The 122,853-nt window shown below is 47.1% G+C and overlaps 3 protein-coding genes and 1 pseudogene across 7 annotated transcripts; 2 read left to right on the forward strand and 2 right to left on the reverse strand.

The window, feature by feature from the left end:
* Positions 1-28,645: 28,645 nt before the first annotated feature.
* Positions 28,646-100,777, forward strand: WASF2 (WASP family member 2). 3 transcript variants are annotated; one of them, XM_059036369.2, is made up of 9 exons: positions 28,646-28,856; positions 78,878-79,050; positions 86,371-86,505; positions 87,045-87,198; positions 89,303-89,420; positions 90,443-90,573; positions 93,395-93,550; positions 95,326-95,840; positions 96,797-100,777. In XM_059036369.2, exons 2-9 carry the CDS (start codon positions 78,921-78,923, stop codon positions 96,952-96,954), a joined length of 1,497 nt encoding a protein of 498 aa, XP_058892352.1. In that variant the 5' UTR covers positions 28,646-28,856; positions 78,878-78,920; the 3' UTR covers positions 96,955-100,777. The 3 variants fall into 3 exon arrangements, with proteins under 3 accessions (XP_058892352.1, XP_058892363.1, XP_066870174.1); XM_059036380.2 differs by lacking the exon at positions 28,646-28,856 and adding an exon at positions 77,529-77,731; XM_067014073.1 differs by lacking the exon at positions 28,646-28,856 and adding an exon at positions 78,171-78,222.
* On the reverse strand, positions 60,191-60,803 carry LOC131768025 (large ribosomal subunit protein uL23-like; annotated as a pseudogene).
* Positions 100,778-108,019: 7,242 nt separating the features above from the next.
* Positions 108,020-111,205, reverse strand: GPR3 (G protein-coupled receptor 3). The gene is made up of 2 exons (XM_059036611.2): positions 111,076-111,205; positions 108,020-110,030 (listed from the first exon to the last, which is right to left on the reverse strand). Exon 2 carries the CDS (start codon positions 110,023-110,025, stop codon positions 109,033-109,035), a length of 993 nt encoding a protein of 330 aa, XP_058892594.1. The 5' UTR covers positions 110,026-110,030; positions 111,076-111,205; the 3' UTR covers positions 108,020-109,032.
* Positions 111,206-118,093: 6,888 nt separating this feature from the next.
* CD164L2 (CD164 molecule like 2) lies at positions 118,094-122,163 on the forward strand. Of its 3 annotated transcripts, none has more exons than XM_059036867.2 (6): positions 118,094-118,274; positions 118,693-118,860; positions 118,961-119,032; positions 119,524-119,568; positions 121,132-121,276; positions 121,838-122,163. In XM_059036867.2, the coding sequence occupies exons 1-6, from the start codon at positions 118,187-118,189 to the stop codon at positions 121,842-121,844; spliced, it is 525 nt and encodes a 174-aa protein (XP_058892850.1). In that variant the 5' UTR covers positions 118,094-118,186; the 3' UTR covers positions 121,845-122,163. The 3 variants fall into 3 exon arrangements, with proteins under 3 accessions (XP_058892850.1, XP_058892841.1, XP_058892856.1); XM_059036858.2 differs by having other exon boundaries at positions 121,554-122,162; XM_059036873.2 differs by lacking the exon at positions 121,838-122,163 and having other exon boundaries at positions 121,132-121,308.
* Positions 122,164-122,853: the final 690 nt, after the last annotated feature.

A 122,853-nucleotide genomic window follows, 5' to 3' on the forward strand; every position in this document is an offset into this window, starting at 1 on the left:
AAGCTTCTCTTGGGCCTTGGGCCCTGGGGCTTCTGGGGGAAGGGCCTTCACAGCCACAATCCCACACCTGATCCCGGAATACATCAAGGCAATGTGGCTCCTAGATATTTGGGTTTTGCCGCCATTTATTAAACGCTTCCCTGAGGTTTTTATTCCTCAAGACAATCCTTGAGGTAGAGAAAAATATTCACCTCATTTACAGATGGGAAGACAGGTTCAGAGACATGGAGTAAGTGACCTGTCCAAGATCCCACAGGAGGTGGCAGAAGTAGGTTGGCCCAGAGTCTGGCTCTGAGCCCTTGCTTTTTCATAACAATGTAAAGGGAAAAAAAATCTTGCTTATAAAATTCATCCCCAAATTCATCTATTCTATAATAAAATTTTTAAATGATAGAAATAAGAGTAAGAAGTAATTATATAACACTCTGTACTAGTTACTATTCTAAACCATATATATAAACTCATTCCATCCCCACAACAACCCCATGAGGCTTTACTATAATGATTATCATTCCCATTTTACAGACAGGAAACTCAAGTGCAGAAAGGTAATTTACAAAGACCACACAGGGAGTAAATAATGACACCAGGGTTGAAACCCAAGCAATCTCTTGCAGGAGTCTGCTTCACTATACTGTTCGAGGTGAAAACCCACTCTGCCCCCATTCCTGGTAACGATCCTTGTGTCAACATTTTCGAGTTCATTCATCTAGATCAGTGGTTCTCAATCCAGAGATTTTATTGGTCTGGGTGGGGCCTGGGCATGGGGATTTTTAAAAGCTCCCCAGGTGGTTCTAATGTGCAGCCAAAGTTGAGAACCTCTAATCCAGCTATTGTGCTGGGTGCGCACAAGCAGCCACCTGTGCGCACACACCTATATTTAATGAGTTGTCCTAGGTGTGCATAAGATGCTTTCTTGTGTGTACACTGTGGTATCCATCAGTGTTTATCACTGAGTGGCTGGTTGTAAATTACCATGGGGTCTTCTCAGTGACTGTTAGAGACACTGTGTGAACACATTAATTCAACCGATATTTCTTAAGCATCTATAAGATTCCAAGCACTGTCCCAGGCACCTGGGGATACAGCAGTGAACAAGACAAATGGGGTCCCTGCCTTTGTGTGTATGGTCTGATGGTATTGACAAATTTGGTCTTATGTCTTTCCCTGTGGGTGGCAGGGGTTGGGAACCCCTCAGGGGTTGCTAAGGGGTGAATGGCTGGCTGGGAGGGCTTAGGAAGGTGAGACTTGCTGGTTGGCTGTGTGCAGGGTGGATCTTCTGGCCCTGTGTGCAGATGTGTTTGAGAGGGGGAGACCCAGGGCATGCTTCCGGGTTTGAATGAGTGTGGTTGACTATGTGGCATGTGTATAAAGGTATGCATGATCTGACCCAGTGAAAGTGTGGACAACAGTGTGTGTGTGTGTGTGTGTGTGTGTGTGTAGGAGGGGGTGATGGGGGAGGGCTGTGTGCAAAGTAGGCACCAGCCTAGAACAGCACACAGATGGTGGCACATGCACACTCAAGCACACACACACAGCCAGCTGCTGCAAAGAGGAGGCTGGGTTCCAGTCCCAGGGCACAAACTCCCAGGGCCAAGAGAATTCTGCTTCGGGTGTGTGGAGGAGGCGCAGCTGGGGCTGGAAACTCTAGAGTGGGAGGAAGGGAGGGAGAGACGGGGGGGAGGCTGGGGAGCCACATCCTTGATCTCTGGTCTGTTTCAGCAGTTCCGGACTTAGTGCTCTGGGTCTCTCTGTGACTCTGGGTCTCCCTCTCTCTCATGTCTGGATCTTGGATCTGTTTCTCTCTTCTGGGTCTTGGGATCTGAGGCTGATCACATGACTCTGGGTCACCACCTCTCCAGCCTACTTGGCTCTCTGTGTCCCCTTCCAAGTCTGTCTGTCTCTGCATCTATGTCCGCCTCTGTCTCCGTGTCCTTCCTTGTCCTTGCCAGGTGGGAGGAGGGGGCCCAGTGCTCAGGGAGCAGGTGTCAGCTCACTCAGGCAGCAGGGAGTGAAGTTGAGAAGGGCACAGAGCCAGGAGCCCCCGGACACACAGCCACACTCCAGGACACATACTCAGGGAGCTCACAGGAACGCACAGTGTCATACATGGAGAGATGGGTCCTCGGGGACATACACACAGGTACACAATTCAACACACAGCTGCACCCCCACAACACACGGATGCCAAACACCGAGGTTCACATGCAAAGAAATCACACACACACACTGACAGATACTCATCTAGGCACACCGGGATACACAGTCACAGGCACCCGGGGCATTCTTCCAGAGGAAAACCCAGGGCTACGGGCACGCACATGGACACAACCGTACACACACCCTAAGAAACATACAGACACACAGGCACAAAGATAGGAGACACAATCACACACTGAAACACAAATATACAGAGGCACAGGCACACTCAGTTCCACCACCACGGCAGTCACACTCAGAGCCACATACAGTCAGGAGTAAGGAGGCAAATGAGCACAGACAGGCAAATAGCCTCAAGGACAACCAGAGACAGAGGCACAACAGGCACACTGAGGGACACACCCAGCCACAGGAAGAACATCCTCAGGTACACCCCCCCTCGGGGCTCACTCTGGAGCACCTGGGGACACGCCCACAGGCGGCGGGAGCGGGGCCCAGGCGGCCCAGCGCACCTGGCGCCCTCGGCTCGCCCCCAGGCGGCCCCAGGCGCCCCGACTGTGCGTGCCCGCGCGTGCGTACCCGTGCGAGCGTGCCCGCCCCGCGCGCGCCGCCACCTGTGGGAGGAGAGGTGCGCGCTGCGCCCGGGGCTGCCTGGCCGGCGCGGCGCTGGGGGAGCGGTTGCCATGGTGCGCAGAGCGCGGCCGCATACTAATGGGGCGGCCACTGGTGCTGCCCCCTGTCCGCCCCGCTCCCTCCTCCCACTCCTTCCTCCAACTCAGCCCGAGTCGCCCCGGCCCGCGGCTTGGCCCGCGCACCCGACTCAGGGGGCCAGAGCCTCCCCCCGCCCCCCCATGCCGGCCTGGGGCCTGGGGCGGTCGGGAAGCCCGGGGCTGCGGGACCCCGGAGGAGGCCAGGTGAAAGGCTGCGCGGGGCGAGGGCCTGGGGCGCTGCCCAGCCTGGGCACGGGCACCAAACGGGCACGGCAGCTGGGAGCGCAGGTGCTGTCTTGGAAACCGGGGTGACAATCCTCGGAGGGGGGAAAATAAAGGGAATTTAACCCTTTTGTTGCCAGAGGTCCCTCCAGCCAGTCTTCCCCAGGCTTGGCTGGGGAGAGGGAGGGGACTTGACCAATCACTAATACAATCTACACCCCTCACTTTCCATCTGCTTCCAGCATCTCTCCAGTTCTGGCTTGGCCTATGGGGCGGTGGGGGGTGGGGAGAGGTGACGGGAATCAGTTACCATCACTCCAGTTCTGCTCATCTGACTGGTGAGGTGGGGGTGTGGAGGAGTGTGCTGAGGACTGAGGGCAGGGGGGCATTGGCACCAGAAGGGTTACAACTCCCCGTACCTTAATCCCAGTCCCTGAGCCCCCCTTTCACACAGCCCTGACCCCCTACCCGCTCAGGCCCGCTGTTTTAATTGGCATGGAGGGGCGTGGCGGTATTCTGGGGTGGGGGGAGCCAGCAGAGGGTTTGCAGGTAGAGGCAGTGGGTGGGGGGGCTTAATGGGGGGGGAGCCAGGCGGTTGCTTAGCAACCCCACAGCTGTCTGTTGACCTAGAAGAAGCTGCGCTGTCTTGACACAGCTGGTGTTTACATGTAACGGAGGCTCTGGCTTACCCGCTTGCTTGGAGGAAAGCTGAGGCAGTGCCCTGGTGGCAGCCTGGCCCCAGCCCCTGGCTGTGGTGGGCTTCGTGCCTGGTGCCTGCCTGGCCTCTTTGCTTCAGCTCCTACCTCAAGTCCAACTGGAGAGAGAGTGGGAGGGCAGAGCGCGGAGCTGGAGGCTTTAGGGCTGGGGATAGTTGATACACACACACACACACACACACACACACACACACACACACACATACACACACAAAACCCAAGGCCTTCAACGTAGAAATGGTGGGAGACTAAGAAAGGGTTGGTGGAGGAGTTCCCTGGTTGTCTAGTGGTTAGGGTTCTGGGCTTTCACTGCCGTGGCCCAGGTTCAATCCCTGGTGGGGTAACTGAGATCCTGCAAGCTGTGTGGCATGGCCGAAAAAAAATTCCTTGAGAAAGGGCTGGGGGATGAGGGTGCCCAGTTTGTGCACAGATTTCAACCCACACAGACAACTCCAGCATTTGCAGGGACACATGGACACAGAGACCCACGAAATCAAACTGACATAGGCACACACACAGGCACGGAGATGCCCATTGACATAATGACATCCAGGTAGACACACACGCACAGAAGTGCAGTAATAAAGTGATTGAAACCCCAACGCACAGACATACGCACCGACCTCTTGATACAGAGGACAAACAGGCACTGACCACCTGATAAGAGACACACACTCCAAAACACTGACACACCAAAATCCCCATGTGGTAACACCAGCAGCTATCATACTAAAGCAGTTCATTCCAGCTAGAGTTTGCAGGTCTGCATTATGAAAGAAACCCAGCCTCACATATGGAGTCACCCACACGCACACTGAGAAACACACAACTCCCCAAACTTTTATTGATTGCCCACAATGCTTAAGGCAGGCAGTTGCTGACAGCACGGATGTAAGCAAAGACACACCCAGGAGCCCAGCATGTGAAGAGACACAAGTCCCTGAAGGACCATGGGCCCTGACATGTCCCACCCGCACCCACACAAATACCCGTAGCACAAACATGCCGGCCTAGGGTGTGAGCGGAGCGGAGACTCACTCCTCCCTGCCCACAAGCTGAGGAGCAGCAGATGTGCCTTGAGGTCAGAGGGCCCTAGTGGCTTCAGTACCAGCCCCAGATGAACCCGTACAGCCTGGGCTGTACCCTCAGCACGAGGGAGGAAACAGCAGCAGCCCTTTCCCTGGGAGCCCTCAGACTGAGGGGAAAGATACAGCCCATCCCCAGGAGGCCCTGTCGGAAGCTCTGTCCTCCCCAGTCCCTGCCTGGACTGACAGAAGAGGCACTGTCCTGCCCAGATGAGCTCCGGTCTGACGGAGGCCGTACCTCCCTCCCAGGCAGCTCTGGACACTACAGACGGACATATATACACACACACCAGCATGTGGCAGCTCCTGGGGGGTCCTGGAGGGCTTCCTGACAGAGGTGAGCCTGGGGCCTGATTCTGGAGCCCAGGAGGAAAGGGGGAGGGAGTGTGCTGAGGAGGGCCTCCTTATCTTACCCCACACCCGCCCCTCACCCAGCAGCTCCTCCTCCCGCCAGGGCCCAAGGGGCCTGCTGGGGCCCCACAGCCCTGTCAGCCCAAGCACTGAGCTGGAGGAGGAGAGCGGGGTATTTTTAGCTTCTCTGCCACTGACATTTCGCAGCAGGCGACCTGGGGTGAAGCTGAGTGAGTGCTGAAGGCTGGGAGAAGCCGCCAGCGCCTTCCCGCCCCCGTTGCACATGCACACACAACCGTGCACGCACACAGCCACGTCCCCCAACACTCGCAATGCTCACCTAAGGGGCACAGCTTCAGGTACACAGTTATGTGCGGATCTAGACACATACACATGCACCGGGTGCACACTCTTGGTCCACGTGCCACTTACTCCTAAAATCTCCCACACCTGGACAACGCGAAATGTACCTGTTCACACACCCAGATACATGCACACGCAATTCAGACATATAACACACTTCCCACACCTAGCCAAGCATGCACACACTCGCTCATCATTCAGTGCCTACTGTGTGTTGGGCACTATTCTAGACACAAAGGGTACCGTGAACATACAGACCAAAATTCCAGCCCTCATAGAGTTTACATCCTGGTGGGGGAATGTTTGACCATAAACAAAAAAATAAAGTATTGCTTCAAGAACCACCCATTTAACCCAATCCCCCCAAATACACAACCACATGTGTGAACAGCTCCCTGACGGTCACTGTCCCACAAATATACAAAACTGCACACACCACCCATAGTCAGGACTCATACAGACAACTCCACCTTGTCCCTCAAAACAATCACAGACGTGTACACAGCTGTGCACATATGCAGTTATACACTTCACGTGTAAATACTCATGCAATCAAACAGGATACACACGCACAAATCCAACCACACACATACTGTGCATAGCTATATAATTTACTTACCTTCGTACACAGAATATAGCCTCTACAAAAGCATGTAAGTGCAGGTTCACACACGCCCCTCTACATGCCCATGTGCACACACACACACACACACACGCTCACAACTATTCCTTCAGGGTAAAATTCCTCTCCCTGCCTATAGCAGACACACACATGCACACATTCCCACAATCCTCCCCCCACCCAGTGAAGTCCAAGCCTGTTTGCCTATGTTCACAGACGTACACGCAGAGCCCTATCACACAACTTTACATACACACCTAACTCCCAAGCTCCAAAGAGGCCACACGTCCAGGTTCACGCCCATCCTCCCACCCCCAGCCCCTTCCCTCTTTTCTCAAGGTGAGCGTGGTCACTGCACACCATACGTGCACCCCAAATTCTGCCCCCAAGATTCCAACCCTGCTGACCCCAGGGACTGGGGGTTGAGGCCAGGCCCTAGAGAAACCCAGCAAGGGGCAGGACTCCCTCTGAGCTCAGAGTTTGCCCCTGGTGCCCAGACTGGAGGTGGAGCCAGGAGAGTCTATGTTTCTCAGAGGCGCCACCAGGCCCCCTCCTCGCTTGCCCTCCTCCCCTCCTCCCTCTCTTCTTGAGTGCCTTTCCTTCTCTTTCTCTATCTCCCCATCCCATCGCCACCTCCCCAGTAGCCCTTGGCCCAGAACCAAACTCTCCTTTTCTCTTCCAGGTTCTGCTGCCCTAGAGGGTGTTGGAGCCCTTGTGATAAACGGGTGGAGTATCAAGCACACGAACACATCACTTGAGACAAAAAAAAAAAGAAAAGAAAAGCAAAAGCCAGAGGTCATTGTCGTATCATGAAGAACTGGGAGGGAGAAACAGCTCAATGGGCCATGGGAAGGCTCGGCAGGATAGGACAGACTAGGCCACGGTCCAGCGGGCACAGCAGACACAGCTAGGGGAAGAAGCAGCCTTGGCTTCCAGTTCCGACTCTGCTGTGTTACCCTGGATCAGCTGCTGCCCCTCTCTGGATCTCTCTTCTGCTTCTAACAAAGAGAGAGCTGCAGTTGGTGATTTCTGAGGCAATGAGATTCTCAAAGTCACTGTAGCAGTTGTATAAACAGGGCGGGGGCCTGGGAGCCTTGGGAGTCCGATCAGAGTAACAAGAGCCCCCTCCTCAGAGGCTCCCCGACAGCCTCCTCCCCGCTCTAGGCCTGGGCTCTATCTAGGCTGGGCTGAAGCACCGGAGGTCAACAGCACCCCTGCCCCCCAGGACATATAAACACACTTGCCCACGTCTTCTGCCCTCTCTGGACCTTAGGCATCCAGGCTCGTGTATTTAGGGGCTCACATTCGGGCTCTGTGCCGGTGAGCCAGTCTATGTGTGCACTGTCTGTCTGTCTGTCCGGCTGCCAGCAGCCTTCAGGCGCCAGGAGGGGAGGCAGCAGTCGGGGAGGTGGGGGCGGGGAAGGAGGTAGCGTTGACAAGTTCCAATGTCTGGCTTTCCCTCCTGGAAACCCCGAGCTGGGGCTGGCCCCCCCTTCCCTTCCTGTCTCTCTCGCTCAAGCACGTCCCTTCTAAGAGCCCCTCTCTGCAGACACCCCCAGTGGAACCAAGCCCAGATCTGCTGCCAAGAAGGCCGACATTTCTTCGACTTGCCACGTTAAAGGGGCCTGCACAGGCACGCACTCAAATCCCCCCCTCCATGTCCTCCTCCTGTGCACATTCAGACGACCCGAAACACACAAAGACACGGTTGGACACAGCGGCCACCTGTGCACACAGGAGGCAGCACATGGTGCGCATCCGACCCGGGGCTCACAGACAAGTACCAACACGGCCGTGTACTCCCCCTTCCTACACTCAGCTCATCACAGACTCAGAAGCACGCAGTTTCCAGCACGCAGTGCTCACAGACACGCACAAACACAGTCACACACAGGGCCTTGCCGAGCAGAGAAACAAGTGCAAACCCGTAGCATACTGTCTCTCCCTGCATAGCGCAACTGCCACCTCCGCCACGGCTGCTTTGGCCCCGTGTGGATGCAACCCCAGGAACACAACAGCCGTGCATCGACAATCACACACGGTCATCCCCTGCATCACCAGGGATAAACACGCTTACAAAGCCCGCCGGGCACAGAGACACCCCGTGCCCACGCCCTGGACATTTGGACCAGCCCCCTCTGTTACACAGTGTCTTCCTGGGCACGGAGACCTGCCTAAAATCCCAGCTGCACGCATGACTCTGCTGTGCACATACAATTGCCGTCCCCTGGGCACACACAGAGGAGCTCAAACTCACAATTACGTCATTATCCTCTTGCACACAATAACAGATTCACAGGGGCCCCAACACACCCAGACATGAGGTGAGTACACAGACTCAGACACACGTGCCGAGCCTTTCACGCACACAGATTCCTTATCACTAACAGTCGTCGTCTTGTCATTCTCCCTTGTGCTTATACAAACATGCAGTGGCCCCTGTGTATCACAAACCAGCCCAAACTCACACACAGGGTCACCTGCGCGCATTGAGGCAAACACAGACTCACGAATCACCCCCAACATGCTCCGCCCTGCACACCCAAGTGTGCACGCTCCCGCAGACAGACCCGGCTATCTGAACCTCACGCACAGACACCCCAGCCCCAGGCCCCCAACCCAAGCCTCCTGCCTCCCTTTCTTGGCTGGTGAGGGTGGGGAAGGACTGGGAAGGTTGGGGGCTGGCTCAACGCTTGTTCCCTCCCTACGCCGGCTGGCTCGCTCCTTCCTGTCTGGCAGAGTCAGCCAGCCCAGCCCCGGCTCCGGCAGCCCTGGCTGTTCTGGGCAAACTCTCGGCGGGTTGGTCTCGGCTGATGCGCAGCAGCAGCAGGGGCGAGAAGGCTGCGTGCGGCTGCCAACGTGGCAGACGGCGGGCAGGGCGGCAGGAAGGAAGCTGGGCCCGTTCTGCGCCCACTCACTGGGGGAGACAAACCCAAGGGGGCTGGATGAGCAAGCGAGGCAGCTGGGCAAGGGGACTTCGTGCCCAGCCCGGGCTCTGGGCCCACACTGGCCCCAGGCTCACCGGGTGACCTTGGGGAACTTGCTCCCCTTCTCTGATCCTGTTTCCTTCTCCTTCAGCAAGCGAACAGCCTGGTCTGGATGCTTCCTCCAGCTCCTGAACCTTGTAGCCAATTCAGCGCGAAGACCTCATGGGAGGGAGATGTGGGTTCACTCTGTGGCCTCGAGCTAGTCCCTTCCCCTTTCAGAGACTGAGCTTTTCAGTCCAGCAGTTAAAAACTCCTCACCTCTGAACTGCTGTCGCCATTGACAATAAAAGGTGGCACCATTTTACAGATAAGAAGAGTAAGGTTCAGAGAGGTCAAATGATGCACCCAAGGTTGCCCAGCAAGTGAGTGTGGCAGAGCTGGGACAGACGCTCAGGGGGCTTCTGATTTAGTCTTTAAGATCAATGTCGCCTCCTTTATCTTTCAGACATCCCATGCCCCTGCTAGTATCCGGGCTGCCCCTCTGAGATCCTCCCTCTTCCCCCCCGCCACCCCCCCAGGCCCTGAGCCCCCTCAGAGCCACCTGGTTCTGCCCTGGGGAGTCAGGGTGCAAAGGCCAGACAGGCCTCCCACCAGCATTCCAGCTGCCACTGGGAACATGGCTGTCGGCAGGGCCAAGAGAGCCAAAAGCCACCTCCCAAGCAGGCCCACATAATTGGTACATTGTCAACCCAAAAACAGAGCTGGTGTGGGATCTTGGGCAAGCCCCAGTCCTCTCTGGGCCTTGGTTTCTTCATCTGGCTGCAGTGGATTAGAGTAGCTGATTTCCAAGGGCCCTCTCAGCTTGGAATGTTGCCTACGGAGTGACTGAGGAGAAACAGGGTTGGGGGCGGCCGTGGGTGGGCCTCAGGTGCCTGATCCAAGGAATCTGGTCTCTGCCCCACCTGCTTGCAAGGGTCACGTCTGTGGGCCCTCTCACACGTCTCTGCAGGACGGCTGGGTGGACAGACAGATGGACAAACAAAGGTATGAAGGAGAGAGGGAAAGGAGGCCCTCAAGCAGTGCTCTAGGGGTTGAGCACCCCCTGCGGAGGAAGGAGGACAAAAAGCAGAGGGAGGCTCCCCTTACCCGCCTCCTTTTTTTACTAGACAGACCTCTCCTGCTGCTCACTTTGCCCTGCCCTACAGGGCAGTCTGTGGGGAGGATAAAGGTGGGACAGACAGTTACAGGAGGAGGGTGAATGCTGTCCTGGGGACCATGGAGGAGACACCCAGCTCAGCTGTGGGTGTGAAGAAAGGCCTGTGGGAGGAGGAGTCACAGGTATTGAGCTCAGCCTCCTAGGGTAGCTCAGAGTAAGCCCAGAGAAGTGTGCATGTTCGAATGTGTGTCTGTGTGGGTGCAATTACTATCCCATTTTACAGATGGGGAGATCAATGCTCAGAGGTGGTGAGACAGAGCCAGGCCTTACATCCAGGCCTGCCTGACTGCAAAGCCAGTGTTTTTGTGCTATGCCACGCTGCCTCCCGAAGGAGTGAATTGCTAATGGTGGCATTTCAGATTTCAGATGTAGTGACAGCAAACTAGGGAAGAGGTTCTGGACATATGGTTCCCAATCGGGTCCCTGCCGCGGGCTAGCAGAGCAGAGGTTTGTCGTGGCAGGCGAAGCTCCCTCTCCTCTGTTCCTCTTGTGTGTGGGATGCAGGCAGGCCCCCCCAACACTCTCCTCACCATCCCCCTCCAGCCCTTTGGCCCTGCCTCGGTGACCTGCATGAGCTCAGCTTCCCAGCAGCCCCGCGGAGGAGTCAGCCAGGGCAGAGGCTGCCTCTGCCCTCTCACTGCTTGGCAGTGCCAAGAGAGGTGGGGCTCCGGAGGGGTGGGGGGAGCCTCCCAGCCACCAGACCTCCAGTCCTGTCCCCCAGCTCAGGCGCCCCTGGGGTTTGCTGCAGAGGCCCAGGCTGGGACAGGTGGTGCCGGGCTGGGGCATGCTGGTCAGGCCCGTCCCCATTGCTGCAGCCTTGTTGAGCTGCCATTAACAAGTGGCCGGAGGTTGCCGTGTCTCCATGGAGACCAGACAGTCAGTGCGGCTCCGGGGTGAGGGCCGTGATTAGTGAGTGTCAGCTTTGCCAGCCCTGCTCTTCCCACCGCCTGCTCGCCGCTGGGGTCTGAGACAACAGGCCTGGCCGGGGGTGGGAAGCACAGGGAGGGGCCTCCAGGCCCCCACAGGCAGGGCGTTTCCAAGCCTGGCCCCAGGTACTGTCTTTGTCTCAATTCGCCCTGCCTCCCTCCCCAATTCATCTTCCACACAGCCCCCAGGGTGAGCTTTCTAAAACACAAGCTGAACCCTGACACTGCCTCCCTTAAGAACTTTCCATGGCTCCCCGTTCCTCTGAGGCTAAGAGTCAAATTCCTTATCATGGCATTCATGGCCTTCCTTCCTTCCTTCATTCACTCATTCATGCCAATAAATCTTGTTTTGAGCACCTACCACCTACTGTGTTTCACAAAACCTGCCAGGTATACATGGTCAATGAAACAAGCAAGATCCCTGCCTTCGTGGAACTTCCCTTCTATTGAGAAACGCACACTACAAACAAAATACAAATCAATAGATACACGATAACGATCATGAAGAGGGCTGGAAGGAAATGGAGAGGGTACGTTGGTAAAGAGTGACCCACAGGGGGCCGGCCTACCTAGGGTGGTCATAGTGGCCTCTCTGAGGAAGCAACCTTTTGACAGAGTCACAGACATTTGATGGGGACCCACCAGTGGGGAGATAGGGAGGAAGGGCATTCTGGGGAACAGCCTGCACCAGGGCCCCATCTCCCGCCTAGGCCTTCTCCTCCTCCCCACCTCCACCCCCACCCACGTTTCCTATCTTGGTTCAAGGCATCGGGCTATCAGAGGGAGAGACCTCTGAGTTATCGCCAACTCTTTCTTTTCCCCCTGTGCTCACTTCTCATCAATCGTGTGTCCTGTCAATTCACCCGCTGGATCTCTCTCCTCAAGGCACCGCAGGCCTCATCATTTTCACCTGACGATCACACCTGCCCCCTAACGGGCTTGTCCCTTCACTCAGCCATTCAATCATTCCTCCAATCGTGGGATAAGAGCCCCCTATGTGCTGGGCATGCTCTGCTGGGCCTTGGGGACTCAGGCCTGAGCAGGACCACACAGTCCCTGCCCTCGGCCAGAGTCCAGTCTGGGCACGTTTACACGTCCCGAGGAGGAGGGGGAAGACCTAATCTAGACCTGGGGTGCCCAGAACAGCTTCCAGGAAGAAGCATGGCTAGATGGAGACCAGAGGGAGGACCGGGAATTAGTGCGCGAACCGAGGGGGAAGATGTCAATGTCGCATGCAGAGGAGAGAGCCTGTGGGCAGGTGGGAAGTAAGAGGTCAGAGCCTGATCTGCAGGCTGCTGGGGAGCCCCTGGGGGACTTTAACCCACGGGGGGCACACGCTCAGATCCACTCCCTGACATCCAGTCTCTCCCCTTCCGGTTCACTCTCCACACTACAGTGAGAGTCATCTTCCTAAAATAGGCACAATCATGTCCCTTCCCAGCTCTTAAAGGCCTGCTCCGTCCCCAGCCCTTTAAAGTCCAGACTCGGCAGCAGCGAGGCACCCGAGGTCCTTGAAACCGCCTTTCCAGCCTCATTTCCAGTCACTCCTCCCAGCTGACTCTGCTCAGCCACACCCAAACAGGTCATATCCTCCCGGTCTCTGGGCCCTTGTCCCTGTGGTACATCCTCCTGGAGTGCCCTCCCCCACTTCTCTAGGTGAAGTCTTCATCCTTCAGGGCCCAATCCAGATGTCCCTTCCTCCAAGAAGCCTCTCCTGACCCCTGTTCCCCAACAAAAAATAGGTTTCTCCTCTATGCCCCCATTACACTTAATTACAGACAGCTAATACTCATTGGATACTTCTTTCTTTCTTTCTTTCTTTTTAAAAAATATTTATCTATTTTGGCTGCGCTGGGTCTTAGTTGCGGCATGCAGGATCTTTTAGTTGCGGCATGTGGACTCTTAGTTGCGGCATGTGGACTCTTAGTTGCGGCATGCGTGCGGGATCTAGTTCCCCAACCAGGGATCAAACCCGGGCCCCTTGCATCGGGAGAGTGGAGTCTTACCCACTGGACCACCAGGCAAGTCCCCTGGATGCTTCTTTCTGTGTGCTAGACTTTATATAAGCATTCCATGTTCATGATATTATTTAATCCTCATGGCTATCTTAAAAGAAAATACCTTGGAATTCCCTGGTGGTCCAGTGGTTAGGGCTCCGTGCTTCCACTGCAGGGGGGCACGGGTTCGATCCCTGGTCCCGGAACTAAGATGCTGCATGCCGTGTGGTACGGCCAAAAAAAAGAAAAGAAAATGTCTTATCATTATCCCCATTTTACACACATGAAACTGAGGCTCAGAAAGGTTTAGTAACTGGCCCCATTTCTAAAAGTAATAAGTGATAGAGCTGGGGCCCAGGGAGTTGCTTGCCACAGCTCATGTGCTTACTCTCTAGTCCACCTCACCCTATAGTACAGTTTCTAGCCATGCCTCTGTCTCCCCTAGCAGACTAGCAGCACTCAGAGGGCAATGTCCAAGTCTGACTTATCCAAGGTCCCCAGGGCCCAGCATATGGCTACACTTAGGGAAGGGGTGTGCAAATGTGCATAGAGTGAATAAATAACTTTAGTAAGAACGCTACTAGAGGGTTGGGAGCTGGGTTCACAGGCAGGTTTCTGAGGGTACACTAAACCCCTCTGTCCTGAGTGGATCTGCTCATCATCCTGGGACCACACCATGCCCAGTCCAGCACCTGGCTTCTGGTCCAGCCCTAACAAGAGTCTGCTGGTGACCTTGGGATTCCTAGCCTTTGGCTGGCAGCCCCTTTGGGATCCGACAGATCCAGCTTTGAATCTCAGCTGCGCCCTTAGATATAGCTGTGTGACCCCCAAGCAAATGACTTTACCTCTCTAAGCCTCAGTTTCTTCATCTTCAAAATGGGCTCAATAGTGCCTGCTTTTCCGGAATGTTGTGAAGATAATGGATGGCAGCCATTCTTACTATTTCCCAAGGGTCTACTATGTGCTTTGTCATTTATTCTTTTTTTTTTTTAGAGTTTTTGTTGTTGTCGTTTTTTTGTGGGATCTTAGTTCCCCAACCAGGGATCAAACCTGTGCCCACTGCAGTGGAAGTATGCAATCCTGACCACTGGACCGCCAGGGAATTCCCTATCATTTATTCTTAATTAGTTTGGCCCTTAGGCCCAGGCCACCAGGGAGGTAGGAAACCCCCCTTTCAGAGGGCCCACTCGAGGCTTCCTCTACTGGGCCCTTCCCCATGGAATAAAGAGTCAGAGAGAGGCCAAGAGGCCATGCCCACCTGGAGCTCACCTCCACCCCCTCTAGACCACCTCTGGGTACCCAGATCCTAGAATTCCTTGAGCTAGCTCCCAGAGCCTGAATGACCCTTGTCTAACTCAAACCCCACTGCCAGTGTAGATTCCTAGGCCTGCAAGGTGGCCGAGGGGCAGCTGTTTGCTGGGGACAGGTGAATAGAGCTTAAACATGCTAACGATGAGGCAGGGAAGGGATGCGAGAGAGAGGCCTCCAATGGACTCCTATTAGGGGCCAGCTTGTCCTTACTAATCACATATGCCCCGAGAGGCAGGAATTATTAGCACCATTTTAGAGATAAAGAATCTAAGGCTTGGACTAGAGGAGTGACTCCAAATCCTGTCCGTTTTGCTGCCTCTGAGGTGGCAGTGCTTTATATCTTAAGGCTTTACATCTATTGCCTCATTTAATCCTCACAGCCACCCTAGGATATAAGTAATATTATCATCCTACTTTACAGATGAGGAAGCTGAGGCACGGAAAGGTTAAGGGATTTGCCTGAGGTCACACAGCTCATAAGTGGCAGAGCTGGCAGTTGAACCCCGGCAGTCAAGCTCTTAACTCTAGGCTCTGCTGTCTATTACCATCTGCATAGTTGTAACTCAGCTCCTTAACTTGGCCACTGACCACTCTGCCTCAGTCATCAGTCTGAAGAATGGGATTCACTAAAGATGCTCTGAGTGCCCCCTGGTTGTAAAGCCAGGAAGAGTCAGAAATGTGATCCAAGCTGAAGGGAGGGCCCTGTGGAAGGAACTGGGGGCTGAGGCTTGACTCTGCTTCTCACCCTCTGTCCTGCAGCCCCAGCATAGCTGGGCCGGGCCCTAGGGGGCTGCTCCAAGAGAGGCCCCTCTAGCCTGAGCTCACAACAATGCCCTCCTTCCTAGCCTGTGGCCTGAGAAGATGGCGCTTTCCCAAGGCCAAGGCAGAGGCAGCAGCCCCCCCTTCCCCTTCAAGGCTCAGCTGTGGGGCGGCTGCCCAAGCTCCCGCCTCTCCTACTCCCTGGCCAAGTTGCTGCTCTGTGGTCACCTGGACCCAATTTCCTCCTTCCTGCCTCCTCCCATCTCTGGGAAGCGCCCCTGGGCTGCCCTGCCAATTTCCAAAGGCTTCTCCCCCAGGAAGCCATCTCTGTCTTCTCCCAACCCCCACTGCCAGGTCTCCTACCCCTACTTGGAACACTCCAGCTCCTCTCCCTTCAGCCCCACACGTAGAGAATCACTTGGACCATCAGCCCATTTTCCATTCGGTTCCTGGCTGAACATTGGGTCCCCCTGGCCAGACTGCGAGTTCCCTTTGCAGGGTGGCTATCACATCGAGTGCTTTCCTCTCCATGCACAGCGCCTGGCAGGGAGGAGCCCAGAGCTCACAGTTTCCCGTGCTCCAGGGACAGAAACTTGGTGCTCAGAGGCCTGGGGCCAGCATCACTGTGTGTCAAGCTTTTGAGGTCAACCTACCCCGCATTTCAAGGGAAGAAACCAAGGAGACCCAGGGAAGGGAAGGGACTTGCCCAAGGTCACCCACAGGCCAGGCCAAGACTCAAACTTACGTCCTCTGACTCTTAGGCCCGGGCTCCTGATGTTCTACGTGGATGTAGTTTCTAATCCTGCCAGGTCCTCATTTCCAGGCAGGAAACCAAAATAGTTCCTGACAATGTATTGTCAGAACCTAAGGGGGCTAATTCTGCCCCAAATGCCATATCTGGAAAAGGTCCAAAGGGATTATTATCCAAACTCCCTCCATCACCCCCACCCACCCATTTTGTAAACAAGCAACCTGAGACCCAGAAAGCAGAGGGACCTCCTCAAGGTCACACTGAGCTAGACCTAGAGCCAAAATAGGATTCCATGTCTAGTTCTTTGAAGAAGAATTAAGCATCATCAACTAATTCATTCATTCAACCAAGAGTTGGGATTTTTTTGGTTTTTTTGAGAGCTTAATAATGCCTAGCTCTGTGCTGGGTGCTAAGAATATAAGGGTAAAAAAAGACAGCCATAGCTGGAAGGGACATGAGGGGACTCCTGGGTACAGAAAATGTTTAGCATCATAACGGTCTGCAATCTTGATCTGGGTACCAGTTATATAGTGTGTTCAGTTTGTGAAAATTCATCAAGCTATATATTTTGATATGCGCAGTTTTCTGAATGTATATTTCAGTACAAAGTTTTTAAAGAAGACCGTCACAAGCACTGAGTTCAGAGAGCTACAGTATACAAGAGGGGATGAGATGTTAAATAACTAATTACACAAATAATTGTTTAATTACAATTGTGACAAGTGCTACAATAAAGTACAGGGTGCTATGGGCCGTGGAGTGGGAGGAACTGATCTAGTCTGGGAGCAGTTAAGGAAGGCTTCTCAAAGGAGGTGAGGGATAAGCTGAACTGTCAAGAATGAGCAAGAATTAAAGCGGGAATGAGTCTCAGCCTCTATCTGACAACGCACAAAAATTAATCCACGATGAATCATGGACCTAAATGTGAAAGCTAACACTATAAACTTCTAGAAGAACACGTATGGCAATATCTTCATGATCTTGGGATAGGCAAAGATTTCTTAGGCATCAAAAGCACTCAACATAAAACATAATTATCAGGTGATGGGGAAAAGCATTCGAGACAGAGAAAACAGTATGTGTGAAGACCCAGAGGAAGGGGCAAGGTATGCTTGAGAGAACCGAGAAAGGGCCAGAAGATGTGGAGGCAGGGGGAGAGGGAAGCGAGAGAAAGTCCACGAGGAGTCAGGGGCCTGACTACCCAGGACTTTCTGGGTTGTATTAGGAGTTGGGACTTTATCCTGAGGGTACTAAGCAGTGAGAGAAGCATTTTAAATAGGGGGAGTGACAGGAGCAGCAACTGAAGCAACAGTTGGGGATAATGTGACCTTAACCTGGGTTTACAAAGAGTACTACCTTCTTTGATGTGCCTAGGATTGCAAGGGGTTGCCAACACAAAAAGGAGAATAAAAGGGAACACTCCCCTTCCTCCCTGCTCAGCAACCAGACAAGGCCAGGCTTGGATTCTGCTTCCTTGCAAATCAAGATGTAGTTTTACAACCTGAAAAGTCACTTAATCCAGGTGCCAGGATGAGGCGGGGCATGGCAGGCGGCAACTTGGGCTATGAGGCCCTGTCCTGGCGGGCCCGGCCCTGGTCTTAGAGCAGCTGGAGTCTCCCAGCTCCCACCCACACCCCAGCTCCTGTTATAGCCCTACCTCACCCCTGCTCAGCACCTGGACCTCCTCACCTCCTCTCCCTCCCTCAGAGGACTGAAGAGTCCTGGCCAGAAGAAAGAGCCCAGAGGTCAGGGGTTTCTTCTACCCACTTCCACTACCACACACGTACCAACATACCCCACACCAGAGCTGGAGTGGGACTCAGGCAACCAGGTCCCAGCATCCCTCAGGCCTCCTCCCTGCAAGGTGCTCAAGAAAAGCACCGAAAGTGGTGACTCCATTCAATTCTACCAACACTGTCTGAGCACCTGCTGCATGCCAGACATGGGCTAGAGTTAAGAATGTATTGTTCCTGCTCTCCTGGAACTCTTGGGGTAATGGGGGAAAGAGTGCAACAACAATATTACAAGTGCTTTACAGAGGTGCAAAGTGCAAGTGAGTCTGGAAAGTGAGACTGATTTCACTTAGGGAACAGAGTGTGAATACCAAGAAAAATTTCCTCCAAGAGGTGACATTTGAGCTGGGTCATAAAGAATAGTAAGACTGACAGTAAGAAATGCTCTTGGGCTTTCCTGGTGGCACAGTGGATAAGAATCCGCCTGCTAATGAAGGGGACACGGGTTTGAGCCCTGGTCCGGGAAGATCCCACATGCCGCGGAGCAACTAAGCCTGTGCATCACAACTACTGAGCCTGCGCTCTAGAGCCCGCGAGCCACAACTACTGAGCCCACGTGCCACAACTACTGAAGCCTGCGTGCCTAGAGCCCATGCTCCGCGATGAGAAGCCACCGCAGTGAGAAACCCGTGCACTGCAACGAAGAGTAGCCCCTGGTCGCCGCAACCAGAGAAAGCCTGCGTGCAGCAACGAAGACCCAACGCAGCCAAAAATTAAGAATAAAAATAAATAAATAAATAAATAAATAATAAAAATTAAAGAAATGCTCTTTGTAGCAGAGGAAAGGGTAAGAATTACAGGAACTATTGGGCCTGTCGGTTGCTGTGCTCAGCACTGTATGTATTCATTTAATCCTTACACTGACTCTTTGAAGAGGTGTTATAATAATGCCCATTTTCCCAGATGTGGGAACTGAGGCTTATAGAAGGGAACTGATTTGTTTACAAACGTCCATGTCTAGTAAGCGGCAAAATTCAGACTCAAACCCAGATCTGTCTTCTTCCATGCTCTTAACTTCTACTGCATAGAGTGGCTTGGGCAAAGGACATGTGGAGAAGAGGGGCAGGAAGTGAGACTGGACAGGTGGAGGCAGGTGTTGGGTGGGAGAAGCCTTGGTGAGGGTGGGCTTTATCCAGAGAGCAAAGGGGAGACATGGAAGGTTCATTAGTGAGGGAGGGGGTAAAGAGGGGTAGCAGCCACAATTAGCTTTCTGTTTTTAGAGGCCCACTTTGAAGGAGGAGAAATTAGAGACAGAGAAACCTGTGTAAGAGTTGCTATAAAAATCCAAGGAAAAGATGGGGGTTGAAGGATGGAGAAGAAGGGGTACTCTGGGAGACATCAAGCAGAACCGGGGGGCTGAATGGCTGTGGCAGATGAAGTGGAAGGAGGAATCAGAGATGATGTCTCAGGTTTTGGGCCTGTATGTTCGAGAAAGAAGCCCAATTATTGGTCTATAACAATATATTGGATACCCCCTCCCATCACCATGGCTCTACACATGGCACCTGCAAAACTCACTCCTGGAAGGTGCTTTAGTCTTCTCCAAATACTCACGTGTATATTCATAACCTGTCTGTGTCCTCATTCACCCAATGTATATGGAGCGCTTACTGTATGCCAGATGTTCTGGGAGCTGGGCTGGACAAGGAACAAGCTGAATCTGCCTGACTAGTGGGGCAGCCCGGGGTCTGGATTTGAATCCTGGTTCTGCAACTTCTTTGTATTGAGTCCTGGCTCAGCCTCCAGCTTGCTGTGATGTCAGGTTATTTACTAAATCTCTCATGCTCTTTGTTTCCTCATCTGTAAAATGGGAAAACTAATCGTACCTGGCGCAGGGATTAAATGGGTTAATACATGGAAAGTCTCCGGCACTGGCTAAGCCTTTTGTGTCAGCTATTATTATTACAGAATTCACATTTTAGTGGGGGGACAGATACAATTACACAATTAATTATTTAATTACAATAGTGATAAATACCTTGAAGGAGCATCACGGTCTGGAGGTGAGGGAGGGCTCCCCAGAGCGAGGGGTGGTCCGGCTGAGCTGAGCTGAGCAAGCTGGAGCTGGCCAGGTGATGCGTGAGGAAGGGAGGGGCGTTTGAGGCAGAGGGGTCTCTGAGTAGGCTGACCCTCAGGCAGAAGAAGGTGCTGAGAGGTCTGTATTTCTGTAACTTTACCTCTTTGAAACCTCAAAATGGTGCTGAGAAGTAGGTCAGGCAGATATTCTGCCCCCATTTTCCAGAAAGGGCACTGAGGCCCAGAGAGGAACAGCGACTTAGCTGGTCAGTGACAGAGCCTCCTGATTGTGGCTCTGCCCCCACTGATCCAGGGGTCTGGAGGGGACAGGCTGAGAAGAGGCCTTTGTCCCTTTGCCTGCTGGGGTGGGAGCGGCAGGAGCTGAGGCCGCAGCTGGCCACCAGCATCTGTGGCGGCCAGAGCTGCATTCCTTCCCCTGCCAGCAGAGCAAGTCCAGGCTCATGGCAAGGGCTGGGAACGTTCTTTTTGTTTTAAAAAAAAAAAAATAAAAAGGCACTTTAATCAACATTAAGTCGTGACTTCAAACGGACACAGTTCCCAGCTATCCTCCCTAACCCTGGGTCTCTCCAACTCCCCAGGGTAAGCCCCCAGGCAGCCAAGTTTCGGGGAAAGGGAATGAGGCCTGGACTTGGAGTCCAAAGACTTTGTGGTGAGTCCTGGCTCAGCCTCCAATTTGCTGTGTGACCTCGGGCAGGCCACCAGCCCTCTCTGGGCCTGAGTGTCCTCTGCAAAACAGGGAAGGGAGGGTTGGATGACATCAGGTGCGGGGGGGGCGGTTGCGGGGGAGAGCCCAGCAACTGGCTTCAGCCAGCTGCAGCAGCTTTGCTGCCCTTCAAGTTGGAGGCACTGGGGCCTCGGGGGTCCGGAAGCTGGGGACAGGCAGCCTTTCATCTCTGCTGGCCCAGGGTCGCTGCAGGTTGGCAGGCCCCACATCCCGAGATCGCGTTTCAGGCTGGAAGAGGCCTTCCTGTGACCTCAGCCAGCCAGCCCTGCCCCTGCCCCCTCCTCCCCATTCTCACCAGAGGGAAGCAGGCAGCATCCCGCCCAAGGTCACTGGCCAGCAAGTGGCTGTCCTTCGGCCTGCCCTTCCCTCCCACCCGAGCCAGCCCCCACCGGCCTCCCACTGTAAAGCCTCAGGTCTCCTGGGCCATTAGGAATCTGCCAAGCGAGGCGTGGTCTTTTTCCTCTCTCTTGTTTCTTGGCTTGTTTTCCTGGTTCTCCAATAGCCGCCTCCTGCAAAAGCCTCTGGGTGCGTGTACAGGAACATTTTTCTTTCTTAAAAAAAAAAAAAAAGAGAGAGAGAGAGAGAGAAAGAAAGAGAAATGCAGCCACAATTTGGGTAAAAAAGCAACCAACTCCTTAATCCTCCCCTGTAACCTCTGGCTCCTCAGCAGGGTTGGCTCCAGCCACTGGGAAGGAAGGCCCTGCTGGGGTGAGAGGCCTGGGCTTGTTTCCCGCCCGCCCCCTCCTCACCCGCCTCTGTTCTCCTTCAGGGTTTGGTCTGACTTCTGGAGCCAGGAGGAGACAAGCTGCAAGGCTCAGCAGGGCTAAGAAAGCATGGGGGTGCTGACGGGGTTGGCCAGGGCCTCTGCCCCTCTGCCCACTTGGCCACCTTCTAGGGAGGTTACAGGATCAGGATTTTCCACCCCTAACCCATTGCCTCTACTCCTGCTTTCCTTCCTTCCTTCTTCTCTCCTAGGAGTCGTCGGTCTCTCCACTTCAAGTACCCTGCAGGTTCCCTGAGTGCCATCTCCCATCTCACTGCTTTGTTGTCCAGCACAGGGCTCGGCTTTCTTTTTGTGAAAGCCATACCCTTTCACACTCCAAGCCTCTATACACTCAGATCGCTCTGTAGAAGGGGGACTCAATGTCCCTGCCACATCTTGCTCTGTCTGCAGAACCCTTAATTAATTACCTCTTGCAGCCCCAGCATCTGGGTCAGTGCTTGAAACATAGTGGGTACTTGGTGTCTCTTGCATGAATGAATTCAAACCACAAAAAGGTCTCTAGCAATATTCAGAATGATCTTGCAAAAGGGACATTTGATCATGGCACATCCAGCTAAAACCCTTCCGTGCCTCCCCAGCACCCTTAGAATCCAGTCCGATTCTCCGTCCCTACCTCGTCCCAGTCCCATTTGCCAGCTCTCATCAAAGGATTTCCTTTTTTCCCCAACATGCCATCTTTTCTCTTGCCTCTGGGCCTTTGTACTTATGCGAAATTCCCCCTGCCCGACACACCCTCCCCAACTCTCCCCTGGCTGACTCCCTCTGGCCTGTCACCCTGTCAGATTACCCAATGAGCAGAGCAACATGTATTTAGAACACCAGCAAAGGAGGGGCACTAGAAACATTATTTAAAAAACAATAATTTGATGTTTGATAATTTAAAAAACATTTAAATGGTATTCATGGGAAAAATATGAAGTTTATTGGAGTTCCTTACTCTCATTTTACAGTTGGTTTTGTCTTTATGTTGAATTTACATATGGGCTGGGGCAGTGGTAGGTGACATAATCTGGCTCTGATCTTTAAATCTCAGCCTAGACATCAACTACTCCTCCAGGAAGCCTTCACTGACCCACTGACAAGTTTAGGTCTCTTTTTTGGTACTCCCAAAGCCCCTCTGGATTTTTCTTTAATATTGCTATTTTTGCTTTACTTGTTGCTTTCCATCCCCTGATGCCAACCAAGTCTGTAAGCTCCCTTGGGGCCCAGTTAATTTCTTTCCACCTCTGTATCTGCAGCGCCCCATACAAGACCTGGCATAGAACTGACCCCAGCATGTTATTCTCTAGCCTTTATTGACTCAGTCTCCCTTGCAGGGTCTGTACTATACATCATATTCTATGTCTCTACTTCATAACTGTCTGAGGAACTCCTACTCACCCTTCAAGACCCCACTCAAATGACTCCTCTTCTGGTAAGCCTGCCCCAATCCTCCAGTTAAGTTCTATGCTTCTGTGAGCTCACAGCTCCTGCTGCAATTGGTGTCTTCCTCTTTTACTGTAATTTTTTTTTTTTTTTTTTTTTTTGCGGTATGCGGGCCTCTCACTGTTGTGGCCTCTCCCGTTGCAGAGCACAGGCTCCGGACGCACAGGCCTAGCGGCCATGGCTCACAGGCTTAGTTGCTCCGCGGCATGTGGGATCTTCCCGGACCAGGGCACGAACCCGTGTCTCCTGCATCGGCAGGCGGATTCTCAACCACTGTGCCACCAGGGAAGCCCTACTGTAATTTTTATGTATGTGTTTTCTCCCTCACCAGACTGGGAGCCAATTGAGGCAGAGACTGAGTGGATTGATCCCTGGGTCCCCAGTGCCCTGCCCAGGCCTGGCCAGGGCCATAAGCAATAGATGCTCATTAAATGAATAGACTGGAAGGTGTAACAAAGGAGGGAAAATTCAGGCAGGATTTTGAAGGTGGGAGGTAAAAAAGAATAACATGTACTTACAGAGGGCATAGAGTCAGTACAGATAAAAGCAAATAAAACTACCACTGAGAGCATCATAGTATGATGGGTAAGAACAGAGATAAGCTCTGCCTCTCATTGCCTGTGTGGCCTTGTGTAAGTTACAGAACCTCTCTGTGCCTCAGTGTCCTCATCTGCAAAATGGGGATAGTAATGGTATCCACCTCACCAGAAATTAAATAGGCTAATATATACAAGGTACTGAGAGCTGTGCCAGGCACACATGGGCACTGGGTGTGTTCGCCATCATTGTTATTATCTCCATTGCTGAGCGCTTTGGTTGTGCCCCGGCACTTTCATCTGGCATCTTACTTAGTCCTCACAGCAGCCTCAGAAGAAGGGACTGTTGTGTCCTTTTACAAAGAAATCAGGTGTAAGCAGGCCAAACAGCTTGCTAAGGCCACTCACTGGGTAAGCAGCAGGAATGGGATTTGAACTCAAGTCTTTCTGGCCTGCCACCCACACATGTTCCTTGATTGTGTGGCACCTGCCTGCAGGAGGAGGGGGAGGGAGAGAAGATGGCACAGTGGGAAGGCAGGGAGGCTTCACCGAGCTGGGGCCTCGGGAGCAGAGCGGCAGGCGTTTTTCTAGAGCTTTCATTTCTGTCTGCTTCTTCTAAGCAGGTGAAAAACCCCATAGAGGGCCCTTCACTGAGCCCTCCCCCTTCCCCTACCCCTCCCGGCGCTGCCTGGTCCCCCACGCTGGGAGTGGGGAGGTCAGGCTTGCAGTGTGGGAGATGCAGGAAAGGGGAGTGAGGTGGTGGGGGAGTGAGGTGGTGGGGGAGCATCATTCCAGATCCTTTCCCTCCAGCACCGCCCCCCACCTTCCCCATCAAAGTCGCTCCAGGAGGAGAGAGCATTCCAGGTGGAAGGAATGGCAAATGCAAAGGCTGTGGATTCAGGATGTGGAGGCGGGGAAAGCCTGCAAGCTTGGCTGGAACTGAGGTTCGGGGGCCCCCTGGGATTGCTCAGTGGAGAAGAACTTGTTTGACGAGAAGTGGAAAGAGAGGGAGAGAGAGAGAGAGAGAGAGAGAGAGCGAGAGAGCGAGAGAGCGAGCGAGCGAGCGAGCGCGAGAGCGCAAGATGCAGTGGACCCAGCCAGAGCTGAGGATGCCAGAGGCAGGGCAGTGGCTGGAGTCCATTCTGGCTCTGATCACAGTACTCTCCACCCTCTTGCCTGAGGGCAGGGGTGGTGCGGAGCGGTCAGGGTGATTCTCCTTGCTCCCTCTGCTCTGAACCCCTAGAATCCCTTAGCCGACTGTGCTCTGCCAGCTCTGTACCAGGCATTGGCTCATGGCTTTTTATGCATTCTTTCACTATGTTTTGTCTCCAGCCCCGCAAGATCAGTATTATTCACTCTATTTTTTTTTTCACTCTATTTTATAGATGAGAAAACTGAGGCTAAGACTTCCCCAAGGTCACTCAGGCATAAAAGGGAGTTCTGGAACTCGAATCCAGGACTGTTTCCAGAGATGGCAATTTTCCTGCTATACGCTATACTGGATACTGGCTTCAGCTGCTTTCCTGGAGTACTTGCCATCCCCATAGCAACAGGAGAGGAAGGCTTGTGCTGAGAGCACTTTATAGTTTATGCAGGACTTGTTTTTTCTGCTCCTCACAACAGCCCTGTAGGCAGAGCTATTATCATCCCTATTTTATAGATAAGGAAACTGAGGCTCAGAGAGAGGGTGTGACTTGGCTAAGACAGAACCATTAAGTGGCACAGTTGGGACTCAAACCCAGTTCTGGTGACTGACTCTACATGTCTTTTTGCTTCCCCTTGCAGAGGGAGAAGTTCTGTTCCCTGACCTTATCAGCTTCAGGGGACAGGAAACAGGCAGGGGTTATTTTTTAGAATTGGGGGGAAAGGAATGGGGCTTGGTCTTCAGAAACTGGGATTTATGGGCAATGAATTATTCCATTGTTCCAGGTGATAACTCCTTGGGTAGTAGAGGGAGGGCTTGCCCCTCAAGACCAGCAAGCCCTCTCAAGTTGCAAGGTTGGGTTTAAACTCCAGCCATGCTGCTTCTTGACTGGCTGGCCTTGGGCAAGTCACTTAACCTCTCTGTGCTTCCTTTATCTCATTTGTAAAATGATGATAATAACAGGACCTAATTTATAGGACTGCTGTAAGAATTTATGAGTTAATACCTATAAAACACTTACTTAGCACATGGCTGGTACATAGCAAATGCTCAACGTTAGTGCTTATTGGCAGTGCCCTGTGGCTTGTGGGATCTTAGTTCCCTGACCAGGGATTGAACCCACGCCCTTAGCAGTGAAAGCACGGAGTCCTAACCATTGGACCATCAGGGAATTCCTAGTATTAGTATTAAGATGCACAACACCACTCCCTCTGAAAGCAACCTATCTCCATTGCCTAAAAGGAGAAACAAAGGCTCCTGTTGCCAGACAACCTTCAAGCAAAGCCCCAGAATCTTATCTAGTACAGGTAGTAAATGCTGACATCAATAATAATAACTATTATTAAGGTGAACATTCAACAACTGCTACTTATGTGCCAACTACTTCACATTTATTATCTCATTTAATCTTCACAGCTCTGGGAAATAGAAGCAATTATGATCCCCAGTTTACAGATAAGGAAACTGAGGCTCAGAGAGGTGAAGTCACCTGCCCAAGGTCACACTGCTAGGAACTGGTATAGATGTGATTTGAACCCAGGCTTTCGTGACTCCAAAGTCTTCTATGACAATTAAGGTCAGATGACAACTTGCCCAGTGCACAGGTGCTTATATCAGCTCTCTCCCAAATGCATCTCCAAGTGCATCTGCTGCCTCAGGCTCACCTCCTTCCATGCTGCGAAGACCAAGCATCATTTATGGAGTGACTTTTATGCGCCAGAATGTTTTATACACATTTCCACACTGAATCCTCACTCTCCACCGTATGCCTTTCTATCACTATTCCCATTTCTCAGAAGATTAGCTGAGGCACAGACGTGTGGTGACTGCTTAAGGCCACACAGTCCAAGGTGAGATGGCAGAGCCAAGATTCAAACCCAGGTGGGTTGGCCTCAAACCAGGGACTATCAGAAAAGAACACAGACCCTTGGAGAACTGCCTCACTTTCAAGGCCAGGTTCCCTCCCCTGTAACACCTTATTTGTTTAGGCCCTAAGCAACAGCTCCGCCCTCCCTCCCCAATGCCACTATCCCCCTTGGCCTAGATACCTTCCACACCCTTTCTCTTGGCCTGCAACACTTCTCCCAACCACCAGCTGCTTAGTCAACCCCCACTCACCAACTCACCTCTTCAGGAAGCTTCCTGTGTCCCCACCCCATTCCCTGACATTTACTCTCATAAACACATTGTACTTTGCCTCCTGTTCCTTATCACGGTTTCTAACTGTATTCTGATTTGTCTGATCATTTGTTTAACAACTTGTTTCCTCATCAAACTGTAAGCTCCATGAGGGTCTGAGTCTGTTTTGCTCCCCAATGTAGCTGCACCACTGGCAGGCTCCGCTACACATGGTCGGTGTGTAATAATTTTTTACTGAATGGATGAATCCATGAATGAATAAATAGCTATCAGGCACTTTACACACATGACTCATTAATTCCACAATTAACTCACTGAATCCTCACAACTGCTCTGTTCCCATTTTAGAGAAGACTTAGGTGAGGCTGAGAGCTTGAAAGTAGTGGAGCTTAGATTCAATCTTGGGTCAGTCTGCCCCTAAAGTCACTGACCTCTGCACAGCACCTGCTGCCTCCCAACACCCAGTGGCCACAGTCAGGATTTAAATAGTCATTGGTTGTCAGACCACACTGCCCAACTGGAGCCTGGAGGTCACTGACTCAGCAGGCACTGGGGCCTTGTCAGCACCACCCACTTGGTAGTTTCTGCCCTTCTAAAGTCTTAGGCTGCTCTCCCTCCCACTCCCTTTTTGGCTTCCTTCCTTTCCAGAGAGGGAAAAGGACTAGGAATTATAGCCAAGGCAGCCCTTCTGAGGAAAACAATTCTGTGGTGAAAAAAGCCCAGTTCTGAGAGCAGAGAGACAATGGATTTAAGTCCTGGAATGGAGACTGCCCCTCTTGGAGCTTCTGCGTCCTTGTTCTGGATTCTACCTGGGTTTCTGAACCACCTGTCATCCCTTACCCACTTCCTGATTCCTAGGCCCCCAGAAACAGCTCGGGTGCACCCCTAGGATCACTTTTCCCAGGAACCTTGGTGATTAACAATAGCTGGGGGGTGGCTTGTGCCTAAGTTTATGGTGACCAGAGAGATGGGGGACTGGCCTGGTACCCTCAAGTCCCTCCCTGGAATGCTAAGGAGTTGGTGGAGGGAAGTCTCTCTCAGGGGACACCAGACCTGGAAGGGAGAGATACAGGAATGGAAGCCAAAAGATACAGGTTTGAGTCCCAGGGTCGTTTCAAACTCCCTGGGTGACTCAGGGTAAGTCATGGAGTTTTCAGTTTTCTCTTCTGCAAAACGAGGACAGTATCTGCCTTACAAAGTTGCTCTAGAGAACTAACTGAGGTACAGGTGAATTTGTCACACTGATACCCAGCCTGCAACCTTTTATAATCGACAAGGCGCACATATACACACTCATGCACGAATCCTTAACAAATACTCCAGGACACGAGGCAGATATGACTGCTCTTACTTTGCAAGACACACTGAGACTCGGGTAAGTTCAGAGAGCTGTCTGAGGTCGCAGAGTGCGGTGAAGGCTGAACCAGGGTCCAACTCACCTGACCCTAGCCTTTCAGAACCAGCTCCCAATCCCAGGACCCCGGGCCTCGCCACGGACAAATCCTTTAGCAGCGGGCTGGAGCCTATGACTCACTCTCCCCACCCTACTTTTTGCCCGGCCTGAGACGGGGAGGGAAGGGGTAAAACTACCACCAATTTAGGGGTGTCCACAGAAAGTTCATAGGCTTGGCCCCTTCCTTCCACAAAAGGTACTGTCTATTTGAACTCTAACAAGACGAATTAGCCTCTCAATACACTTTGTACGCGTTTTTACACTTTCTTAGGTGGGATTTTCCTACTTTGAATTTAGGAGTTGGTTTAGTTTAAAATCCACCCCCACTTCACTTGGTTTGCCCCTTGATGTTTACTCCTATTACGGAAGTAGCTCGGGTGGAGCTCCCGGGACAGTACCCTGGAGTACGTCGTTTGCGTAACTATTTAACTGACATTCTACTCAGGCCAATGGAATGCCCGGAAGCCCCAGGCAAGTGGGGCAGAAAGCCAATCAGGGCGTTTGGCGGGGTGTGGCTGCGTCCCGGGGCGGGGAATCGCGTAATGGCGGACGCGGGCCGGGTTAGCGCGGCTGGGGGCGTAGCGCGCTGAGGGGGGTCTGGTTGTGTGGCAGCCCGCGACGCGGCCGGCGAGAACAGACCCAGTGCGGAGAAGGGCGGCCGGCTGGCCAGCCCTTCTGTTGCTGAGGGCGACCGCGCGAGACCAGGTGAGCATCAAGTCCCCGCGGGCTGGGCCAGCCGTGAGGCGCCGGGCCTGGTCGGGCCGCCCCTCCCAAGCAGCGCAGGGTCCTGGGGGAGTGCGTGCCGCGCCTCCTGCCGCAGACCGGCAGAGACCCGGTGAGCGGTCAGCGCGGGGTGGCGTCTTACAATACACTCACCTCCCCAGGGAGAGGTGTGCCGGAGATCTCCTCCGCGAGTCTGTGAAGCTGCGAAAGTGTCCCAAGCTGACCTAGCTCTGCCACCAGCTCGTTGTATGACCTTGGGCAAGTCACTTCCCTCTCTGGGCCTCGTTTTACCCATTTGTAAGACGAAGGCTTTGCAGGCAGATGTACATGAGTTGGATCCCAGACGTAGTCTGAGATCTTGGGCAAGTTCTTCTCCAGGCGGAGCCTCAGTTTCCATATCTGGACCATGAAGGCGTTGAAATGCTCTTTGAGACCCCTGGCCTAAGTTGCAGAGTGGAGGAGAGGAGTGTGTGTGTGTGTGTGTGTGTGTGTGTGTACACGTACGTGTGTACGTACGTGTGTGTACAGGATGGTCTGCAGAGTAAGGAGGAGAGTTAGCTAAAGGGGCCCATTGAGGAAGGCTCTGGATGGACCCTAGGTTATGATGAGGTGGAGTCCGGTTGTCTTGGTCCTCCAGGATCCTAGAGCCTCTGAGATGGGGGACGTTCTATACAGTTAGTTCTCCATACAATCAGAGAAGAGGAAGGAATCCTTGGAGCCTTTTGGGGCTATGATTGAAATTTAGGCCCCAAAGAATTCAGGAGGGTTAGGAGGAGGAGGAGGGGGAACATTTATGGTGCTCCTACTATGCGTCAAACATATGTTCTTGTTTAATTTTTACAGCCTTACTTGAGAATTTACACATAAGGAAACTAAGTTTTAGAGGAGTTAAGTAACTTGCCCAAGGTCACACAGTAAGGTACACAGCTTACCAACATTAAGGTGTTTCCTTTGAGAGTCACTGGGCAAGGGGGAATTGTCCACTTAAAGGAAGTTTGCTTTGTCACAGATGTGGGGCAGGTTCCGGTCCCAGACACTTGAATTGACTTATGGCATGGAGACAGGATGGGTCTTGATCTCTGGATGGTTAATTATAAGTACATCCCCTTTGTTCATTCTGTGAGTTGGAAAGGACCGTTACTAAATTGTAAAAGTCACTTTGAAGTGGTTCAGAACCTCAGAGAACTCAGTTTGAATCTTGACAGCATGGCCTGTGGAAGAAAGTTCACCAGCTATTGGTGCGTGGACTTGACTCTTGGTTCAGAGTGGTGCTAGCCCAGTAGCTTTTTCTCTTCCCTAAGAAGGCCAAGTTTTCCTGGGATGGAAGAAATTTCCCATTTGTTAGTGCAATCCAAAGTCTTTGGATTCCTGGGGTGACAGGTTTAATAGCCGGCCTCTTGATTAAGTGAAATACTCCTTTCTTTGTGCTCCCTGTTATTTGACTTCTAAATGAGTGAAGATTGTGGTCTTGGAGTGGGTACTATAGATAAATTGCAGCCCTTAATTTTTCCAAGCCTCAGAGCTTTTTGTTAATCAAAATGGTAGGACGGGAGTGTGTATTGTTCTCATATGTCAACGGTAGGGAAGAAAATTGGAAGAGGAAGTTGTTGAGAAAGAGGGCGTTTCTTAGCATTGGAGCCAATATGTATTTCTTTGTTTGAAATTCTAAAACCAGAAAAGCAGCAACTGAAGGAGGAAGGAAGGAAAGAACTGTGAAACTCTTCTTCACTTTGAAATATCTTTAAGGACTGTTCTGTTGCTGTCCCCTGTCCAAGGCTCTGCTTTCACAGAAAAAGTCAATTGTAATTTGTTCAACGTTCAGAAGTTGTATTCTAGAATGAAAGAATTTTAAATCTTAAACTTTCTGAGATAATTAAAAAAAAATCAGAGCCGAATATGTTATTAGTGGATGATTCTTTCAACATAATTACCAATCGTAGTCTTTGGGTTTTTTTTTTTTTTTTTAACTGATTTAAATTAGTGGATTTCCATCTAAGAGGAATTGATCTAGATATTGCATGATGCAAATGTCCCCATCACCTGAAAAACACGTAATGGTGTGTTCATATTTTGACGTTTGTTAGGTCTTTATAATGCTTTATTTTACCGGATTGTGTATGTGTGAATAGTTAAGACACTTAGTTTATTGCATGTAAAATCTACATTCACTCTCAGTATTAGTTATATTTTCTATGTAAGATTTAGTCTTAATTAGTGTACCAGTCTACAGTATCTTGGGGCCAGTTGTGCTTCTGAAATTAGAATTTTTTGAATTTTGGAAAAGGAATTTGGCACGTATACTGTATGTTATGTAACATCCCAGAAAGGTGTGGGGCAGCATCTTGTAATCAAACGCATTACTATTTCTTCAGTAAAACATCAGAATGTTCACACCAACTGGGATAAATAAATACTATATATAGCCTCATGTCATTTCAGGTCAGGATTTGCCGCCAAATGAATAATGAAAAACTTGTTTTTTATAGCCTTTTGGTTTTTGGAATTGAAGTTAAGGGATTGTGGACTTTTATGGATAAAACTTATATGATGACAATAACAATTACAAGGACAAATATTGTAAACCAAGCTAATTTTAAAGTCACAGATCCTAAAAACAGTATTACATAGAAGACACATATTTTTCTTTCTTTCATGTGGCAGTCTTATTCTAATTAATATATGCCAATGTTCATTTTTCCTTAGGTACCAAATTTTACCTTTTAATACCATCATTGGGCCCTGTTTTAGATGTTTGAATGACACCCTGCCCTCTTTTTTTAAAAAGTAATTTATAGGGTCTTGTGCTCATCAATTTTTGTACAGCAGTTAAGAGAACTGTACCTTTTCCCGTATAATTCAGAGACAGATGAATCAGGTAAGGATGTGTAGATTCATGTTTGCACAATTTTAAAGCTGATGTTCCCTTCCAGGTGGTCTTTAGTATGAGGTCATTGCTGTTGGATGAGATTTAGATCAAAATTTTTTAATTTTTAATTTTTTAAGCCTCCACAATTTGTTCATCTTAGTAAGGAGTTTACTAAAATATATTTAGAGTATTTTTTATTTCAAGTGTATGCTGTTTGAAAAACTAGAGTTTACCAGTCTTATGAATTTGGGTGATTTCTTTAAATTGGCCAAGGACCTCTAGGAGCAAATTTACAAAAATTCAGTCTACTCTTTTCTTTTCTTGGGCACTTCAACTATAGAGTGAGGTGGACTGGCATTGTTGGAGGTTAAAGAATTATTTCTTCTCTTTATTTATTTATTAAAGAATATTTATTCATTTGGCTGCGTTAGGTCTTAGTTGAGGCATGTGGGATCTTTCATCGCAACATGCGGTCTTCTCTAGTTGTGGCGCGCGGGCTCAGTAGCTGCGGTGCTCAGGCTTTCTAGTTGTGGCACACGGCTCTAGAGTGCGTGGGCTTAGTTGCCCCACGGCATGTGGGATCTTAGTTCTCCAACCAGGGGCTGAACCCGCATCCCCTGAATTGGAAGGTGGATTCTTAACCATTGGACCACCGGGGAAGTCCTTGTTTCTTCCCTCCCTCCCTCCCTTCTCTTTCTTTCCTATAAATTTATTTATTTACTTATTTTTGGCTGTGTTGGGTCTTTGTTGCAGTGTGGTGCACAGGCTTCTCATTGCGGTGGCTTCTCTTGTTGCGGAACATGGGCTCTAGGTATGCAGGCTTCAGTAGTTGTGGCACGTGGGCTCAGTAGTTGGGGCTCGCGGGCTCTAGAGCACAGGGTCAGTAGTTGTGGCGCACGGGCTTAGTTGCTCTGTGGTGTATGGGATCTTCCTGGACCAGGGCTCGAACCCATGTCCTCTGCATTGGCAGGCGGATTCTTAACCACTGCACCCACCACCAGGGAAGTCCCTCTATTTCTTCTCTTTAAAATAAGGCCCTTGACAGCATGAATTTGACAGATTCTGGTCTTCAGGACAAACAACCACCTCTTTTGAGGGCCTCAGTTCATCTTCCTACCTGGGTTATCTCCATAGTTCCTGAGAATGGTACTTTCACTGTCTGGGAGATAGAAGGGGTATGGAATAGTATATCAGGAGTTGCAGGTGCAGTTGGTGTGTCACTGGACTGGGGAATAAGAGCAGTTGTTATCCAGACTACCTCAGTTTCTTTTGTTTCATAAGGATTGATAATATTGCAAAAGGGTTACAAATTAGTGAACAAACATACTATTACAAGTTACTCTGTTGTGACTGTGGATGAGCTCTTCAACACAAGAACTGTATTTTACACTTCTTTTGTATTCTTTAACGCCTAAAGGCCAGGGCATCAGACTTGTTGCATCAGAATTTACCATTATCTGGGAACTCCTTTGTCAGTAAACAACCAGGGTTGAGAACCATTGAGGTAAGCACATGGTAGGTGTTCAATAAATATATATTGTTTAATTTGCTATTGGTTCTGGCATGAATTGGGTAGGGTGGAAGAGGACCCAGACTTTTTATAAAGTAAAATGGCTTTCCAGGATACCAACACACATCCAACAGTTGGCAGATCTGGATCCATAGTCAGTTCATTGCTAGTTACTCTGCCAGCATAACCACCCTGACTTTGTGATCTAGGCAAGATTGAATACAGTCTTGTCAACAGGCAACTGAAAGTTTTATTGGTTGGGGTGATAGTTGCTAAATTGAAAGAATTCTTGGGGATTTAGGTTGGAGAGGTAGGCTGCTGGGCACCAGAAATGTCAAGGGAAGAAATGGAAAGTTATAATTTGACTGTGTCTCCAACACATAACACAATATATGGAACATAATTGGTGTTCCATAGTTTTTGTTGGCTGAAGAAATGAATGGCTCTTTGTTTGAAAAGAGGCATATAAGTTGTAAAATAAGATGCTTCCTACTCATCCTTCAGAACTGAACTAAGATGTCATCTGTTCCATGAATCATTCCTAGGAAAAGTTGAGTGACTCCCTTGTATGTCTTCTCCTTCATTAAAGCATTTATCAGATTTTTTTTTTTTTTTTTTTTTTTTTTTTTTTTTTTTTTTTTTTTTTTTTTGTGGTACGTGGGCCTCTCACCACTGTGGCCTCTCCCGCTGCGGAGCACAGGCTCCGGACGCACCGGCCCAGCGACCATGGCTCACGGGCCCAGCTGCTCCATGGCATGTGGGATCCTCCCGGACAGGGACACAAACCCGTGTCCCCTGCATCGGCAGGCGGACTCTCAACCACTGCACCACCAGGGAAGCCCATATCAGATACTGTCAAATCAGATATCAGACAAATTATAAAACTCTTTCCCCTACCTAATAATGAGCTCCATAAGGACTGGGCTGTATTGTTCATTTTTGTATGACTGGTGTGCAACACACAATAAAGGCTTTTTTTTGGCCATGTGGCATGTGGGATCTTAGTTCCCCGACCAGGGGTTGAACCCGTGCCTCCTGCTTTGGAAGTGAAGAGTCTTAACCACCCAACTGCCAAGGGAAGTCCCAATAAAGGCAAAATAGATTCTAGTAATGTTTAATTTAGGCCTCTGTCTTCTGCTTCATTCTTGTAGGCTTCTCTTTCTTCCAGTTCATGGTCTTTACTTTTCAGTTCAGATCAACAAACATTTATTGAGATGTAGGTCTTTGTTGGGCCTTGGGGTAGGGTTTCTCATCCTCGGTACTGTTGACATTTGGGCTGGATAGTATCCTGTATTGTGATTGGCTGTGCTGTGCATTGTAGGATATTTAGCAGTATCCCTGACCTTTACCCACTACCTAGTATCACCGCCCCAACCCCCACCCCAGCTGTGACAACCAAAAATGTCTCCAGATATTGTCAAATGTCCTTCGGGGAGCAGAATTGCCCCCTGTTGAAAACTATGTCAAGGGTAGGGGTAGTGGGTTTATAGAGGGAAATAAGTGTAGATGTCCTCACGTGTGTACTATCCGTTCATTCGTTCTTTCTGGTTATACAGTCTCTTGTCTCTGACTTTTGGATAAGAAAGAAAAATGAGGGAAATCAGCAGGTGACAGCCTTAAAAAAGCACCATTTGGCTTTCCTGGTGGCGCAGTGGTTGAGAGTCCGCCTGCCGGTGCAGGGGGCACGGGTTCGTGCCCGGGTCCGGGAGGGTCCCGCGTGCCGCGGAGGGGCTGGGCCCGTGGGCCATGGCCTCTGGGCCTGCGCGTCGGGAGCCTGTGCTCCGCAATGGGAGGGGCCGCAGCAGTGAGAGGCCCGCGTACCGCAAAAAAAAAAAAAAAAATCAAAAAAGCACCATTATTTTTTTTTCTGTCTAAATTTTGTTTTATTTGGTTTAAATATATTAGAGCAGTACAGACAGCTGAATTATTTACACAGATTTTTGTAAATTCAGTTTCCACCACTGATTAGGTGGAGTAAAGAACTACTAGAATATTACTACCTTGAATAAAAGACTCAGCTTTTCTCAGAAAAGCTGTTTAACACCTAAAGAATAACCAGCATTGGTTTTATAGAGAACTTGCCAGGACTTGTCAGGATTCTTCTCAGCTAACTTTTGAGCTTCATGGCTAAGATATAATATATCTTTTAGTGTTCCTACATAGATACTTTATAACTCTAAAAAACATGTTTAGCAAATGATCATGTTTTTCTAAGCTCAGTATTTTTTGTGATAGGTAGATTGGTCAAGGCAGTGGTCCTTGGTCCCAGTGGGCATTCATAAAATGATGACAGATTAGTAGTAACACTGGGGAACTTCACTCCTTTGGCCAGCCTTCTACAATATAACATAATCATTCATGTCTTAGTCACCATTAAAGTGAAGTTGAATGAGTGTTTTTTTTCCCGTTCCATTTGAAGTTATGAATAGTACTCTAGAGAATTCAAATGTATAGTTATGAATGGTATCTCAGAATAGTTACCATTTATGCAAGTGAGACACACTTCTTAACTTAGGAACCAAACAGAATTGAATTAGAAAAGAGAAGAATAGAAACAAGAATTGTTGAATGCTTGCAGAGGAAATAATGTTCAGATATAGAAGTACCTCAGAAAACTTTGGTCTCCATCATGATTTCTATACACTAATAAAAGAAAAGCAGTTTGAGGTTGATGGGAGAGGCTATTAAACTTTGCCTGTGTTTTTCTTTTCTGGTAAAATATGGAAAAGCTCGAGACATAGTCTCTTAGTTATAAGATTAATTCTAGTTGAACCAGATTAAGTTTCTTTCTTTCTTTTTTTTTTTTTTTTTTTCGGTACGCGGGCCTCTCACTGTTGTGGCCTCTCCCGTTGCGGAGCACAGGCTCCGGACACGCAGGCTCAGCGGCCATGGCTCACGGGCCTAGCCGCTCAGCGGCATGTGGGACCTTCCCGAACCCAGGCACAAACCCATGTCCCCTGCATTGGCAGGCGGACTCTCAACCACTGCGCTACCAGGGAAGCCCAAGTTTCTTACTTTTAAATTTATTTATTTTTGGCTGCGTCGGGTCTTTGTTGCTGCACGTGGGATTTCTCTAGTTGCGGCGAGTGGGGGGCTGCTCTTCTTTGAGGTGTGCAGGCTTCTCACTGCAGTGGCCTCTCTTGTTGTGGAGCATGGGCTCTAGGCGCTCAGGCCTCAGTAGTTGCGGCACGCGGAATCAGTAGCTGCGGCTCATGGGCTCTAGAGCATAGGCTCAGTAGTTTTTGGTGCATGGGCTTAGTTGCTCTGCAGCATGTGGGATCTTCCCGGACCAGGGCTTGAACCTGTGTCCCCTGCATTGGCAGGCAGATTCCTAACCACTGCGCCACCCAGGAAGTCCACGTCTTTTACTTTTAGAATATAGAGGCCCTTTTGGGAAGCAGCAGTGGTTCAACTCAGTTCCAGTTTGAGTGAATATGTGTGTATATGCACACATACATACTTACACACTTATTTATGATGTGGCTTACAGGGACATTTAAATTTTGTAATTGACATAGTAAAGTAATGAGCAATTCTTTTACTCTCACGTATTTAGAATTGACCTTTTTCTCCTGTGATTATGCCATTGTTCTAGCAAGTCCTCAGTCTAGAAAGCTTCCTTCAAATCGTATCTTGAGTAATTGTTTTTAACTGTGTAGAAGGAGGTCTTAGGTCATGTCCATGATGTTCCCTTCCATTCACAATTGAGAACTGTAAGTAAATTTCCCTTTTTAGAATACTGCTAGTCTTTAAAGAATAGTTTTCCTCATACAAAGCCATTTGTGGAATTATGAGAAGTATAAGACCAACTTTGCCCCCTTTTTACCTTTAAAGTTCCTTCAACATTCATTGGGTGATAATTTGCAAAGCACAGTGATATGTATTGTTACAGTCAGTCCCCAGCATTGAGATAAATTATGTTATGCTGCATTTAAAAATATTTATTTATTTATTTGGCTGTGCTGTGTCTTAGTTGTGGCACATGGGTTCTTCCTTGCGACATGCGGGAATCTTTCAGTTGCGGCATGCGGGATCTTTAGTTGTGGCATTTGGGATCTAGTTCCCTGACCAGGGATCGAATCCGGGCCCCCTGCTTCAAGAGCTCGGAGTCTTAACCACTGGACCACCAGGGAACTCCCAGTAAGCTACATTTTATACAGATAAACAGGCTCAGAGAGGTTAAGTAACTTCCTTAAAGTCACTCAACTAATAAATAACAGATTTGAGATTGAACCCTGTCTTTTTTTTTTTTTTTTTTTTTTTTTTTGCTGTACGCAGGCCTCTCACTGTTGTGGCCTCTCCCGTTGCGGAGCACAGGCTCCGGACGCGCAGGCTCAGCGGCCATGGCTCACGGGCCCAGCCGCTCCGCGGCACGTGGGATCTTCCCGGACCGGGGCACGAACCCGTGTCTCCTGCATCGGCAGGCAGATTCTCAACCACTGCGCCACCAGGGAAGCCCAACCCTGTCTTTTTTTTTTATGAGATTTTTTTAAAGGTAAGATTTACATACGGTAGAATGCATAAAAATGCAAGTATATAATTAGATGCATTTTGACAAATGTAAAGACATGTGTGGCCAATACCCAATCAAGAGATAGATTGTTTCCATAACCTTCCAAAGTTCCCTCATACCCCCTTCCAGTCAGTTCCTGCTATCTTATAGGCAACCACTGTTGTGATTTCTATCCTCACATATTAATTTTTCCTGTTCTTCACTCATAACAATATGCACACTTGTGTCTGAATTCTTCTGTTCAACGTAAAGTTTTTGAGATTAATCTAATCCATGTTGATGTGTATATCAGTATCAACCCGAGCCTTTTGGTGCATATCTAGAGTTCTTTCCAACAAACTACAACTGCTCATTTGCTAATTCTTACATCACATCCTTTTTTTTTTTTTTGCTTTGGTATTTGCATGTAATTTACTTTTTCTAATATAGTAGATGTATTTGTTTTTAAAATCGCTTTGAAATTACAAAAGTAATACATGATCATTGCAACAAATTACACAATTAGAAGTGAATAAAGCATGAAAGTTCCTCAGATTTATTTTTATTTCTGCCTTTTTCCAATTATGAAAATAACGAGTGCTCTTTGTTTTAAAAAAAAAGCCAAATTCAAAAAATATGAAGCAGAGGATAAGAATCACTCATAATCTCACTAGTTAGCATTTTGATATCTTTTCCTCTTTCTCTGCACTTTGTTTACCATGGCCGAGACCACAGTTTAGGGATTTTTAGGCTTCCCTACTTTTTTTTTTTTTTTAATTTATTTTTGGCTGTGTTGGGTCTTTGTTGCTGGGTGCAGGTTTTCTCTAGTTGCAGCAAGCGGGAGCTACTTTTTGTTGCGGTGCAGTGCACGGGCTTCTCATTGCCGTGGCTTCTCTTGTTGCGGAGCAGGGCTTTAGGCACACAGGCTTCAGTAGTTGTGGCACGCAGGCTCAGTAGTTGTGGCGCACGGACTTAGTTGCTCTGTGGCATGTGGGATCTTCCCAGACCAGTGCTCGAACCCATATCCCCTTCAATGGCAGGCAGATTCTTAACCACTGCGCCACCAGGGAAGTCCGAGGCTTCCCTTCTTATATTAGGTTTCTCACATCCTCATTAATCAGTTCTTATTATTTCAGTGTTCATGCTTGTGGCCACCCTAAATCTGAGTATCTACCTGGCAGTGTGACCTTGGCTGGGCTGGACTCATCAGGCAAACTGTACACCCCTTCATCACTCACCTCATTCTTGCATACCCAACACCCAACATTTCTTGCAAAGTAGGAGGCAGTTAGTTTCTGTGGTTATGAGTATAGATTCTGGGGTCAGTCCATCTGTTTTCAAATGTATGCTCCTCCACTTACTAGCTCTGTATGTACCCTTAGGCAATGAATCTCTTAGCTTCAGTTTTCTCATCTGTAAAGATGGGGACCTGGCTAATTTTACTGTAAAATATGGAGCATATCTCAAAGGATTTTAGAAGGATTAAATGACATCATTACTTAGTCCATTGCTCAAATAATATTAACAGTTGTTATAAATTAAGACAATCAATGGCATGTTTGGTTGGATATGTCATCTGTCTAGCCCATAATTCTGCTGCTGTGGGAAAGGGATGAAAATGTCAACTTCAGAATTTAGGGCTATGTTGCCCAAAGTTTATAATTTCTCTTAGGAAGGAGGTTCTTATGGAAATGTTGCCTATGAATTTATCTAGACTATCTTGGAATTATTTTTTCTTACATTCTGTACTCCCCATCTGAGTAATGAGTTTTATTACTTTATACACTGGATTGGGCAGTAAACTATTACTTTTTATTAGTTCTAGTAAAAGTAGTAAGTGTATACTATGTGTCAGGCATTGTGCATATTTCTATCCTCACAGCCATCCTTCAAATTAGTTATTTACAGATGAGAAAAGCGAGGCTCGAAGAAATTAAGCAACATGCGCACTGTCACATAGCTAAACCTACTGGGATTAGAACTCAATTCTTTCCTCCCTCCACTTCCTTTCCCTTCCTCTTACCCCTTCCCTTCCCTTTTTCTACATAAAACTGTCTTTCTGATTCTAAAACCTGTGTTAAAAAATTTTTTTAAAATATATTTTATTGTTTCTTTAGACTTCTAACTACATTGTAACTTCTAAGATTTGATGCAGTCTCTACCATTTCACACCCTTTTTGTTTCATACTAATGTGTCCTTTATATATCTATATCTATATTAAAAAATATGTATGCATACATAAGCTCCTCTGTCCTTTGGTCTTTTGGAATACCTTTCTAGGCCTTGTATATCTATTTTACGTTTTTTGTGCTATGATGGCCACAACTGCACATTTTATTCTAGGTACAGATACGCTTTGGTTTGTACAAGGGCAGGATAATGTGTTCTGTGTTTTCAAAGCCTTCATAATAACAGCCAGCATTTTGTTGCCTTTTTGTAGCTGTATTCAGCATAAGTCCAGGGACTCTGAAACCCTTTTCTTGTATTGTAACAGGTAGCTTTAGAGCTCATCATCTAATAATTATAATTTGGACTATTTTTCCATTACTGCATTACCTTATTTTTGTCTACATGGAAGCTATTTTCCACATTTCTCAACACACAACTTTGTACCATCATATTTCTAGCTACTGCTTTAGAGTCATCTGCAAACTGGGAAGATGTCACTAGACAGTTTTTTCTAGATAATTTATAAAAATGTTACTTGTGATAGGTTTCAGCATTAATCCTTGGGGGACCCCTTTGTTTATACATCTTTATCTAGAGAAGGTACTACTATATCAGAACACTCTTATTTCTGTTTCTAAATGAAGTCTCTGGGGAAAAAACTTAGTCTTCTTAAATAATATTTATTTACTGTTTTCAGTAGCCTTTGGAAGAGTTTTTTCTTTTTTAATTTTAATTCTATTTAATTTACATTGTATCACGTATCCTCTCACTTCAGATATGCATATGTTTTACCTGAAGCCTTGCAAACAGTAGGTTCTCTGTAAGGCTTTGATATATTAAATGTTCAACAATAAGATAATGCCCAGTATTGGGTTATTAGTTTAACATTCAACAAATAACTATTGAGTATATGTTATGTGCCAAGTACGAAGAATACAACTCAGTGACTGTGAGAGGCAAGGTCCCTGCTCTCATGCAGTTTAAGGAGCCTTGGGTAGAAAATAAACAAATAAACACATAAATAGAATATTGAAAGATTGTGATATGTTAGGAAGAGAATAAAATAGGGTGCTACAATAGAGGTAATAGAGGAACTTAGAGATGGTCAGGAAAGGCTTCTCTGAGGAGGTGACAAACCAAAACTGAAGAATGAAAATGAACGAGCCAAATGAAAGAGGTGAGGAAAGAGTTCCAAGATAGAAGGAACTAAGAGCAAAGGTATTTCAAAACTTTGTAGGACTGATAAAGGAGTTTTATTTTTAAGTAAAATGGGAAGTCTTGGTGAGTTTTTTTTTTTTTAATTGGGGTACTTGAAAAGGTTTTATTTAACTTTTTTTTTTTTTTTTTTTTTTTTTGGTGACCACACTGCGAGGCTTGTGGAATCTTAGTTCCCTGACCAGGGATTGAACCCAGGCCTCAGCAGTGAAAGCATGGAGTCCTAACCATTGGACCGCCAGGGAATTCCCTAAAAAAACTTTTTAATGCAAAATTTCAAGCATTTATAAAAGTAAATGGTATAATGAACCCCAGTGGTTTCCTAACTTCAACAATTATTAATGCATGACTAATCTTTTTTCTGATAGTCTATCTCTCCTCCCCTAATGTTATTTTTTTCAACAGTTAATGTAGCTTTTATTTATTTTTATTTTTTAAGCTTTGAGATATAATTGACAAATAAAAATCTTATATATTAAGGTATACAACATGATAATTTGATAATTTGATGTATATGTTGTGAAATGATTAACCACCATCAAGCCAATTAACACATATTGATACATCACCTCTTGTAGTAACCATATTGATGCATCACTGCACATAGTAACCATTAATAATGTAACTTTTATTTTAAATTACTATCTAGCCTGTAGGCTGTAGCAGTTTAAATACTTGAATTAACAGTGCTTTCATTTCATTTTTACAACAGTTTTATTGAGATATTATTGGCATACAATAAACCCCATACATTTAAAATATAAAATTTGATAAGTTTTGACATATGTATATACCATTAAAGCCACCACCATAATCAAGATAACATATTCATCACCCCTAAATCTTTCCTCCTTTGTAATCACTCCCTCCTGCTCCATGCTTCCCCCCACACCCCCAGGCCATAGGCAACCACTGATCTGCTATCTATCACTATAAATTATTTTGAATCTTCTAGAATTTTATATAATCATACAGTATGTGCTCATTGACAGGGGGCGGAGGTCTGGTGTCTTTCATTTGGGATAATTATTTTGAGATTCATCCATGTTGTTGCAAGTTTCACTAGTTGCCAAGTAATAATGCATTACATGAATATAGTTGTTCATCCATTCACCTGTTGCTGGACATTTGGGTGGTTTCCCGTTTGGGGCTGTAACAAATTAAGCTGCTGTGAACAGTTGTGTACAAGTCTTTTTGTGGACATTTCTTAAAAAAATTAATTATTTGTTTATTTATTTCTGGCTGTGTTGGGTCTTTGTTGCTGTGCGCAGGCTTTCTCTAGTTGCGGTGAGTGAGGACTACTCTTTGTCGCGGTGCCCGGGCTTCTCATTGCGGTGGCTTCTCTTGTTGCGGGACACGGGCTCTAGGCACGTGGGCTTCAGTAGTTGCAGCACGCGGGCTCAGTAGTTGTGGCACGCAGGACCTAGAGTGTGCAGGCTTTAGTAGTTGTGGTGCGCAGGCTCAGTAGTTGTGGCGAATGGGCTTAGTTGCTCCACGGCATGTGGGATCTTCCTGGACCAGGGATCAAACCCAAGACATTTCTTTTTAATTTTTAAAATTGAAATACAATTTACATGCCAAACAATTTAGCCATTTAAAGTATGGAATTCAGTGTTTTTTAGTATATTCACAAGGTTATGCTGTCATCACCACTGTTTAATTCCAGAACATTTTTATCACCCCAGAAAAAAACCCCATACCTATTAGCAGTCACTCCCCATTCCCCACTTCCCATGCCCTACACAACCATTAATCTACTTCCTATGTCTGTGGATTTGCCCATTCTGGACATTTCATATAAATTCAGTCATACAATCTGTGGTCTTTTGTAATTGGCTTCTCTCACTTAGCATAATGTTTTCAAGCTTTCATCATGTTGTAGGCTTGTATCAGTACTCCATTGTATGGATGCAACACTTTTATTTATCTGTTCATCAGTTGATGGACATTTCAGTTGTTACTACTTTTTGGCTGTTATGAATAACGGTGCTATAGCATTCTTGTACAGATTTTTTGTGTGGACATATGTTTTCATTTCTCTTGAGTATGTACCTGTGAGTGGATTTGCTGGGTCATATGATAACTCTTTTTGAGGAACTGCCAGACTGTTTTCCAGTGTAGCTGCCTATTTTACATTTCCACCAGCAGTGTATGATTCTAGTTTTTCCACATCCTCACCAGTATTTCTTATCTGTTTTTTTTGATGATAGCCATCCTAGTGGGTGTGAAATGATATCTCGTGGGTTTTTTTTGTTTTTTTTTGAAGTATAGTTAATTTAACAATGTTGTGTTAGTTTCTGGTGTACAGCAAAGTGAATCAGTTATCTATACATATATATGTATATTCCTTTTCCGATTCTTTTCCATTATAGTTTATTACAGGATATTGAATATAGTTCCCTGTGCTATACAGTAGGATCTCGTTGTTTATCTGTTTTATTTTAATATTCATTTATTTTATTTATTTACTTATTTTTTGGCTCCGTCGGGTCTTAGTTGCAGCACGCGGGATCTTCGTTAAGGCATGCGGGATCTTTTGTTGTGGAGCGCAGGCTTCTCTGTAGTTGTGGAGTGCGGGTTTTCTCTTCTGTAGTTGTGGCACGCAGGCTTTCTCTTCTCTAGTTGTGGCACGCAGGCTCCAGGGTGCGTGGGCTCTGTAGTTGCGGTGCACAGGTTCCAGAGCTCTTGGGCTCTGTAGTTTACAGCACGTGGGCTCTCTAGTTGAGGCGCGTGAGCTCAGTAGTTGTGGCACACTGGCTTAGCTGCCCCGTGGCACGTGGGAACCTAGTTGCCTGATCAGGGATCGAACCCACGTCCCCTGCATTGGAAGGTGGATTCTTTACCACTGGACCACCAGGGAAGTCCCTGTTCATCTATTTTACATATAGTAGTTTGTATCTGCTAATCCCAAGCTTCTAGTTTATCCTCCCCCCCAGTATCTCATGTTTTGATTTCCATTTTCCTAATGACTAGTGATGTTGAGCACTTTTCATGTGTTTGTTGGCTATTTGTTTATCTTCTTTGGAGAATGTCTATTTAATGTTTTACCCATTCATAAGTTGGTTCATTCATCCTTTTATTATTGAGTTGTAATAGTTTTATATATATTCTGGATACAAGTCCCTTATCAGATATGATATGTAAATATTTTCTTTTCGTTTCTGTGGGTTGTCTTTTTACCCTCTTGACCATGACCTTTAAAACACAGAAGTTTTTCAGTTTTGATGAAGTACAGTTTATCTAGTTTTTCTTTGGTTGTTTGTGCTTTTAGGTGTCGTATCTAAGAAACTATTGCCTAATCCAGGATTGCGAAGATTTACACCTGTGTTTTCTTCTAAGAGTTTTATACTTTTAGATCTTATATTTAAGCCTTTGATCCATTTTGAGTTAATTTTTGGTATGGTGTTATGTAGGGGCTCAACTTTATTATTTTTTTAAAAGAATTTTTAAAAATAATTTATTTATTTTTAATTTTGGCTGTGTTGGGTGTCTTCGTTGCTGTGTGTGGGCTTTCTCCAGTTGTGCCAAGTGGGGGCTACTCTTCGTTGTGGTGTGTGGGGTTCTCACTGCAGTGACTTCTCTTGTTTTGGAGCACAGACTCTAGGCGCACAGGCTTCAGTAGTTGTGGCATGCAGGCTCAGTGGTTGTGGCCCGCGGGCTCTAGAGTGCAGGCTCAGTAGTTGTGGCACATGGGCTTAGTTGCTCTGCAGCATGTAGGATCTTCCCGGACCAGGGATCGAACTCATGTCCCCTGCATTGGCAGGTAGATTCTTAACCACTGCACCACCAGGGAAGTCCCGGTGTTCAACTTTATTCTTTTGCATATGAATATCCAGTTGTCCCAGCATCATTTATTGGAAAGATAAGTTGTTCCCCATTGAATTTTCTTGCATCATTTTCAAAGATAAATTGACCATAAATGTGTGGGTTTATTTTGGGGTTCTCAGTTCTATTCCACTGATCTGGATGTCTGTTCTTAATGCCAGTATCACACAGTCTTGATTACTGCAGCTCTTTTTTATGTTTTGAAATAAAAACAGTATGAGTCCTTCAATATTATTCCTTTTTCAATATTGTTTTGACTTTGCTGAGTCCCTTGCACTTCCATATGAATTTAGGCTCAGCTTGTCAATTTCAGCAAAAAAAAACCAGCTGGGATTTTGATAGGGATTTTATTGAATCTGTAGATTAATTAGGTAGTATTGCATCTGAACAATATTAAGTCTTTCAGTCCATTAATATGGGATGTCTTTTCATTTATTTAGGTCTTTAAATTTTTTCTAGGTTTTGAAGTCTTAATGTACAAGTCTTATACTTCTTTTATTAAATTTATTCCTAAATCTTCCTAAACTTATTTATTTTGTACATTTGTAAGTGAAATTATTTCCTTAATTTCATTTTTGGATTGTTTATTGCTAGTGTGTAAAAATGGAATAAATAAAATGGAATTTTGTATATTGATCTTGTATCCTCCTACCTTGCTTCTAACAGTTTTTTTGATGGATTCCTTAGCATTTTCTATTGATATAAGATCATATCATCTGCAAATAGAGTTTTACTTCTTCATTTCCAATCTCATGCCTTCTATTTCTTTTTCTTACCTGATTGCCCTGGCTGGAACCTCCAGTACAGTACTGAACAGAAGTGATAAGAATGGATATTGTAGTCTTGTTCCTGACCTTAGGGGGAAGTCTTTGTCTCGTTTTGATAGTACAGTAACACTGGTCTCGTAGAATAAGTTCAGACTTGTTTGCCCTTATTTTTGAAGCAGATCCCAGACTTCATTTCATTTGTAAATATTTCAGCATACATCTCTAAAATACAAGTATTTCCCCTATTGAAACATGATTATATTAACATTGTCACACCGCAGTATCTTTAAATATCCAGTCAGTTAAAACGTTTTAAGCAGGGGGTGGGTATATGATATGATTTCCATTTTTAAAAGATTAATCCAGTTGCTGCAAAGAAAATGGATTATTTGGGGGCAGGAATTGACTAAGGTGAATAACAGAAGTCCAGGTAATGATGGAGACTTCAACTAGGTTGGTGGAAAAAAAAATGAAGTAGATGTATTTAGTATGTATTTTTGAGGTAGAGCTGATAGGCTTGATGATGAATTGGATGTGTGGGTCAAGGAAGGAAATGAGGGTTGAGCACGCCTTCCTCCTGGAAACTTCTTCTCTTAGCTTTTATGACAAGGCATTGTTCTGATTCTCCTACATTTCTTGGTGCTTCTTTCTTTGTCAGTCTCCAAGTTGTCCTTTGTCCTTGCCTCTCTGTTTATGCTTTTGTGTTAGGAGGTCATCTCCTCTCTCATGTCTCTGACTACAGCCTTCATGTAACTCCCAATAGTAGTAACTCCCAAATAGTAACTCCCAAATCTGTATTTCTACTTCTGAACCTCCGTCCTAGAGTTCCTATTGAATCCCTCCACTTGGATATCCCTTCTGCACCTTCAGCTTTTCATGGATTGTTTGCTTTTGGGAACCAGTGGTCAGATTGGTGCAGCTTGTTTCCTTCTTGCTTGGGAGACATGTTTATAGGTTTTAAGGATGGATTTTATACAGATTTTAACGATGGAACCTTTGCTTTTCTGAGAAAGATGCTTAGCACACCTGGACAGCATTTTCCTTCAGCACCTTGACTTCCTCATAAGTTAAAACAGGAAGGCTGAGCTTTTTTTCTGCCTGCTCCCCCCACCGACCCAAGTCCCCTGACTTGCTGCTGCCTTTTATCCTGACTCATATATTTCTATTTACTTATTCACTCAGTCATTTATTCAGCACATTTCAGGGCTAGTATAGGTCTGCCGACATACCAAACATTGGCTCCGCTGTTTTCCCAGTTCATTCAGATGTAAGGCCTTAGTTGCTGTTGACTTCCCTGAACTCCTGATCTCTTTTCATGCCAACACACTCTCAGGTCCCTTCCTGTCTTTTTCTCCCGCCAGGTCATTTTCGGTCCTTTGTTACTGGTTGCCTTGATGGCTGCTGCTTCTTCCAGTCTCCCCCCACCCAGCTCCATTCTTTTCTCTGCTTAAGTGAGATGTATAGCATCTTCCTAAATATTCTGTAATCTATAACTCCACTTGTGTGACTCCTAGCACTTATCGACTAAAGTATAAACTCAACCTGATATTTAAGATTCTGTGATCTGGCCCTACTTGTCTTTCCAGCCTTGCTTCCTACTACTTTTGCAATAACGTACTCATCTTCATTCCCCAGAAAGGTCTCATTATTTTCTGCTTGTGTACCTCTGCGCACACTGTCTGTCTCCCTTAGACATAATACTCCTTGTCTTTACATGTCCAAATCCTGCCTTTATTTATTTATTTATTTATTGGCTGCACTGGGTCTTTGTTACTGTACGCAGGCTTTCTCTCTAGTGCGGTGAGCAGGGGCTACTCTTCATTGTGGTGCACGGGCTTCTCATTGTGGTGGCTTCTCTTGTTGTGGAGCATGGGCTCTAGGTGCGCAGGCTTCAGTAGCTGTGGCTCGCAGGCTCTAGAGTGCAGACTCAGTAGCTGTGGTGCATGGGCTTAGTTGCTCTGCGGCATGTGGGATCTTCCCGGACCAGGGATCGAACCCGTGTCCCCTGCATTGGCAGGTGGATTCTTAACCACTGTGCTGCCAGAGAAGTCCCTCCTGCCTATTTTTAACACCCAGTTATGTGACACTCCTCTACGATGCCTTTCGTGATTTACTTAACAAGGAGTAAACCATAACTTCATCACTTTTACTTTGTTTTATATTTATGTGCTTTTCTTGTCTCTCCTACATTAGGAAACTCTTTAAACAGAAACTGTTTGTTGTATCTGTATACATCTTCTACAGTGCTATGGCCTTTGCACTTGGTGGTTACTCAGTAAATGTTTGCTGCGTGAGGTAATATTGCAAGTAATGTTCCTGGAGGCAGAAAACTAGATTGAATGACTTCTTGAGGTACTTGCCAACCCCATCATTTATTTTCATAGATTTTTGTAGATTCAAGAGCTAGAAGTGTCCTTATAGATATCATTAAAAAAAGTATGGGGGCTTCCCTGGTGGCACAGTGGTTAAGAATCTGCCTGCCAATGCATGGGACACGGGTTTGAGCCCTGGTCCAGGAAGATCCCACATGCCGTGGAGCAACTAAGCTTGTGAGCCACAGCTATTGAGCCCATGTACCACAACTGTTGAAGCCTGCATGCCTAGAGCCCACGCTCCGCAACAAGAGAAGCCACCACAATGAGAAGCCCGCGCACCACAATGAAGAGTAGCCCCCGCTTGCCGCAACTAGAGAAAGCCCGTGCACAGCAGTGAAGACCCAACGCATACAAAAATAAATAAATAAATTTTTTTAAAAAAGTATGTATAGAAAATTTCAAACATATACAAATGTAGAGAAGATGATATAATGAACCTCTACATGCCCATCACTCAACTTCAACAATTATCACCTCATGGTCAATTTTGTTCATCTGTACTATTACCTACTGTCTCATCCTCACAAGATTCTTTTGAAAGAAATCCCAAACACCATATTATTTAAATTGTAAATAATTTCATTATGTAACTATAAAAGATGCTCTTTTTTTAAAAAAAAGTAACACATACACAGTAACATCATTGGATAGCCAGTTAATGTTCGTATTTCCACAGTTGCTTTCTCTTTTCCCTCTTCCCTTCATCTGTGCCCTCCTTTCTCTCTAAACATTTGCTTTATTCGAATCAGGTTCCAAAAAATATCCATACATTTATTTGATTTATATGGCTCTTAAATCTCTCTTAATCTTTGGGTTCTGTGGCTCTTAAGTTTCTTTTAATCTTTTGGTTCTCTTGCCTTTTTTCCTTTATATTTTTGTTGTTGTTGAAGAAAGCAAGTTTTCCCATTCTAGATTTTGCTAATTGAATTTCTATGCTCTGTCCCTTGTGTTCCCTGTAAACTGGTTGTTAGATCTAGAGCAGCATTGTCTAATAGAAATATTCAAGCCTCAAATGAAATTTAAATTTTCTAGTAGGCACTTTAAAAAGGTAAGAAGAAACAGGTGGAATTTTTTTTAATAATATTTTAAATTAACCTGATAGTTGCAAGTTACTATCATTTCACCACATAATGAATATAAAAACTATTGAGATGTTTTATATACTAAATCTTTGTGATTCAGTGTGTGTTTTACACTTACAGCACATATCAATTCATATGAGCCAGACACATTTCAAGTGCTTGATAGCTACATGTGTGTAGGTAGTGGCCGCCTGTTGGTCAGCACAACTCTAGAGGCTTGACCTAAATCAGGTTCCTGCTTTGGCAATATAATGCTTCATAAGTGTTGTTGTATTCTTCTATCAGGAGGCCTGTAATGTCCAGATGTCTCTTTTTGTGTTGTAAGTGGTCCTGGATAATGATTACCTAGGTGTTTGCAAAATGGTGATATTCTAGTGCTATCATTCTTTCTTCATTTATGAACTGGAATACTTCAAAAAAGAAACACTTTCCCTAATCAACTCTTTGGTTACTCTGAAGTTTTTGATTTGTACAGAAAAGGCAGGATAAATACTTGATTCTTTACCTTTAGTCCTTTATTTGCAAGTTTTCAAAATGGTAAGTTGGTTCCCTGATATACTCCAAAGGGAATCAGTGAGTTGTTAGTTTTTTTTTTTAAGTATCATTATGAATTTATGGGTATTAACATATTTGACATGTTTTAATCTATTGTAGTTATTCTTTTTTAAAAAATAGATTTATTTATTTTATTTATTTTTGGCTGTGTTGGGTCTTCATTGCTGTGCGCAGGCTTTCTCTAGTGCGGCGAGCGGGGGCTACTCTTTGTCGCGGTGTGCGGGCTTCTCATTGTGGTGGCTTCTCTTTTTGCAGAGCACGGGCTCTAGGTGCATGGGCTTCAGTAGTTGTGGCACGCAGGCCCTAGAGCAGACGGGCTTCGGCAGTTGTGGCACATAGGCTCAGTAGTTGTGGCACACGGGCTCAGTAGTTGTGGCACACAGGCTTAGTTCCTCCGTGGCATGTGGGATCTTCCCAGACCAGGTCTTGAACCCATGTCCCCTGCATTCCAGGCGGATTCTTAATCACTGTGCCACCAGGGAAGCCCTATTGTAGTTATTCTTACTGATGTTTAATTTGTTCCATCTTGGACCAACGGGAGCCTCTTCAAGTTGGCTCCTGATTTCTTTCTTTTTTTTTTTTTTTTTTTTTTTTTTGCGGTATGCAGGCCTCTCACTGTTGTGGCCTCCAGACGCGCAGGCCCAGCCCAGTGGCCATGGCTCACAGTGGCCCAGCCGCTCCGCGGCATGTGGGATCCTCCCGGACAAGGGTCCGAACCCGTGTCCCCTGGATTGGCAGGCAGACTCCCAACCACTGCGCCACCAGGGAAGCCCTCCTGATTTCTTTTGACATAACTGCAGTAGTCTTTGATAGTGTTCCTTGCTTTCTAGTTATGATAAGATGTTCCAGACTCATCTTGTACATTTCCTGCCCTTCAGTCAAGGAGCTCTGGATGCTTTTAGTGAGATATGGCATTTAAAGACCACATTTATTGCCTAGGAAACTGAAGGCTGGAGAAGTAGAGCGATTTAACCAAGGTCATACAGATTTAGCAGCATCATCCGACCTAGAACCTGAGGCTTGTGGCTCTTAACTCTATGCCATTGCCATTTTGTTTTGCTGCCTCTACCAATTTCTGTGACAGGAGTTTTAACTGCATTTGAGCTTCTACTCTAGGCCATCAGGGGAAGATAGGTTTTGTGGGTCACCATTGGAGGTACAATCAGACCTCATTAATTTGGGCTAATTGAGGTAAATCCTAGTGAGAGTGTTGTGTTTTGTTTTTCTCTAGGTGCAACTGTTACTTTGAGTCATAACTGAAACTAGGCTCTATTAGTGTTACCAGGTTTTTTTGTTAGGTTGAGGTCCCTGTACCTGGTTTAATGAATAGCTGAGAATGATGTGCAATTTAACTTTAATTGTATGTAAATTAGACTCCTGAAATGCTTAAAAACAGCTCATTAAACATTTCTCCCTGCAATCTTATTTACACTGTTTTCTTAGCCAGGCTTTTCTTTATTAGAGTACAGAGGTAGTAAACTTTAGCTCAGGTCTGAATTTGTCTCAAGTTTTCAAATGGGTGTGGAGTCTATATTAATAAAGTGTTGCCATAAAGTTCAGAGAATTTTGGAAAGAATATTTGAGAAAGTGCAGAGGAAGAGCATCTGAAAGTCAGACATCTGGCATTTTCAGCCAACAAGAATGCAACTTCTTGTGTTTGAAAGTAAGCTGAAAGTACTTTTAAAAGTCAGAAAAAGCTTTCAGAAAGCTCGTTCACTATCTAAAAAGTTGTATCATCCTAGGACTTCACTCAGAGACAACTGTGTATATTGAGGGACAGAGGATCTAGGTGTGCTAGGGCTATCAGTGTTGCCTGTTGGCTCTGTGGCCCAGAGCAAGTCACTTGACCTATCTGAGCCTTAATTTATTCATCTATAATGAGGTAATTAAAATTGGGAGTAGTAATACATTTTCTTTTTACCTCACAGACTTCTTGTGAAATTCAAATCAGCTAATTAATCAAATGACATAGTGGATATTTATTGAATTAATGAGAGATGACATGAAAGTGCTTTTTAAACTAAAAGCCTTGTTTGACCATAAACATTATTAGAATAATATAGATTAGATGCACTAATACATACTAATGATCAAAAAGCATGACAGCAGAAGGAAGAGATTCAAGATGCCTGTCTAGACTTTATAGCTGTTTTATTACAGAGGCATATAGCACCTCATACCTTAGGAGCTTTTGACAGCATCATGGTTTTATAGCATAGTACCACTGCTGATGTGAAGACCCTGAGTTACTAAGAAAAGGTTAAATTATATTTAACATATTCTGTTTAAGAAATAATGGATAAGCACAACATATTTTACAGAGGTTTTCATTAAAATGGCTTTAAGGAGTATAGTGTCTAAAGAGTTATTTCCATTTTCTGACAATTCTACCTTGTATGGAGTCTATCACTCCCTAAAAGCAGCTAACACCTGCACTAAATGCCAAAAACTGTTCTAAATTCTTTACATTTACTCTTTATTTCTCCCAATAATCCCCTGAGGGAGAGATTAAGAAACGTGCCCACAATTCTGGATTAGGATCCTGGGTTGAGGAAAAAAATTCCTATAAAGAGCATTATTGGGACAATTGGTAGAATTTAGATATGGACTTTATGTTACATAATAATATTGTATTGTTGTTAAATTTCCTAATGTGATAATTGGACTGTAGTATGTTCTTAGGAGTTGTTCTCCGTAGTATTTAGGCAGAGGCACCATGTCTACAACATATTATCAAAGTGGTTAAAAAGTTAGTAATGAAATTGTGTGTGGGAGAGATAAAAGTAAATATGGCAAAATGTTCATAATTGGTGAAACTAGGTGAAGGACATAAAGGAGTCCTTTGTACTATTCTTGCAACTTTTCTCCAAGTTTGAAATTATTTCAAAGTAAAAAGTAAAACAGCAAAAAATGTTCTTGGTCACACAGCTAGAGTTTATATAGCAGGGTTGAAATATGAACTCTGGCCATTTGGTTCCAGAATCCATGTTCTTAGTCACTATGCTATTCTGCTGTTATAGTCACTGTGCTAGATAAATGAGGTAAATCTGTACTGAATTTTAAATAATTGGGACTATGATTGGATCCTGAACATTGAGCTGTTTTAGCAGCTCTACCTCCTGGTTCTTCAAGGAAAGGGTGATCATATAATTTATTGTGTAAACCAATTCACTTAAAAAAATCTTTTTTTTTTTTTTTTTTTTTTTTGCGGTACGTGGGCCTCTCACTGTTGTGGCCTCTCCTGTTGCGAAGCACAGGCTCCAGACGCGCAGGCTCAGCAGCCATGGCTCATGGGCCGCTCCGCGGCATGTGGGATCCTCCCGGACCGGGGCACGAACCTGTGTCCCCTGCATCAGCAGGCGGACTCAACCACTGCGCCACCAGGGAAGCCCCCCCAAAATCTTTTAAAATTGAAGTATAGTTGATTTACAGTGTTGTATTAGTTTCAGGTGTACAACATAGTGTTTTGCTGTTTTTTAAAACAGTTCATTTTTAAGAGTAAGGGGGAGTACTGTTAATAATTTCTCTGGGACAATTGATGGAAATCAAGACGATGGACATCCTAAAAGGATACCAGTTGGCAGTTTAGTTTTAACAAATGTGACAAAACATGATAATTGCTTCATTTTAATTAAATTTGTTTACCATGGATTCTTGTTTACACAGCGTCCACACTTTTTTCTCCTGCCAGCAAACCTCAGGCCTTCACCTAATGCATTTTCATTTTTTCTTCTCTAGATTTTGCTAATTCTTTTGCTTCCTTCTAGACCACTTGGGAAATACTCTTTGTCAAATTACGTTTCCTCCAAGTCTGAAAAATGCCAACAAAAATTTCTGTTAACACTTGTCCAGTTTTTTAAAATAACTGGCATTTAAAACCAGAAATGCCCAAATATCTTTTTTTTTTTTTTTTTTTTTTTTTCCTGGCTGCACGCTGTGCAGCTTGTGGGATCTTAGTTCCCCCATCAGGGATTGAACCTGGGCCTTCTGCAGTGAGAGTGCAGAGTCCTAACCACTGGACCGCCAAGGAATTCCTCCAAACATCTTTATTAACGTGATTTCTAAAAGGAAAAGTAGTAGTAAAATGCATCTGTATTATGAGATAGGTAGAGAAGTATTACTACTGTCAACTTTCCATAGATATTTGGGAAATCCTTATTGTATGGTACTGGAGGCTGTGATAATGCCTGTTAAAAAGGATTATACCAATCTAGAATCAAAGGTGTTATGTATTGCCTCACTGATCTTTTGCCCAGGTAGTGTCCATTGCCGTTCTTCTGATTGTACTTATTTGCAATAACACTCTCCTGGACTGTGTCCAGTTAAAGATGTTGACCTTCACTAATAGAGGACTAGTATTTTTTGGTCAATCTCTAAAGAAGCTTTCAAAATTATTCCAATACAGTCTCTGGATTTTTAAAGCTCAAACTACCTCTTTGCTTCTCCTTTCTCATACAGAATGCATTTAACCAAGTGCACATCCACTAGGGCAGGAGAGGGTGGGACAGGGCAGGGACTCTGAAATGTAAATCAGATAGTTTTCCTTCCAGTTACCTACTATGTTATAAGGTTTGAGGAAGGAGTGGATAAAACTGATGACTAACATAACTTTTTTTTAAACCACTAAAATGACTTTTTTTCCCTTAAATCATGAAATGTGCTTTTATAGTAGCAATAATCTTAATAATAATTACATTTTTGTTTTTTAAAGTAATGTGTATTTTGTAGTTCAAAGCTGTTAAATTTCTTATTCCTGCTGTTTTTTTTCCTTTAAATTCAAGGAATTGCTATATTTAAATGGATAGTTTGTTTTTTTTAAAAAAAATAAATTTATTTATTTTTGGCTGCGTTGGGTCTTCATTGCTGTGCGTGGGCTTTCTCTGGTTGCAGTGAGCAGGGACTACTCTTCGTTGCGGTGTGTGGGCTTCTCACTGCAGTGGCTTCTCTTGTTGCAGAGCATAGGCTCTAAGCTCGCGGGCTTCAGTAGTTGCAGCATGCAGGCTCAGTAGTTGTGGCTCGCAGGCTCTAGAGTGCAGGCTCAGTAGTTGTGGCCCACAGGCTTAGTTGCTTCGTGACATGTGGGATCTTCCTGGACCAGGGATCAAACCCGTGTCCCCTTCATTGGCAGGCAGATTCTTAACCACTGCGCCACCAGGGAAGTCCCTGGATAGTTTTTTTTTAACATCTAGTTTAATGAATGAGAGTAACCTCTGAAACCAATTTTTACTTGATTGAAAAAAAGCGTTTTTAAAATTTTAAAGACAGCTATAGATATTACTCAGGTCAACCATGTATTAATCAAAATCAACTATTAAAATAATAAAACACCTATTGACTTGAACTATCAATATTGTATCTTTTTTTTTTCAATATTGTATCTTGTAAAAATAAATAAATTTATTTATTTATTTATGGCTGCGTTGGGTCTTCGTTGTTGGGCGTGGGCTTTCTCTAGTTGCGGTGCGCGGGTTTCTCATTGTGGTGGCTTCTCTTGTTGTGGGGCACAGCTCTAGGGTGCGCCGGCTTCAGTAGTTGTGGCACACGGGCTTAGTTGGTCCACGGCATGTAGGATCTTTCCAGACCAGGGATCGAACCCGTATCCCCTGCATTGGCAGACAGATTCTTAACCACTGGGCCACCAGGGAAGTCCTTGTATTTTTTTATTTGATATAGGAAATTAAGAAATACTTTTAGAACACATTATGTACAAAAGACTATGATAGACGTGATCCCTGTCCAAAAGAAGCCTATATTCTAGGAACACAGAGACACATGAACCTGTCACAATATTGTGAAATCTCAGATCTTTGTTTTGGATCCTTATCTCTGCCCTTATTCTATCTAGCCTTCTAGCCATTTTTTCCTAATAACAATTTTTGCTAATCAATTTATAGAATACTATGCCAGTTTATTTTAAAATTAGATAAAATGGACAGACTTCCAGCAAAAGAAAACGAGATGACTCAAGAAAAAATTGAAAACCTTTAACTATTAAATAAATTGAATTTATAGTTAAACAACTTCTCCCACGGAGAACACCAGGCACAAATAATTTCCAGATGAATTTCAAGATACAGCCTAAGGTTTTAGATTCAGTTATAAATCCCACTTTTTCATGCTATTGTCCCCCATTAATAAAGTGACTGTATGGTTCACATTTTCACTTCCTGGCCTTCCTGACATGGATCTCTATTAAGGGGAGTGGATTGTTACAGTTTATTCTTCATTAGCTCTCACTCCTTTTCTCCTTTCTTGCCTTTTCTCTGATTTTTTTCTTCATAGTCAGCAAGAGTCAGAAAGGACTTTTCATTGTTTAGAGATTTTTTCTTTTCTTTAAAGAATTACTTTATTTACTTATTTGGCCGCGCTGTGCAGCTTGCGGGATCTTAGTTCCCAGACCAGGGATTGAACCTGGGCCCTTGGCAGTGAAAGCTTGGAGTCCTAACCACTGGACCACCAAGGAATTCCCTAGACATTTTTTCTTAGCAGATTCTGTTCATCCTTCTGTCCACTTATGCAGTATTTTATGAAGAATTGATGGGTGACCGAGTGCTGCTCAGCACCTCAGGATTTAAGAGATAGTACCTTCCTTCAAAGAGTTCACAGTCTACCCCTATTACAACTGTAATATGGGATGGGTGTCATAATAGAGGAATAATAGAGTGCTATTGAAGCAGCGGAGAGCTTGATTAATTCTTTCTGGGGAACAGGGTCAGGATGGTTTCATAGAAGCAATTACATTTGAACTGGGCTGGGAAGGATTAATAAATTTCCAGAAGCAGGGGGAAAAAAAACTGAAAAAAAGGTATTCCAAGAAGCAGGAAATATCTTGACTGAAATCACAGGCATGAGAGTACAATAGGGGATGCAGTGTAGAGCATTGTAAAGTTGTGACCAGAAAGGAGGCTGAAGAAGTATGTTGATGTCAGATAGTCAAAGGCCTTAACTGTCACAATATTTGCCCCTCTCTGATTTTTCTGTCTCAGTCTAGGCCTGCTAAAGTCTCTAACTCATCTTCAATTCTCAGATGAAAAATCTCAGGTTTGCCTGTGTGTCAGGTGTCAGTGTGGCTGAGATTCGGTCATACTGTTTTAGCTTAATGCTAAGAGAGACCAATGTTCATCTCGTTCATTGTTGGGAGGCAGCATTCTGAATGACCTCCAGCCATTCTAGGCTTTCACAGGTTTCTGAAAAATAAAAAGTAGCTCCTTTCTACAAAAAGCTTTAGGGATGCTCAGCCTCATTAGCAGGGAAATGCACATTAAAACTACAGTTATGTACTGTTTTGTGTCTATCAGATGGGCAAAAATTAAACTCTGACAAAAAATGTCAGCTAGGATATGAAGCAACCAGAACCCAGCAAAACAGTAGTGTAAATGGGTACAACTGTTTTGCAAAATGATTTGGCGTTATCTCATGACTGAAGACGTGCATACCCTCTGACCCAGCAATTCCACTCCCGGATATCTACCCTAAAGAACTCTTGAACATGTGCAGTGGGAGACAAGTACAAAAAAGTCCATAGCAACACTGTTGGCATTAGCAAAAACAAACAAATAATCCAAACTGGGAAAAAATCCCAGCATCCATCAACTCTAGATTAGATAAATAAATCACAGTGTGGCCATACAGTAGAGCACTATGTAACCGTGGAAATGAGTAAATTGCAACTATAGCAACATGAATGAATCTCAAAAAATTGTAGAGTGAAAAGTTGCAGAACATACCTTATGATTAGATCCCTATAAAGAAACATGTGAGACTAAAAATATAATGTTTAGAGATAAGATGTGATAAAGTTATCACTATTTGGGGCAGTGTTATCTCATGGTGATGGAGGGAGATGGGTTTGGGGAGAGCCATGTAGGGGACTTTAAAGCTAATAGTAATATTTTGTATCTATAAATTTTAAAGCATTACGAAAAGTTTGGTGATACCTGCTCTAGTCTAGTATTCCCCCAGTTCTGCTTTCACACACAGACACATTTTTCAGAATGTAAAAACTGAGATTAAGTAATTTAATTGTTCAAAAGAGAAAGCTTATCAGTGACAACCTGGTCTCAAACTCAGTATAGAGCAATTTCTATCATCTTATGTTGCAACTTTCCCATTGTAGATTCTATCGATCAATTAGAAGTGCTTCCACTTGGATTACTGCCTCAGTCTTTCTCCCCTTCATGTAATACATTCTCCACATTGCTGCCAGAGAGAGCTTTCTAAATGCAAATCCGATCATGTCACTCTCTGGCCTCAATCTTAAATAGTTCCCAGTAGCCTTCAGCACACTCTAAGTGCTATAGTGCACAAGGCTCTCTGTGCCTGGGCTTCTATCTGCCTTATTAGCCTCACCACTCGTGACTTCCTGCACTTCAGCCACACCAAGCTATTTGCTGTTCCTGGAACGCTGTTTGCCTCTGTACACATTGCTCCCTCCACCTGAAACTTCTTTCAACTAACCCTTTTTGTCTTTTAAAACACTCTTTTTTTTTTTTAAATTAATTTGGCCACGGCGAGTCTTAGTTGCGGCACATGGGGTCTTAGTTGCCACGTGTGGGATCTTCGTTGTGGCATGCAGGATCTTTTTGTTGCAGCATACAAACTCTTAGTTGTGGCATGTGGGATCTAGTTCCCTGACCAGGGATCAACCCTGGGCCCCCTGTGTTGGGAGCGTGGAGTCTTAGCCACTGGACCACCGGGGAAGTCCCTAAGACACTCTTTCTTAATGACTCCCTCCACCCCTGATCTGAGCTGGATGCCTCCATAACACCTTGAATGTAACATTTGTGGTCACATTTATCACTGAGTAGTATTGTTCCCCTTTTTAATTTGTCTCCTTCAGTAGCTTTCAAGCTTCGTGGAGATAGGGGCAGTGTTGAATTCTATCCCCAGTGTGTGGCACAGTGTCTGGTATGTCAGGTTCGTTGAATGAATGAATGAGTGAATGAACGAACAAACGAATAATTGGATATCACTTTATACGAATGCCACATTTAGTTTGAAGTTGTCATTTGTTTGACAAATCCTCACCAGTTCTATCTGTATTTATAAATGCAAGAAGGAAAGGAAAGAAGGGAAAGAAAGAAAGGCAGGCAGGCTGGTGAGTGAGTAGCTGAGATGGGGAAGAAGTATTGAGGGGAGGGAAGAAGCTAGGAAAGGTTCAGAGGCTTATTAACATTTTAGGCCAAGTGCCTGGAGATTTTAATAACAGCCTGGATTTCTTTCAAGCTGTGGACATGTGCTGATTTTCATGACTTACCCTATTCTAACCTTCCTTAGCCTTTTTGAAAATTTATCTTCTTTGGCTGGTAACTCTATCATTCATCTCTCTTTACATTAGGAATTAAGAGCTTTGAGGTGCATGAATAGAAGGGAAGTGGCAGATTGCTCATGTTGGTCAGGGTGGCCTTGCTTGCTTTTTTTTTTTTGCGGTACGCGGGCCTCTCACTGTTGTGGCCTCTCCCGTTTGCGGAGCACAGGCTCCAGACGCACAGGCTCAGCGACCATGGCTCACAGGATCTTGCCGTGTCCCCTGCATCGGCAGGCGGACTCTCAACCACTGCGCCACCAGGGAAGCCCTGCCTTGCTTTTTTTTTGTACCACATTAGACCCCTGATATTTTCTAGGGCTTGGAGAGTGTATGTAGATCCTGTCTTGTGATTTGGTGAGCTACCAGGAATCTTAGTCTAAAACAGAGTTTAAACTTGGACTGTTCAGATTGGGTTCTCTTCCTTCAGGGAGCAGTGCTGTAAGACTGGAGGTCCAGACATTCTCCCCATCCTCACCTTCGTGAGGGCCAAAGCACAGGAACCACTACCTGTAGCTTTATTCACTTGATAAATACTTATTGAGCATTCTCTCTGTGCCTAGTATGGTGGTAGGCACTAGGATTATAGATCACCAGCCTCAGAGAATCCAGTCGCATGGGAGAGCAGTAAGAAAATCAGTCATTTTAAAGCAGTGTGATTGGATGGGCTTGCACAGGACGTTATGAAAGTTTAAAGAGTGTGTGGGGGAGGGGCACCAAGCTCTTTTGGGGCAAGGCATGTCAGCAGATGTTTCACGTGAGCTCAGTTTTGGAAGACCCTAGAAGTTGGGGCTTGTGGTAGGTGGTTAGACTTGAGCAAAAGTATGGAGGCAAGAGAGAATGTGATGCAATGGGGAGCCATGGGAAGGTCCCTGGGACTTCAAGGAAGGGTATGTATATATGAAGATGTGACAGGAGATGAGACTGGAGCCAAAGAAAGGGACCATACTGTGAATGACCTTTTCTACTTTCCTAAATAAAAAGGGTTATCAGTAGAAATGTTTTCATTCATCTAATGTTAGATGTTTACTGTTTCTCTTATTGTTGTCTCTTGAGCAACTGAGTTTTATCTAATGTTTTATTTCTTTGGTTTGTTCTTTTTATGGTCCCTGAATTTGGAGCCCTCTTTCCTTTTATTCTTTTTCTTTTTAATAGTGAAAACTTTTATATTTAGAATTAGTCAGCTGGACTCAGTTTAGATGATCCCAATTTCGTTGGCAACATCCAAAGCGTCATAGTCAGGAGCCAGTCGAACATATGCCTTCTTCTCTCCATCAGGCCTGATCAGGGTGTTGACCTTAGCCATGTCAATGTCACAGAGCTTCTTTACAGCCTGTTTAATTTGGTGCTTGTTGGCCTTGACGTCCACAATGAACACCAGTGTGTTGTTGTCTTCTGTTTTCTTCATGGCTGACTCGGTGGTGAGGGGGAACTTGATGATGGCATAGTGGTCAAGCTTGTTTCTCCAGGGGCGCTTTTCCGAGGATATTTGGGCTGCCTCCTGAGCCACAGTGTTTTGGGCCGTCGGAAGGTGGGTGACGTCCGGATCTTCTTTTTTTGTGTGGCTGTGTACGCCTTTCAACACTGCTTTCTTGGCCGTCAAAGACTTTGCTTTGGCTTCGGCTTTGGGAGGGGCAGGGACCCGTCTTCACCTTTGGCGCCATCTTCGTGAAAAGGGTTTCCGAGACTTGTTCCCACGGGCTTCTCCTTTTATTCTTTAGGTTAACTCCACTTTAGTACCATCTAGTCAAACCCCATACTCAGGCATTGTGGAGAGGATGATGCATTGCTTTTAAGTCAGCTTGGAAGGAGGAGGATTTAAATGACCTTCAAAGACTAATGTCAGACCCCCATGTCAGTGTCACTGCAATTCATGCATGCATGGAGAGTGGGAAAGGGAACTTAATTATGGAGGAGGGGAATCGTAACCCAGCTTGAATGGGTAGTTTAAAGTCCTGCATCCGCCCCTTAGCCTCAGAAAAGGACTTTCTTACATTTGCTGCCAAAGAGGTCATAGGCAGAGCCCACATAAATACCATCCTCCCCCTGGGGTATGTGAGCCAGTCTTAGTCTTTTACTTTCACAGGTGCAGAATAGGTTCAACAAATAGTATTCTGATCTCCATTGAACAGAATTTGGCATCTTATTGTTCTTTCCCAGAAAATCAATCCCTTTAAAGCATGGAACATGGCAATTTTAGGTCAGCAGGCATTTAAAGACACCTTTTAACTTTCAAGGGCTGGCCTAATAAGATATATTTTGTACAAAAATAACAGTGTTAACCAAGATGAGACTTGAATCATTTAAATCTTGAAAGGGGCTTAGTTTTAGCTGCTAGTACACCTTTTACCTGTGAAATTACTTCTTCTTGTCTTTTAATGGCACTGTCCTTCTGGAGTTCTGTGAGCATCATCAGATATCAGGCTCCATTCCTTCTTCTAACCCTTGGTAACTGTTCAAAATTCATTACAGTGTTTGGAATGAGGGAACCCACAGTGACCCATGTCACTATCCTTTTGGACAATAAAGTAGCCTTCCATAGTTAGCCTGGATGACAGCAGAAGCCAACCAATATAGTCAGGAACTGCTTCAACGTGGCTACAGTATGAATGACCAAAGGAGTTAGTCATAGTTACGCTTATCCATTTCATTAATTTGTTCTGAGAAGTCGCATCAAGTGAGGCAGAGCTGCACCTTTGGCGCATTAATACAGGGGTCTGAACAGAAAAATTTATTTCAGTGAAATCCTTGAGAGTTGCTGAAAACACATGATGCTTCTTTGTACTTTTTTTTTTTCAGCCGCACCTCGCGGCTTGCAGGATCTTAGCTCCCCGACCAGGGATCGAGCCCATGTCCCCTGCATTGGAAGCTTGGATTCTTAACCACTGGACCGCCAGGGAAGTCCCTCTTCATACTTTAACTATTTATTTATTTGTTTGTTTGTTTATGGCTGCTCTGGGTCTTTGTTGCTGCACACGGGCTTTCTCTAGTTGTGGCGAGTGGGAGCTACTCTTCGTTGAGGTTCACGGGCTTCTCATTGCGGTGGCTTTTCTTGTTGCAGAGCACGGGTTCTAGGTGCGCGTGCTCAGTAGTTGTGGCACTCAGACTTAGTTGCTCCACGGCATGTGGGATCTTCCCGGACCAGAGCTCCAACTCATGTCCCCTGCATTGGCAGGTGGATTCGTACCCACTGCGCCACCGGGGAAGTCCCCCTCTTTGTACTTTAAATAGAACTTTTCTACTTTGGAGGGAAAGTGTTATACAAACATGGCCCCAGTTGTTACTGGTACAACATATATATTCATACAGTCTTGCTATTTCTAAAGTTTGAAAAAAGTTCTGTGTTAATCTAAATACAATTTTAATTTTTTAAAACACATATTCATATCTTAAAACAACACTCATTGATAGATTTTGGTAGGAGGTAGAAAAACAAAGCTCAGTCTTCTTAATTCCTCATCTGTGTAAGCCTTTTGCCTCTGTTTTAATAGAAGTTCTTCAATGCAAAGACCATGGCAGATCCCCTTTTCAAAGTAGTTCATAGAGATTTAGGTATGCAATTTACTTACTCTTGGTCACCAAGAAAGAGTAAAAATGAAAGAACCAGGTGACTGCTAAGGGAAACTGTTGTAACGTCAAACTTGAGGGGCTAGACCAGAGAGCAAGAGAAGAATGCTTGGGGTAGTCTCAGGGAACTATAATTGCTAGTAACAGAATAGAAATTAGGTAGTGGAAAATGTAGGCTACTATACCAGAGAGATGCTCCTAACAAATTTTGGCTTGGAATTGTCTTTCTAAGTAAAGCTTTTGTGATTATTGGAATGCCACAGAATTCATCTCTTGGCTTTTTGTCCCACAAAGGTATTAGAATTTAAAACAGACTCTTTGACATGATTTATGGCAGACAAGAAATACCAGTTCAGTTAGGGCAGGTGTTATTTAATTACCCTTCTCTCTGGGAGTGGGGCTTTTCCCACTAAAATTGTTTGTGGGTGAAATCACAACAAAGATCTATAAAGTGCAGTTTTATATATATATTTAAAATAGACATCAGTGTCTTGAATTTTTCTAATGTCAAAGGTTAATTTAAAATATTAATGCTGAAAAGATTAATTTAAGATATTAAATCTACTAGGCAAGAATACATGTACATATTGTAATTACTTCCTTTTTACAATTAAAGTAATTGGATTATATTTAATGAGCTATTTACATTTAATAATTTAAAAAAGACATCTTTTCAGTATTCCCCATATGCAGAAAGAGATTGAGGGGGGGAGACTCATTTCTGATATAATTAACTTTACTTGGGGTAAAAAGGAAAAACAATTGTGCTTTTTAGAAAAATGCTCAGAAGAATATTGTTTTATTTTGGGGGGGGATTTTTTTAAAATTTGATTCAAACAGAAAGTCACAAAAATTGTAGTCATCCTCATCAGTTCACTCAGTCCCATGTAATTAATTTTTTTTCATCTTAAGAATATTATTTTAAAATATACATACAGTCATCACCTGTTATCTGCAGTTTCACTTTCCATGGTTTCAGTTACCCGAAGTCAACAGCAGTCCAAAATTATTAAATGGAAAATTACAGAAATAAACAATTCATAAATTTTAAATTGCACACCATTCTGAGTAGCATAATGAAGTCTCATACCATCCTGCTCCATCTTGCCCTGGACATGAATCATCCCTTTGTCCAGCATATCCATGCTGTGTATGCTACCTGCCTGTTAGTCACTTAGCAGCCATCTCGGTTATCAGATCAGTTGTTGAGGTGTCCAAGTGCTTGTGTTCAGGTAATCCTTATTTTACCTAATAATGGCTCCAAAGTGTAAGAGCAGTGATACTGGCAATTCAGATATGCCAAAGAGAGGCCGTAAAGTTCTTCCTTTAAGTGAAAAGGTGAAAGTTCTAGACTTAACAAGGGAAGAAAAAATATATCGTGTATATATAGGGTTCAGTATTTTCAGGCATCCGTGGGGGGGGGGGTCTTGGAACGTATCACCCTTGGAGAAGGGGACTACTGTATACAGTTTAGGAAGTAACCATAGGAATGTGTTTTGTGGTTCATTGTAAAAGAAGATGAAAGATTAGGCACTTAAAAAAAGGGGGGGGGCCTTCCCTGGTGACGCAGTGGTTGAGAGTCCGCCTGCCGATGCGGGGGACACGGGTTCGTGCCCCGGTCCAGGAGGGATCCCACGTGCCGCGGAGCGGCTGGGCCCGTGAGCCATGGCCGCTGAGCCTGTGTCTGGAGCCTGTGCTCCGCAACGGGAGAGGCCACAACAGTGAGAGGCCCGCGTACCACAAAAAAAAAAAAAAAAAACGGTCCATGATGACAAGATTTCATGAGCTCAACAGTGCACAGAGAATGAAGCTTAGTGACTTTCAAGGACCCCGTAGGTAAAAGTAACCCATCAGAAGTGACAGAATCCCAGATGCCTAGCTGTTTGAAAACAGGAGTTTGTTTGAAAGGCAGTAGCATCTGAACATGTTATCTGAGGCTGGCACTTTAAATGAGCCAGTGTTTATGTTGTTTAAAGTGAAAGATGTGAAGCCCCTGAGCAGCTGGCTAAAACTGGGTGTAGAGAGGGAGAAAGCAGTGTGTTATTCTCATTAACACCATTTCAGTTCTAGGGTAAATATGTCAGGAAGACTTTCTTAGGTTAGCACGTAGTCTTTTTTTCGAGGGGAAAGAAACTGGTCTGTGGTTTGGTGGCACTTGTGTATGAAAATGAGAAATATGGGCATAGTCTTGGTTTGGGTGTTTTGTGAAGAGTCGTTGTGGTGTCATGGACACAGATGGACCTGGGTTTAAAAGCTGACTGTGTGACTTTGATAAAGTTACAGAACTGCTCTTAGTTTTTTAGTTCTCTCATCTGTAAAATCAGAATGTTGCTACTTACCTTTCAGAAGTGTTTTAAAGATTAGATTTGTTCAAGAAAATGTGAATGAATACCTGGCACATTTTCGGCAGACACTACAGGATACAAAGAAGTTTTAAGAATCCCACCCTTGGCTCCCAATAGCTGCTGCTGTTACTACTGTTTCTGTTAGGTTTAAGGATATTTTGTTTTTCAGTTCCTATATTTAAAGAATTATACACTCCCAAAATCTGTGCTACAATATAGAATGTAGTGACTGCCATAAAAGGTTCAGCATACTTTTTGGCACTTTCGGAGAGGGAGAAATGACTTCAGACACGAAGAGTCAAGGAAGACTTCTTAGAAGTGGTGACATTTGCCTTGGGCCTTTAAGATGAAAGGATTTAAAAAAAATTTTTTTTAATTTTTAAGAAATGCCACAATCCAAATAATAGTACCTTTGAGACTATTTGCTTTCAAAGTACACAAAGTGAAAATACTGAATTGACTCTTGACTATGATTTGGAAGACTGATACCCTTTGTCTTAATCCTTAAAATTGGTAAAGCAGAGACCATCCATTTCTTTCTCAGCACTTGTCTTCACACTTCCGGAGAACCTGTTTCAGAAGGTAAGAGGCCCACCTATTGCTTGGTTTCCACTGAGACCAAAGAAAAGAGAACCAATTAGGAGAGCCCTTTGTGTAATGCACAGTGCTGTTTAATTTGACCTGTTCTCCTTAAATTATTTTATTACCACTAGGAGGTAAGTCCAAACAAACTCAGCTTTCCTTTGAATTAGCAATAATGAGAGCTCTCAGTTATTGAGTACCTACTGGGTGCTAGATACCTCTCTAGAAGGCTTACGTATGTTATCTCATTTTATCCTTAGAACCATCCTTTGAGGTAGGTTTTATTTTCCCCATTTTACAGATGAGGCTTAGAGAGATTAACCAGCCCCAAATCATATATAACTAGTGGCTCAGGGGATCCTTGAGTCTCTTGACTGAACTTGCCTCTGGGTTCACCAAGCTGTATTGATTTTTGAATGTGGTAATAAGCACCTATATGAGTATTAACTTTAAAAAAGAAAAGAGAAATTGTCTGCCATTATTAATTATGATTATTCAGAAAATTAATTAAATATGTTGTTCAAGGGACTTCCCTTGGTGGTCCAGTGGTTAAGATTCTGCACTCCCAATGCAGGGGGTCTGGGTTCAGTCCCTGGTCAGGGAACTAGATCCCACATGCCGCAACTAAGACCCGGTGCAGCCAAATTAAAAAAAAAAATGTTATTCAAATATGTTATATGCGTATGATGATGATATCCTACCTACTTGCAGTGCTTTCTTATTTGTTTGATTTCAGGATACCTGTTATTCCTTTTAAAAGTACTCCATGGTATACACTTATTGAAGATAAATTGAAATTAATCTGACTTTAAGAATTTTACAGTACATCTTTATGATTTGGGACCTTGCAAAACTAGAGTGGAAATCAATTCTGACTTAAACAGGAAGCTTGTGGCTTTAATCGCTGGGAGAAGGGAAATAAGGAGGGGAGGCCTGTGATTACCCTTTCTGTCTAGATGTATATTCTAACCATGGAGCAAGGTGGGGGATCCCAAGCAGAGCACATTAGTCTTACTGAACTGAAGAGACAGAAATTGTAGTTCAAGGGAGGCTGAGGCAACTAGAAGCTGTGAGGTAGAGCTCTGGAAAAGAGGGAGCTATGCAGAAAACTGTTCTAGAAGTCTTCTCAGGGTCCTCTTGAGGCTTGGCGGATCACCCACATGCCTGGTGGGGTCAAGCTACAGGAGGTTGGGGAAGGAGGGACCAGGAAGTTATGAGCTAACTGGTTCCCAGTGCAGGGACATGTTTGAATACCTACCAGCCAGAGGAGAGAGCCCATGTGGCTCACTCTCCAGCAGAGATCCAGTAGACAGCATCCAGTAGAGATCACAGAAGGGCCACATCTGTACTGGGGCTAAAAGATCCAATAGAGTAAAGGCTGCTCAAGACCCACCCTAACAAAGCTTAAAAACAAGCCTCAGATGTACCAAATTGAACCAAAAGTCACTTCACTGCCTACAGGAACAAAGCTGAGCACTCTTGAAACCAAGACAGCAATGCTAGTTACTCAACATTGTAAAATCACAATGTCCAACATCCAATCAATCAAAAGTTACCAGGAAAATGTGGCCCATAATTAGGCGAAAAATCAGTCAGTAGAAACACTAAGAAATGACAAAGGTGGGACTTCCCTGGTGGTCCAGTGGCTAAGACTCCATGCTCCCAATGTCGGGAGCCCAGGTTCAATCCCTGGTTGAGAAACTAGATCCCACATGCATGCTGCAACTAAGAGTCCACATGCTGCAACTACACATCCCGCATGCCTCAACTAAACATGCCACAATGAAGATCCCACATGCTGCAACTAAGACCTGGTGCAACCAAAATAAATAAATAAAAAAAATATTTTTTTAAAAAAGAAAAGAAATGACAGAGGTGATGGTATTACCAAGACACGGGTATTAAAACAGCTGTTATATCTATGTTCAAACATATAAAGGAAAATATGAACATACTAGTTAGGAGGTAAACATTTTAGCTTTGCAAATAAACAGTGGAATTTGGTTCCAGTCTCTTTTATTTTTATTATAGTTCTTCTTCCTATGCTGTTAATGATTTGGTAAAATTTGAATATTCTCTTGTAAGTCTGAGTCATAGAATCATATCATTTCAGTGTTGGAAAGAACTTTTAAAGATCATCTTGTTCACCCTCTCATAGAAAAAGAAATGTTATATTTCATTGATTGTGAGATGTACATTTTCCCTACATTTTAACGTTTCTTGAATCATGATGCATTTTAGATTTGATGAAATACCATAAAAGCCCATTAGAATTGTGACTTTTCCATAAATTCTTAGTGGTCGAATTCAAGACTTCCTAGAAAACTTCCCTTCTTTATTCTTTATATCCAGATCCTGCCCAGTTCAGATCTTTATTCCAGGAAGTCTGTTCAGTTCAAAGTGATCTTTTCATCCTTTCTGTCGTCATCATTGCATCATTCATTTGATAACTGAACTTCTGTTTGCTATGTTGTTACTTAACTGTGTTTTATCTGTCTCCTCAATTAAATTATAAGCTCTTAGAGTCAGGGGAGGGATTTTATATTTCTTTGTGTTTTCTAGTGTCTACTTGATAAATATTCATTGATTGATAAGGGTGCTATAATTAGTAATTAGCCATTTATACAACCTGAAGCTTATTAATGGTGTTGTTTAATGGTTAACTATGTGCCAGAACTAAGTGCTAGATAGATGTAGAATTAGTACTTCTATTACTGCTGCTGCTGCTAGTACTACTATTACAGTCACTACTACTATTATTGTAATTATTCTGAGCCTAGGTACTATGTTACGCATTTTATACATGCATCATTTCATTTTTCTTCACAACAACCTTAAAAACTAAGGATCATTATACTAATTTTAACAGATTAGGAAAAAGACTAAGAGATTGACTGCTTGCCAAGGTCCCAAAGCTGAAATTTGGCAGTAGTGGGTTGAAAGCCACACCTCTTTCTCTAATGTCCATACTCTTGCTGCTCTACATCACTGCTTATTAGGTTTTGAGGGCTTTGGTAACCTAGTAGACTGAGGGTAGAAAGAAAAGAAATGGGCAGTTACTTTTCACTCTGTTTAAGGACTTTTCCTTATAAATCCCATGTTTTGAATGGTGAATAGACCTTGTGAGAGGAAGTAGATGTACAGCTGCCCTTTGCTGCTTTTAGTTGCTGGCAGCTTGGCTGTTAGTGACAGATGAGTGTGTGACCCTTTTTCAGCAATGAATTCTTGTTACAGCTGGCAGAATAGAATAGTTGATGTGGAATTTCATGGCAGTTTGCTTCATAATTCCACTCCCTGGTGTTCAGATGTAGTTGTGATTGCTAGGTCTCTCTCCTCACTTAAGTTGGTATATTGGTAGTCACATCCAGGACTACTGCTTCTGTCTGCTCCATGACCACACGGTGTGTTTGTGTATTGCCCTGAGCTGTCAGCAAAACATTTTGCTGAATTTCCTTTTTTGTTGTTTCCTATACCTTTTTTCCCCCGGCCTTTCTCATTTGTTGTAAAACTGGTTTCTTTTTTGGCCTTTTTATCCCAAAGAGGGAGTAGTTACTGCAAAGAGAAGCTTGAAATATAAAGAGAAATATCATAGAGATTAACACGCATAGTTAGAGAGCTAGCAGGTTGAAATGAGACTGACTTCAGTGCCTGACGTGCTGTTTGGCCCTGATTATCTCCTTCCTCCCTCATTTTCAAACTTGCCTCTTTATCTAATCCACCAGTGGGTGCTCCAGTGCCTTGTCTGTAGGGAGCTTAACCCAGTGCAGTAGACTACTTGCAAGAACCAGGAAAGAAAGGTTACAACCTAACCCCATTTTCTCCATGCCTGGGTAAGGTAGTAAACTGGGATTAGACACTTCCATAAAAACCCACTGTGTGTTCCCGTATGGTAGCACGTGTCCAGGTTAGGCTTCCTTCCAGCTACTCAAGTGCATGTACTTGGAGAGGAATGCATTTTGTATCTATCCTCATCTCAAATTTTTGGCAACCACCAACTGGTAATCACTCTTTTCTGTTATTGGCTATAAATAAAGGAAGCTCTTAAAAATAAAGAAGACTTTATTAAGGCTTGTGTGAGTTATTGACACATTTCTAATAATCTTGTGAGCTCATTTGTTGAGGTTTGATACTTTGTTTTGTTTAGTGAGTTAGTATTTTTTTAAAAAATATTTATTTATTTGGCGGTGCTGCGTCTTAGTTGCGGCATGCGGGATATTTAGTTGCAGCATGAGAACTCTTAGTTGAGGCATGTGGGATCTAGTTCCCTGACCAGGGATCGAACCTGGGCCCCCTGCATTGGGAGCATGGAGTCTTAGCCGCTGGACCACCAGGGAAGTCCCTCCTTCACCTATTTCTGCCCCCCCCCCGCCGGCAACCACCTGTTTGTTCTCTGTATCTATAATTGTTTCTGTTACTTTTTTTTTTCTTTGGCCATGCCATGCAGCTTGTGGGAACTTGGTTTCCCGTCCAGGGATTGAACCTGGGTCACAGCAGTGAAAGCACCGAATGCTAACCACAGACCACCGGGGAGCTCACTGTTTCTGTTACGTTTGTTCATTTGTTTTTTAGATTCCATATATAAGTAAAATCATACAGTATTTGTCTGACTTATTGCACTTAGCATAATACCCTCTAGGTCCATCCATGTTGTTGCAAAGGCAAGATTTCATTTTTTAAAAAAATATTTATTTATTTTATTTTTGGCTGCATCAGGTCTTAGTTGCAGTACACGGGATCTTCATTGCAGCATGCAGAATCTTTTCATTGGGGCATGCAGGCTCTTCACTGGGGCGTGCAGGCTTCTCTCTAGTTGTGGCGCAGGCTCTCAGTAGTTGTGGCACATGGGCTCTGTAGTTTCAACATGCAGGACCTCTAGTTGTGGCTCGATTGCTCAGTAGTTGCAGCGTGGTCTTAGTTATCCTACAGCATGTGGAATCTTAGTTCCCTGACCAGGGATCTAACCTGCTTCCCCTGTATTGGAAGGCAGATTCTTAACCACTGGACCACTGGGGAAGTCCCATACCACATCTTCTTTATATATTCATCTATTGATGGGCACTTGGGTTGCCTCCATATCTTGGCTATTGTAAATAATGCTACAATGAACTTAGAGGTGCAGATAGATTTCTTTTTCTTTTTAAAAATAAATTTATTTATTTATTTGTTTTTATTTTTGGCTGTGTTGGGTCTTCGTTGCTGTGCATGGGCTTTCTCTAGTTGTGGCGAGAGGGGGCTACTCTTCGTTGCAGTGCATGGACTTCTCATTGTCGTGGCTTCTCTTGTTGCAGAGCATGGGCTCTAGGTGCGCGGGTTTCAGTAATTGTGGGACGCAGGCGCAGTAGTCGTGGCACGCGGGCTCTAGAGCGCGGGCTCAGTAGTTGTGGCACATAGGCTTAGTTGCTCCGTGTCATGTGGGATCTTCCCAGATCAGAGCTCGAACTCATGTCCCCTGCATCGGCAGGTGGATTCTTAACCACTGTGCCACCAGGGAAGTCCCCTAGACCATTCCATTTTGATGAATTAGGTATTGCTAGAAATTGGCATTAGGTTGGGAAAGTAAAGTGAACTTTGTGTCTGTTACTGAAAGTTATCAGTGATAACATTGTAGACTCTGTGTAATTGGGGTCTTAGAACAGGGAACTTGGGAAAAGGTGGAGATCCAGGAAATATTTTACATTAATAAATCGTTTCTTTGGAGCTCAGAATACTTTGCAAACAAAATCTCAGTTTCATATAGCACCTCTCAAGCATTTTTTTTAGTGCAGCTCACAGCCGAACTAGAAAGATGAATTGAAAGTTTTTCCCCAATTGCTACTCATCGTTAGACTAAGAACTAGAATCCAGGTTTCCAACTCACAGTTTAAGTGTATTTTCTTTTGGACAACCAGACGGATCCTACTAAAAACAGAGCCTCATTTTGGCCATATAAAAGGCAGTTTTCGGGCTTCACTGGGGGCACAGTGATTAAGAATCCGCCTGCAGAGGCCACAACAGTGAGAGGCCCGCGTACCTTAAAAAAAAAAAAAGAATCCGCCTGCCAATGCTGGGAAGACGGGTTCAAGCCCTGGTCTGGGAAGATCCCACATGCTGTGGAGCAACTAAGCCCGTGCGCCGCGACTACTGGGGCTGCCTGCCACAACTACTGAAGCCGGCGCACCTAGAGCCTGTGCTCTGCAACAAGAGAAGCCACGGCAATGAGAAGCCTGCGCACCGCAATGGAGAGTAGCTCCACTCGCTGCCACTAGAGAAATCCCGCGCGTAGCAGCGAAGACCCAACGCAGCCAAAAAGAGATAAATAAATTTAAAAATAAAAGGCAGTTTTCTATGGAATAGTTGATACTAGAAGAAACTAATTTTGAAGTAAAAGTTATCCCCCAATTTTAGCTTTAAGAGCAAAGCTATGGTTAGAGCCTGAAGAGTAATAAAAGTAAGAACAAAAGGTGGTATTGCTCCCAAAAGATAATAGAAAGTTATGGAATTACCAGATGTGAATGGTCCTTGATATACAGTGTGTTCAAGGAGTAAGATACGGTAGTTTGGAAGTCCTGTTTCCCTGGGCTGCTTTCCCAAAACCAAATTAGGACAAGAAGGAGCTTTACGTTTATTGAATGTAGGTCCATAGCTGGTGTCATTCCTTTGTGAAATTGGAAATTTCTCCTGGTTTTAGATCACAAGTAAGCTTTTTTTCTTGATTCTCCCAGTCAGATAGTTTCTTTGTCCACCCTAGGAGTTCCATTTGTCTTGCTAGCTCTTTTGAACATTACTCTAGTGACCTAAACTGATTTATCAGTAACTTCTTATGTTTGGAGAGAGTCTGGTTATATTTGTAGGTTTAGCCCCACCCTGTATTTCAATAGGAAGTGGGTGGGTGCTTAAGTCTGTAATGTGGCATTCCTCCTTGTGATTGTTGCATGATAGTGAGGACTGCTATGTGCAACAGTAAATTCATACTTCTTTATAAACATTTTAACAGACAGACTTAGATTACTGTAAACCTGTGTGTTGTGTATTATTTTGAAGTCAAATGATTATTTGACTTTTCAGTTGAGATTCTTGAACTGCTGTGAAATATACATTCTTTAACATAAAGAAATTTATCTCTTGAAAGAGGAAACTGGCCTACAAAGCAAAGCTCTTATATGCCCCCATCCAAAGTGCTGTTAACTATAGAACAGTGGGAAATGCTGAAGTGAAAGCAGAAGTCCTAATTGCCACACATACAATATCCCCACATGTTCTCATCCCCTGCTACTGCTGATCAGCATTTTGGGGGTATGTTTCAAAGAGGAACTGCCTTGAGAAGCATTTCTGTTGTTACGGTTTTTGCTGTAGCTCAGATATACTTGCTTTTGGATGTGGCCATAGAAATCTGCAGGTGTTATCAGTGACCGTGGCTCTAAATGAAGCATTGTTTATTTATTTATAATAAATAGCTAGTAGTACATATCATTGCTAGAATGAGCAGTCATCTGTTTTCTGTCCTGGTACTAATAGGAATTCAGAGTGTAGGGTACAGATGAGTGCATCCTCCCTCTCACATGCAGCCTTCCTTTATTACCTTCTTCTACCCTCCCAATCCCTACACCTCTCACCTACTTCACCCCACTCCTGCTACAGGCTGTCGGGAACAGTTGAGAGTTCCGAGTGTAGGGTACATGTCAAAGTCTCCTTTTGCCTTTACGCTGACCAAATGTGATATATAAATATTTCACGATAACTTCAAATATAAAGACTTGTAGAATCTTACTGTTGTGAAAGGACCTCAAAGAACACCTCATCCAGTTTCCAATTCAAAGCCTGAATCCCATAATGGTACTGGCAGTCTAGACTGGTCAGTGTACTCCAGGCCATAGCTAGGAGGGGATGCCTGAAGTCTTTTATTTATTCTCAGACTCATTCTCAAGTTTCTTAGGCTGAAAATAGCCAGGAGTAAAGATGGGGGTTGCTGCTGAGTCTGGCTGGATGTCTGGAACTGGTCCAAAGCCAGTTTTTCTTTTGGGCTTCTTTGGGTAGCCAACTCCCAGATTGGCTTGGGAGGCTCCCAGAGTGTAAATAACCCCAGGGCTTTGTCTGGATTGTCCTTTTTACCATTCTGGATCCTCGCCATCCTGGTAACTAGATGAATCTAGATCTGGTGAAGGGTTTGATTCATGGTCATGATCCGCCATTCTCTACAGTCCCTAGACCTCCCTCTGGCCTTGGTTCAGAATGCAAGTGGCTGTTGGCCAAGTGAAGAGGTTATGGCAGCTTAGGTAGAAGCAAATCCAGGAATTTTAGAACTTCTTAAAGATCATCTAGCTTAGTCTCTTTATTTTGCAGATGAGGAAACTGAAGCCCAGAGTGAGAATTATATCATCTTTGATTTAAATGGCATTGTAGAAGTCATCCAGTCTGACCTCTCAACATCATCTTCTTACAGTCTAGGAGTCTCTCCCCCAACATGCCCAATAGCTGGTATCCAGAGGATGATACTGGGGAACTTAATAACTTCTGAAGAGACCCATTCTAATATAGGACAGCTCTAATTAAAAGGAACTAACTTAATTGAAATCTACTTCCCTGTAACTTTTATCTTCTCAGTGGTTCTAATTTAATTCCTCTCCTATGTAACATCCCCCAAGGTAAGACCTTCTCAGACTCCCAAGTTAGCAAATATCTCTGTAGCATATAATTTCCCTAATCAAAATAAAGTATAACTGAAAAAGAACTTTACTGATTCTATAAATACAGGGCATTCCACCTTCATGTGTCCAAACTTCTTTTTCCAGACAAGGACTACTACTTTCTTGGTTTTCTTCACTTTCTTTTCATTACTGGAACTAGCATTTAGCTCTTTTCATAATACTTTTATTTTTATTTTTTTAATTTTTTATTAGTCAGGACCTCAGTTCCCCTGCCAGAGATCGAAACCAGGCCACAGCAATGACAGTGCCAAATCCTAACCGCTAGGCCACCAGGGAACTCCCTCATAATACTTTTAATAAAGAAACATACATTTTATCACTTTGTGAGTATAACTGTACAAAACTATCAGGAGAGAGCAACAGATAGGGCTGAAGGGTTGGACTCACCCCTGCAGCCTGTCTGTGGTTTCTCAGTTCATATTTGCTAGCTGTGGTGGGCCTCTCTATTTCTATTGTCTCCGTCTCAGCCTGGGAAGAGTTTCCCAACTGGTCTTCTTACCTCCAGTCTTCTCCTGCCCAAATACAGCTTCCTCCTTCGGTTAGAATGATTTATCTAAAAATGCAGATTTTCCGATGTCACTACCTTAATTTAGTGGTTCGTCAACACCCAGTGCTCCACAAATTTTCCACTAAATGACTACTGATGATAGATGAGCTTTTCTCAACTGCATTCCCATAAGAAAATTAAACCCTAATGCTATTAGGCATCCATTGTATATAATGTATTAAATTTTTTCCAGTGCATCTGAAATGGTCCTAGTTGTTTACACTCTTGAAGAGAATTGAGGAAATAGTCACTCAAATTCTTTTCTTTGTTTTGTGGTTCAAATGAGGAACCCAGTATAAAAGAGTAGAGAAAGAGAATGTATGTTCTTCAAGAGGTCCAGAAGCATGGCTGGGAACAATCTCCAGAAAAAAACCCCACAAATTTCATTGAAGTCTCGGGTTTCAACTTTATTATTATTTTAAAAAATATATACACATGGCCTTTCTCACCTTCTGAGATGGCCCACACTCTGTGGAGTGTGTTTCTCTCTAAATAAATCCACTTCTTACCTATCACTTTGTTTCTCACTGAATATTTTCTTCAATGAGCCATCAAGAACCTGAGCTTAATTAAGTCCCGAAACCAGAAGTGAGCTTTCTCGGGCTTCCCTGATGGCGCAGTGGTTAAGAACCCTCCTGCCAATGCAAGGGACACAGGTTCGAGCCCTGATCCGGGAAGATCCCACATGCTGTGGAGCAACTAAGCCTGTGCACCACAAGTACTGAGCCTGTGCTCTAGAGCCTGCTAGCCACAACTACTGAAGCCCGTGAGCCACAACTGCTGAGCCTGTGAACCACAACTACTGAAGCCCACATGCCTAGAGCCCGTGCTCTGCAACAAGAGGAGCCACCACAATGAAAAGCCTGCGTACCACAACGAAAAGTAGTCCCTGCTCACCACAACTAGAGAAAGCCTGTGCGCAGTGACAAAGACCCAACATAGCGAAAGATAAATAAATTTTAAAAATAAAATAAAAAAAAATATATAGACACACATTTATTTCTTTATTATAAATTTATTTTATTTATTTATTTATTTTTGGCTGCTTTGGGTCTTTGGTGTTGCATGCGGGCTTTCTCTAGTTGTGGCAAGCGGAGACTACCCTTCCTTGCTTCTCATTGTGGTGGCTTCTTTTGTTGCAGAGTACGGGCTCTAGGTGCTCAGGCTTCAGTAGTTGTGGCGTATGGGCTTAGTTGCTCCACGGCATGTGGGATCTTCCTGGACAAGGGCTTGAACCTGTGTCCCCTGCATTGGCAGGCGGATTCTTAACCACTGCGCCACCAGGGAAGCCCCTAGGATTTCATCTTTAAATTTATGTGAATATTGTATTGTACTACATAATATGTCTGTTGTTAAAAGTGTTTTAAAATATATGTCAGTGAATAAAATTGATTTTACAGGAGGATTTACCTGAGGTCCATGGAACTAAAAATAACTACCTTTTTTCTTAGCCCTGTAGTGGACATTTTATACATGTTACATTATTTAATGTCTCTAGGAAAATTGCCCAAGATAACACAGCTAGTAAGGTGTCAAGACTTAGGGCACAAGGGAAGTATGTCTAACTCCACAACTTGAAGCTGAGTTGAGTCAAGAGCCTTGGAAGTCTTTACCCCATTTCTAAGTTTATCTTCACTGGAATAGAGGGTTTTCTTTTTCCTTGGTCAAATTAGTATTATGGTTCAGATCATGTGTAATTCCATACTTCTTTGGCATAATACAACTAACCCTGATTATCCAAAAGAAAAATGAGCAGTGATGCAGGTAATTCCATGTAATAGGGAATCTTGTCTTTCTCTGGTGGCTGTGAAACATATAAAATGACTTTTTTTTAGTAGCAGATTCACTTTCTAATTGTTTTGTCTTGATAGATATTGACATATTGTAATTTCTTGAGTACTCTAGCTGGTTGTGGGAGCTGGCTTTTTTTGGCAAGAGGTAGCTATCTTGCTATTGAAAACTTGGTTCCCCCACCCCAGAAGACATAGAGTTGACTCCATTTGTGTCCACTTACCCAAGGTACTTGGGAAAGCATAAATGCTAAAGTAGCAAGGTGTCAGAGGGGTTCCCCAGCTCCACCCCCAATCTGACATTTACCTAGCCATCTGGAATCCAGTTTCCATTAGGTGTCCAAAGAGAATGTCTGGAATGCCCTGTCAGTGGCCATTCAGCACAGAATTTCAAGGGGATCTGGCTCCTGTAGCTCCTCTAAGAAGCTAGAACAAGTTCTGAAATGATTGCTAATGGGGGGAGCCATAGTGGCTATTTTCACTCATCTCTGGCTGTATCCCTGAATTTCTGGTTCTTCCTAAAAGCTTGAAGTTTGGGAGTCTAAGGGCATCCAGAGGATGCAGAGTCCTGTGAGGTTCTTTTATTTGTAACACCTTGCCTCCTTTGCTGTTCTAAACTCTCTTTTCAGTATGAGTTAATAAAGCTTGCATGTTAGTACCCAGTACCCTTTAGATTATGTAAAAGAGGAGAAGAGGTAGACTGGGAGGGAAAGTCCAGAGTTTGGATTAGAAAACCTGTTTAGTCAAAGGGGAACTTAGCTGAGGAACAGAATGAAAATTATTTCCTTAGACAGTAGACAAACATTCAGGAAACACCTCTGCACCCCAAAGATAGGAACAGCTGCCACACAGTGACTATTAAAGGGAGGTTCTAAGTTATGAGCAAACAGCTGATTCTCTTGGTTCTTAGGCTGTTGCTGTTGGTGACAGGAAATCTTGTTTCCCAAGCTGCTGGCTTCCTGTTTTATTTTTACTCTTAGCAGATCAGAATGTCCATAACAAGGAGCAGTCTGTTCCAAAGGGTTCTACTCCCTCTTTGAGCCTGAAGGGCTATTTTTTTTTCTCTTTTGGTCAGACAATATATTGGTTCACTTTTAAGATCTATGATGTTTAGCTTGGTTTAAGCATTTCGTATTCACAATCAACTTTTTTGGTGATGAGCTGGTGTTTTGAGATTTGATGTAAGTAAACCTCTGGGTTGTTTTTTTTGTTGTTGTTTTGTTTTTTAAAGAGGAGTTTGCAATCTTGGGGACTTGGGTATGTTACCTTTATGCTTTACCATTTAATTTGCCATTTTCCCTAGCAGAAAAACCATTAGGCTGTTTTAAATTTCTTTAGTTTCACAAGATAGGGAAACAGTTCCAGCCCGATGTGCCTTGGCTGTAGTCATATCCATTTTGTTGGATAAAAAACCTCCTCCTGTCCTTGTAAAGCTAGGAATTTGGTAATCTAACTCTAAAACAATAGCTCAGCATGAACCTAAAGTGCTGGGGGATTTCCTAGGGAAAGGGGCTCAGCCGACAGGATAAGAAACAGTAACTGGAAGGTTTCCGGATCTGCTCCACTTCCTGCTGTCTCAAGAGCCTTTTGGCCCAGGTGTGTTGAACCGGATGGGAGAGAGAAAGGGAGCTGTGGGTAGAAGAGAAAGGACTAGGGAATCTTACAGCACAGGGTACTTGGCATCATGTTTGATATATTGAATGTGTAAAATTTTCCTTGATATTCTTTCATTCTGTCAATTTAAAGACTAAACTTTGGCAGTGTTAATAGATACTGGCAGTATTTAGCTGTACATTAACAGTCCTCCATCAGGGAAGGACTGGAGAAGTTATGTCCTGTTGCAGATCAGTAGAATCACTATTGGCAACTTAATTTCATTGTGGAGACTGTCAGATGACAAAAGCTCTTTTCTGATTCTTATAATTGATTATCTGGAATCTGATCTGTTCTGGTTGTGGACCCCCCAAGGTTAGGATCTATACCATCCAGGATCTGCTGAATGGGCTGTTTTCTTACCATGCGTCCCTGCCTCTGGAGACTCTTGTTAGTTGGAGCATAGTTGTTATGTTAAGGTTTTTTAGGTTTTTATGCTGCCTGTGTACCCTCAGTCAGCAGTCACCAGTTCAGAATTTCTAAACGTATCCAGCAAGCCTCTAATGGCAAACCTTTAAAAGGGGTGGTAGGGGTAAGGGAGGGCTTAAAACAGAAAAAAGAAGATTTTTAAAGCTGTTCAGATCAGAGCAAAACAAAAGGAAAAAAGACTCACACAGCCCTGGTGTGCCTGGAATTTGTGGTTGAGTAATACTTTCCTGTTATTTCTTTTTTAGGTTGTTTTTCATCATTCAGAACGTTGCCTGAAGCAGGTCCACCATGCCGTTAGTAACGAGGAACATCGAGCCAAGGCACCTGTGCCGTCAGACGTTGCCTAGCGTTAGAAGCGAGCTGGAATGCATGACCAACATCACCCTGGCAAATGTCATCCGACAGCTGGGCAGCCTGAGTGAGTGCCGCAGAGAGCCTGTGCTTTGCCCTCAGGGGTCGTTGGTGCTCTTTATTTTGTTTCCTTCTCCTTCCTGTTCCTATTTCTCCCCCATCTGCCTTCCCTAGGTAGTGCGAAAATATATCCCACTCCCACCCCCTCCCCAAAGAGAGGCTCCTTTTTGGTACAGATTCTTCCCCTCAACCCTTTCTTCATCTCCCACCACCCTCTAGGTTCCCTCCCCCTCCCCCTCCACCTGCTTCAAAAGAAATCTGTGGGAAGGGTGGCAGGAAGGGCTGCAGCAGAAACTGCAGATGGAATGACAGAGCAGAATTCTCTGTGTGTAAAGTGGGAGGTTCACAGAGCAGTATCTTGGGTTGGGGAATGTGCCTGTAATTGCACAAAGCTATTCGATGTGAAGCCTCAAATGTGCCAATAGTCTTTATCTACACAACAACCCCCCACCTTTTCTTCCCAAAGAGAAGTAAGCAAACATGCATTCAGAGAGATTCTGGCTGACTCGTCTGCCTTGGTACACATTAAGTTGTGCTTCAAGCCCCCAGGTCCAAGTTCAGGGTACAAATTACTTCTGTAGTCTCTGGGGTATTGGGAGTTTTGCAAGCTGTGTGAACACAGTGACACAAATTGTACCTGGAGCCATTCTTCTCTAGGAGGAAGATGGGGGTTAACCCAGTCTGTTTTGGAGCTGAGGGAAAGCCAGCTCAATTGTAATTTTTTTTTTAATTGATAAGAATGAATAAGACTGCCTTGGGTGGGGTACATGCATGGGTTTGGATTTCATTCTGAATTAAGTTGACTTTGTTTGCTTGGAGCCGAGATATGGGAAGGGCAGATGCTTGGATAGGCTCTGCATTTGTCTAGTGCCATTCTAGCTCCCATAAGAACCTCTGTCAAAATGCCGTTTTAGTGATCTTCCTTAGCAAAAGCATCTTGGTGTGAATTATTTCAGACATTCACCTCTCCTATCGTTATCACTGCCCTTAGTGAAAACAGTGGAATATCAAGAAAGCCTGCATCCCCCCAGATAGTAATAGGCCCTACCTTGAAAATAGGTGCCTGAGGAGACAGAGGTCTGTGACCATATGATGTATGGAGTCTGAGATTCCTAAGCCATCACCTAGCTCAGAGGCCATCTCAGTTGATCCAGGGCTTAGGGAAACCTGGATGGGGCATCAAGAAAGAAATGAAACCCCTCCAGTGTCTGTCTTACACAAAGGAACATTGACAGCAGTGCAACAGCAGCACGGCTGACAAGGAAGCACATGAAGGCTGCAGAGAGCCTCACTGCTTCTTAAAAGCATCATTTCTGCTTCTGTCACCCTGAGAAGGCCAAATGGGTGGAAGTCAGTCACACACTGGTTCCTTCTCTATAGGACAAAGGACATCTAGCTAATGATACTTCTTATTCTCACTCAGCAGGAGTTATGCTCTCTCTCAGGTGTTTTTCCAGGGTAGTGTTGCTGGATGCCACTGCTTACTCTCCCACTTGTGATCAGAGCATTCCTATCTTGAGGAAGCTGATCTGAGGGCCGGGGTTGGCTTGTGCCTGTGGAAACAAGGTTTCCTCAGGTTGTAGAGCTAGCTGACCCTTTATTCATCCAGTAAACATGTATTGAACATATTTTATGTGCCAGATGCTGAGAGGATACAGCAATAATAAGAAATGGTCTCTGCCTTCCAGGAGCTCATACTCTACCAGAGGAGAAAGAAATAAATAATTCTAAAGGGGAGAACAGAACGGGGAGAGGATGAGAAGGGAACTCACTTTTGTTGATTGCCTACTTTAAGCCGGGTTTTAATAGGATCTTCACATAGATTATCTCGTTTAATCCTCTTAATAATCCTATGATGTTAGATGTTGGCATTGCCATTTTTCAGATGAAGAAATGAAGGCTCAGAAAAGTAAGATAACTTGTGGGCAGACACAGCAGTCAGAGGCAAAGTCAGACTTCCTAAGAATTTCTCAGTCTGTCTCCTGTCTCTCTGTCTCTACCAACACTGCCCTGGTTTAGACCGACTTTAACTCTCACCTAAACTGTTGTCCTAGCCTCCCTCTGGCCTCCCTTTCTCTGATCAACCCCCTTAAATCTATAAACCTAAAAATTGTATAAAATCTTACAAATCTTAAACCTGTACTCTTGCCAAACTGGTCTGCCCAAAACTAAAATCTTACTTTTTACTTTTATAATTCTGAATTGTTTGAATTTTTAAAAGTTAAGTCTGTGTTAACTTTTGCAGTTTAAAAAGTGTTTTTAAAATAAGAGTATAAATGTTAGCTATGTATTTATCACTGCTCTTCCTCACTATGGAATTATTTAAGTTCCTTGGTCTGGCATTCAAGACTTTAAGACCTGCCTTTCTTTTCAGCCTCATTTTCTGTAATCTATCTTCTCCCATTTTACAGTCTTTTAAAGGGATTCTTTTAAAATTAAAAAGGGAAAAAAAGAAGGAAGAAAAACTGAATTACCAACTACTTGTAGCTTCTGAGACACACCGTATTCTCTGGTACTTCGACGTGGTGGCTTTGTTGTTCCCACTGCCTGGAAAGCCCTTGCCATCCTTGTAGCTGATCTTCAAGGCCCACCCAGCTCAGGGATCTCCTCCATGTGGACTGAGTACCCCTCTGAGATCCTATTACATGCCTGTATTATTACCCGCCACATTATATTGAAATATATCTCCTATATTAAATTGAAAGTTCTTTGGAGGCAGAAGTCATGTGTTGTTTGTCCTTGAACCCCAGTGTCTATCTTGTATAATACCTGGCACCCAGTAGGAGCTCAGTAACTACTTGTTGAATGATTCATGCATGTACTCTTTCCATGCTGTTGGTGCACAGAGAATACAGGGAAGGAAGGAGTATTTCCTATGGGGAATGGGAACATAGCGGGAATAGGGAGAGTCAAGGAAAGCTTCACAGAAGAGGTTACATTTGAACCGAGCCTTGAAAGATGACTAGGATTTCATCTAGCAGAGAGGGGTGCAGGAATGGGCTCATGTGTGCTTCAGGCTCATGACCTTGACCTCATGTATTATATTCTAGTCAGAAGTGCTTGGTCTAGTAGGGAAAGTCTGATTATGGAATGAATAAAGCACAAAACTAAGATTTCACAGCCGTGAATTGCTCCTTGATAGCATATCCAGGATTCTCATTTTCCTTCAGTGCACTGAGATTGGCATTTCACATATTAGGTTGCCGTATCTTAGGAAATGTGGGCACAGCCAGCCAGCGAGCACTTCTGAATCAGTATCCTGACCACCTAGGAAAAGGGAACCCCCTCTTGGGTCATTAAGATTTGTTATGGGACTTCCCTGGTGGTCCAGTGGCTAAGACTCCACACTTCCAGGGCAGGGGGCCTGGGTTCTATCCTTGGTCAGGGAACTAGATCCCACATGTTGCAACTAAAGATTCCACATGCCACAACTAAAAAAAGATCCCGCATGCCACAACAAGACCCAGCACAGCCAAATAAAATAAATAAATAAAAATTTTAAAAGATATGTTATGATATTGGGTTTTCTGAGTACAGTGGGTCCATGCCATTGGGGGTGCTCCAAGACTCCCACTCAAATTCAAACAAGAGCAGCTTCATATTTTTAAAAATCAGTTTTACTTGTTCCATTTCCACATAAGATTTCATTTGAAAAACTGTACTGCTAAGAGAAAAAAAAAAGTTGAAGACTGCTTCTGGAATCTTTTGCAGAATGGGGTAGATGTCTGTTATGAATGTCCTGATGTGATAGTGGATCTATCTTGGTAATCTGAATAAGTGAAATTTAACTCTGAACAAGGCATTTTGATTTTCTCCTTTATAAGTATCACACTTCTGTTTTCAGAGGTTGGAGTACTTTTTAGTACTGAAAGAACAGGGCTATCACATTACTGACTGGAATTATATTTTAAATTTTCTCTGAGCATCAAACTTAGGATACTTAGATAGTCATACTCTTTTTTTTTTTTTTTTTTTTTTTTTTTTTTTTTTTTTTTTTTTTGTGATACGCGGGCCTCTCACTGCTGTGGCCTCTCCCGTTGCGGAGCACAGGCTCCGGATGCGCAGGCTCAGCGGCCATGGCTCACGGGCCCAGCCGCCCCGCGGCACGTGGGATCCTCCCGGACCGGGGCACGAACCCGCGTCCCCTGCATCGGCAGGCGGACTCTCAACCACTGCGCCACCAGGGAAGCCCAGTCATACTCTTAAAAGTCATCTGGGACTTCGCTGGTGGTGCAGTGGTTAAGAATCCGCCTGCCAATGCAGGGAATGTGGGTTCGATCCCTTGTCTGGGAAGATCCCACATGCCATGGAGCAACTAAGCCCATGTGCCACAACTACTGAGCCTGCACTCTAGAGCCCGCGAGCCACAACTACTGAAGCCCGCATGCCTAGAGCCCGTGCTCTGCAACAAGAGAAGCCACCGCAGTGAGAAGCCCGTGCACCGCAACGAAGAGTAGCCCGCCCTCTCACTGCAACTAGAGAAAGCCTGCGTGCAGCAAATGAAGACCCAACGTGGCCAAAAAAAAAAAGTCATCTGATATGGTTGAGCAATATAAGGAGGAGTCTCATTATAACAATTTACAGGGATTTCCCTGGTGGCGCAGTGGTTAAGAATCCGCCTGCCAATGCAGGGGACACGGGTTCAAGCCCCGGTTCAGGAAGATCCCACATGCCACGGAGCAACTAAGCCCGTGCACCACAACTACTGAGCCTGCACTATAGAACCAAAGGGCCACAACTACTAAAGCCTGTGTGCCTGGAGCCTGTGCTCTGCAACAAGAGAAGCCACCACAATGAGAGGCCCGTGCACTGCACCTCAACAAAGAATAGCCCCCACTTGCCGCAACTAGAGAAAACCTGCACACAGCAATGAAGACCCTACACAGCCAAAAATAAATAAATAAATTTTTAAGAAGAGTTTACATTTTTGGCTCGTTTAATCCTGTGACAACTTGATGAGATAGATATAGTTGTCCCCATTTCACAGATGAGGAAACTGAGGCTGGGAGAATTTGACTTGCTGAAAAGTACACAGGTGTAGATAGAAAGAACTGAAACTTAAATTCAGACTTTCTGGTTTGAAGTCTACTGCTTCTTCCATGTATCATCTTGCAGTTCTAAGTATACCTAGGGCCTGATGTGACGTAACGTGACAGCGGGGAAGCACTCCACCTCACTCCCCCTCCAAATAGCATTCTCAGTGTTACCATTTTTATATGGTGGCGTTCTTTGTGTTATATCATCTTAAACCATTGTGCCACACTAATCTCTACTCCCACTATCACTGCTCCATTCACTGAGGAGCAGGAAATCCTGCATACTCTCGCGGTGACCTAAGGGTAAATTGATTTGGGGTTTTCTTTTCCTCCAGAACAGCTGGATGATTAACAGATTTTTATTTTATTTTCGTTTGATTTTTATTTTATTTTATTTTATTTTTTTTGTGGTACGCAGGCCTCTCACTGCTGTGGCCACTCCCGTTGCGGAGCACAGGCTCCGGACGCGCAGGCTCAGCGGCCATGGCTCATAGACCCAGCCGCTCCGCGGCATGTGGCATCTTCCCGGACTGGGGCATGAACCCGTGTCCCCTGCATCGGCAGGCGGACTGTCAACCACTGCGTCACCAGGGAAGCCTGGTTAACAGATATTTTTGAGCTTGGTTTATTTTCCATGCTTAATGTGTGTGTCTTGTAGTCTTCCAATCACAGTTATTCGTTACCTAGGCAAGCATGATACAGTATGGTTTTTGGTTTTGGGGGGTTTTTTTTGAGATATGGTTGATTTACAATATTATATAAGTGTCAGGTGTACAACATAGTGGTTCAAAATTTTTAAAGGTTATACTCCATTTAGTTATAAAATATTGGCTCTATTCTCTATACTGTGCAATATATCCTTGTAGCCTGTTTATTTTATACACAGTAGTTTGTACCTCTTAATCCCCTACCCTCTCCCCACTGGTAACCCCTAGTTCTCTATATCTGTGAGTCAGTACAGTATGGTTCTTATAGGACTTAGCCATATAATCAGGGATCAGATTGGATTCTCAACCTGCCCAGTAGAAGTGCAGCTTGTTAACGAGTTTCAGTCCTTTGAGCTCAGGAGCTTCCCATGGTTGTTTAGATCACAAAACCATTCAGTATGCAAAGACTTGCTTCTTCCTTGATTAGAAACTCTTTATTGACTAAATTTACCAGCAATTCAAAATATGCTGTTGATTGGTTTTATCCTTACCTTCCAGGTTACATTGAGTGAGCTGCATTTCACCCTGAAGGTGCAGTTTTGGCCTTTTGATCTAATTTTTTTTCCCCTCAAGTATGGACTAAGAATAAATGTAGTTTAGAAACTAAAGTAAGAGCCTACTTTAAATAGTTCTCAAGGAAATGATCTTTTGGTTGGGCACAGTAACTTACGCCTGCCTTCACCTTGCAAGTAACAAACTCAGATGGTGTATTTATTCGTATGCACCGCTTTTCATTCTAGCAAGAATGTGCTTTGTGGCTTGGAATGACAATATGGAGGTAGTGTCAGATTGCTTTTATGTTTCTTTGGCTGCAAATTCTCCTTGCATTCCAGGGTTGAAAGTACGGAACTCTTTTCTTTTTCTAAAAAACAAGACATTGTGGAATGAGACCACTGGTATGTTGTTTTTCAGGGAGAGCTTGAATGTTTCAGCTTTCCACTTGTTCCCTGAGATGTAGATTTGAAGGATTATAACCTAAAGCAAAGACTTTCAAAGTTGTAGGTCATAAAACATAAAATAACCTTTTCACCTCTTAGAAGAAGTTATGTCTCTATTATGAGTTGTTAGTAAGTTCAGGGCCCCTCAAAGAAACCACATCTCATCATGGTTGTTCAGCGTACTTTTGGGGCTCCACTGAGGATGTAATTTCTTATTTTTCATGTTAATTGTAAACACATAGAAGGTCCTTCTAACTCCCAATCTGTTTTCCAGAAGCACTTTTACAAGGTTCTTTTACAGAGCAGCAAAGGGCTAAGGGCTATAGGCAAATGTATAGACATACTCTCCACTCTTCTAGGATTAGTTATTTTTGTATCACACCTTTTGATTTTATTCATCCTGTTTTGAGTTTCACGTCAGTTCATTTTGCCAAGAAGACTATTAGTTATAGAGCACATGCAGGCTGCCCAGGTTCTGGAGGGTATGTCTCTGTCTCCAGGAGCAAGCTCTGCATGTAGCCTGAACCATCTTAGAGGGGTGGGTGTGTGTGTTTGGGAGGTGGGAAATACAGTCTTTAGTAGCCAGTTTTCCTGACCATGTATGTCACTTTTAGGCACTAGTGACTTGGTTTCTTTGCTCTCTCAGGTAAATATGCCGAGGACATTTTTGGAGAGCTCTTCACTCAGGCAAATACTTTTGCCTCTCGAGTAAGCTCCCTTGCTGAGAGGGTCGACCGCCTACAAGTTAAAGTCACTCAACTGGATCCCAAGGAAGAAGAAGGTAAGGAAGCTGAGCTCAGCATTTGCAGGCTCTGCTGAGCAGTTGCTTAGGATTTTTTTTTTTCCTGATTTATAAAAAAGCGAGGGGAGAAATCACAGAGACCTATGGAGTTCTGCTTTGAAACGACACAAGCCTGGGTGATGTAAAGAAACCTTTTAATCTCTACCACACCTCCACACACTCCCTTTCTCCCGTTCCCAATCCCCTCTTTCTCAAATTCCCCTTCCCCCCAATCGTATTTTGCTACCATAAAAGTACTTGGAAGATTCATTCCTCCTGAGGAGGGGCCTGCTAGATCTGGCCACATAGTAAACCTTTGTGTTGCCTCATTTTGTTCAGTCATGAAATGGCTGGGCTGCTGACAGCCTTGTGGGGCTTCCCCAGAGGGGGAGGGAAAAAAAAAAAAAAAAAAAAAAAAACCTGGCTGCAGACAGCCGCAGCCAAGAAATGCAGCAGCTGAGGCCTCTCCGACTGGTGTGACTCAGTGTTTGCTCAAATAGCCTGTCATCCATTTTCTAATGCCTTCCATCTTCTTTCAGTGTCACTACAAGGAATCAACACCCGAAAGGCCTTCAGAAGCTCTACTGTTCAAGACCAGAAGCTTTTTGACAGAAACTCTCTCCCCATACCTGTCTTGGAAACATACAACACCTGTGATACTCCTCCACCTCTCAACAATCTGACCCCTTACAGGTAACCTAGCTAGCTTCTACCTTTTTCAGCCTGTGGTTAACAACACTAGATTGTCTTTTTATTTAAAGATGTTGTTTACATTAGAGGATTGTATCAAAAAACGTACTACGTACCCCAGAGTTGCTTGTGGCAGCAGAAGCTAACTAACATTTACCATATAAACAGTTGCCACTTATTATTGCTTGGTTTCTTAAACTCATAGTGAATATAATATATATTGAAAGTTTGCTATAGCATTGCATGCTGCAGAGTTTACTTTGGTACAAGCCAGGTCCATCTTGGATTCCATCCAAGGAATTTAGTTATTATAGAACCAAAAGAACTTTGTTACAAGGCAGTCCTATAGCATGCATCCCAGGGGCAACATTCTAGCAAGGCTTCCACTTACTCTGAAACCACTAGATTACCAGATGTTTGGGCGTGTTAGTGGGGCCAGCCTTGTGGACTGGCTGCTCTGGGCCCTGAGGGTCCTTCCAGAGCTTAAGGAGTAATTGGCGTTCTTCCAAATGAGTGTCGTTCACTTAGTTTTGAACATCCTTTCATCATTCCCCTCTGAAAGGGCCTACAGTGCTGTGGCTGGACTTGAAAAAGGTAGTCTTATAGACAACTTAAAGCCCCTCCCCTCTAGTGGTCTCTAGTGTATTGTGCAAAAAATTTCCAAGCAGGGGCAGAAAACGAATATTTATCTTGCTCGCATCCATAAATATCTTTGGAACAGGTAAAAGTAATTACAGATAGCTGGAGGCAGATGTCTTCTGTGAGACATGGGTGTACTGCAAAGTAGAATATGTGTGTGAAATTCAAGGACACCCACCTGATCCACAGAGCCAGAATAGGAGCATGGTTGCTCCTCACACAGATAACAGAGGAAGTACATGGCATCTATCGTATTATTATTACTGTGTGAAATTATGTTTGCCTCTTGGCTCTCAAAGGGGCCAGCTAACATAGCAGGGCATAGATTTGACTCTGTAGCCTGCATCATTTAGCCTAGTTGGATCTGGGCAGAGGGGTTGTAGGGCAAGAAAAGACTACACACCTGATGATATTGGAGGGACTATGATAAGACAAGTTTATTTTTCAGTTAATGTAGGGTATTTTCCTTTTTAACATTCTCCTCTCAGTTTTCTGGATTTAGCCTAACAGAAAAGAGTGGTGGTGTGGCTAACTCAGAGCAAGATTTAATATAAAAATCATTAGTGCTTGATTAGGAAATGGTTTCTGTGTGTTGTGATAGGATTGGAGGTTAGGAAAAAATTACCTTTCCAATTCTTTTTCATTCAGAGTAGTGTTAAAATAAATATCCACCCCTAAGTGCATGCTTTCTGGAGGGTGAGAGAGACTTAGCCATGCCAAAGTGCAGGATTCCAACCAGGGTCATTGAGTCTGGCAGATGACTTCCATCGACACTCAGTAGCTCACTCTGTACCTCTTTCACAGCCACTAAGAGATGGTAATGAAATCTTGTGGTCATAAAACAGCTGGCCATCTTTCTCACTGGGGCCCCCTTGTGGCTGGGGGGTGGGGGTGGATGCTGAGCTATTCTGGAAGGGAGCAAGTAGGTGGAGTGCTGTGGTTGTATTTACAGAAGAATAACAGCTGCACACATATACACATTCATGTGTGTATATGCATACATATGTACACATGTGAACCTGCACATGTGTGCACAGGTTTTGGGTGGGTAGAAAGCCACTAATGCTTCCTAGAGAGTCCTGGGCAATTGATGGTGGTAGGGGAACCAATGACAGAAATCCCATCTGATGTGCCAAGAATGTCCTCAGGGAGATGTCTGCGGCCGTGGAGATCATTAGCCATAATCAGGATCCCTGCTGCTATAGCCCATTCTTGCCCTGACCATGCAAATTCCTCTACTAGGAATTGAAAGTAAGGCTAAGGTTCTTAAAAAGCCAGATAAGTAAAGAGGTGCCCTGCCATTCAGGGGCTTTGGAACGCTGGTATGGGAGAGGAAATATGCAGTCGATTTGAATGACTTCTTGATTCCTCAGTGTAAAAACTGCTAACTGGTAGGTGTTTGGAATATTGGATTTGGTTGGGAGCTCATCTGTCTACTGACAGCTACTTGTCTTCATTTCTGTCCAAGGGATGATGGGAAAGAGGCACTCAAATTCTACACAGACCCTTCGTACTTCTTTGATCTTTGGAAGGAGAAGATGCTGCAGGACACCAAGGATATCATGAAAGAGAAGAGAAAGCATAGGGTGAGGGGAAAGGGGCCTCTGTTCTACACATCAGTAGGCACGATTGTGGAGGGGGGATAAAAAGGAAGCCAGTCTTATGTTAAGTAATCATTCCGAGTGGCTGCTTGCGTGGATGCCAGGTGAGACTCTTAAAAAAAAATGTGTCCACCCCAAGCACAACCAAGATGAAAGTATAAATCACACCAAAAATGTGTTTGTTCCTCCCGGTGCTATTAACAATTGAGTATATTCAGGCTGAGTTTTAGAAATTGACTTTTCTATTCACCATTTATTTCTCTTGCAATTTGCACCTGACTCTGCTGGACACGCAAGCTAGGCTAGTTCCCTTCCCTGCCAGTTTTGCAGCTCATTTCTCAGAGATCAGCACAAGGCTCTACAGTGTTTGATTTGCAACAGGAGCGGTTTAACACCTTGACTACTGGTTGGGTGAGGCAGTGGTGGGGGCATAGGCCTAGTTTTGGTAGATGCTCCCCTTCCCTTAGGCTGCCAGTGATGTGTGTAAGCATATGACCTACCAGTTGCAACCTCACAATTCCATTAGCATGGCTGCCGGGAGGCCCAAGAGAGCGCCAGGGGCTAGTGCAGCTGCATGGGCTGAAGAATTCTTCATTGGTTGTTTTGGTTTGTTTTTTAACTATTTCTTTATATCTGTCCCAGATATCTACAGCTATCATTATTTCTCTTCTCTCTTGACTGACCTTTGCGGCATAACAAATAATAAATAGCTATTTACTAACTTCCTAACAATTAGAGCTGCTCAAAAACATGAATGAATTACCCAAGGAGGTAGTGGGTAGAGGTGTTTGAGTATGGGATTGAGGAAATGTGTTTGAGCCCGGGAGGTGGTTTGGATTAGATGACCTCTAGGTCACTCTAAACCCAGCAATTCTATAAATTCTATAGTTACTGTATGTTGTCTAGGCAAATCTTCTCTTGGGTATATATCCATGAAGCTGGGTGGAATTTTAATGAAGAACTTTGGGAAATGTTTATTAAGGCTTTTCTGTTTCTTTTCATTGTAGAAAGAGAAGAAGGATAATCCAAATCGAGGAAATGTAAACCCACGTAAAATCAAGACACGTAAGGAAGAGTGGGAGAAAATGAAGATGGGTCAAGAATTTGTAGAATCCAAAGAAAAGCTGGGGCCTTCTGGGTAGGTGATACTTCTCTCTTCTTGGTAGCATTCTTTGAAAGGGCTGGGCACCTGGGGGCAACAGTCTGACAGCTCTGGTGTGACACCTTTCATACCCCCTGAAGTCTTGCTGTGTGGCTTAAATCAATACCATTGTTAATCAGCTACTTTAAAGTGCCTCCATCTGGTGATTAAAATTTGCTAAAAAAAATCAAGAGACTTGGCAGTTTAAATGAGGTGACGAGAGTGGTCTGGAAAATAAAGCCCATGGCTTCTAGTGCCCTTGCTCTGCCAGACACTGGTATGTCTGAGGGACTCAAAGGAAAGACTAGAAAGGGAAGAAAAGTGGCTTTGGGAGGCCTTTGCCTCCGGAGCATTGATTTGAAGGTTGTGGCTAAAGAGCTGGGCATTTCATGGGAGTGGGGAGGGCCAGGCAGAGAATTTGTGCACATCACCAAAGCAACTTTTCAGTCAGCCTTTGTGAGTCTCGGGAGAGAGGCTGGCCAAGGGACTGAAAGCAGACCTCAGAGACAGTGTGGGAAAGGTCGCGCGGCCAATATTGAGGCTATATATTTCCATGAAGAAATGGTAGATGCCAGTCTGACCCCATTTCCCAATACCAAATCACACTAGAGGTTTAAAAGGAAAAAAATGGTTTTAAAGCTTGGTTTGATGCTTATCCTGGTGTCTGACCTGTGTGACATTCAAAGCCAAGTCACCACAATTGCTTGGCATAAATGTCGCCCTGGTTTTTCCCCTAAATACCTTGCATCCTGGCTGTCAGAGAACCATGCCAGCCCATGCTGGGTATCTAGGAATGATAAAAGGAAAGAGTTGAGTTGTTCTTGCTTTTAGGAATAATTCTACCATGAAAATCTTGACTTTTAGAAATCTTGACACTTCTGACACTTGTTCTTCCTAGATTAAGAGATTTGTTTTAAAGAGTGATGAGGATGGTGAGAGGAAAAATGAGCCTTTCTTTCTACAGGGGAATCAGCCCTGAGGGTACCTCCATTGTCTTCACCTCCCAATAAAAAGGGGCCATTTTGTTCCGTGGTCCCTCGTGTTCAGACAGGCCCTTGTTGTATGAAGGTTCAGTGACTCTAAGGGCAGAAGCATGTTCAGGACGCCGACCAACTCTGTGTGTGTGTGTGTGTGTGTGTGTGTGTGTGTGTGTGTGTGTGTGTGTGTGTGTGTGTGTGTGTGTGTGTGTGTGTGTGTGTGTGTGTGTGTGTGTGTGTGTGTGTGTGTTGGGGTGGTGAAAATAAGGACTTTGCCTCCCATTTTCCTGTTGTCTAAGAGATTTGGGATCAGGCTGCATGGCTGCTCTACCTGGACATGCTTGTTGGTGAGCCTGTAAAGAGATATGCCAGGTCTGTAGGGCTTCAGGCCTTGGGGATTTTCCACATCAGAGCATCATTTGATTCAGTTAGTTCCCTCTAACTCTGTTCTCCCTGGGGTCTGCTTTAGATGAGTTCCTTATAACCCAACAATGGTGGAAAGAAGCAGGAGGTGGAGCAGAACAGGCCACATTTTGTTAGCTGCTGCTTGGTATGCTCGTGCTTGTTTAGAAGTTTGTTGCTGTTCACCCAGAGCAAATTCACCCAAGGCCCAGTGCTATTGAGGGACAGGTTTTCGTGAGGCAAGCCCTAGCATCCCACTTTAATCAGCAGCTCGTTTTGTTAGATAAGAGACCAAGTCTAACTACCACACAGCAACTTGCATTTGTCCTCAGCTTGGTTTTGCAATCAGATGCCTCCTTGGCCTTTGAGCACTCCAGAGGCTTGCCGACCTCAAAACCAGGCTGTGTGCCAGTCACGTGCTTGCAACTCACTAGCCTTGGGGCTTGGCTTTGCCCTTTGCCGCAAGACAGACTTTGGGATTTGGGTCTGGGCTGCTCCTAACATTTGGGAGAGAATTTCAAAGAACTGCTGGGTTTGACAAGGCCAACACTGGGAAAGGAACAGCGTGTTTTTGATAATCTGGGTTCAGTCCCATTTCTACAGACAATCCAACAGAAATATCTGGGAGAGGGGAGGGATAAATTGGGAGATTGGGATGGACATACACACACTACTATGTTATAACTAATAAGGACCTACTGTGTAGCACAGGGAACTCTACTCAGTACTCTGTAATGACCTATATGGGAAAAGAATCTAAAAAAGAGTGGATATATATATATGTATAGCTGATTCACTTTGCTGTACACCTGAAAGTAACACAACATTGTAAATCAACTATACGCCAATAAAAATTTTTTTTTAATAAATAAAACAATTACAACTACAGCAAGTGGGGGAAGAAACAAAAGAAATATCTGGGAGTTTTTTTATTTGTTTGTTTAAATTTATTTTATTTATTTTTGGCTGCATTGGGTCTGTTGCTACGTGCGGGCTTTCTCTAGTTGGGGCGAGCGGGGGCTACTCTTCATTGCAGTGTGCATGCTTCTCATTGTGGTGGCTTCTCTTGCTGTGGAGCATGGGCTCTAGACGCACGGGCTTCAGTAGTTGTGGCATGCAGGCTCAGTAGTTGTGGCTTGTGGGCTTAGTTGCTCCACGGCATGTGGGATCTTCCCAGACCAGGGCTCGAACCCGTGGCCCCTGCATTGGCAGGCGGATTCTTAACCCCTGCACCACCAGGGAAGTCCTAGGAGATATTTAACAATAAAATATTTAGTCCTAAAATAAAATTTCAGTACAACAGAAACTATATGAAAAATATACTAATTTTGTTTCTCCCTAATAGCTTTTGTATCAAATGCACTTTTATGGGGTCTTTTAAGAAAACAGAGTACCACTCAGACTTTAAATGACAGTTTTGGCATTGGGTTCATTGTCAGGTATCCACCCGCCTTGGTGTACCAGAATGGCAGCATTGGGTCTGTTGAAAACGTGGATGCAAGCAACTACCCACCACCACCACAGTCAGACTCCACATCTCCACCTTCTCCTTGCTTCTCTGAGGACAGCTTGCCTCCCCCACCAGCAGAATTCAGGTAAACGGTGATACCTCTTCCATCTACTCTGGGTGGTTAAATGCTCAAGAGCAAAGTAAGAGTTCTAAATCCAGGCCAGGACCACTAAAGTGACTCCAGACAAGTGTGTCTAGATAATAGAAATAATTAGTATTTATTAAGTGTTTGTAAAGTGCCAGGCATTATGCCAAACACTATATATGTTACTTAATCTCCACAAGAGTCCTCTTGAGATAGGTACCCATTTTACAGATGAGTAAACAGTGAAGCACAGAGAGGTCAATGAACTTACCTAAGATCACACAGCCAGTAAGAGGCAGAGTCATGATTGGAAAGCAGGTCAGTCATGATTGGAAAGCAGGTCAGGCTTTCTTTCCAGAGCCTGTGTTCTTAACTGCTAGCTGCACCTAAGCAGATAGAAGTCACCAACTTATCTCTTGTTTTTTTACTTGGCTCTGACTCAGCATGACATAAAGTGGTATAATCTCCTGCTGTACATAAAATATTGAACAGCCTCCTTCCCCAGTTATCTAGGAACCTAGAAGATAGTCACCCTTTTCTCCTGTCACCTCTGGTCCATTTCACCGTGGATAAAATCTCCAGAAAGAAGGAAACAAAAGAAAAAGAGATGAAACTTAGAATCTGACCATTTTGGTGTCTGGCAGTGTCCCTGGCAGAGGTGTATAGAGGAAGAGTTAGCAAGTAATGGCTGAAAGGGGAAGGGATCTGAGGAGTGTTAGATTTCAGTGTTTCCTCATAGTTACTTTTCTTTCTGATGCCTGACAAGTGAGAGCTTTGAAAAGTATGCTTGTCTCCTTGGACACTGTTTAATCAGAGATTGGGTATGTTGAGGACCCCTCAGATGGAGACCTAAAGCAGTGCTGTCACCCCCACCGCCCGCCCCATTCTTGGCGCTTGAAACCACTAATCCCAAGTCTCCTTCTGCCTCCCAAATCACTTCCTGCTGGTTGCCATGTCGGATGCAGCTAAGGCTCGAAGGTCTGTGGAAAATTCCAAGATGGATGCTTTTCTAAGGAGTAGCTATTAGTATAGGGCAGATAAACAGGTGGAAAAAGAATCCCTTCAGTCTCACTCATGGCCTGAGACCTTGCAGCCTCAGTCAAGTATGCCTGACCCAGGAGAGGTGCACCTTAATTCTCTCTCAACCCGGGTCAAGTCTGACAGCACCACATTCATTTCCCGTCTCTGCTGACCCTCGGGCCCTCGTTCTCTCTCAAATTTTTCCACATGAACACTGAAGGTACATTCACCTAAATCTGTACCCCGCTCAGGTTCGTTCAGCTTGGCTTGGATTTCCTGCCCTCGTAAGATCTGGCGAATGTTAATAGCCTGTGGAGCAGAGCCTGTGGGTAGTTGTGTTTGAATTTTTTTCCAGTTCTTTCTTGCGTGCCTTCTTAGTCCTGGCTCCAGGATTGAACTGACCCTTCTTCTTAGAAGGGTACCTTCCCTTGGAGAAATGAAAAGTTTGAGGGGGACCTAAGAGGTGATCTTGGCCAGCCCTTACCTGTTGGAGAAATCCTAAGTCCACTTTTTTCAGGTAGTTTTTCTCAATTTCTGCTTATACTCCTCTGCTAATGGGATGCTCATTACCTTACACAGGGGTGCCCATTCCACTGCTGGTCTGTTCTGACCATCCCCGGGTTCTTCTTTCTATTTGAGGCAAAATGAAATGATACTGTCAACCAAAATGAACCTAGGCTTATAGAAGAGCTTAACTAAAGGTGGAGGTTTGCATCCTGAGAGTGATGGTGGGTCTTTTTGCTTTGTCCTTTTAGCTACCCAGCAGACAGTAACCAAAGAGGGTCTGGCTTAGCTGGACCCAAAAGATCCAGTGTGGTCAGCCCAAGCCATCCACCACCAGCTCCTCCTCTGGGCTCTCCGCCAGGCCCCAAACCTGGGTTTGCTCCACCACCTGCCCCTCCGCCTCCACCTCCGATGATGAGCACTCCACCCCCACCACCGCTTGGAGGATTTGGGTCTCCAGGGACCCCACCACCACCTTCACCCCCATCTTTCCCACCTCACCCCGATTTTGCTGCCCCTCCACCTCCTCCCCCACCGCCAGCAGCTGACTACTCACCTCTGCCACCACCTCTCCTGTCCCAACCAGCAGGAGGAGCACCTCCGCCTCCCCCGCCTCCCCCTCCTCCGGGGCCCCCTCCTCCCCCTTTCAGTGGTGCAGATGGCCAGCCTGCTGCACCTTCACCACTTTCTGACACCACCAAGCCCAAGTCCTCCTTGCCTCCTGTGAGCGATGCCCGCAGCGACTTGCTTTCAGCCATCCGTCAAGGTAAAATCCCAGCGGTGGGTCCGGGATCATGAAGCCTTGTCTTTCTGCAGCTGGGAGACTGATTGGAGGGTGGACAGGGGGTTCTGTGGCCTTCCAAAGGAATAGCTTTCGTTGGCTGGGGAGAGATTAAGACCTCAGATGAGCGTGAAGAAAGGCTTCACTCTAAAAATACAGAGGTTTATATTTCTTTCCACCTTGGTTTAAAGTAAAGATTTCTTAACCTGGGATCTTGGACTCCTTGGAAATTTATGCTTTGTGTATGTTTGCATCCATTTTGTGCCCCAGAGAAGAACAAGAATCACTGTCTTAGAAGGTACTTCCTCAGCTGGACTCAGACACTCCTTGTCCTCCACTTTTTTGCCTTTCATATCCTTCTTCCCTACTCTCCCCCGCTTCCCACCCCCTTCCTTCTCCCCTTTTTCTCCTATCCCCTTCCCTTCCTTTCACCCTACCTTCCTCCCCTCCTTCATCATTATCTCACCATCATGGGGCATTTATTCTCTTTCTGTCAGAGGCAGGTTCTGGTCCCAAGGGACTGGAGTGGTTTCTTCTGTCTGATCCTCCAGGAACTGAAGGGTTGTCTAGTGGAGACAACCTAAGACAGCTGAGCTTCATGAAAATCAAAGACTTGGGCAGACTGAGTGCCCACTAGGTGGGGATTGGCGGCCACTCCCCACTCAGTCTTGGGAGAAGTACCATCCTCACCAGCCTGAGAAACTGGGAAGCGTGGAAACTGGGAAGAATGGCAGGCTCCTTTCAGACACACCTATAGCACTGGGGCCACAGTTTCATAAAACCTGTCTTCTTGTCCTGAGGATCTTGCTTTCCCAGAGGTTCCTTCTTTTTCGCTGTCCTTTCCAATACCCACCACCACCAGGGGCCGCTCCCTCCTCCACAGTCCTGGATGGATTCGGAGACTGACGCACCTCTTAACCCTTCTCTCTCTCTCCCACCAGGCTTTCAGCTGCGCAGGGTTGAGGAGCAGCGGGAACAAGAGAAGCGGGATGTTGTGGGCAACGACGTGGCCACCATCCTGTCACGTCGCATTGCTGTGGAGTACAGCGACTCAGAAGATGACTCCTCTGAGTTTGATGAGGACGAGTGGTCGGATTAATAACTCTTCTGCCTGTTGCCCACTTCCTTTTTCTTTCCTTCCTACCTGCCTCCTTTGATGCCTACCCCGACGGTCCCAAGGGGAAAAAGGGAGGAAAAAAAGAATCTCAAGGGGCCAGAGCCTTCCCTGAAGCAACCAAAGATATATCCAAGTGCTTCCTCCAAATCAGCATGTATTTCCCATCTCCCCGAGGTCAGGCCCCATGGGGCTCCTGAGGTTTAGTAGCTGAGATGTTCCTCTTCCCTTCAAGTGACTGTTGCATATTGAAGAGAAGGGAAAACCCCAAAGCAGATCCCTTTGATTGGGTTTAAATTGGAGTTGGTACCTTCCCCTAGGAGCCATTTGCTGTGGTCTTCTTCGAGAATCCTTGCCCTCAGCTACTTTGAATAATGCCAGCCATCTTCTGGTCCTAAAGCCTGCCTGGACACAGCTGGCCCCTTTCCCATGCACTGAGAGGGCGGAGCAGCTGCACACCCAGTGCCTCCCCCTTCTGCCCTCATCGGCAGGGTGAGGCTGCCTTTTGCTAAGCCAATCTCTATGTCTGGATGCCCTTTATTCCAGGAGTCATCAAGCCCCTAAAGAAATGTCTTACCCCTCTGCTCAGAAACAATGCCTTTCTGGAGGCAAGGGTGGTTCCCTCCCTCCCAGGGTCCCTCTCCAGAATGTGGTGTTCCACGTTCCTTAAATGCCCCTCCCTCACCACCAGGTGCCTCCAAGCACCACAGCCCAGTTCTAACCTCTAATACTCATGACCAAACTAGCCCTGACACACAGGGATCTGGGCCTCTTCTGGCTCTCGGGAGCCAAGCTTAGAGACTTGTAACTGCAGGACTGGGAAAAAGGTGGAACTGGGTTGAATGATGCTGAAGCCTAGAGATGGGAAGTGACTTGCTCAAGGTCACACAGTTGGATGATGACAGAGCTAGACCCCAGAGTTCCTGATTCCAAGTCACCTGTGCTTTCTGGGACCAAATGGTGGGCACCTGCTAGAGCCCGGGCAGAGCAGTTCTTGGCTCTCAGACCTCACCACAGGTGGGGGTCGCAGTAGAAGGGCTCAGGGCCTGTGCCAGGCCTATCAGTGCTGCTCAGACCCTCATGGCCTCTCTTGTAATTGTTTGCTCCCCTTTTCCTATCACCAGCCAAGCACCTGGCCTTGAGAGCTGCCCTTTGGGGGGACCAGAGGTAGTGAGAGAAGGAAGCGGGTAGGCAGCGTGACAGGTGCTGCTTTCAATTCCTCTGCAACTCCTCCCCCTTTTATTTCCCCAGTTTAAGCATAGGTCCTTCCAACTGTAGAAACTTCAGTCCCTCAGGCTGGCAGCCGCTGCAGGTAGCTGTCCCGGGGCGAGGTGGGGGTGGGGGGCTGGCGGCTGGCGGCCATGAGGAGGGTCGAAAGGCAGAAGGACTCTGGGTCTTGTTTCCAGTCCCCTCCTCACTGCACAGCGCCGTTCCCTCCCTCACTCCCCCTTTTTCCCAGAGCTAATACACAGGTGCTATTATTCAGAAAAAACTGGTCAACTTTGGCCAACAGTGAGGTTTCTTCTCTTCTGCCCTAACTATTGTGTAGCCTCTTGTGCTGAAACTGGCTTCTGGCTTCTCCGGCTTTCCGAGCCCTGAAACAAAGAGAAACGGGATCTGTCTCTACTGAGCACAGCAAATGGTTATAGTAATTGCCAAAGCCCTCATCAACCCCTCAGCCTTCTTTCTGTGAACTTGGGGCGTGGGGACTGAGTCTTTAGAGGCCAGCGTGCCCTCCTGCAGGGGCTGCTCCAGAGTGTGCCCTCCTTCCTCTCCCAGATCACATATCTGTGGCACAGGGCTGGTGTCAGGCCCCAGTGCTGAGCGTACCAGACGGTGTGCACCCCCTCCTTGCCCCCCACTGTGCACTCTGGAAGCTGAAGGTGCTTTCTTCAGAACTCTAAAATGGCTGTCGAAGGTGCCCCCGGCTGCAGCCCAGCAGTGACCAAAGTGGCAGGTGGAGGGCAGTCGTTCTCCAAAATAGGAGTCCTGGGGCCTGGCTAGGCCAGGGTTTGGGCCTAATGGCTTTGACTAAATTATCCCCATCCCCCTCCTTTCCGGAGGAGGGGGAAGCCAGCACTACTCACTATCATTCTTCTCTGACCTTGAAGGGGGCGGTGTTGGCCTGGCTTCTGGAATGGACGGAGTCTGCCTTGGAAAGGGCTGAGGGCAGGAGGAGGTGGGGAGGGCCACTGCCTGCAGAAGGTAGGATTAGATCATTAGCTCAGTGACCTCCTAGGGTTTCGATATGCTGTGTTCTCATCCTACAGCTGGTTTGGTAATGATCTGAAAGTCCCGGAGAGCAACAGCACAGCTCTGCCCGATGCTCTCATTAAAATCTATGCAGCCAAGCTCGGCGCTTTGTAGCAGCCGGCCTTGCGAAGCCTCCTCAGCTCGGGGGGGCTGGGGACCCAGTCAGCCGAGAGGCCCTCTGGGCTCAACTTATGCATATGTGCACCAAAAAAAAAAAAAAAAAAAAAGCTTCTTTAAACCAAGAGCCCTTTAAGATGATAAAGGACCCTGTGCAGGTAATTGTGTATCTTTGGAATCCTGTAATTGTAGAATGCAAAGTTTAGTGATTATTTAAACTGGGCTGAGGCTGGTAACAGTATGGAGCAATGGCCCCTAAGGACTCTAAGGGCTGAAGCCAAGGAGCCGCCTCCCTTCCCTATTCTGCCCAGCCCAGGGGACCTGCCCCCATTCCTGTGGCCCAGGGGCCCAGCTTCCACTGGCAGTGTCAGAAGTGAGTTGTGACTCTGCCTTGGTTGTGAGATGAGTACATTCCAAAGGAACAGCCACGGGGAGGGAGCAGGCTCAACGATCCCTTGGAGGCTCAGAGCAGCTGGCCCAAGCTCCAGCTCGCCTCCAACGGAAGTTCAAGTGCCCTCAGAAACGACCCTGGCCAGTGTCACTGCAGAGCTGAGGCGGTGTTGTCAGGGCTAATGTGAAATCTCTTCTTGTGGCGCCGATCCTCTGGCTCGGCAGCGCCAGCTCAGACAGATTGAGGTCTCTGTGGCTTTGGTGACCCTGTGTAAGCGTTCCCACCGTGTCCCAGCTCTGCTTTCAGCCTGCTGCCCACTGCAACCCCCCTCACCTGACCTCAGGGCTTGAGGAGGGGGGGCAGTGCCCCCAAGGCCAGGGGCTTTTGCTCAGGAGAGAGGTCAGGCTTCCTGGGGGCCTTGAGCTCTACCGGGGTTCAGCTGACCTGGGACCAGGTGTCACCCAGAGATGCGCCTCATCCTGTGCCTCAGGAAGGGCTAGGGAACAATTTTGTTATTGTATTAACTTCACTCACTTAACTCACTTGAGAAACTAACCAATTTTTACTTTCTGTCTAGAATGATGTATGTGTAGGAGAGTGAGCCGTCATGCTCCCAAAGTGCCTTGTTTTCTCTGATATAAATATATTTATGAGGACCTGGTCCAGTGGATTCTTGGGTGTTTTGCCACATCAAGATTTTAGGGACTGGGCTTGTTACGTAGTGGGGTTACAGTCTGAAAATGAGTCCCCTTCCCCTGAAGATGGGTGAGGAGCTTGACATGGAGCTCTGAGCTCTAACCTTCAGGGGTTAAGCCAGACCCCTGAAGTGACCCTTTCCTTGTCACCCTATTCCTCTCAGGTCCTTAGAAGGAGGTCTAGTTTTTCAAAGCCCCATGCCTCCAAGCCTGGTCCTACTTGAGTCCCTGCCAGGCTCATGTGTGTAGCAGCCCAGTGACCTGAAGATTCTGTGTAATTGTTTCACGTATACATGCGAATGCATAAATGCCAACATCTTAAATAATTTGATAAAGTCTTTGTAACCACGCAGCCACCTCTGGGGTGTGTGTGTGTGCACGTATATGTGTGTAATGGGAGAAGCATTTATAAGGGGGCGACTGATAGCCACGGGTGGTGGCCAGAGCTCCAGAGGGAGGTCGGTGTGGGTGGGCTTGGAGGGTGGGGGGCTTCTGCGTCTGGTTGGTGCACCCTGTGCGGGAGGTGGGGGGGTGAAGGCCGGAAACCATTTTGGGTTAGGGCGAGACCCAACTGGGGGACCTAGAGGCCCTCAGCTGGCTGAGAGGGGTGTGCTGGGGCCAGGGAGACTCCTTGCATCAGGCAGGAGAGGAACACAGGCTGAATGCTGATTCTGCCTCCCAACATCTGGCCAGCATCTTGTCTGCCTCTCAGACCCAAGCAACTTACCTTAAATAGAATGATTTACAATGGAATCTGATAAAAGGTTTAGGGTGCTGCACGCCCCTTCTGCCTGGGAAGGTGAGGGGGCTGGGTTTATATTCTGACCCCCAAAAAATGACCTACCCAGGAAGCAACGGTTGTTCCGAGCCCAGCTGCTGCGGGTGACTGTCCCTGGGCGTAATTTATGAGTAGACACCCAGTTCTGGGCCCAGCAAACACAGTGGGGTGGCCCCGGGAGAGGGTTGGGAACAGGGTTGGTGACTCGGCTGGTCACGCCTGCTGTTCAGAGAGAGTCACCCGCTGGCATCCCAGGAGAGGGGGCAGAAGTTTTGAATTGTCAGCAAGTGCTGCGCCAGCCACTCTGAGCTCATCGCTGGAGGTGGGGTGCAGGGGAGGGGGCGCAGGAGCCAGCTCTCCCCGGGCGGAGCCCCTCGCTCCACCCTCCTGCTCAGGCCTGTGTTTAGTCAGCACTTGGCTTCCCGAGGCCAGTGACTGACAGCCAGCCAGACGCCCGCCCTGGGAGAAGACAAAATGGTGGTGTCAGGAGCCGCCCTTGGTGGGGAATTGGAGGGAAGGAATGTGGTTCTGGGAAGAAGGAGGCCTGAGCTTGAATTCCGGCTCCTCCGCTTGGGAGCTTCAGCTCTTTGGGCTAATCCTGAGAAGAATGAGCATTTACTACTACCTGCCCAAGACTGCGTACACTTTATTTCAACCTCATGAACCACGGGTCTCCCATTTTACACATGAGAAAAAGATTCAGAGAGGTTGAGTTGCTTAAGATCACATAGCTGGGGCTTCCCTGGTGGCGCAGTGGTTGAGAATCCGCCTGCTGATGCAGGGGACACGGGTTCATGCCCCGGACTGGGAAGATCCCACATGCAGCAGAGTGGCTGGGCCCGTGAGCCATGGCCTCTGAGCCTGCACGTCCAGAGCCTGTGCTTCGCAACGGGAGAGGCCACAACAGTGAGAGGCCTGCGTACTGCAAAAAAAAAAAAAAAAAAAAATCACATAGCTGGCCAGGAGCAGAGCCATAGTTCGCACATGGGTCTCTTGTTCTCTGTCCACCATGGAACTTAAACCGTTTTCAGAATGTCTCCATCTAGCATCATGGTCTTTGGTGTGAGGGGGTGTGTTAAAGGTTTTCTGTATGGTCTTCCCTACCCGCTGGTGCCCAGTTTTATAGGTGATGGTTATTTTTGATCTTACTTTGAAATCAAGTGGGCTAGACTGAGGGTTCGGCTATCGTGGACCTTTAGAGTTAGAAGTACCCTGTGTCCTCAACTGCCTGGAACAAAGTGAGTTCCCTAGGTATGGGCTGGGTCCTCTGTCAGACATGCCTTCAGTTTGTGCATACACCTGTTCAGATGGGTGCATCTATGCACACTCGGACGTGGATACACACGGAGATGTGCACACACTGCACACAGTCCTATTCTTGTGCAAACAAGGGCACAGATCAGCACACAGTTAACAGGAACACACATAGGTGCAAGCAGACCTCACACAAAGTCCTCAGGAGCCACCCCTCCCTTCGTGCTGCCTCCGCCAGTTCCTCACTGCCCCCTCCTGGTCACCCAGTGGCCAGGGCAACCTGGCACCACTTCCTGTAAGTTCTGCTCTGGGGTGGTTGTCAGCTAGTTCCCTCCCAGATCATGAGGCTAGGAGCTGTTTCAGGTGCTCCCCAAAGCCAGTCTTAGCCGCAGGAGAAGAGGTGTCTAGTGGGGGGTCTGAAGCTGGAAGACAAAAAATAAGCCTTTCACGACGAAAAGAATCTCTTCGTGGTAGAATTGTCAGTACCATGGTGGCAGGAGTCCTGCAGAGACACCTTCCCACCACAGCAGGCAGCCATCTCCACTCTTACCTGAGGAACTGCACACACCTGCTCACGCTCTGCATACATATTTAAAGAGGAGTAGATTTCCTGGCTGAGAAGTCAGAGGTTAGCTCTTCTAGCTCCCACTTTGCTGCTCCCTCTCTGGGCCTCAGCTTCTTCCACTATTCAATGTGGGGTTGACCAGGGTGAAGTATGCTGCCCCCACCCCTGGCCCCCCGGTATCTCACTATCTTGGAAACTAACCTCTCCCAGACGTGTTCCTGAGTAAAGCACATCCATAAACATGACCCCATGGACTCCTCAGGCCGGTTCTGGAAGGATTGCCAACACTTTAAAAGCTTTTTATTCCTATTTTATAGTTGAGGAAACAGAAGCACAGAGAGATACAGCAACTTGTCTGAAGTCACACAGCAAGTTGACAGCAGGCATGGAAATAGAAACCCTCTTCTTTCCAATGCCCCAGGCTGCCTACAAGAAAGTAGAACAGTCTATGGGCTTGGGTCCAGAGCCAAGGAGACAGGAACTACAGAAGCGAAAGCCAGAACCTCTGCCCTGGAGGCTGAGGAGAACCCAGAGGAAGTACAAGGCTTAGGCATTAGTTGAGTTCCACCACTCCCCACCCCTGCCTATAGACTGCAGGAACCTCAAGCGCCCTATTCCTCTGCAAAGCCAATGGCTGGCTATGGGGGTTCTCCCTATTCTGTGGCTACTTGCTAGTTCATCAAGGTAGGCACACACCGGAGTGGTGTGCGTGCATGCCTGGACTCCACGGGTGTGCACACACACATGTGGATGTATGTTTTTGCATGCCTACAGGTATACTTAGGTGTACATTCATAGGCATGTGTAATATGTAAATTTATGTGTTTGCAGCCCTGTATACATGTGATACATTTGTGTGTTTAGGTGAAGTATGTTTGGATGTATGTACGTAAATGGTCTTTGCATATCTGGCGGGTGAATTTATGAACAGGCAAGATTTTGCTTGTATGCTTATTGGGTTTGTTCATGAGGGTACTTGGGTGTGTGCAAATGTTCACATGCATTTGTGTGGAGAAGTGGGGTGGGGCATGTTCACCCACATGACTGGTGTGTGTGTGTAAAAGTGCATTCAGGGAAAGCTCAGGTGACTGGGTACACATGAATCTTAGAGTGCCCTCCCATGAGAATACAATACCAGTGCCCCCCCAGCCCTGGTATAGGGGGTGCCCTGCCTGGCTCCAGTCAGGCCCTGAGCTCATAGCACCCCCCACCCCCCGCCTCGCACTCTATTCCCCAGACCCATCCTGCTTGGCCAATTTGCAGCCTCTCGCTCCCAGCTCCCGAGAAGGCCTGCAGCAAAGTCAAGGGGCTGGTGGCCAATTAGTGAGGGGGTTAATCAGGGATCTGGGGACCCCCGGGGGGCGGGAAGCCAAAGGCGGGCATTGGGGTTGGCAGGAGCATGAGCTGCCTGTCATGAGGCTGAGGGAGGGGAGGCTGAGCCAGCCGGATGGTGCTGGAAAGCAAGGGTCTGCCTGTGAATTCATGGTTGCTGAGCACTCACAGTGAGGAGCCTGTGTGACTGTGTGTACACTGTGTGCAAAAGACATGTACGTGCATTCAAGTTCTTGAATGTAGTCCTGTATGCAGATGTATGGACATGATTATGGATGCCATCTGTATGCACGTGTGCAGTTTTGTGCCTGTGTATATGTGGGTGTGCAGTGGTATGCAGATGGGTCTGGGTATGCAAGCATGTCTGGACCTGTGTGCACACATGTATATATAAGGGTAAGTGTGTGTGTATACATGTGTGTGCAAGGGCATTGCATACATTTAAGTATGTGCTTCTGCATGTGAACATGTGCACATGAAGTTGACATGGTCTGTGTACATGTGTACCATGATATATCTGTGCACAGGTGTGCGTACCAGTATGCAGATACATCTGGGTATATGTGCGTGTCTGGATATGTGTGCATGTGTGTGTGTTCTCTGAACAGCCAGAGACCTGGACCCCCACGTGTGTGCCTGTGTGCACGTGCCTGTGTGCACCTAGGCCAGGTCTCAGCATGTAGGGAGCTGGGGGATGCGGGGCTGACGGGCTCCAGGCTCCACGAGAGAATCTGACAGATGAGACTTGCCGTAGCCCCCGGCCCCGGGAGCCTGTTTTCCAGCCTGCAGAAGCTGTGAGCCCGTGAACTCATATTAACAGCTGCTGTCTCCTCACTTATTGCAGGGAGAGGCGGTCAGGGCCCTGGTGGGGGCTGCCCCCCTCCTCTACACAGGACCTGGTAAGGAGAGGAGGAGAGATGGGCCCCACCCCCACCCCAAGGCCTACCCTGGCAGAGAGGCGGGGATCTGTGCCCCAGCCTTTGCCTCCCCCAAGCCAGGGAGCCCCCACTGCCCAGCTCACCCTCCCAGGCCTCTGCAACTGGGTGGGGTCAGGCATGGGGTTGGACAACTGGCAAAGGCAGAGAGGCTGGAAGGCTTGACTACTCCCCCCAAAAAAACACACACAGGCACGCACGCGCACACACACAGGCATGTGGTGCTGAGCAGCCCCAGGCTGAGCACCGGATGAGTCTGGGGCTGAAAGAGACATAGAGGCTTCAGTCTGGGGGGGCAGACGTGTCCCTTCTCTCAGGGACCCTCAGTTGGAGAGGGGACACAGCCTTTAGGGGCCCCCATTCCAACAAGGAAGGCAAGACTTCTCTATAAATATTTACTAAGGAGAAGCGTAGCAAGGTGTGTTGTATAAACCGCATCTTCACAGCCACAGGAGGGCTTAGCCAAGGAGGCTTCCTGGAGGAAACACAGAGCCGGGAGCACAGGGAAGACCTGAGGTGTATCTGAAGAATCCCAGGAGCAGGGAGAAGCCAGCTAGCCCCACCACGCACAGAGGCCCCAACCCAGGGACAGATTCAGACACCCTCAGGGTGGGCCCAGGACCCAAGGCAGAGACCGCAGATGCAGGCTACCAGAAATGTCTCAGATCCACCACGCAGCCACACCCAGACAGACAGAGGAGGACTCACAGCAGGAGGGTCCATCACAGGCCCTCGCAGACATGAGGCTGGCCAGCATTTGGCCCTGCCAGGCCCTGGAGCCAGAAGCTAGGACGGGGAAGCAAAGGGCCAAGCCCACCCAGGGCAGGAGAGGCACCTGGCCCCTCTCCTTCTGGTCCTTGGTGGGTGCTCCTTGGGAGTGAGGCGGAGGCAGCAAGGAGGCCTGTTCCTACACTGCCCCTCCCAAAGGTCTAGGGGTAGCCTGAAGAGCCCCACATTTTCCCTAGCCTGGGGACAGAGCTCCCAGCCCTGGTTTCCTTGCTTGCTGTTTCTGAGCTGCTCCTCACCTAGGAAAGAAACAGATTTGGAGTCAAATGGACCTGGGTTCAAATCTCAGCTCAACTCTTTTACTAACTATGCGACTTTAGGCAAATCAAACGTCACCTTCAGGAAGGCCTTTTGGGGGCACCCTCATTTAGAGATTACACGCGCTCCCTGTGCCCCTTCTCTGTTTTTCTCTGAGGACCCATCACTCTCTGACATTACCATGTTTTAGCTTATCTCTTTATTACTGTCTCCCCTGGCTAGAATTTAAGCTGTCCACAAGGACAGCAGTGAATAAATGAAAACCCATTACTCTCAGCGCCTCAACTTTCTCTTCTGTAAAGTGGGGAGAGTAATAGTACCACCCAGTGGACCATGGTGATGTTGTATGCGATATTTGGCATAGAACAGGTGATTCCTGAGTGGGGGTCTTTTCCCAGGGATCTTCCAGGAAGGTGGGGAGAGAGATAAGCCTCAGCCAGATCTGGTGGACCCTCTCCACTTTGTGCCTGGACTGGAGCCATATGTACCTAAGCCCAGGGCCGCCCTCCACCAGCTCTGACCCAGCCCCTGTTGGCATGTCCACTCGCCTTGGATTCCTGTGGCTACTACTGGGGAGGGGTCTTGAACACCAGGCAGAAACCTCTGGCCAGGGAAATGGAGAAAGACCTGAGTCCTAGCCTGGCACAGCTGTGTGTTTGAGCAAGTGGCTGTTCTTCGGGCCTCAGTCTCCCTATCTGTACAGTGGAGGTGCTCTGAGGGCCCCACCTCCAGGCTTTGCCCACCCAGGAAGATGGGGGGTTTGGGTAGTCAGAGCTTCCTCTTCAGCCACACCCCAAACCTGCTCCTGCCCTTGCCTGTTGAACATGTCCTTTCTGGTTCCAAAACACCGAAATTCAGGGTCCTGAACACTTACATCCTCAAAGGCACACAAGAGCACACGCACACACTTACCATCACTCACCTTTGCGTAGCAAAAAAGCTCTTCAGCTCCTGAATGAACAGACCCCAACCGGCCACCTCCCAAAATGTGGCTGCTGGCTTGAGAATGAACCCCAACACAAATCTGAGTCCAGAATGTCGTAAGCCCTAGGGTTGGGAAGGAAGGAGATGGGGGGGGGGCATTGGCCAGTATTGCACAGGTTCTGGAAACAAGTGTTCCTGGTTTGAATTCTGGCTCTATCATTTCCTAGCTGTATGACCTTGAGCTGGCCACTGAATCTCCCTCAGCCTGTTTCCTCATCCGTAAAATGGAGAAGTTATTATTACCTGTGCCATGGGATGCTTGTTAGGCATAAATGTGGTAATGGGTGTAGTACACTTAGCACAGTGCCTAGCACACAGTAAATGCCCATGACTGGAAAGGGCTGTTGTTAAGAACACCTACATGCTTTGAGTATATCCTTCATGCCAAAGGCCAAGCTAAAGCTCATGTGGGCAGGATGTAGGCATCTTCAACCCCAAAAGGGTCTAGCAACAGGGGTTCCAGTCCCCAGGGGATGGTGGGGTTCTTGCCTGGCGGTGCCTGTGTCTGAGCAGGGGGACCCATCAGATAGGCATCCTGGGGTGGGAGGTGTCACCTGCCGGCCACATTCCACCTGGGTCTCCATCTCCTCATATACCCCACAGGCCCCCGGGCCTGGCATAATCCCCCATTCCAGGCTGTCCCCCATCAGGCCCCACTCCACCCCCTCCACACACACACACACACACACACACACACACAAATTTATCACAAAATCATTTTTATTGAGGGTTGGGTCAGGGACAGGAATAGGGATTGCACTGGGGACCATACCCCAGTTGGCAGAGGGGTCTGGCGTTGGCTCGCACCCTGCCTCCTCTAGGGCACCGCAGGGTGAGGCCTGGCCGCCAGACTCTGGCTGTGGCGCTGGACACCAGGCTGGAGTGGAGTTGGGGTTGCTTGGCCTGGTCCCGGCTGCCGGCCGGGCTGCAGTTACCCGAAAACGGCCACCAGAGGGCAGCCGGCCCCCAGCGCAGAGGAATTCTCGGTTTCTCAGGAGATGGTTTCTTAAAAAAATAAAAAACCAGAGGCTGGTATGTTCCCCCTGCAAACCCGAGGGTGGCGGGCCCTGGGAGAAGGCTCTGGTTTCTATGATCTCTTTGATAAAAAACAAGCAAAAATAATAACAAAATACGTGGTTTCTCTCTCTCCCTTTCCCCCATCTAGGAACTGAGGTCAGAAATGAGGGTGTTGGGGACTGGGAGTACCCTGGTATGGCCTGGATTTCAAGGTGTGGGTCTCTTTTCTTCCCCTAACACCCATAAATAAATGCATAAATAAATAAATAATAAATAGATACTCTGTATGTGCACATATATACAGATAAATCTTTCTCTTATCTATCAACGGAGTAACTAACCTCTCTGATTCTAGTTCAGAAACTCAGAAGTAAAGCGACATGGTCAAGGTCAAGGGAGGGGAAGATCAGGGACTTGGAATGGCACTGGAAAACACCCAGCAGCATCCTGGAACTCCAAGCCAGCTGGGCTGTGGGACATTTCTGAGTGGAACCCTGACCACCTGAACATTCTAGAACCATGGAGCCAGCTGGGCCCTGCAGGGATCTGAACAGAATCCTGTGAAACACCCAAAGTCCTAGAACTCCAGAACCAGCTGGGTCTTGGGGTGTGGAGCTGGAGGGTTGGAACAAAGCCCTGGAGGACCTAACATTCTGGAATTCTGTAGTGATCAGGGCTGAAGGGTCACTAGGATGCGACTAGACGTCACTGGGGGAACGGGATCGGAAGGGGATCTTGGAAGAGGAACAGCAGCAGCAGACAGCCCACAGCACCTTCTGCACATCCTGGTTGCGGAAGGCATAGATGATGGGGTTGATCATGGAGTTGTAAGTGGCAGGGAGCAGGGTGAGATAGGTGTAGAGGGGTGGGGAGTGGGCATCGCCCAACAGGCAGTAGACGGTGAAGGGCAGCCAGCAGGTGGCAAAGGCGCCAAGCACCACGGCCAAGGTGGCAATGCCCTTTCGGGTGGCCACGTAGTGGGAGGCAGGCAGCAGGTGCCGCTGGAGGGCAATCTGCTGGGCATGACGGCAGACGATGCGACAGATCTGGGCATAGAGTTGCAGCATGATGCCAAACACCATGAAGAAAGCAACGGCCAGGACCACCAGATGGTTCTTGGAGAATGGATATACCACGCCGCACGTGGCCCGGGCATCCAGGCAGTTCCAGGCCAGCACAGGCAGCAGCCCCAGGCCCAATGCGCATCCCCACACTAGGGCCAGCATCACATAGGTCCGCGTCACTGTCGTCTCTGAGTAGTAGGTGAGCGCATTGTACAGAGAAAGGTAGCGATCAACGGTGATGGCCAGTAGGCTGCCAATGCTGGCAGTAAAGGCCATGGCCAGCATGCCGACCAGCACCAGGCTCATCTCTGCCGAGCCAATGCAGAAGACAGCAGCAAAGTGCATGACCAGACCCAGGCCTGCCAGCAGGTCTGCCACAGCCAGGCTGCCCACCAGCAGGAACATGGGGGCACGGAAGGCGGGAGTGCCCACGATGATGGCCACCACCAGCGCATTCTCACAGGACACAAGGGTACCTGAGATGCACAGCACTACATCCCAGGCCCTAGGTGAGGGCAGTGGCGTGGCTGGGCCTGTGGGCCCCTCTGTTGAACCCACGCTGCTCATGTTCATGTTTCCTGGGCCAGCAGAGAGCCAGGCCAGGGGGCTGCCTGCACCCCACATCATGGTACCTGTAGGAGAAAGGCTCTGTGAGAAGCTGGCAGGGCTGGGTGCTGAGTGGAGGGGTCTGGAAACAGTGGGAGTCTCACCTCAGGATACCTGGCTGAGTCCCAATGCCTTGTCACACCCACTCCTGCCCTGAAGCTCCTTCCAGGGTACCTTTAACCTCTCCTATGCCTCCAGGCTAGCAGGAGTCTCTTTTCCTGGGGATCCCTGTCCTGGGTCTCTTCATTCTCCCTTCCAACTCCCTGAGTCCTGCAGTTCTCTTTCTCCTACATGTGTGACCAGAGGAGGACAAGATGAAGGACTACTATAAGTGGATGGAGGCCCATAGGATCCAGGAGAAGCTGGGAGAGGCCAAGACTGGGGGAGGGAAAAACATCTTAAGACTGAGAGCAGCTCTGCTCCCCCCCCCCACCAGGGAGGATGACGCTTAGTTTCTGAGGCTCACCAGACCCCTCACGATTCTCAGTACTGCCAAACCCAGACTCCGCCCCCAGAGAATGCTCGTGAAGCTCCCGCCAGCCCCCACCCTGCACTCCTGGGGTAACAACACCTGGGAATTCAGCCTCCCTCAACACACACCCACCTAGACTTCTGTCCCCAGCAAGACCCCTCTTTCTGCCTGAACCTCTGGATCTTTGGAACAGACAACCCCTGCTGGAAGCGTGGATCCCTATGTCAGACCCCTCCCTCTGCCCGGACACCTGGATCTTGGGCCTGACTCCGCCTCCTGCCCGGAGATCTGGATTCCTAAGTCAGACACCTCCTCCTGCTCGGACGCCTGGGTCCTTGCCCCAGACGCCTCCTGCCGGCCCAAACTCAGATGACCATCCGTCCCTTCAGGGCCTCGGGTCTCTGCAGGAGGGCTCACCCCGCGGCTGACGGCTCTCAGCACTCAGACACTGGCTCCCCTCCTGCTAGCCCAGAGTCAGGGTTCCTGGTCTCGACCTCCGACCCCAGTCAGCCGCTGCGAGCCTTACCGCTTGCCCAGCGCCCCAGAATCCTGAGCGCCCTCCCGGACGCCTGGTGCCCGCGGCGGGGCCCGCTACTCACCTCTCGGGACCGGGCGCGGCCGGGCCCCGGGGAGGCTCCGCTCGGGTCCAGGCTGCGCAGGGTGTTTGCGGACCCCTAGAAGCCCCCACGGCCGCGGGAGAAGCGACGTGACTCACCCCGCCCCGCCCCCGGCCACCGGTTTGGTGACGTCAGCGGCCCTCCTGGCCAATGGGTGAGCCGCGCTGGGGCGCAGCGCGCGCCGCTCGGCATAGTAATGAGGCCTCGTGCCGCCTGCTCCCCCATTCATAAAAAGCGACCGTGGCTGCGGCCCCGCCCCCTCCTGAGTCGGCCCGCGCTGTCCTTGACGCGGCGCCCTCTAGGGGCCGGGGGTTTCGGGGGCGCTGGTGCGAGAGCCTGGAAGTCCACGGGAGGTTGAGGGGGATGTGTAGGGGGAGTGGAAAGGGAACGCGGATAGACTGTGGGGGTGATGGGACTCTCAGGTGGTAAAGGCTAATGGAATTCAGGTGATGGAAACCGAGTGATGGGGCTGAATGGGCGTCCCCAGTGAGGATGGCAGGGGTTGCCAAGACAAAACGGCCCTGAGGTGATGGTGACAGGAGCATGAGGGAGCAGGGAGGTGGGTGGCAGTGACGGTATGAGCATGGTGACAGGATCTTGGGGGATGGTGGCAGTGGGACGCTGAGGTAGAGAGGGAAGCCCCCAGGGCAACCATAGCAGTGGCAGGGTGGTTCTGTGGCATGATGGGGTTCAGGGATTGCAGGGGGGCAAAAGGTGGTGGCAAAGGAAAGGGAAGATGGAGTGTCCAGGTGATAGGACTTCAGGTCACCGTGACCCTGTCACAAGTGCTGAAGTGACAAGGCTGTGATGAGGGTTGTAGGGTCCTGGAATGAACATATCAGGTGACTGTGGTGAGTGGACCCCAGGGCGAGTAGGACAGGGTAGAGGGTCTGGACTGACAGTGACCAGGCAGGTAAGTTGCTGCCAGGGCAGGTCCTCGTGATGCTGGGGCTGGCATAAGGAGCTGGGTGACGTCAGTCATGTCAGCCCAATAGCGCCCTCACAGCATGGGAGGAGTGGGCCTGGCAAGATTTCAAAACCTGAATTATTTATTCAGGATCTGGAAAGCCAGCGGGGTGGTGGTAGGGGGCACTTTTCCGAAGCAGCGGAGTCGGGGAGCCGGGAGGAACTTGGAAGCAGGAAACCTAGCAGCTCAGTCCCCAGGGCAGGCCCCTCTCAACCTCCCATCTTAGACACCCTGGCAGGGTAGGGCATAGAGAAGGAGCTCCCCCCAACCCTGCCTGTCCCCAGGGAACCTCTCTCAGCTGACTTCTCCAGATGTGACAGATATGGCCAGTTCTGGCGGAGGGGAACAGGCTGCTCCTCCTCCCTCTGTCTCTAGCTTTGATCCTCACTGGAATCAACCAGGCCTGTGGGATGGGGATGGGGGGCAGGGACCAGGTTAGGGCTTGAGGAAACCAAGGCGGCCCAGATCGCAGGCCCCACCAACTTCTCCCCACAACACAGCACCCCTGCAGCTCCCACAGTCGGTGTAGGGCAGGGAGAAGGAGGTGACAGGCAGTGGGCAGGGTACATGGGGAGAGGACAGGGTCAGAGCTGGGGAAGATAATGCACTTCAGGTTGGACATGGTGAGTTTGGGGTGTTTAGCAGGTGGTGTGGTCCGGAGTGTAGACTGGTTTCAAATCCCAGTTCCTCCATTTCCTAGCTGTGTGACTTTGGGTGAGTGTCTTAGGCTCTTTGTGCCTGTTTTCTCATCTATAAGATAGCGACAATGTTAGTATCTTCTTCATGGGATTGTTCGGAGGGGCCTGGCACATTATCAACACTGGCTGTGTTGGCTGCCAATATATCTGGAAGGAGGAGGACACCTGGGAGGCATAGATGTGCAGGTTCTAGGGGTAGATGACATCACCCAGGGGAGGGAGCAGAGAGTGAGGAGGAGCCTTAGGGAACCCTGCCATTGAGAGCACAGACTGGATGAGAATATTGCTGCTCCTGGGCCTTTGCACTGGCTGTTCCCTCTGCCTGGAACTCCTTCACTTCATTCCGGTCACTGAACCCAAGTCACTTCTTCAGGAGCAGGCTTTCCTGACCTCTACCCTAGATTACCACTCTCCTCCCCATCACCCTCTGACCTCTTTCCTTGATTTATTATTCTTCAGAGCACTTAGCACTCCTGAAATTCTAAATTTATTCTTTTCTAAAAAAGTACGTGTCAGCCCCACCAGGACTGAACAGACTTTGTTCTGTTCTGTGCTGGAGAACAATGCCTGGCATGGAGTACGTGTTCAATAAATACTTGCTGACTGGATGATTCAACAAAAAGCAACATCTAGAGAAAGAGAAGGAAAACAGAGAGACAGTAGTAATACGCACGGTGTCAAGGAAGGCGGGGGCATCAGAGAGAATACAGGGGCATTAGCGCCCCAGAACCCAGGTATTCACTTTCTCCCCCATTAGAGCCGGGTCCCAACAACTGTCCAGCTGGTCTCAGAGAAGGGTGAAGGCTGTTGGGGGTTGGCATGAAAGGGTGTATGAGACGTAATTTCCTGGCAGTCCAGCGGTTAGGACTCTGTGCTCCCACTGCAGGGGGCACGGGTTCCATTCCTGGTCAGGGAACAAAGATGCTGCAAGCACTTGGAAGAAAGAAAGAAAGGGAGGAAGAGAGAGAGAGAGAAAGAGAGAAAGGAAGGAAGGAAGGAAGGAAGGAAGGAAGGAAGGAAGGAAGGAAGGAAGGAAGGAAGGAAGGAAGGAAGGAAGGAAGGAAGGAAGGGAGGGAGGGAGGGAGGGAGGGAGGAAGGGAAGGAGAAAGAAAGAAAGGGTGTATGAGAGACTATCTTCTCTTCTGAGCAGCAGTGGCCTTTTCTATTTTTTCATAGTTTATTAATCCTCTCATGAAAAATCGGCAAAATCACCACAGATAAAGTCACTGCAGAATCTTTACTCCTCCCTTTTGCCAGCACCAACACTGGCCTTATGTGGTCCCCCCACCTCCTTCATTCTGTTCTTGCATTTCATATGCTGTTTCCTTGAGTTCTTTTTCTTCTCAGGCAGGCCATGTCTTGCAGGGTTGTGCTGCTTTACTTTTCCTTGCATAACCCAAGGAACTGTAAAGCATGCCCAAGTCAGTTGTCTTGTCACCACCAAAATGGGTTCTGACTCCAAGTATAAAGATGACATCTGGTGTGGTCATGTAGACTTTGGCTAGTTTTCCCCAAACTTCTGTCTTGGATACTGTTGCCCTTCCAGGGTGAAGAACATCAATGACCATGTTTCCACTGAAGTAGTTGGTTGGCCAGCACTTCCTGATCCAGATAGGTACGGTGTCATTCATGATGGAGACGATCCTCAGCCAGCCGGGGAGGAAAAGAGTGCACTGATATTTCTAACCATGAGAAACTCCGGAGACCTAAGAGACTCAAGTGGGGCTGTGGATTTTCATGTGAATGCTCTCTCTCATGCTCCAAAACTGCCCCATGTCTACAGGACAATTGAGGCCATCACTGCCAACCAGGTCTCCCTTCCCCAAAGATCTGCTGTCTAGAGGAAGGGGCAGCCCTTCCTCTTCTCTCCTACTCATGCCCTCTGCCCTGCCTCCTTGATTCATTTCCATCACTGACACGTCCCTCCAGTCCTTCCCACCTACCAGGTGCCAGATGAGAGCCCAGTGCTTACAAGAGTCCTGCATCCCCATTTCACAGGTGAAGCTTAGAGAAGCCAGGGACTTGCCCCAAATCTCACAGTAAATGGCAGAGCTGGGATCTGAAGCCATTCCATCTGCAACCAAAGCCAGTGTGCCTTCATTGTAGCCTAGATGTCACCATCTCCCCAGAAGGGGCTGGGAGTGAATTGAACTAGGGCTGATAGTACTTGCAGTTCCCCAGGTGGCCACCAGATGGCTGCGAGCGCTCACCTCCAGGTAAGACTGCTTACCTCTTCTCTCTTCACCAATCTGCAGAATCCTATGGACCTAGGCTCTGGAGGGAGGTGTGTGTGGGAGAGACACAGATACTAACTACATAAGCTCCTTGTCCAAGCCCCAAGAATCTGGGCATCATCAGCGCACACATACTTAGCACTGACTCATTCATTCAGCCAGTATTCACTGACAGTTCCCCTGGGCTTGGGTTTGAGAGGGTGCTGCAGACAGAAAGATGATGTGGCCATATCCCTGCATTTTGAACATTCAGTAAACATTTATTGAGCATATACTATTTGCCAGGCACCGTTCTAGGCACAGAGGATACAGCAATGAACAAAAATCTCTGCCTTCTTCATGGAGCTTCCATTCTGATGGGGAGATGGACAATCTACAAATAAATACTTAATACAATATTAAGTAGAGAGCCCTTGAGGGTCGCACAGACCAGTGAGACAGGCAAACATGTACACAGTCACAAGATGGTACAGTATGGTTATTTGGTAACCACCTGCTTAGCTTTTCTGTGTGCAGGGAGTTAACTACAGATGAAGATAAACATGGTCCCTGCCTTCCTGGAACTCACTTATAGCCTAAGAAACAAATGAGTAATTAATTATACAGTTGATACGTGTTCTGAAGGAGAAAAGGAGGCATGATGATGTAGAATAACCAGGAGACCTGTTTTATTTATTTTTATTTTATTTTATTTTTTTTTTTGCGGTATGCGGGCCTCTCACTGTTGTGGCCTCTCCCGTTGCGGAGCACAGGCTCCGGACGCGCAGGCTCAGCGGCCATGGCTCACGGGCTTAGTTGCTCCGCGGCATGTGGGATCTTCCCGGACCAGGGCACGAACCCGTGTCTCCTGCATCGGCAGGCGGATTCTCAACCACTGCGCCACCAGGGAAGCCCGAGACCTGTTTTAAGTAGGGAAGTCATGGAGCAAGTCAGTTGAAGAGAGGATAGAAGAGTTTCAAGGAAAGGACACAGCAGGTACCACATCTTAGGAGGAAAAGAGTTGATGTGTTTGAGGAACAGAGAGGAGGCTAGTGTGTCTGGAGCCAAAGGAGCCATGGGGAGAGTAGGAGTTGAGCTCAGAGAGGTAGGCAGGGGAAAGATCATGCTAGTATTGGAGAGCAGTGAGCCACTGGTGGGCTTAAACATGGGAATGGTACGATTTGACTTACATTTTCAAAGGATTGCTCTGGCTGCTGAGTGGAGAACAGACTGGAGGTGGGGGGCAGAAGCAGAAGCCCTACCAGGAGGCCACTGCAGTCACCAGGGCAAGAGATAGTGAGGGGATGAGGGCTTGGGTGTGGGAAAGCAGACGAATTTGGATCTACCACCTGGGACAAGTGCCACAGCAGCTCAGCCTTGCTCCACGACAGTCACAGAGGGCTTCCTGCAGGCGGTACCCATTTTGCATTGTCCTGAAGGATTAGTTTGCCAGACACATGTAGTCAGGAGAGCAGGAGGACCCTCCAGGAGAGAGAACAGCTATAGGATAAAGTCAAGGAGGTACAAAAGAGGGTGTGTGTTGGGGGAAAGGCTGTTCTATTTTCTCAGAGGGTAAGAAGATGTTGGAGTGAGCACAAGACTTCTAGAGACTTCTAGAGCCAGGAATCACAGGGCTGTGAAGGCCAAGCTGAATTGAAAAGTGTTTCATGGTTGAATCCATGTTTTCAGGGCAGCCCTGCACTGTGAGGGCCGAGCTGGGAGGGTCCTGGAGGCTGAGAGGCAGTGTGAGGCCAGCAAAGGGAAGATGAGGGAGCAGGACACAGGAGCGACGTAGAGGCAGAATCTGCAGGACTTTAGTCTCGGGGCTGAGACAGAGGGAGGGAGTGAGGATGAGACCATGGTTTCCAATCAGGTGCCGGGGGGGAATGATGGGGCCTCCCTGAGTGGGGAAGAGGGACCGGGCAGTTTCAGGGGCCTTAGGCACACTCACGTAGAGGTGCCCAGGAAGCAGATGGACCCTCAGGAGGTATAGCAGAGGGAAGGGTAGCCTCTGACCTCGCTGGATCCTGGGTCCACATCCTGGCCCCCCTCCTGTGTGCCCCTGAGCAAGTGATTTTACTAGAGGCCTGCAAACTGGAGATAACAAAACCCATGCTTAGAGGGTATTTGAGGACATCAGAGAGAAGCTGCAAGTAAAACTGCTTAGTAGAATATACATTCTGCTAGTAGTAAGTCGTTAATAGTTGTTAATTATGTATTATTAGTTACAGGTGTGGCAGCTGGGGAGCGAGCACTGGGCTGGAGATGGAGATATGGGACTCGTTGTCTTTCAATTGGGAACTGATGGCAAAGTAATGGATGAGATTACCCCAGGAGAGGAGAAATAGAACTCAGGACTGAACTGGGCCACCAGAGATGAAGAGGGGGAAGGAGGAAGAGGAGAAGTAGAGAAGGGGGACAAGGAAAGGGAAGGGGAGGGGAAAGGGGAGAATGGAGGATGGGGGGAAGAGGAAGAGGAGGTGTATTCTAAGGAACCTGAGAAGTGACTGCAGAGGGAGAAGAACCAGAAGAGGCAGAGAGGAAGGCTGTGGAAAGGCCCACTTGTCCCAGTAACAATGAGACCGGAGACCGCTGACTTGGCCAGAGGGGATGTGGTGGGTCAGAGGTAGACGCGGTGTGTTGAGGGGCAGAAGAGAGGAGGGTGCAACGAGTGAAGCGAGGTGGGCTGCCAGAGCCTGGAGGCCGATCCTCGCCGTCCTGGGGCCTGGTTGGAGGATGCCCTTGACGCAAGCCCGGAAGTCAGGAAAGTGACTGCGCTTCAAATCCAGATTTTGCCACTAACTCTGTAACCACCGACTAGTCACTCACTTTTTCTGAGCCTCAGTTTCCTCACCTGTGAAGTAGGGATAATAATGCAGCAGAGTTTTCGCAAAACTAAGGGTGGGGGAATCCAGCGACCTGGCCGCCTACCGGTCCTGGACTCCGCCCCCTTTGCCGGAGCCCCGCCCCAGATCCCCGAACCCCGCCCCCACCAGGCCGCGCCCACTACCCGCGCCCTATCTGACCCCGCCTCAGACCACAAAACCCCGCCCCACCTGGTGGCGTCACTAGCCCCTCCCTCCGGAGCCACGCCCACCTGCCCTCGCCCAGGTTGCCCGGGTCTCACTCCCTACACCACGACGGAGCCGAGTCCAGTAGAGACGCGTCACACCAGCAGTCCGCAGACCCCGACTCCCAGGCTCCGCCTCCGCGCCATGGCCGCGCCGGGACCCCGCGCCTTACGGGCTGCGCTCTGTGGCGGCTGCTGCTGCCTCCTCCTGTGTGCCCAGCTCGCTGTGGCTGGTAACGCGTGCCCTTCACCCTTCACCCAGCCGCCTGCCAGGAGCAGTAGGGGGTTGTGGGGCGGGAGGGGAGTTTTCCACATGTGTGCGGGGCTCCTGGGGTGGGTAGAAGGGGACTCCAGCTGTGTGTGGAGCCCTGTATGTACATATAGGCGCCAGGTGTGAGGGAGCTTCAGGTGTATGGAAATGAAGCGGCCCCAGGTGTATGGGGGCGTAGCTCCCGATGTATGCAAAGGGAGGGTGCTCTGGGTGGATGTCAGGGAGGTTCTTGGTGTGTGTAACCATGTGTTTGTGGAAACTGCAGATGGGCAGTGGGGCTTGGGGGATCCAGGTGAGTGTATGTATGCAGAGGGGTGAGATCCACCGTAGTGGGGAAGGGGGGCTGTAGCTTCAAAGTGTTGCACCCATGCCACTCCCAGGCAAAGGAGCTCGAGGCTTCGGGCGGGGAGCCCTGCTCCGCATGAACATCTGGCCAGCTGTCCGAGGGGCCTGCAAACAGCTGAAGCTCTGTGAGCATTGTGTGGAGGGGAACAGAGCACACAACCTCTCTGGCTGCGTGTGGGAGCAGTGTCAGCCGGAGGAGCCAGGTATGGAGTCAGGCCCTCCCCAAGTTTAGTGCCCCCAGTTATGAATGCCAAGGCCTTGGCCCCACCCCCTAAACCTCTTCCGTGCACCTTCTCCCACCAGGACACTGTGTGGCCCAAGCTGAGGTGGTCAAGGAAGGTTGCTCTGTCTACAACCACTCAGAGTCATGTCCAGGTAAGGGGGGAGCTCCTGCTGGCCTAAGTCAAGTTGGAGGGAGGGGGCTGATGTGTCCCCAGCCAGAGCCTGCCTCCAATATGGAATTGGCCTCTCCCAGAGAGTAGACTATGCCCACGAACACCGGGGTCCAGTTTCAGTTCTGCCTTTAGCTCACTGAGAAGTCCCTTCCCCTCCCTGGCCTGTTTCCTCCTCTGTAAATTGGTGCAGCCAGAGGATCTAGGACAAGCATGTAGAGAGGATGGGGGAGCTTGCTCTTCTATTTTAAACCATAGTGAGGACTTTGGAAGTTCAGAAGGGAATGGGGGGAGGGCTTCCTGGAGGAGGTGGCATCAGAGATGACACTTAAAGGTAGAGTGGAAAGAGGGCACATCTGGTGGAAGGAACCGTGTGAACTAAGGCTTGAAAGTGTGTTGGGTAGGCCTGGGTTGGGGTCTTTATGGGAATTGGGGGTGGGGATCTGGATTATTATGGATTCCCTGTCTCTTCAGCTGTGCATCACCACCCCACTTATGAACCGAAGACCATCACAACAGGTAGGTACTACCTGGGGGAAGGGGAGGTCTAGAGGTGCAGGGAAAGACAGCTGGGCTCAGGCACTGACGACATCTGTGACCTCAGCCCTGTGATTTCTCCCTCTGAGCCTGTTTCCACATCTGTAAAGTGGGTTGGATAACATTTCACAAAGTTGCTGTGAGGATTTTATGAGAAGATGTATAGCACCTAGTTCAGTTTCTGATGCATAGAAGGTGATCAAGAAATGATGGTTCCCATCTCTTCTCCCAACACCAGAGAACTCAGAATGACCGCCTCCGGACCTACTTGGTGCTGAGGGTGTATGGCTCAGGTTGCCAAGGTGTCCTCAGTGACTACCTACTGCAACGTCCAGGCCCAGAGAGGGTCACAAAGCAGGTTCCTGGCAGAACAGAGGCAAGAACCCCACCCCCTGGTTCCCACTGCCCCTCAGGGCCTGGAGGTCAGCAGGCTTGGCAAGGATGGCTGAAGAGGCTCTTGGTTAATTAAAGCCAGAAACGTGATCTTAGGGGCTGAATTATTGATGGCTCAGCTCCCTCCGGCTTGAGCCCCAGATCAGTGCTGTACAGCTTATTTCCTCCTTCTTCTGCTCCTCTTTCCCCAGTGCCTTCTCTGGGGCTCCCTGAGCTGCAGCTGGGACTATGCTTTGCCCTTCATATTCTCAGGCCCCCCCCCCTTCCACAAGCTACTCCCTCTGGGAGGTGGACCCAGCTCCCAACTGGGCCCCTTTCACTGCCCCAGAATGATCTTCCACCCCCAGCCCTGCCCTGCCCTGCTCTGGGCACCTGGCCCAGGGCCTGAAATTGAATCCCTGGTGGGAGTTGATGGCTAACGTGGCACAGCTGGGAGCCACCCAGACGTCCTGGCAACTGTGGGCCACAAGGCAGGGGCAGGGGAAAGGGTCAGGGGACACTGTGTGAGTCTGGCTGTGCCCTAACTGTGGGGTGACTTTGGACAGGCCTGACACTCAGAGCCTGGCTTCTCCCTCTGACGTACATCATCAAGTCTTCATTTAGCTACTTGGTAGCGTGTGGGCCTCCACTTCTTCCTCTGCTTCTTCCCTCCCTAAGTAAGGGCTCTGGCATTGGGTGACTCCAGGGTCTCGGGACTTAGGAGTCCTGAAAGGAGACCACAGCATCTGTATCTGGGCTTCAGACCCCAAGACCCAAGGCTGAGAGGGACTCTGAGCTGAAGCGGGTGTGGATGTCCAAGTTCTGGGTCCATCCTCACTCTGTTGGGCCCCTGTGGAAGAGGGATGCTGGCAGGGAGCTCAGTCACCATCTGGCCCCTACAGTCAGGAGGCTCAGAGAGGGTGTAAGAGGCATCAAGCCACCGAGCAGCTCAGGAGCAGAGCCAGGACCGAACCAAGGCCCTGCCTCCCCAGCCAGGCACTGTCCCTCCCCCCAGGCACTTCCCAACTGCCCTCAGGGTCTGGGTTGGACTTCTGAGCCTGCTGCTCAAGGCTCCCATAGTGACGACTGGGGCCTCCAGATGACCTGTGCCGGGCGTTGGGGTGGGGCTAGGCTCCTGGCCCACAGTGGCCTGCTGTGACCTCCACCCTGCAGAGAGCCCCTCGGTCCCTGAGGCCCACGGCCCTGGCTTTGATGGGGCCAGCTTCATTGGTGGTGTCGTGCTGGTGCTGAGCCTGCAGACAGTGGCCTTCTTTGTCTTGCGCTTCCTCAAGGCCAAGGACAGCACCTACCAGACACTGTGAGTACCTAGCCCTCCGAGTCCCAGCTCACTGCCCACCCGCCCCTGTCTCTTGCCCCTCAGGTCCCTGTTAGGCCGCTGTGTTGCCTTTCCCATGGGGCAGCCTTAGGGGCGATGAGTCCCTCCCAACCTCCCCCATGTGAGCCACACCCCTTCTCCCTCCTCCAGTTGTGGGGTTCTCTCAGCTGGGTGTTGGCTGGGGCAGGACTCAGCCTGGGCCCAGCGTCTGCGAGCCCACCTGAGCCCACCTGTCTTTGTCTCCTCATGCTGCCAGCAGGGAGGAGAACCAGTAGGTGACAGCACAGGCAGCCTTCGGCCTGCAGCTCTGTGGCCACGGGCAGGAGCCTGGGCCATGTGTGCGGTTTGGTTTTCCTCTGAGAAGGGGAGCTGCTCTGAGGCCCCCGTGTGCTGTGGCCCCATGTGTGCTGTGGGGCGGATCGCTGCAGCCTCCATTAAAGTGTTTGCTCTTTTGACCACCGCCTGCTCTCTGAGGGTGGGCGTCCTTGGCCTGGCTGAGGTGGGACCACTGCCCTGAGTGCCCTCTCTGTCTGGCCTCTGCAGAATCTGACCCCCTTCAGGCCTGGATTCCACACTCAGGGGAAAAAGGATGAAGAGGCTGCCCTCTTGACCTGCTTGTGGGCACTAGGGGTGGGAGAAACTTTGGTCACCAAATTCTGGCCCCTGTGGGCACCGAGCAGGCTCGGTGCCCAATACCTGACATCCCCTCCTGTCTGGGCCTGGTACCTGCAGATGAGAGCATCCTTCAACCACCTCCTGTCTCATCCATCATCCCTGCAGGGCCCCCTGCCTGGTACTAGGTCTGGAGCCTGCCTCCTCCCATCAACCTGGCCTGGACACTGCCCCCAAATAAAGGAGCTCTTTCCAGCACTGTGTTTTATGTCCCATGTCTTGGGCTGTGTGTGGATTGGATAGGGTGGGGGTATGGCCACTGTCCTCTCCTTAATGGAAATTCAGACTTGAACTGATACTGTCACCTTTTAAAATATTTTTATTTGCGGGAATTTCCTTGGTGGTCCAGTGGTTAGGACTCAGCGCTTTTACTGCTGGGGTGGGGTTCAATCCCTGGTTGGGGAACTAAGATACCCACAAGCTGCATGGCACAGCCATAACAAAAAATATTTTGATTTGTTACATGTGTTTAATCCCCTCCTCCACCACTTTATAGATAAGAGTACAGAGACACAGAAAGGTAAGCACACCTGTTTAAGATCACACAGAGTGGAATGGGGCAGGGCTGGGATTTGAATCCAGGTTTTTCTGACTCTAGAATGAGCAGAACTTCAGAACTCCTCTGCAGAGGCATCTCCAGGCTCTCTTGGCTTCTAAAGTTGGGTCTCTGCCCCAGTGCCAAGGTAAAGATGCCCCCGGGACCCTCCACAGGGTACTTCTGGCCTTCCTTGAGCAGGCCCTTCTGGAAATCTCCACCCATGCCCACCTCCCCCTCTTCACCCCCCATCCCTGGGCCCAGAAGTCTTCCCTGACTAATAACATCTCCTGTCAATGGGGCGCTTGCAGGAAACCAGGCATGTGGCTGAGAGTCTGACATCAGTATCTGA

The sequence above is a fragment of the Kogia breviceps genome, chromosome 1 (assembly GCF_026419965.1).
Source record: "Kogia breviceps isolate mKogBre1 chromosome 1, mKogBre1 haplotype 1, whole genome shotgun sequence".
NCBI lineage: Eukaryota > Metazoa > Chordata > Mammalia > Artiodactyla > Physeteridae > Kogia > Kogia breviceps.

Coding starts and splice junctions, on each gene's coding strand:
- WASF2 (XM_059036369.2), top strand. CDS start 78,921: ATGCCGTTAGTAACGAGGAACATCGAGCCAAGGCACCTGTGCCGTCAG. Junction 86,506..87,044: donor GGATCCCAAGGAAGAAGAAG/GTAAGGAAGCTG, acceptor ATCTTCTTTCAG/TGTCACTACAAGGAATCAAC. Junction 89,421..90,442: donor AAGAGAAGAGAAAGCATAGG/GTGAGGGGAAAG, acceptor TTTTCATTGTAG/AAAGAGAAGAAGGATAATCC.
- GPR3 (XM_059036611.2), bottom strand. CDS start 110,025: ATGATGTGGGGTGCAGGCAGCCCCCTGGCCTGGCTCTCTGCTGGCCCA.
- CD164L2 (XM_059036858.2), top strand. CDS start 118,187: ATGGCCGCGCCGGGACCCCGCGCCTTACGGGCTGCGCTCTGTGGCGGC. Junction 118,861..118,960: donor GTGTCAGCCGGAGGAGCCAG/GTATGGAGTCAG, acceptor TTCTCCCACCAG/GACACTGTGTGGCCCAAGCT. Junction 119,033..119,523: donor CCACTCAGAGTCATGTCCAG/GTAAGGGGGGAG, acceptor CTGTCTCTTCAG/CTGTGCATCACCACCCCACT.